Source organism: Benincasa hispida, chromosome 4 (genome assembly GCF_009727055.1).
Source record: "Benincasa hispida cultivar B227 chromosome 4, ASM972705v1, whole genome shotgun sequence".
NCBI lineage: Eukaryota > Viridiplantae > Streptophyta > Magnoliopsida > Cucurbitales > Cucurbitaceae > Benincasa > Benincasa hispida.
Window position 1 is genome coordinate 27045296 of NC_052352.1, and position 144179 is coordinate 27189474.

Below are 144179 nucleotides of genomic sequence, written 5' to 3' on the forward strand. Positions count from 1 at the left end.
ATACCATTTATGTTATTACTTAAGGCATGATCCATTTATATGTCTCCACATACATGCTTAAGTTACATAAAATAATCATGAATCTTAGTTTATTAAATTGAGTAAATGTTTATATAAAATAACATTTATTTTATTAATAACAATATGTTCACAAAGTGTTTACAAACTACGAGACTACCGGAGAATTAGGACACGAATCCCAACAACATTGTCTTCTAATCAAATATGCTAGAAATTGTAAAGGTACTTTGGATATTTTTAAATCTAGAAAACGCCCCAACGATCCTTCCTTAAACAAAGATAGACAACTAGAATCTAAGCCCTTAATGATATGGTCTATCACTCACAACTTGACTTAAACTAACTTTCAAAGTGGAATTCCAACTTTCTTTATGAATTTTTCATTGCTTTTCATAATTGCCTTTCACTTATCAATCTATTAAAATAGTAATAAACACTACAGTCAACAAACTAAACACTTCAAGTTTATAAGTGATAGAACTTATAACTAATAGACTTGAAGTAGTGAAGTTAATCAGTGATAAGCTTATCGTTGATACGTTTTTTTCATTGATAGACTTGAAATGGTGAAGTCTATCACTGATAGACGTCACCACTTCAAGTCTATTAGTGATAGAAACTTATCACCGATAAAACTCTAATCAATAAATCCAACATTCTTCAAGTCTATTGGTGATAGAACATATCATAACAGACTGTAATAAAATAATAATAATAATAAATAATAGTGAAATTATGTATTTACTTACATTGCATGAAAATAAGTTCAACATCCATAAAGTATATCAGTGATAGAAACTTATCAATGATAGACTTTAATAAAAAATAAAAAAATAATAAAAAAAGTGAAATTGTGCATTTACTTACATTTCATGAAAAACAAAAAAAATAAATGGTTCAACATTCTTCAAGCCTATGGAAGTTTAAAGTACCCTAATCAAAAGACAAAAGACAAATATATTTCTATCACAATTTCAAGCCTATTCAAGTTTAAAATACCCCAAGATTATTGATGTTTAAGCTTATTGGAAAACAAAAAACAAAAAACAATTAGACTCTATTACCGATAGATCCCAATAAAAAAACGAAAAATAAAAAACAAATAGATTCCTATCTAACACTCTTCAAGCCTATTGAAGTTTAAAATGCCCCAATAAAAAAAAAAAAAAAAAAAAAAAAAAAAAAGGACAGATAGATTTCTATCATATATTTCAAGCCTACTTGAAGTTTAAGATACTCCAAGCCAATTGCAGTAGATTTCTATCACTTATAGTGCCCAATCAACCTACACATAAACCTCTACAAATAATCAAATTGAAATAATAAGCAAAGAGAAGCAATAAGTTCCATAAACTTATGCTACACTTCCAAAATCTACAAAACAGGGGAAGAAATAATAAGCAGGATTACACACTAGAGCTCACTAAACCAAAAGAGGTTGGCAAACGATCATTGACAAGTGCTCTTGAAGAATATCGTCGTCGATGACGGATGTTAAACGAAGACGTTAGGATTTTTCGATTGGCAGATGTTAAGGTTTTGGCAAATGTTGGAAACGAAGATCGACATTTAAAGAAGATCGATGTGGTTATGGTTTTTTTCGAACAAAAAAAAGGAAAAAATTAAACGATTGTCGATCGATTGGCTAGGGATTTCTATCACTAAACGATGAATCGATGATAGAATGGATGGATGCGAATCGTCGATGGATGTAAAGGTGAATTGTCGATCGATTTTGGAACAGTGAATCTGAATAGTCAATGATGTAGTTCGATTGTGGAATCAAATTTTGGGTTATTAGATTTCGATAGGCTTTAAAATATTTTTTTTTCCATGGAATGAACTCAAATTTGATTGTATTTGTTATATTTTTTGGTTATTCCTATATTACAATTAGTTTGGGCCAAAAGGTTGTATTTGCAAATAGCCCTATTTATTAGGTTATATGTATAAAAAGCCATAACTTAATTTAACTTTTTCATTTTTTTTTTTTCTGTCGGTCAATTTACTTAGTTCGAAGATTTAAGATTATTTTTAAATATAAAAAATTAAAATGTTTGTAACAACTTAGCACCAAATAAAAATTAAAACTCAAAATTAAAACTCAAACTTTATGATTTTTTTTTTCCTCAAATGTAATTTGATAAAAAAAAAAAATTAAATTTAAGACTAAAATACTAGTTAATTTCAATCTAAAGTTAGCATGTTATCATGTTATGATAAAAGAAATCGATAATTATCAAATTAGATAAAGTAAAAAAAAGTATACGAAGATTTACATCATGAAATTTTATAAGAACCTAGTAAAATCAAAATACCAAATTATTAAAAAAATAATAAATTAAATAAAATTATAAATTTAGTCATATCTCTATTCATTTTTTTTTTTTAAAAAAACAAATATTCTTTTAGATTTTTTTAGTTCATTTTAAACTTTAACTATATTAAGATAATTAAGATGACAAGTTTAAACTAATCTAAAATCTAACTCTTAATTACTTAAAATATATATATATATATTACAAACTAAATATTTATAAATCTATACTTCACTTCTAGGTTTCCTAAGCTGCACTCCAAACACATTTTCTTAAATTTAGGTTACTTAAACCTCCTAGCCTAATCCACGCTTAACATTCTCATACCTAAGATTCCAAATCTATGCACCAAACGTCCATAGATATAAATGGATCTCTTCCCAAGAATAAAAAATAATAATAATATCACAAAGGCAGAAAACTGCAGATTTTAACAGGGGACAGATGAAATTAAGGGGTAGAAAGTAGATAATAAAACTTAAGCATCAACATTCATCCATCATCTCAATATATAGACAACAATTACAATTTAAAAAATTGATGGTTCAATTTCTCACCTGTTGGACTCAACCAGAAAAAATCATGATATAGCACAAACTTCCTGTGTCACAATCAATTAAATATGAACAATGTTCAACTATTCTAATCCAGAACAGACAACAAAGAAAAATCATTAGGCATCACAGACAGGGTTTTCATGGATGGGTAGATGCCAATTTTTACTTTATAATTAAATTTCTTCTTCCTCCCTAAATTATGATGAGCAAGAAGTTGGATTACATAGATATGTTTAATAATAAAGAATTACACAAAAATCTAACAAATTACACTATTTCTAATGCCCATCTGGCTTTGCTTAATCAATGAGTGATGAGAAATGGAATACAAATAGCTATATCTTAAAGTATCATCTACAGACCTGATCATCTATCATTTTTTATGCTTGTTCATCATTGAGCCCACAAAGCCTTTGGCAGATTCCTCATGAGCTATAAAGCCAATATTTCATTCCTCCTCGCAGGCTAAAGAAAAAGTTCCCACCCTGTCCTCGATAATTCTTCACAGAAAATCAATAGTTGATGGCCCCATTCAGAAGAACTTTTCTCCTTTTCAACAAATGAAGTGATTGTCCGAACCTGTTCGAGGTGTCGGGCAATTCAGGATCAGGATGAAGTTGAACTTGATCATCCATTGAAAAGGATGCAGCTTCTTCCAAAGTTATACACTGCATAAAAATGGTGGTTTGATCGTTACATAACCATGGAGTTGGAACGACGATGATCCATTGCACCATTGCTGAATTTCCCGCTAGTCTGCCTAACTTTAAGGCTACTGTACCTGAGTGGCTTTGGCTGAAAGAGAGACAGTAACATTTTCTCCAGATTCTGCACAGTGTATTTCGCATACTTACTGGAACTCGCATCTTGCTCGACCAATGGGCCATAATTCTGCATGTAACTACGATAGACGGGCACGATGGTTTGAACTATAAGTTGACATGTCTTCTCCCTCAATTCTTTGTCAATCATAACCCAGTTTGACTGCTTCTTATACATGTCTTCGAAAGCTTCATTGAATGTCTTTAGACGTTTCTTGACGAGATCACGGGCAGTAGCTCGGCCACCTGAGAACATAATCAAACCCTCCCTGCTTAAATGGCTAGGAAGTTTACTCCAGCTATCCCTCAAGAAAACTGCAGCATAGTAATCCTTGTATTGTTCATGTTCCTTTAGTTTATCTCCCATTAGTTCACCGACTTTCGTTCCTTTGAGGTGCTTATATAGATGCCAATGATTGTTCATAGCGAAAAAGTTTGACAAGGTAGAATCATCATAAGCCTTTATCCAAGTGTCAAGATTCTGCTCAATGGCTTTAACTAGGTTCGTTACCTCACTGACAAGAAGACCCTCTTGGAACTTTTCTTTCTTCCAACTCCGGTGAATGACGAGGGCCTGGGTCAGGATCGGCCGATAATCATCACTAAGCAGTTTATTACTGTAATCAATAATGAAGCTAACCAACCTTGGAACTGCCCCATCTAAAGGTGGAGAGTTTTGCCTCTGGAGCTCCACCTGAACTAGAAGTTCCCAGAAAATCTCAGCTGCACCATCGATAACCCTCTTAATGAGATCCCTAGTCAAATTTTGAATTTCCAAACAGGCCGCCCCGCCAAAAAGCCTATTAAAGTCTAGTCTGAGTTTGTTCAAGGATGCAAATATATCTAACAACTTCAATAGCTTAATAGGATCATTCTTGCTTTCTGTTACAGTTTTACCAAATTGAAGAAACGCAAGAATACCTGCTTGAGTTGCTATTTTTGCAAAACAACCCATCCAAACATCCAATCCAATCCTCTCAAAAACGTCATTACAAAGCTTGAACTCGGCCTCAAATAAGTGTTTTACTGCAAACTCCAAATGCTTTCCCCATTTTGCAATGTACCCCTCAATGCTCTGCACATCATTGAACTCAGAAACAGATATCTCCAAGTAATCCAAATCAAGAGCCTGCAAACTAGCCCTAACATTAGAACTACGAACTTCAACATAAATCGATATGCATCTCTCGAGTCGTTTGTTAGCGATCAATCTCCCAAGAATTGCTTGCAATTTCTGAATGACAGTCACAGGCAATGGAGATGGAGCAATGCAAGCTTGTTCACCGAGAGATGCCGAAGAAGACATGGGAAGAGGTACACTGTGCTCTGTCAAAAGCCGCCTAAACTCGTCCTCAAGTTTATCTAAAGCAGCATTCAAGAGCCCCCCATCAAGCCGAGTCCTCCCCTCATCACTCTGCAAATCCCTAAGATTTTTCAACGAATTCTTCAAACTCGCTAGATATTTCTCATCAGCAACAATATTATCTTCCAAATACTCAACAATGTCCTCCAACCACTGGATTGCCAACCCACAGTTATCTCCCAGAAACCTCAATGCCTCTTCCATACGTTTCAACACCGACAAATATCCAGGGAGATCATTCCGCGGGTCCGACAACAGAGACTTTTCAAGGCCATGAACAGCATCAAAAACCTTAAGCACCGCCGCCGCAGGGCCAACAGCCCGATTAATATGGCCACCGACGGCGACAAGGGCTTCCTTATCAGCACGAATAGGCCGAACGGCCGCTTCTAAAGTCGGCAATCTTTGCCTAATCTCCTCCAATCTCGGTCCAGCTTTCTGCAACGCAAACCCTAAAACCCTAGATTTCTCTAAACTAGCCTTCAAGGACCTAGTAGCAGACACCAAATTCTCAATATTCTTCTTCCCTTTCCCATCAACCGACACCGGTGCCGTCATTTTCGACACAAACCCTAACACACAGACCCCCAACAATCAAGATTTATAGAATCAAAACGTAAAATCAAGAGAAAGAAAATACGGTGGGAAACAAGAAACAGCAAATGAAACGAAGATTTTTTGTAATTTTCTGGGAATCGGAAGGGAAATTTCCCTGGGAATCATCGAAATGGGAGAAAATCCAAAATCAAATAGAATAAGTACAAGAAGTAAAGCTCAAACCACTAGCTCGTTGGCCCAAGATGAAGAAACCCCAATCAGTAAAAAAAAAAGGAAAAACAGTGACAAACAAACAGGAAAAGAGATAATGGAGAACAGAAACAACATCTGAAGAAAACACTCACATGGAGAAAAGGAAGAAATCAGGGAAAATGGGGAGATGAGTTGACTCGGTGCGATGAATCGGAAGAAGGGTAATTCAGCAATGGAGGTCTGAGATTCGGAATCGTAGTTTGAGGATTCAATAAGAGAGAGTGAAGATGAAAGGCACACTTTTTGAGACTTTCAACCAAGCAAAAAATGGTAAAGTGCATGACAGTGAAGCAAAAACAAATACCATTTTCCTCTTTATTATTCCTTGTGGTATGATTTTGTTTTTTCTTTCTTTATATTCTTATATTATTGGTACAAGATATTTTTAAATTTAGGCTTTTTTTTTAAATGAATTGTTAAGGAAATTCGAGATGTTAGACTTTATAGATTGTTGATTAAAGAAAGGTGTATAGAAAGTACTCTTCGACTTAAATTACAAATAAAATTTGAGATTTAGAATAACCTTTCCATGACTTAAAATGAAAATTAAACTATTTTCAGGTCAAAATACTATATTTGGTCCTAATTTCTTAAATATTTATGAAAAGTTAAAAAATAATCTTACAATTTTTGAAAGAATATAAATATTTATGAAACAGACGGTAAAGTTTAAAGATGTTTTTAAAATCTAACTAGAAAAAAAAATTAGGTATATATTAAATTTCTTTAACATAAAAAAAAAACATGTTATTCTCAACATTCAATGTTATGTCAAAGTATTAAATAGGTTCTTCGATTCTCCCTTTTATATTCATCATTTAATTCATTTTTATGACTCTTTTTTAAAAAAAAAAAAAAAATTAATCACTCTTCTAAATTTGACTTATTAAACATAACTTTGAATGTTATTACACCAAATTTATATTTTAATTTTTACTTTTCTCTTTGCAAACGTAATCAATTTAATGGCTAAAACATGAAATGTTGAAATTTTCCTAATCGTATTTGTGATACAATGTTCTAAAAAAACATATTATTTATAACCAACTCCATTTTATTCTTCAATTAAATAAATAAATAACTTGACATTCCACCTATTTTGTGGGATGTCTATTTTTTGTTTTGTTTTACACCTTTTGAAATATTACCTAAATATATTTTTAATGAAAAAAAATAATGATTTTAAATGGTAAAATTGTTAAAAATATTTTAAAATATAACAAAATATCATTATATAAATTATGATAGATACTAATAGATATCTACCAATATCAATATCTATTACGGATATATTTTATAAATAAAATCGACTCATTTTTTTATATTTAAAAAAAAACCTTTGGAAAGCTATATTTATTTTAATGATATCGATATATATTTTGAAAATAATTCAATTATATAAGGTTTGATCCCAACCTAATTCTTATAAAAAAGAAGAAAAACCCAATAAAAAAATTAAATTTGGTAATTCTTGTTTTGTTTTTTCAATTCTGAAAATATAAATTTGGTAATTGTTTTTTCCTCTCTCTCTTTTTTTTTTTTTTTGAGTGTGTAGCACTTTGTCGGTGAGATTGGACACTAGTTTAGTTGATGTAATCGGGTGTGAACACTTACTTCTAAAGCTTAATTTCCAGTTATTTATCAGTTAATATTTATGTGATATATTAATTCATTAATGGACAATTTTTAATTTAATTCTCAAATGTATTAATTAAATTCAAAAGTTTAATATTAATTATTAATGAAAATTTTACTTTATGATTATTTTTGGAAAAATTGAAATGGGAAAGAAGGTGAAGGCTCCATCCAGTGGGACCCATAGAAATCAAAAAGAAAAAGAAGGAAAGGAATTTATTCTGAGGCACATGGAAACCGTATTTTCTTTATTCTTCCACTCATTTTCATTAGCATGCCATGGCCCAACTACTTCACCCAGTCCTCACTTATTTAAACATTTTAGTCCCTAAATATTAATAAAAATAACAATTTAGTCCTTGAACTTTGATTTATAACGATTTAATTCTTATACTTTCAACTTTTTAATAATTTAGTCTCTAAACTTTATTATGTAACAATTTAGTTCTTGTACTTTGAAAATTTATAACGATTTAGTCTTCATCGTAAAAATTAGTGTTAATATTTAATAATTTTCTTTTCATAAATAAGTCAATAAAAAAAATTAGAGATTCGATATTTTTGTATAATGCAAAGTCTATATCATAAAATAATAAAGCTTGACATCTAATTTTGAGGACTTTTTTTACGTTAAGGACTGATTGTTAAAAGTTAAAAGTACAAAGGCTAAATTGTTACATACTAAAATTCAGGGATTAAATTGTTACAAACTAAAGTTTATGGAATAAATTGTTACTTTTCTGAAAAGGGACCCTAATTATTTTTTAACACATATATAAATAAAAGGTAATATTCAAAAAAAGGTTTTGTTTTTTTTTTTTTTTTAAAAAAGGCATGATTCTCTAAATAATTCCAAATTTAATATAAAAACATTTCTTATAGTCATTTAAGAAAAACACTTTCTTAAAAAAGGGTTTAACTATAATTGAAAAAAGAATCAGAAAATGATATTATAACAAATGTTATTCAAATTATACCATACTAATTCATGAATATTTTTCACTGCATGATCTGTCCAATTTCAAATTTGATAAAGTATACAAAATGATAATATAAATAACAAAAAGAATCATTGATTATAAACACAAGTTTTTTTTTTCCTTGAGTTTAACCATGGAAATGGTTGAATTATTAACTTTTTGAAATGATAATTAGTATTATCTATTAAATTGTAATTGGTTTAATATAAATTTTAAGTAGTTAAAAAATATTTAATTATAGGGAACATTTTTGTTTTTGACGTAGGGGAATCAAACCTTTGATTTCGAAATTGATATTATAGCTATATCAGTTGAGCTATATTATTTTTAGCAATTATAACAATATAAATGTTGTTCAACGGGAATTGACATCTTTCTTTTTGAAGTAAGAGGTTTAAATCTTCATACCTCATATTCTCACATTTGTTGTACTAAAAGCATACATTTTTTTTATAATCAGAAACGAAATTTAAAAGAAGAATGGTAGCGATAAACAAGTCTAGTAAAAATATGGTCACCATCTGATTTTTAGGAACTTTATAAAAGCATGATGAAAATTTGTTGGGAATATAATGGTTTGAATGTAATCGATAAAAGATCAAAGTAGAGACATGAAATCATGCTACCAATATGTTTAAACTCAAAAAGGTTAACTCTCAAGTGCATCACATGAACAATTAGTGCAACATAATTAAATAATTCAAGATTTTTGGCTTTTGTTAAACAACTATTAACATAAACTAATGAGAGAATCCTTCAAAAATAATATAATATTATTGAAAAGTTAATAGACATCATGCCATTTGGTACAAAAATATAATATAATAACAAATCTCAATTCATAAATTTATAAATGAAGACAATATTACTGTTTTTTTCAAAAACAAAAAAACAATATTACTATTAAAGTCAATTTCCATGGAGTGTATAAATCAAGTTAAGTATCTATAAATTTATAAACAGGTACAATATTATTCACTATTTGCACCACCTTTTAGGTAAAAGCAATTTTGAGGATGTGAATTTACAAACAATGACCATATTAGTCATGCAGCTCTTTTTAATAAAGTACTACAAATAATATGTTCTAAAATTAGAGTAGATATATGAAATCACACAAGTAGATATATAAAGGGTTTAATGTCACTAATTACCTAAATAATTGTCATTCTAAGTGCAATTAGTTCAAGACATTAGGTCTTCGATAAATGACTTTTTGAGTACTAAAAAAATATCAATAACGTGTTTGAACTTCATACGTTAATGTTAAAAAACTCAACTGTTCACTATTGAAGTTTGTACATTTATTGAGAAACTCAATCTTTTTCTTCTTCTCTTTTTTGCACATTTGTCGAGAAATTTTATAATACAACTCTGCATTCTATATACAATCTGATATATTAACTCACAACTTTAGAACTCGAATCAATGTCCAAAATACATGCTTAATTAAGTAAAAAAGGTCATCATTTTAAACAAGCTCTAAAAGACTAAGTTTGGTATTATAAATCGAGTCCAGAAGTCTCGATCCAAACATAATTTTAGATTATATTATATTATAAACTCATTCTATTACCGTTTCCAAACAATTCCTAAAAATTTAAATTTCTATGCCATGCATTCTTGAAGGGAAAAAAAAAGGTGTACTAACAATTTAAGTCTTTACTTTTTTGTGGACCCTCTCATATTGTAGGTTAAACTTATGAAACCCTAGGGTTTAATGATGACACCTATTTGAATCTACCATTCATATCCTTTCTTTTTATGAGGGGAAAAAAAGGTATCATTGAGCTAATAAGGGCAAATTTATTGGTAAAGGGAATACTCTTTAAGTCTTTAAGCCAATGGGATATTGTGGAAAGTAATGAGCCACATTTTACCCCTAATTTTGTCTAACATAAGGGAACAAAAATGGCAACTCAAAAAGAGAAAGGGAAAAAGAAAGGCCACAATTTGCTACAAACTGCATATCATTTGAAGTTTCTTTTTGATTTGTTTCTTTAAGCAGAATTTGATTTAAAATGGTACATCTTTCTGAACTATAATTCTTTTTAACAACAATGAAAGAGATGAGAGATCAAATCTTCAATTTTAAAAAAGAGAACTTGTCAATTATCATTAAACTAAAACCCATCGTTAACTTAGAAATAATGAACTACTTTACAAGATTTAGTTTGTATCACAGTTCTTAACATCAAATAATCTCTGAAACTATGCAACTCTTGGTTTAAAAAAAAAAAAAATTGAGAGGGAGTGGGTTTACACAAAAGGGAAAGAATCAACATTTATTTAAAAAATTATCTTGAGCATAGCTGCATATTCGTCAACTCAAGTATACCTTACTGTCATCGACCAAGAGATAAAATGTTCAAATCTCTCATTTGTTAATAAAATTATTTTAAATAATCTATATTAAATAGATTAACTCTAGGATCATTCATGTCAAATTGTCAATAATAAATAATATACAAGATTCCATTGAAAGATCGATGATGGCTATGAGGTGGTTATTGTCAGATCGATGATGGCTATGAGGTGGTTATTGTCTTCCTCAACCAAAACTCTGAATGATCTTAGTGGGATCTCTCTCTAATGGGATTCAAGAAATACTGAAGGGCTTATTGTTTTGGTATATTGGGGACCATAGCCTTAATATCTCTTTATATTATATATATCATTATTTAAATATGTTCAATTATGGTTCTTATTAAACCTAATTAACTAGAAATGAACTTCTACCCATTAAATCCATACTCAATTAGGAATCTAGGACTTCAATTAATTAGATAACATAATAGAGTCCAATCAAACAAAATAAATATCAATCCACATACGTAACCCATACTTTAATTATATATATCATTATTTAAATATGTCAAACAATTTCCCACTTGGGCTATGTCTGTGTTTCAAATGTAATTAATCACTTAATCCTTAAGCGTGCATAAACAGGTTATTTCAATAATAAAATTCCCCTTTAGTTCAATTTGGTTCATATCCTGTATTAGCATGGAATCAAGACGACTCTTATCACTACCCTTGTAACTAAACCTTCCTTGATCACCAATTCGAATACATTCAATGACATAGATCAAGTATGGATGGATAGAATGAAAACTACATGCAAAGTGATCTAGATTATATCTGTTTCTAACTGGTCCAAATTCCTTAGTGAGATCATTCTTAAAAATTTTATGCAAAACCACATGCATGATAAACAAGCTCAAATAATAAAACATAAACAATCAACTTTATTCTATATAGAAATAAACAAATTAAGGTTCAAGAATATCCTCAATAACAAACTCCTACTAAACCATGAAATCAGAACAGTGACTAACAACTATGTAAGCAACATGCTCATGAAAAACTTTAGGTGGTAAACATTTAGTCAATGGATCTGCCACATAGAGTTTGTTCCTATATGTTCTATCAAAATTCGACCATTCTGAACTCTTTCTTTCACAACCAGAAACTTCATGTCTACATGCTTTGACTTTGTAATGCTTTTGTTGTTGTTGGAATATATTATTGCCTACTTATTGTCACGAAATAACTTTAATGGTCTTTCTAACCACTATCCGCAACCCAGTGACAAAATTTCGCAACCATATTCCATGATTGGACGCCTCATAACATGTTATAAACTCTGCAATCATGGTAAATAAAGTCATAAGTGTTTGTTTAACACTTTTCCAAGATATAGCTCCTCAGCCTGATAATGTTGACATTCAACAAACAGAAACAATCGGGACCTTAAGCACTCTAACTACATTAATTTAAGCTAACAAGCATGCAAGTTAGAAATACACCTTAGGGTTTTAGAAATTACCTTTAAAGAACTCTTCAAATTAGCTCTAAATTCAGTTGAATCTCCCCTCCAATGGCTTGTAAACCACCACTTGATCTTTCCTACTATCCTCTTGGCCCTTAAATTGGATGGTGGAATCCAAAATGAGGTTGAATTTGAAGAGAAAATTGGAAAATTTTCAGTTTTGTGTCAAAGGCCCGGAGAGAACAACTTCTCTCTCAAATTCTCAATTGCATGAAAACATTCCAACTGAGTTGAATTTCATTTTATTCAAAAACAACATGCCTCTGCATATTAGTTTGACCCAAAACCAATTTATTTGAATCGAATTTTTTGTGTCAAAAGTGGGAAAACCCACTATTGAATTTGCATTTTTTAGTTGAATCAAAATTCAAGTTTTTAATATGAAAACTAATTTCAATATTAAAATAAAAATAATTTTATGATATCAATTCAATAATTAATATTTAAATAAAATTAATTAACTTTAAACAAAATTAATTCTAACAATTAATTTTAAATAAAATTAATTCTAAATAATTAATTAAAGAATTTAATTAATTTAATTAATTTAATATCAAATATTAAATTAATATAACACCTACTCCAAATATGAATCCTATTTATGTGATTTATATTTTAAACATACTTAAATATTTTCTAATTCTCCAATCTCGTTTTATTCGATAATTAAACATTTAATCATATTGTATATAATTAATAATCCCTTAATTTGAATTTGGACGTTTCAAATTTTCTCATCACACTATTCTAAGGATAATCCGTCTATGAGCTAGTAGGGGACCTAATAAACCTGCAGATCATGAGCTCCAATGATTAAGATTAATTGGCTAAATCTTTTAACCGAATTAACCAACATTCATTAACTACCGGGTCACTCCACTAAAGCCTAATAGTTACACTCTCCTCACTGTAGATATATTTCTGTCCATCTGATTTAACCATGATCAGTAAGTCGATCATTCACAGGTTGTTCGTATTTATAGTTAGGTCAAAATTATTGTTTTATACATTTTGCTCCTTTAGTCTCCACCGATCCACTAATGAATAATTGGTTGGAACCAATAAACCGAGTCCCTCTTAGTCATAGAGAGGGCGGGGCTTCTTGTTCAAGGCTAAGAGTCAGTACTTAACAGAACAATCTATCTATTATCCTTGAAAACATGTATGAGTGAGTTACATCTTGCAAGACTATGTCACCAGCTATCTACTCGGTCTTACCCCTAGAATGGGAGGCTTATTGAGCGATGATGTTGAGTCACTCTCACCATTGCAGACTAAAGGATAATTCCAAATAAATAGAAGTTAATAGTTAGCTCAGGATTGAGACCAAGTTACCTTAGGAGTTGAAATGGTCAATTTTAACAGTAAATGGTGTTATAAAGAAAAGTGATTATTTCGTGGTCCAATCTTATGTAAACATCTTTTGTATAGGATGCCCCCACTCGCATGTCTCCACATGAACGATTTTGGGATCACATCGTTTGTAACAAATACAAAGCGGGCTGCATCCATAATATCCCCAGGATTAAGGTACATAACCTTAGCCTTATATTTATAGACTACTTTGGTTATATACTCAAACTTGGTCCTTCTTTATGTTTCTACATAAAGTTTAAATATTCATGCTATAGCCAGGGATTCGTTAGTTTATTGAATTTAGGCTTTACAAGTGCAATGCACATATTCAATAACATCTTTATTGAATAAACCTCAATAATACCTTTAATGAAAATAGAATATGTTTAATGTTTATAATTTGCGAGGTTTAGGACATACAATCGAATAAACTCCCACTTGGACTAAAACTCCAGTGGAGTACCATCTATACAAATATATACAATGTTGAGTATGACAGAATAAATATAAATACAATAAACTAGGGCATCCAAATACCCATGAATTCTCCCACTTACCCTAGATTTATGAATCTCGTAGTCTTGGTCTAACTAGGTGATCCTCGAACACTTTAGCCGTGAGTGCCTTTATAAATGGATCAGCCGGATTGTCTTCTGAGGCTATTTGCGTGACGATCACGTCTCCTCAGTATACTATCTCTCTGATGAGATGATACTTGTACTCGATGTGCTTCTTGCTCTTATGGCTTCTAGGTTCTTTTGAATTTGCAACTGCTCTACTGTTATCACAATAGAGGGTGATAGGTAGATGCATATTTGGAATCACTTCCAAATTGTTCAAGAATTTCCTGAGCCATAATGCTTCTTTCGCTACTTCACATGCAGCTACATACTTCTTTTCCATGGTGGAGTCAACAATACAACTTTTCTTTATACTCCTTCATGCTACAGCTCCTTCATTCAGAGTGAATATTGATCTCAAAGTAGATTTCCTAGAAACCACATGGTCTGAAAATCAGAATCAGTGTATCTTGTAAGGATTAGATCCTTAGCACCATACACAAGCCTATAATCCCTCGTTCTCCAAAAATACTTGAGGATGTTTTTAATGACAGTTCAATGATCAAATCCAGGATTGGACTGAAATTTGTAGACGTTTCCAATTGCATAGCATATATCTAGGCGTGTACATAACATGGCATACATCAAACTCCCAATTGTTGATGCATAAGGAATTCTTTTCATAGCCTCAACTTCTTGAGGTGTTTTAGGATATTATTCCTTAAATAGATGAATTCCATGTCTGAAAGGTAACAGACCTCTCTTGGAATTTTTTTATCTTATATCTAGACAGCATCTTGTCAATATAAGATGCTTGAGATAATACTAGCGTTCTGTTCTTGTAATTCTGAACTATTTGGATTCCAAGAACATACTATGTATCTCCCAAATATTTCATTTGAAATTGCGATGTTAGCCATCCCTTAATGTCAGCAAGAAATCCTACCTCATTCCCAGTGAGTAAGATATCATCAACATATAATACCAAAAAACCTACAGTCTTGTTGACAATCTTCTTGTAAACACAAGGTTCGTCAACGTTCTGTTCAAAGCCATAATATTTGATTGCAGTATCAAATCTTATATTCCAAGATCAATATGCTTGTTTCAACCCATAAATTGATCTTTTAAGCTTTCAAACTTTTTGCTCTTGACCCTATTCAATAAACCCCTTGGTTGAGAAATATAGATACTCTCTTCAAGATAGCCATTCAGAAAGGCTGTCTTGACATCCATTTTCCATATCTTATAATCATAAAAGGCAGTAATGGATAAGAGTATTCTGATAGACTTAATCATAGCAACTGAAGAGAAGATTTTTCCATAGTCCACTCCCTCTCTTTGGGTAAACCCTTTTGCCATGAGCCTAACTTTGTTGGTCTGTACCTTACCAGCTTGGTCTTGTTTTCTTTTATAGATCCATTTGCAACTAATAGGTTTTATCCCATTTGGTTGATTTATAAGTTCCCAGACTGAATTGAAGTACATAGACTCCATTTTGAGGTTCATGGTTTTTATCCACTGGTCTCGATCCACATCTTCTATTGCCTATTTAAAGGTCAATGGATCCTCCAAGCCATCATCGGGTATGATGACCTGAGTTTCTGTCAAACCCATGTAACGGTTAGGCTAATGAATAACCCTCCCATTACGTCGAGGCACTCTCAACTCTTGAGAATGATGTGATGGACCAGTTTCATCAACAACTATTGTTGAAGAACCAGCATGATCAACAACTTTTGTTGATTTATCTATAGCTTATTTGGTCATTCCACTCAAAACTATTTTACTGCAAGGTTGATGATTTCTGATGTAGTCCTCCTCTAAGAATGTTGCATTTGTCGATACAAATATTTTATCCTCCTGAGGATCATAAAATAGACCACCTTTTATCTCTTTGGGATATTCTACAAATAGGCATACTTTTGAACAGCGTTCCAGTTTCTTTGGATTTTTTTTATCAGTACATGTGCTGGACATTTCTAAATCCTAAAGTGACATAAACTATCTTAACGCCCTTTCCATAATTCATAAGGTGCTTTTGAAACATTTTTTGAGGGAACCGTGTTCAAAATATATACTACAGTCTGTACTTCGTTTCCTTATAATGAATTAGGCAATTGAGCATAACTCATCATCAAGCGAAACATGTCCAACAAGGTTCTATTTCTCCTTTTTGCTTACACTATTCTATTGAGATGTACCAGGTGCTATGAGTTGAGACTGAATTCCATGTTCTATCAAATAGTCTTGAAATTTCAAGTCCATATACTCGCCACCTTTATCTGATCGAAATGCTCTAATCTTTTTATCTAATTGGTTCTCAACTTCTTTTTACCAATTAATTAGTCATTCATTTTCCATTCCGTCGTGGGTTTCATTTTAGTGTGTTTCTCCTGCTGAAACACAAATTTATTTTCCTTTTTTTTAATTCTTTAAACACTTTAACGAAATCAATGGTTAAACACATGACCAATGGAAAATATAAACCAACAATCTAATATGAAATTCATGCTCTAATACCACTTATTATTAAAATTACTTTAAATAATCTATATTAAATATATTGACCCTATGATCATTCATATCAAATTTTCAAGAATAAATAACATATCGAATTCCATTGAAAGATCATTGATGGCTATGAGGTGACTATTGTCTTCCTCAACCAAAACTCTAAATGGTATTAGTAGGATCTCTCTCTAGATAGGATTCAAGAAAGACTGACTGCTTATTGTTTTGGTATATTGGGGACCATAACCCTAAGGACTCATTATATACTAGTTCAATTAGGGTTACTATTAAACTCTAATTAACTAGGAATGAACTTATACCTATTAAGTCCATATTCAATTAGGAATCTAGGGTCTTAATTAATTAGATAACATAGTAAGGCCCAATCCAATAAAATAATCCAATGTGATAAAATATTAATCCACATACATAGCCCATACTTTAATTATACGTATTATTATTTAGATACGTCTAACATCATTCTTATCTCGCATGTTGTTGAACTTAAAAGAAAAAGTAAAAAAGAATACTCAACTAGTTAAAGTATTATATCTTCAACCAAATGGTCTGATTATAAATCTTTTAAATCTTATAGAAGAATCTTTATAGAAGAAATCTTATAAATGTGAAGTATCCCATTTAGACTCTGCTTGGGATTGCTTTTAGAATCGTAAAATGTGATTAAGGGAAAATCTTAACCGCTTATCTTGTTCGTTAAACAACATATTTATTAATTTGACATAATCACTTTTAAATTTTAACTTACATCTATAAAAGCTTATAAATACTAGCTTATAGATTTAGCATTCCTGAAAACCTGCTACTTTCTTAACCATTTAAATAAATATATTATAATAATATCATTCTATATTAATATATTTTGTTACATTTATTTTCAAATTTAATTGATTCAATTTTTTATAACACTTATTTTTCTTAAATGTTTATCGACTAATCTAGATTAAACAAAATTAATTGAAATTCGAATCATTAAAAAAATTAAATAATAAATTTATAATAAATTTTAAATTAATTATTGTTATGATAATAATTGAATTAGTAAGTTACTTTGGCTCATATAACTAAATGACACTAATTTAGTATTAGTTTACCAAACATTGTAAAGATTTTTTTTTCAATTTAAAATTAAAATTTATCAACATTGATTTACTTCTATTCACAACTGATTTTCTAAAAGTACGATTGTCGATAATTTTTTTTAAAAGCTACTGCAATCCCAAATGGAGTCTTATACTTCTTTCTCTTTTTTAATATCTAAGGCCCATAAGAAGTTTGGTCCAATTTGAAATGAATGAGAGTTAATTTTTTTTTTTTTTAAGATAAACACCAAAACCTAGAACTACACCAACTGACAATCCTCACCAACAATAGAGGGAACCAACCTAGCAACCCAAAAGAATTCCTACCATCTTTATTAGAGGAGGAATAAAAAATATTTACAAGACTAGTACAAAAATTACCAAAAACAACAGCCACACGAGCAAAGCAATGCACCACCCCATTGGCCTCTCTTGGGCACCAAACAAAAGACTCCACCAAAAAAGTCTCGGATAAGGAAACAATTTCCTCCACCAAATTACTCAACTCAGATAGGTCATAGGCCACTCGGTTAATGACATTAATAAGCTCGAGGATGTTAGATTCCACAATCAAAAGGGAGAACAAACTGTCACAATCCTGGATCATAGCAGAAAGATCCTTAATCATCGCTAAAGATTCAAGATTCTTGATGGCCCACTTCATTCGCACCTTCTCACAACTCGCCAAAATCAGAGACCCAGAAGAGTCACATACAATCAAACTAATCCCGCTCGCATTCTCACTGTCAACCACATAGCATCTGAAGGAATTGAATTCCTTGTGGAAACGTGTGAACGTCGTGCCATTGACAGTCAATTTTGAAAAATTAAAAACGTAAAGAAATAAAACAGAAAAACTAGGATAAACATTCATAATTATACAACATGCTTTATTAGAGAGGAAGAGGAAGAGAAGGACTTACCCATATAGATCTCTTCTTCACGTATTTCCTCTTCGCGAATCATGAATAGAAAACTTCTATGCAGGAACAGAAAACTCTTCCCTTGAACCGGAATGAGCACGAACACAAGTCATGTACTTGAGGATATGACCACTTGGATTCCTTGCTATTCTTAGGCAAGTAATGAAATAGTGAAATTTCTTTTGTGTTTTGAATGAGGGGAGGAATATATTGTAGAGAGATTTGTTAGAGCAATCTTTTGAGAGAGTTTTGTATTCTCACATCTGTTCAACATTTTCTTTGTCTTTTGATTACAGATTTGAAGATGGGAAAAAGGAGTTAAATAACTCCCCATCAACGTGAACAAAATAACTCCCTTGTAATGGGGAGTTAAAATTAATTAAGTTAAATTAAATATAATATAACTAATAAATAATTAATTAACTAACCATTAATTAATCGTACATTATGCATTCTAATCATATCAAAATTCAAATATCTCTCATTAACCTATAATTTTAATATGAATCTCATTCACATTAATTTTAACCTATAGTATTTATATAAATCTCGTTCATATAATTAATATTCGAATCTCATTCAAACATACTATTCTCATATATAGTTTAATTTATAAATCATATTTATAATAACTATATACTATAATGTATCAATATACACTATACTTTATATTAATCATACTAATATGATTAATACCTTCATTTCCCTTTTCCAAAACCATTTATTCCTCATTTTATCTTTAATGAGTTAGTGATGGTCCTTATGGACCTGCATATTAGAAACTTCAACGATACGAGATTAATTAATTACACTCTTTAATTAAATTATTCAACATTCATTAACTGCATGTCACCCCACTAAAGACCTACAGTTGCACTCTTCGCACTATAGATATATTTATGCGTCCATGGATATAACCAATCAACAGTCGACCCTTAATGAGTTACTCGTAACTACAGCTGGGTCAAATTACCATTTTATCCCTGTAGTTACATCTAACTCCTTAGGTACCACCGATCCCTCTAATAAACAAACGGTTTATAGTCCAACTATAAACAAACCCTTGTTAGACCAGTGAGAGAGTGAAGCCTAATTGTTCAGGACCCGAAATGAACTATTAAGGGAACAATTCATCTACTTACTCTAAAGACAGGAAGGAGTAAATTCCATATCGTGTAGCTGTGTTCTTAACTCCCTACTTAGACAAATCCCTAAAATGAAGGGAACTCAACATGAGAAGATCCTTGAGCAGAAGGAGATCGTCCGAATTTCATTAATTATTGAATACAAAATTTACAGTAAACATACAAATAGATATGCATTCAAGGTTAAATTACAACATGCTTTTAGATGAAAAATAGGTTTCAAGAAACCTCACCTTTGAAGAACCTTTCTTCAAGTAATCCCTCATACAAGCCACGAACAGAACTCCTCCCTCGCGGATTCCTTCTTCAAGCACGAACACTACCAATATAGAACACTCTGTATTCTCTTGTGGGATTCAAAGACTCAAGCAGGAGTTGTGGGCTTTTCTTGAGACATAGGAAGAGGGAAAGAGATGGAGATGATGAGAGGAAAGATTTCTCAGAGAACTTTTCTCTTAGATTGTGAATTCTGGAAGAAGATGGTTCTCTTAACTTCTTTTATTATACGTTTGTTATTGAGAGAATAAGGGGAGGGAGTTATAACTCCTTCACTTTTATTAATTTCAAATAAATTAATAAAATAGAATATATAATAACTACTTTATTATATATACACACTATATGTTATATCAAATATAACATATAGCCTATAGTTTTATATTGTATCAAATACAACATAAACAATAGTTTTTATTCTCTCTCAACTATACATGGCATTTAATGTAAATCACATTAATGTTAAATCTACTTATATGAATCTCATTCATATAAATGATATTTGGATCATATCCAAATATTTTATTCCTCTCAACATAAATCATATTTATATTTAATTACATGAATCTCAATCATATCATTGGTGTTTGAATCATATTCAAATTCCTCTCATAATGTATCAAATATATTATAATTAATTATATCATATATAATTAATTCCCTCAATTAATTTGAACACTTCAAATTAATCCAAAGATTAAATCCCTATTGAGCTACAGAGGGTATCTTATGGACTTGTAGATTAAAGTTCCAATGGTACTTGGATAATTAATTAAACTCTTTAATTAAATTACCCAACATCCGTTAACTGCCGATTACTTCATTAAAGACCGACAATTGCACTCTTCGCGCTACAGATATATTTCTGTGTCCATTGGATATAACTAATCAACAGTGCGATGACCCTTCACAAATTGCTCATAAGTATAGCTGGACCAAAATACCGTTTTGTCCCTATAGTTACATCTAACTTCTTAAGTACCACTGATTCTTCTAATGAACAATAAGTCATATTCCCTCTATGACCAAGTCCTTTCAGGCCAGGAGAGGGTGTGACACTATGTTCAAGACCCGTAATCAACCTTAAGGGAGCAATTTATCTACTTACCCCTAGATTAGGGAAGGAGTGAATTTCATCTTGTGTAGCTGAGTTTCCAGCTCCCCAGTCAGACGAATCCCCAAAATAGTAGGCTTGTTGAGTTGGTAATCTGGCCACTCTCATCCATGCAAATCAAAGACCGCCTTCATGAGCAGGAGTTCACAACTCACTCAGGATTTAGGTCATGTAACCTATGGTCATCCAAATGAAATGTAAGTCTTAATTATTAATGGCGTTATATAAAAAGACTAATCATTTTGTGGTCTGTTCTTATACAAACTCTTTGTATAGGATACCCCCGCTCGCATGTCTCCACATGAATGATCAGGATCGAATACCTACTTTCTCAATTTACCGTCACAGCTGAAACTAGCATCAAAGAGGTGTGACAACCCCTTCCATACATAACTATGAAACTTAAGATGCTAAAAACCAACAATACTTTAACACGTTCAAGCTAAGAACTATGAAAATTGTCATAAGCTTAAGAAAGTCTTATCCACTAAAAACATATATCTAAGCTTACCATTCTGTCACAGGGAAAACTTCATAGGTGTAGTGGAGAAACTGGTCATACGATATAATGTGTCATCTGAAGATACGTACCAGAACAAATCTGGTCAACTAAAAGCTGCTTCTACTCTAGAAGTGCTGACTGTGATGTCTTTCTTAGGGTCTACATGTCTAAGAATAACTCTATCTAATTAAGCCTCACATTCATCAGAAACTCATCATAAGGCTCTATACTATCATGGGCTATAAAACTGGCTTGAGCCAATCCTCAAATTATTCTTTAGCTTTAAAACAATCACATATCATTACTTAGACCCTGTTGTGGATGAGTCTAAAATTCCCTCTGACAATGAGGTTTTGAAGTCTCTGGATGCTAAAGCACTAGTCAATTTATAATACATTTCCATAACCTCGTAATAACCATAATTGATCCCTGAAGTCGGTTTTTATGATAAAACCTTCTTGATTCATAAGTCATAGCTTGATTTACTCGTACTCCCTAGAGCTAGTTAACTCATTGCCCATGCAAGAGAAAACATACTATCCTGTACCGCTCCAAACCCACTTATAGCAGTTTCTTGTTATCAACTCAACTTTATGTAAAAGCCTTGGGAAGCAAGAGATTGCTACCAGGCTCTTTATTCTCATCTTGCATTGTTATTTTGTATTTCAACTCTATATCTATACAATGGAATTTCTTTATCTACATCTGTTCACTCTCTTGAAAGCATGCATGAATAACTAAATTTATCGAATGGATTGAGAAAAACTAAGCTAACATGACCTAGGATATTCATTGCATGCGATTATCTTGTTTTATGCTATGCCTAACACCCCCTTAGAGCTACTCGAGAGATAGTCTAAAGAAAGAACCTAAGACTTGAGAGAGCTAGGTTAGAATCTAGACTTGAGAGAGCGTGATTAGATTTGCATAAGCAAGAGATAGGGACTTAGAGATAAGCTTTGTTTCCCAACCTGCATCGTATGCACCCTAGAGATAGGTATGATATTATGTGGTCACCTTATTTGAGTGTGTGTCATTTTGTCATCGCATAAATAAGAATAGAGGCTTATGTGTAGGTCCTATAGACTCATCGCATATATCACATGCATTCTAGTATTAGAAGCCATAGCATCTACATCGAGAGATGATTTGCTATTGTATGTGTGTTGCATGATTGCATAACATGAACACATCCTAGGAAATGTTAGCCGAACCCCTTCTCAACCCCTTCACCGCATACTCATTGCATCTTCCGTATTATCAACTATTTTCGTAACTCCACCGCATTCGTTTATTTTATTACCGCAAACAACAACCCAAAACAACTATTTGAATTTTTGGTTACCGCAAAGTCTTCTTAAAAATTATCACTACATTCCATTTTCCCTAGTCCCTGAATTCGACCCTGGACTTACCAGGAAACTCAGTGGAATTTATACTTGGATTCCGCTGAGAAAACTTGTTGCTCAACGCATTTCCATCACCGTATTTCATTCCATAATTTCACCTCATAAAATAACGCATCAAGTTTTTGGCACCATTGCCGGGGACTTCGGCAATTCAGTGTGCTAACGGTAATTTTTCTGATTTCTTTGCAACTCTCAATCTCTGGTGAATTACGACCGAAGATTGAGAGGACGTTTCAACGAAGACTAAGAAACAGCCGCCAACAAAAATAGTCAAATAAAGACGATATGGCGGAGCAGCCTGGAAACGGAGCACCAAATGAAAACATGTCATGGCGAATCCAATCCTGCTAGCAAACGATCGCAATAGGTCCATTCGGGACTATGCATCGCCAAACCTCTACGATTTCTCTCCAGGAATCATGAGGCCTGCCCTTGATGGATCCCGATTCGAAATGAAACCAGTGATGTTGCAGATGATCCAGACTATTGGACAATTTGGAGGAAGGCGTGGCGAGGACCGCACGCTCACCTCTGGAGCTTCATAGAAATCTACAATACTTTTGTGTTCCCGAACATCTCTACTGAAGAAGTTCGACTAACTCTGTTTCTATTTTCTTTGTGTGATCAAGCAAGTTCTCGAACATCTCTACTGAAGAAGTTCGACTAACTCTGTTTCTATTTTCTTTGTGTGATCAAGCAAGAAAATGGGCGTATTCTCTCGAATCGGGAGAGATCACTTTGTGGAAACAAGTGGTGGAAAAGTTTATGAAGAAGTACTTCCCACCTACCAAGAATGCTAGGAGAAGGAAATTAATAACAAATTTTGAACAAGAAACTGACGAATCACTCAGCAATGCCTAGGCGAGGTTTAAGAGGCTGGTAAGGGACTGTCCACATAACGGCTTACCAGACTGTTTGAAAATGAAGATCTTTTATCAAGGACTGAACCCTGCTTCGCAGACTGCTGCCAATGCGACAGCAGCTGGTGGTTTGCTAGACAAAACATATGAGGAGGCCAAAAATATACTTGATCGCATTTTCAAAAATCACGAGGATTGGCGAGAAAGCGATCAAAGATTAAGATTGGAAACAATGACACAAACAACGGGGCCATCACATCCCTTCAGAACCAAATGACTACGATGATAAGTTTGATACAAGGCATCACAATTAATAGCACGAGAGCGAAGAAAGGGCAGGTCAACAAAATTGCCCAAACGACCACAAGTTGTGTCATCTCCGGAGACGCTTATCCAATGGAAGAATGCCCAAGAAATCCGCAGTCAGTATGCTTCATAAAGAATAATCCCTATTCCGATACATACAACCCTAGGTGGAGAAACCACCCAAATTTTGTGTGGAAAAATCAACAACACAGTTTTCAACCAGTGGCGCAAAAAGAAAGGTCACCCGGCTTTTTCCCGCAAACAAACAGTCCAATGTATAACCAAACTAGAAGCTCGTAGAAACCGCAATCTTCGTCCTTAGAGAGCTTGTTGAAGCAATACATTGAGAAAAATGAATCAGTGCTTCAGAATCAAGCAACGTTCATTCGAAATCTTGAAATTCATCTGGGATAAATTGTGAGTGAGCTGAAAAATAGACCGCAAGGAACGTTGCCGAGCTCAATTGAGCTTCCTCGCAACGTTAGGGGTACCAGGAAGGAACAATGCTTACCAGTCTCCTTGATAAGCGACAAAATGACTGCAGAAGTGGGGGAGGAACCCATCGCGATCAACTTAAATGCGGTGACAACCGAGGACCCGTTGACTTATAATTTGGAAAAGCCCAAGAAGATAAACCCTGAAGTTGTGTCTACCCTTGAGCCTCTAGAACACGAGACAGAAGAAGTCCAACCACCACCAGTCCCGCAAAGATTGAAAGAAAAACAAAATGATGAATACAAGATCACAACAATGGCAGTAACGCAAGATGCGACGATCCCACCAAAAATGTGCGACCCAAGAATCTTCACAATGTAAAAGCCTTAGGAAGCAAGAGATTGCTACCAGGCTCTTTATTCTCATCTTGCATTGTTATTTTGTATTTCAACTCTATATCTATACAATGGAATTTCTTTATCTACATCTATTCACTCTCTTGAAAGCGCACATGAGTAGTTAAATTTATCGAATGGGTTGAGAAGAACTAAGCTAACATGACCTAGGATCTTCATTGCATGCGATTATCTTGTTTTATGTTGTGCCCAACACCCCTTTAGAGCTACTCGAGAGAGAGTTTAAAGAAAGAACCTAAGACTTGAGAGAACTAGGTTAGAATCTAGACTCGAGAGAGCATGATTAGATCTGCATAAGAAAGAGATAGGGACTTAGAGATAAGCTCTGTTTGCCAACCTGCATCGCATGCACCCTAGAGATAGGTATGATATTATGTGGTCGCCTTATTTGTGTGTGTGTCATTTTATCATCGGATAAATAAGAATAGAGATTATGTGTAGGTCCTATAGACTCATCGCATATATCGCATGCGTTCTAGTATTAGAAGCCGTAGCATCTACGTCGAGAGATGATTTGCTATTGTATGTGTGTTGCATGATCGCATAACATGAACGCATCCTAGGAAGTGTTAGCTGAACCCCTTCTCAACTTATTCACCACATACTCATCGCATCTTTCGTATTATCAACTCTTTTCATAACTCCGCTGCATTCGTTTATTTTATTACCGCAAACAACAACCCAAAACAACTATTTGAATTTTTGGTTACCACAAAGTCTTCTTGAAAATTATCACCGCAAACCATTTTCCCTAGTCCCTGAGTTTGACCCTGGACTTACCAGAAAACTCAGTGGAATTTATACTTGGATTCCACTGAGAAAACTTGTTGCTCAACGCATTTCCATCACCGCATTTCATTACATAATTTCACCTCATAAAATAACGCATCAGTCTCCTTAGTAGTTTGGATACAAGTTGAGAGTCAGTTTTTGGGTCAGTTTGAAATGTTCAAATTGACAAGAGGGAGTTCGATTATATATGATATAATTGAACTAGTTAATTATATATGATATAATTAACTTTATGTATGAGATACATTGATTTGGAGGAAATTGGATATAAATATGATTTATATCTAGTGGAGGAAAAATACTATGATTAATATATGATATTAAGTTATGAATATGATGTGATCATATTCATGTTTCATTAATTGGATGGTTAAAAGGAAAATGGGACGGTGTCTCTTCTATTTTAATAATGAATGAGTGAGTTGAAAGATCACTTTGAGACGCATAAATAGCTCATGGTGTGTTAAGCATGAGATGTGCGAACATTGTGTTGAATTGTGTCATCGCTTAGAAAATTTGTGCTTATACGATAATACCTGAACGATCGCTTACCTATATGATAGTGTTAAGCGATCGCTTAACGATTACACCCACGCGTGCTATTTGCCAAACGATCATTATCTTTTCCTAAGCGATCGTTTAGCGCTCGATATTTACTAAACGATCGTATAGACGATCACTTAGTTTTTTCTACATGATCGCTTACTTTTTCCTACACGATCGTTTAGATGATCACTTACCTTTTTCCTACATGATCGTATATCTAAACGATCAAGCATTTTGTCTATACAGATAGATGAGCCTATCTCCCACTTGCTTGATCGTTGCATATGATTTCTCTTCCTCCTTCCCTCTACCAAATTCAAACAAAGCCTACCCTTTGGATGCTCACTCTAAGAATACTGAGGGCTCTAAGAGGTGGTGTCATCTCTGTTTCCTTCTATTTGTGTGGAGACTATTCAAGGTAGATGATTGAGTTTTAGATTTGTTCTGAAGAAGAATTCTTCAACTGGTATGATCTCTCGATCTCTTTAGCATTATGAATGCATTGTAGTATGTTAGAATATATATGTGGAAATTCTGTCACAATGAATTGGAAAGATCCACTTCCGCTCGTAGGTACTCTTGAATAAGAGTTCCTTCAATGGGATTAGTACCAGAACCCATATCATAAACTCTAAGTTTCATCTCAGAGGACAATCCTCGTTGATCAACTTCATCAGAGTTGGCAACAATTTCTTTCTCTGTTAGTCCTTTGACATTCAATATGGAATGGAGATTATCTTGGGAACTGACACTATAGGTTTCATTGCCATCAATCTCGTTTTTCTTGAATAGTGAGAACTTTTGTTCATATTATTCTCACATTGATTCCATGATCTCATGTACAATGACCATGTTCTCAAAATGTTTGGCCAATGCATCATGTATGCTTGCCAAAATGTGAACTCGGGCCCTCGTATTGGCCTTCATCCATACCTCATATGCATTACAAACATTTTGTGGTGCATCAGGTATTGGGACTTAAGGACAATCCTCATTCATGATAACTTCGAGGCTGTTTACCATGAAAAATGTTTTAATGGATTCTTTCCACGTCATGTAATTAAAACAGGTCAAATTTGAAAAGGCAACTAATAGAAAATCACTATTTGACATATTGCTGAAAAAACAAACATATTGATCTACATTAGATTTTAGCATAACTCTTATAAAAAAATCCAACCAGTTTTAGCAAAATCTAAATGATCCCCATTTAACATCTAATTTTGCAATGATGCTTCAGTGATTTAGGACAAAAGCCACCGAAGGGTAGTTAATTTCTCCCTTCTCTGAATTGAGACACTCTCAATTAATCATTACACCAGAATAACTCTTATTCCTATAATGATCAGACATCATTTATTTGGTCAAGAAATAATTAACTTCCTTAATAATTTCTCATAAGTGTGACCCTTCATTTTAAATCCTAGAGTTCTGCCCCAATGAGCCAATCGAAGGGAAACCCCGATTGGGGCAAACACTAAAACGACCCTATCCATTTCTAGAGTTCGCCTTGATATCAACCAATTGCACAAGCCATCTAAAGAGGGACGCTCCTAGGGTGCCTCGAGGCCATGCAAGAAGATCTTACGAGCGATTTGTATTATTCATTAGAGGAATCAATGGTACTTAAGGAGTTAAATGTAACTATAGGGATAAAATGGTAAATTGGCCAGGTCATCGTACTATTGATTGGTTATATTGAATGGACACAAAAATATATATGTAGCGCGAAGAGTGCAACTGTCGGTCTTTAGTGAAATGCTCGGTAGTTAACAAATGATGGATATCGTGATTAAAGAGTTTTGTCAGTTATTCACGTATCATTGGAGCTTCAAGCTATAGGCCCATAAGGTACCCTTGGTAACTCAGTGGATCTAGCATTGAGTTTTCCTATATAATAGCTACTCGTGTTAAACGATCGAGTACCCAAGTCTAAACGATAGACCTCTGTCTTCTCCCACTTACTCGATCCTCTACACGATCGTCCAGTTCCTCTTTCCCTCTACCAAATCCATGCAGAGCCCACACCTCCTGGATTATCATACCATGAATACCAAAGTAACATTTTGGTAGTGTCGAGTTTGCATTCGAGGGTCGAGTATCGATTTTAACTCGATTGTGACCGAGGTTTTTCTAGAGGTGTGCTGCGTTCGTACTGTTGGGTGTCTTGCTGGTGTTGATCGAGGGAATACTAGAAGAATAGTTCTTCAAAGGTATGTTTACTCGGTACTTTGTATTTTATTCTTGAAGCATGCTGTAATTTAGACTTGATGCATAATTGTTCTGTGTTAGATTGTAGATGTTGATGTTTTTTCACAACGGGATTTGAAACGATATGCTTCGGCTCATTGGTTCTTTTTGTTAAGAGTTCCTTCAATTGGTATTAGAGCTAGGTTGTTCTGATATTTCAAATTCCATTGATGTATTGAATTACATTTGCAGTCTTGGTGGGTTTTATGTTTCTACAATGTATTTAAGCATTAGATGTAGTTGTGGATGTGAATTGATGGATGTTTCGGGATGATTGCCTCTAGTTTTAAAGCTTTCTTTACTTTTCAAGTTAATTTGTAAGGGCCCCTGTGTTTTTGGGCATAATTAATTTTCTATCAAGACTATAATCAAAGTGTTTGAGTCTGTAAGAGTCGTTCGTGATGAAGCTTCAACGCATGGAGATGTTGTTCACTTCGAGGAAGGAGACCAAACATTGGTTGCAGCATGTAGACCAGGCTAAATGATCGTTTAGATTTGGCTATATGGTCGTATTGAAAAGTTCTACTCGATCACGTAGTATTTACTAAACGATCGCATGGTTGATGCTACGTGATCGAGTTAAAAGTTTACTCGATCGTGTTGCGTTGGCTACTCGATCGCGTAGACGTTGAGGTAAACAATCGCTGAGTATATGATACTCGACACATGGTAGGCACGCACATTAAACAATCAAGTAAGCTAGCATGCTCATCGCATAGTCACTGGCTACTCGATCCACGATATAAGATACTCGACGCTTGCTCCTCTATCGTTTAGACAATCATGCTTCATTACATAGTTGTCGTCTACTCAATCGTTTAGGCATGCGTTAAACGATGTGTGCTGCTCGATCGCGTGGCCTTCATGATTCATCACATAGTCAAAGGCACTCGATCCATGCTACACGATCGTTTATAGTCGATCAACATTACTCGATGGTCACAAGGAGCTACTATACGATCAAGGAACGAGGCTTCGCCCGGGCGATTCAAGAACCGATTCGACTGTTTGAACCGGTTGACTCGATGGCTTATGTAATAGATAGTTTTATTTTCAATTTTTGAGGCTAATTATCTGGGTCCATTAATTTTTTATGAATGTACATGTTTTGTTTGTTTAATTATATGTCATATAGTATGGCATATAGTTTTAAAACCCACCATAGGTTATGCATTTTTTCATGCATCATCTTTATATTATAAGCATTATAATATAGTAGTTTGCATGATTAAATTACTTTAAAGCATGTATATGTATCATATAATATAAGAGTTATATTATATGCATGCATTAAGCATATCCATGCATCATCTTTATATTATAAGTGTTATAGTATAAGGGTGTATCAAAGCATGTATGTTTGGTTCATTACAAGTTATATAAGAGTTATATATAGTAATGAATAAATATTGCATGAAGCATGACGCTTAGGTTAATTTATAAAGTTATAAATACCTAGTCTAGCTTAGCAATGTGAATGGTTTTAGTTGTTTCTTTCTTTATAAGAGTTATAATTAAAGAAATTAGAACTAAAATCAATAAGAAAGACATGCATGCACACTTAGGCTATAATCATGTTTTAAAAGAGTTTAATTTGATTGAGACGGACCTAAGATCACAGTTCTAATAAGATTAGAAACGTAAGTTTAATCTTTTAATTCGGTTTAATAGGATTAAATTTATTAATAAAAGATTAAATATGTACCAAATCTATCTATAAGGGACCTTTTGTCTAAAGCAGGTTCTGTCTAGGCTGGGGTATTTAAGCTGACGAAAACGAAACACCTCTACCTAGGAACCTACCTGGAAAGGTGAATTAGATAGATTTGTCGCATGCATGCAAATTTGATGAAAGTCTGTTAAAGAGTTTAATGAGACTTGAATCAAACTTGTTTCATTATCAAAAGCAAGAGTTTTCTTTAAGCAAATTAAACACATACTTAGTTAAAATCAGTAGTCGGATTAACTAAGTTAATGAATCCCTGGGTAGAACATTCAGTGGGAGGTACTTGGGTATATGATACTTCACTTAAACCTCTACACGTCTCCCTACATGTTCACACCGTGAGATCTATCGTCGGCCTCGTAGCACCCTGGGCGTGTCCCCCTAAAGGACGGTGTTTGGGTAAGTCAATATCAAGGTGAATGGAGAGAATTTTCATAGTAAGTAGGAGCGGGACGTGTGACAACATATCCCACGATCTCTCTCATTAGGTTGGATAACGTTTTTATACATCGCCTCGAGGCACCCTGGGAGTGTCCCCTTAAAGGATGGAAGTATTTGCACAACTCTTTATCTGATCTCCTGAAAAGGATAAGGTTGCTTTAGTATCTTGTCCTAATCTGGTTTTTCCCTACGTTGTTAACAAATTTTGGACCAAACAATGGTGGTTGTTAGAGTCAGTTACAAGAGTTGTTTCTGTCTAATGGTTGAGAATGTCTCATCCCAGTGAAGGGGCATTTGATCACCCCAACGGTGACTTTTGTCCTGCCTCGCTGGGGCATCATTGCAAAATAGATGCCATTTTATTTAGGGTACAATAAAACTATTTTTCTAAAACATAAAATTGGTCTTAAAGTGGCAATGCAGGTAGACTTATTAAGTTTGTTCTTGTTTTCAGCAACTTTTAAAAATGGCAACCACTACTTTAGCTCTTTTAGCCGTCGAAAAATTGACTGCCAATAACTACGCTAGTTGGAAAAACACGATAAATACAATACTTATCATCGATGACCTCCGGTTCGTCCTTACGAAGGAGTGTCCTCTTATTCCAACTCAAAACGCCGCTCGAAATGTTCAAGAGGCTTATGAGAAATAGACAGGACTAAGCTTGTATCTTGGCCAGCCTAAACGACGTCTTGACCAAGAAGCATGAGCCTATAGTCTCTGCTCGTGAGATTATTGAGTCCCTAAAGGGAATGTTCGGATAACCGTCCGGGCAACTCAAGCATGAAGCTCTAAACATCATCTTCAACTCCAAAATGAAGGAGGGTACATCTATTCGAGAACATGTTCTGAACATCGGTCTACTTTAATGTGGCGGAGATGAACAAGGTTCGCATCGATGAGGGCAGCCAGGTTAGCATTATTCTGGAGATGTTGCCAGCAAGCTTCTTGCACTTTGTAAGCAACGTTGTTCTGAACATGGTTTATTTTGAGTTGTTGCAGTTCTAAACATTTTAGTATTTAGAAGCGCTTTAGATGCTAACGACCTTAGCACATATAAATTACTCTCTAAATGTGCAGAACAAATATCAACACCATTTTTATAAATAAACACTTTATTTACATCGAAGTTGATAGAATAATTTAGTTCCAACCAATATTTAACAAAAGAACTTATTTCTAAAAGAGTAATTTGATGCCTCCCACTGCTACTACTAATGTGACCTACCTAGTTATAACCCGCATGGTCATCTCGCCAGTCTCGAGCTGCAGCTAGGAACTAATTCCCTAAAAAGAAGAACAAACATGATTAACTATCTAGGCCAAATCATCATTCTTCACTACATAGGTTTCCAAAACCAGTAAATCATATTTACCTTGAAATATTTATTTTTAAAGCAAAAAAGGGCCTTCTTCTTATTTGCTAAATACTTGGGGCAGTTTTGTTTCCAGTGTCTTTCCTAGTTGCAATCGAAACAGTTTCCTTTTGCAACCTTGGCTTTTTTGCCTTCTAAGCTGCAACTAGGTTAGCTTTATTCCCCTTACCTCCTTTCTTCTTCTTCTTCTTCTTCTTCTTCCATTTGTTGGTTCCAGAGGAAGAAAACACAAACTTTATCCAAGAGGTCAAACCTATGTGGAAGTTTTTATAAGAAGTGGGAACATTTGCTTCCCTCTTTTTTCCCTTGACTATCATCAGGGACTCAAAAGTCTGTAATTCATTAAGGAGGGTGGTAAATTTGTAGTTCATCTTGTTCATAACAACATTACTATAGAATTTTAGGAAACTCTCTAAAAGAGATTCCAGAATAAAGCTAACTTGACTAGCCTCATCAATGAAGATCTCGTTCATTTCTGTCATGTTGAAGTGGACTATCATATGGAGAACATATTCTCGCACTGATGTGCCCTTGTTCATATAGGCATTGAAAATGAACTTCAGAGCATCGTGTTTGATCTGTGTAGACAGTTGTCCAAACATCTCTCGCAAAAAGATCATAATCTCGTGTGTGGTGACCATGTTCTCATGTTTATTTTCCAAGACTCAATTAAGCTAGCAAGAATATATGCTCGGGCCTTCTCATTTGCCTTCATCCACCTCTCATATAAGGCGTAGCAGGAGCAGAGACTTGGAGACATTCCTCCAGTAGGACAAATCTAAGGTCGTCAATGATTAATACAATGTTTATCGTGCTTTTCCATGTTGTATAGTTATCTTTAGTTAATTTATTAGCACTTAGGAGGTTAATTGTAGTGCTAGTCATAATGAAGTTTGTTGAAACCAAACCAATTATTATATTAGATTCAAGCATAACCATTTAAATCCTATCAAGTTTAGCAAAATTTTAATGTACCGTATATGACATCTAATTTTGTAATGATGCTTCAATGATATAGGATAAAAGCCACTGAAGGGTGGTCAGTCTCCCCTTCACTAAACTAAGACACTCTTAACTAATTATTACACCAGAAGAACTCTTATTCCTATAATAACTAGTCACTATTGTTTTGGTCAAGAAACTATTAACTTGCTTAACAATTTCTTGTAAGTGTGACCCTCCATTTTTGACCCTAGAGTTCTGTCCTGATGATCCGATCAAAGGAAAAAATCGATTGGGATAAAAACCAAAGCGATCCTTGAAAGAGTATGTGAATACCCATTGTGGAAGGATCGATGTCCCAATTTTATTTTACAGACATTTAATTCATATAGAGGACGGAAACAGGATTCACATGACTAATTAAGCATGCATATCTCAGAAAATGAGGAGAAAACTAAGGGATGAAGAACGCCCACCCTTGAAGATCGAATTCTTCACGAAATTCTCTCCAGTCACGAATAGTTCGCTTTGATCTCATGGTCACAACAACCAAAAAATCGGACACTATCACATGGAGTCCTTGATGCGTTATTTTATGTGATGAAATTATGGAAGGGAATGCGGTGATGGGAATGCGTTGAGCAACAAATTTTCTCAGCGGAATCTAAGTATAAATCCCACTAAGTTTCCTAGTAAGTCCATGGTCGAACTCAGGGATTAGGGAAAACGGTATGCGGTGATAATTTATAAGAAGACTTTGCGGTAACCGTTAAATCAAATAGGTGTTTTGGTTGTTGTTTGCAGTATAAAATAAATGTATGCGGTAGAAGCACTGAGTATGCAGAGGAACGGGTTGAGAAGGTCTTTAGCTAGCGTTTCCCGGGAATGCGTCAAACTATGCGATCATGCTACACTCATGCGACAGAAAATCATTTTCCAATGCAAATTCGGTGCTCCTAGTTCTAGGACGCATGTGTTGAATGCAATAATGTCCATAGAGCTTATTCCTAAGTCTCTACTTTTTTCCTATGCGATGATGCAAGATGCACACAAGACAAGGTGACTGCACACAATCATATCCTATCTCTAGGATGCATGCGATGCGTGAATAGCAAACAGTGCTTATTTCTAAGCTTCTTTCTCTTGATTATGAGTTCTAATCTGACTCTCCCGAGCCTAGATTCTCACCTGACTTTTCTAAGCCTAGATTCTGCCCTTAGACTACCCTCTCGAGTATCTCTAATGGACGAATGATGCATACATAATACAAGATAATCGCATAGCATTAAGATCCCCAGTTATGCAAGCTAAGTGCTTCTCAACCAATTCGATAGGTTTAGCTACTCATGCATAATAAACAGAGAGTGAACAGATATAAAGAAGTAAATTCCATTTCTATAGATAAGTTTAAATATAAAATGACAATGGAAGATAAGGAATAGAGAGCCTAATAGCAATCCCTTGCTTCCCAAGGCTTTTACACTGTCGACTCTATTCTGTTCAAAAGGTATTCCTGCTTCTGCAGGAGCTTGTCCTCTCTCTGACCTTGATGCTTCCGGCACTCTTCCAAGTTCACCGGAACAATCTATCAACACAATCTCACTTCTCTCGATTCTGCCTTAAATAAAAGAAAAACTAAGAACAAGGTGATTCTATTTAAGGAAAAATTCTCTAACTATCCGAACTCCTTTACTGAATTGCCTTCAGTATTTATAGAGCTTCGGGTGAAAGGCGTCTTCTCTCTTATGATTGCACCGATGGGATGGCATTAATTCTCTGTCTGATGCGTCGAATATTTGTCACCGAAAAGTTGAATATACTTGCTACAGTAGTTCGTTAGCGGCTTGTCAACTTAATTCGAACTCGACCGTCATCAGCTTTATGTCCCATCGTGATTAATTATGCTTTTCACCCAGATGCGCTCACCAAGTTGCGCCGGCTCTATGTGGCAATCCTTCTTGAGCAGATATTTGCGAGCACAAATCACCGCAAAGCCTTGCAGTAACGCTGCGCTCGACCGTTGCTTTCTTGTGATCGCATTCTTCATCTTGCGTCAACGCATATTCTGCACAAAAGTACAAAAGTAACTGTTTTTATGTGATGAACGCATGCGACCGCAATGTCATGAGCTTAATGCTTTTTGGACGCAATCTTATATATTTTATCAACGCAAACCTACATTATTTAATAACTTAGCACTGTAATAACGTGCATTTCTGTCCGTTATCAGTCCTCGGTATTCTCGAAGGGTAGAGAATCATTGAGAGTTATATGGGCTTCAACAATAATTTGAAAGCAAGAGGGAAAGGTTTTGTTTGAGAGTAAAAATGTAGAGAGTTGTATGAGATTAATTGTTCTTTCTGTCATCAAACACCAATTGCATATCAAATAAGAGGATCTTTTTCCTCCTTCTTCCACTCACACACGTTCAACGAGAGAATAATGGTGGGAGTTATCAAATAACTCCCTCCCTAATAACTAATTAATTTAAAACTAATTTTTAAAATTATCTTATCTTTATCTTCGTGCATTCTGGTTTTGGAAGAAAATTATGCAGAAGTTTATACTCTCAAAACTCTCTCTAGTCTTATCTTTAATTCCCTCTCAATTTTGAGTTCCACCACTCAATCAAAGGTTAAGAATAGTAGAGAAGATATTCTTGGTGGTCTACTGAAGAAATTGAAGGCCAATTTCGTGAAGATTGCAAGCATCAAACGGATTTCTACAAAGGCTTTAAAACTGAAACCCTCTTTATCTTGAAACTTTATTTTGAGCATGCTTGTTACTCAAATTAATGTAATTAGAGTGCTTATTGATTCTGTTTGCTTCCGTTTTTTGCGTGTATACTCTACTAGTCTGTAATTTTAAGTTTGGGTCATTCATGATGTTGGTTTTGCTATGAAGAACGCCGGAAAACAGAGGAAAACTATAGAATTTTGAGTTTCTAGGCATTCTAGACAACATTGTCGCAATGTTGTGCCTTAGCGCTACGGCACTCCGACCGAGGTGGAACAAAAAAAATTCGTAGCACTACGATGCTAGGGTACAACACTATGGCACTCCAAACTTTTTCAGAACGTGCAGGTCAGAAGTGTCAAGTCGAGACATTGCAGCGTGTTTTTCCTTTGTATTACTTGTATTTTTGTTTTTATAATTAAATTTAATACGATTTGATAATATTAATTTAATTATTTTAATTAAGGTACCAACTTTCTATCTATTATTATTGTATAGTATAGTTTAATATGCATGAGATGTATGTTTAAATTATATTAATTATATGTTGCATATTGTATGCCATATAGTTTAAAATCCTACCATAGATTAAGTGTGATCATACATCATTTTGAAATATATATGTTATATTTAAAGTTTAGGTTAATTCCTGAAGTATGTAGATGTATGATGTCCTTTTTTTAGTTTTCATATTTATAATATAAGAGTTATATTATTTTTTTAATGTATGATTAAATAACATACTTACTATATAGTTTTCCATTAATTTCTTGATAAAAATGTTGTATTATGTATGTTAATGAAAATGGAGATGCATGTAGTACGATATTACTTAGTTAATATAATTGTTATATTCATTAATGTCATTAGAATGTATATTATAGGTTTTAATAATTCATTAACTTATAATAGTTATATGGTTAATGAATTAGATATTAAAATCTATAATACAGAGTTGCATGCAAATATAAGGTTCCAATTTTTTTAAATTGTTTAAAATTTAGAAAATTAGACTTTATCTTCAATTATTTCTAATATGATTAGAAATAGGTTGACATTTTATTTTCTTCTAATAGGATTAAAATTAACAAGATAAAATATTAATTTATAAAATGTTTGCCTATAAGGGACCTTTGTCTAAGAAAGGTTTTGTCTAGGATTGTGGTACTTAACTTGACCGAAAGGGAACACCCCTACCTGAGAACCGACCTAGAAGGTGAATTAGTCAAAAAAATTATATGCATGCAATACATGATTTAAAATTATTAACGTGTTTAATAAATAGTAATTATATATTGTTAATTATCCAATATAAATGTTATATTCTGCCAACTTAACAATGACTTATATAAGTTATTAGCCGGATTTACCTAAGTAAAATTAACCCTAGTTTTTTAAAATACTTAGTGAGATGAAAAAGATGTATATGATATGTCAATTTTCCTATCACGCTCTCCTTAAAAGTTGACACCGTTAGATCCATGCTCGGCTTCATGATGCCCTTGGGGCATCCTTCCTTAGGAAGGTATTTGTATGGATCAATATCAAGGTGAATGGAGAAAGTGTTTATAATAAGTGGGAGAAGGACGTGTATCAACACATCCTACGATCTCTTTCATTAGTTCATAATGTTTTTCCATGCTCGGCCTTGTGATGCGCTAAGAGCATCCACCTTAGGAAGGTGTTTGCATGAAAAGGGATAAAATGAACTCCATAAATGGATAAGATGTGATGAAAAATACAGAGTAGAGAAAGAAAAATAGCATATACAAGGTTTGCATGGAAAACCCTAATCAGGGAGAAAAAACCACGGGAAGAAGGAATTTTATTATATGACTGATATAAAGAATACACAATGATTGCCAGCTTAAATAGAAAAAAGGGAAACCCTAGGGTACAAGTATAAAGACAAAAAAGTCCCTAGAGTAAAAAACCCTAATTTCAACACTCCCCCTCAAGTTGGGGCGTAGATGTCAATAAGACCCAGCTTTCTCACACACGAGTCAAACAACTGTCTGGGCAGTCCCTTTGTTAGGACATCTGCAATCTATTGGCTGGAAGGAATATAAAGAACACAGATGTTGCCACTATCAAGTCTCTCCTTGATGAAATGTCGATCAATCTTCACATGCTTTGTTCTATCATGTTGAACTAGGTTATTTGCTATGTTTATTACGGCTTTGATATCACAATACAGTTTCATTGGACCAGTATGATCTTGGTCAAGGTCTCTTAAAACTTTTTCAAGCCAAATTTCTTCACAGTTTCCTAGACTCATGGCCCTGTACTCAGCTTCGACACTACTTCTGGCAACAATACCTTGTTTTTTACACCTCCATGTGACAAGGTTACCCCACACAAAGGTACAATACCCTGATGTCAACTTTCTATCTACCACAGACCCTGCCCAATTTGCATTTGTGTATGCCTCGATGCATCGTCTTTTAGTTTTCCTGAACATCAAGCCTCTCCCTGGAGAAGTTTTCAGATATCTCAGAATGTGCTCCACTGCCCTCATATGTTCTTCGTACGGAGACTGCATAAACTGACTTACCATACTCACTATATATGAAATGTCAGGGCCTAGTATGAGAGAGATATATTAATTTTCCAACAAGCCACTTATATCTCTCTTTGTTAACTAGAACACCTTCACTCATATCATTTAACTTTGCATTCGCTTCTATAGGAGTATCAACTGGTTTGCAGCCTGTCATACCTGTTTCCTTAAGCAAATCCAGAGTATATTTCCATTGAAAAACTGAAATCTCTTCTCTCGATCGAGCTACCTCCATTCCAAGGAAGTACCTTAGTTTTCCAATGTCCTTGATTTTGACTTCCCCAGCCATCTTTGCCTTTAATTGTTCAATCTCTGAGGTATCATCATCTGAAATGACAATATCATCAACATAAACAATCAAAACTGCAATCTTCCTAGATACTGACCTCTTAGTGAAGAGAGTATGATTTGAATGTCCCTGACTATACCCTTGTGACTTTATAAATGTAGTAAACCTGCCAAACCAGGCCCTTGAGGACTGTTTTAACCCATACAAGGACTTTCTTAATCTGCAAACTCGGTGGTTAAACTGTTTCTCGAATCCTAGGGGAGGACTCGTGTAGACTTCTTCCTCCAACTCTCCGTTGAGAAAGGAATTCTTTACATCAAGCTGGTGAAGGGGCCAATCTTTATTAACTGCAGCTGAAAGCTGAACCCATACTGTATTCAACTTTGCTACTGGTGAAAAAGTCTCGGAATAATCAACCTCGAATGCCTGAGTAAAGCCCTTGGCAACCATTCTGGCCTTGTATCTATCAATTGTCTCATTGAGCCTATACTTTACTGTGAACACCCATTTACATCCGACTGTTTTATGACCATTTGGAAGAGTGACTTGGTCCCACGTATGATTTTTCTCAAGAGCCCCCATTTCTTCCATGACTTTGGCTTTCCATTCAGGAATTTCCAATGTTGTGTGTATACTGTTTAGTATCACCACTGTGTCTAGGTTCATAGTGAGGGCCTTGAACTCAGGAGACATGTTGCTATAGGACAAGTAACTCTACAGTGAATATTTTGTACATGGTCTTGTACCTTTCCTTAGGGCAATCGGAAGGTCAAGGGATGCATCTCTGTCTTTACTTTCCTCGGACTTCATACTGCACTCACCCTCCTGCTCATACGTCTCATGTTCTGTCATTTTTCCACTTTCAACAGTGTTTTCAGCTGGAATAGGTGACATTTCTTTTCCAGGTTCAACAATATTCTCTATTAGAATAAGTGTCTCACAATCATCATTTTCTGCCTCGATTACATCTTTGTTGTCCTTGTCTTCCCTGTTTTTGCTCTCACCATTTTCAACACAAGCATCATTTTATCACATTTATTACCATCATCAGGGATAGGACTATTAATACCTGGAACTAATCTCTGCTTTGACTCATGAACTAAAGCCAGACAAATAACAGGTGGCGCCATTTCCTTCCTGGGATTCCTCCTATAGTATGTGATCCATGGGACTTGTTTGGTCGGTAGAATGGATTCATTGGTATTGATGTCAAGGATGGGTTTAAGCAAGATAGATAGACTCGGACCTCAATTGGTTTCTTCACTAGTATTCTCCCCCTGAAGAGAACCATTGGGAAAGAATGGATGATCTTCGAAGAATGTCACATCCATAGAGACAAAGTATTTTCTGGAAGAGGGATGATAATACTTGTACCCACGCCGATGAAGTGGATACCCCACAAAGACACATTTTTTAGTCTGAGGGGTATACTTGGTTCGGTTAGGGCCATGAGTATGGACAAACACAACACAGCAAAAGACTCAGAGAGGTACATCAGAAAGAAGTCGGGTATTTGGATAGGACTCTTTGAAGGAATCTAAGGGGGTTTAGAACTTTAAAGCCCGGGACAGCATTCAATTTATCGGACGGGTTACTGTCAATATAGCATCACCCCATAAATAGGAAGGAAGGAAGTTAACAACATAAGAAACCGAGCAACTTCGACAAGATGACGGTTTTCTGTTCGGCCACTCCATTTTATTGAGGGGTGTACGCACAGGACCTCTGATGGACTATTCCTTTTGAGATTAGGAACTCTCTTAAGGAATTATTATGGTATTCCCGACCATTATCACTCTAGAGAATAGCGATTTTGGCATTGAACTCAGTTTCTATAGAATTGTAGAATTGTTGAAAAACCGATGTAACTTCGGATTTGTCTATCAGAAGGAAAACCCAGGTTAGCCTAATATGATCGTCAATGAAGGTTACGAACTATCGCTATTCAATGATGGTAGTAACAAGTGACGGACCCTAGACATCGCTATGGAATAGGGTGAATGGTTTAGAAGGCTTATAAGGTTGAGACTTGAAAGAAACACGGGGTTGTTTGGCTTGGACACACACATCGCATTTAAATTTAGAAATATTAACATTATGAAAAAGATGAGGAAACAAGTAATTCATATACTGAAAATTAGAGTGCCCAAGGTGATAGTGCCACAACATATAGTCAGTTTCATAAACAGAAAAATGAGATGAAAGAAAACTAGTCCTGTCACATATCCTAAATGAGGCTTCATCAGTGAGGAAATAGAGCCCCCTATCATGTCAAGTAGTGCCAATCGTCATCCCTGAGTTCATATCCTGAAAAGTAACAACATCAGGTGAGAAGATAACACAACATTTTAAATCCCTTGTAATTTTACTAATAGATAAAATGTTGTAAGAAACTTTTGGCACATGCAATACATCTTGGAGAACTAAGCCCTCAAAGGATGGCACCCGTCCTTTTCCAGCAACCAGGGCAAAAGATCCATCAGCAATCCCGACCTCTCATTCTCAGCACTTAGTTGATAAGAGAGAAAAGTACCTGATTGGGCGATTGCACTGACTCCTACTGTACCAGTAGTGCTCTGACTGTTTTCCTTATTTTGAGGTTGTATGTCTCCAGTTACTGATTCACCTACCAATGCCCAGCTTGACTGTCGTTTTAACCATTCGGTGGACAGCCATGCAATTTCCAACACTGATCTTTCGTGTGCTAAGGTTTCTTGCAATGTTCACATACTGACAGCGGCTTACTGTTCTGTTTATCAGGGTCTGAAGTTTTGAAAGTAGCAGAATCTGTTGAAGTCACAATAGTATTATTCATTACCCTAGACCTATCTTCTTCAAGTCGTACTTCAGAACAAACCTCTGTTAGGGACGGTATCGAACGGGTTCCCAATATACGACTGCGTACTGCATCAAACTTAGAATTCAGTCCGACAAGAAAGTCGTATACACGATCGGTTTCCTCAGATTGATAGTGCAAAACTCCTCCACAAGGACAATTCCAAATCATCTCACGGCACAAGTTCATCTCTTGCCAAAGAAATGACAATTTATTGAAGTAAGCTATAACATCTATTGCCCCTTGCTTACACTCGTGGACGTGCTTACGTAAGGTATATAATCACGAAGCGTTTTGTCTCCTTGAGTAAAGTTTTTGGACTGCCTCCCAAATATCTCGAGCTGTGGCTGCATATAATAGGGGTTTTCCAATTTGGGGTTCCATACTTCCTACCACAATAGATCTCAGTAAAGAATCCTCCCCTTTCCAAATTCATTCTTGGGGATCCCCTGGCCTCGATTTCGATATCTCTCCTGTCAGATACCCAAATTTTTTATGACCCACAAGGGCCATTTTAATACATTGGGACCAAGAAAAATAATTTTCACCATTCAACTTTTCTCTTACAATAAAGCTAGAAGAGTTGCCTATAGCTCCAGAGAATAAATTTGAAGTGTATGTAGGGAAAGAAGTTACCAAATTTCCAGGGTAAATCGATCGATTTTGATTTAGATTTGACTGGACATTGGATGTCGATCCCAGTGCTTCTCCAATGGCAGCCATTTATTGTTGAAATCTCATTATGCTTCTTAATCTATAGTTGCAACTGAGTAAACTGGTCTTGGATTATATTCTCCTGATCCCGACGATGGGACGATGAATCTCCTCCTCTAAATCCACCAATGATCAGTGATGACTGTCCCAAACTACTATTTGCATCCGGCTAAGCCATGAGATCCCGATTGATTAAATGATAGCCACTGACTGGAGTTATTCCCAGCTGACTCGGCTGGAAGTCTCTTTCTACAACTGCTCGAGGGATCGGCTGAAACCTACCTGCTGAACTTGATGGGTTAACCCACACGGAAAGAAAAATGCCTGGATCAGTAGAAAACACGGCGTTACCTAGTTGAAAGTTCGGCGGAAGGTCACGGTCGGCTAGAAAGGCAAGTTCGACTTCAACCTTTATTGTTCGGAGGTGGTCAGCTGCGTCACCTAGAAGGATCGACGAGTAGAGGCGACTTCAACCTATGTGGCGCGGAAGCCATCAAATGGGTCTGCTGTGGGTAAGCTCCGATCGGCTGCTCTATATGGGATCGAACGAAATCAGGTGGAAAGCTGCTGGCTGGTCGGATCTGATCGGGTGATTGGGTCTGGTCGGCTGGTCATCAAGTTAAAAGTGGGGAAAGAGAGATTGGAAATATTGGTCAATGGCATTTTGGATAACAATGTCTATATCTGTGCCATTGGTTTGGGATTCTTCTGTTGGGTTTTCCTCAGTTGTGGCCAGGGTTTCGTCTCCATGCTCTGATACCATGATGAAAAATACAGAGTAGAGAAAGAAAAATATCACATACAAGTTTTACGTGAAAAACCCTATTCAGAGAGAAAAAAAATCACAGGAAGAAGGAATTTTATTATATGACTGATACAAAGAATACACAGTGACTGCCAGCTTAAATATAAAAAAGGGAAACCCTAGGGTACAAGTATAAAGAAAAAAAAGCCCCTAGAGTAAAAAACCTAATTTCAACAAGATCGCTATAGTCAATTGCACCAATTTTTTACTTCATTGAGGTAGGCTTATTGGGACGGGACTATAAGGTTGAAAATGAAGTGTTACACTTCAGGAAAACATTAAGGAAGTTAATGATTTCTTGACCAAAGCAATGATAACTATGTATTATAGGAATAAGAGTTATTCTTGTGCAATATTTAGTTGAGAGTGTCTCGATTCAATAAAGGAATAACTATACACCTTGTGATGACATTTATTCTAAATCACTGAAGTATCATTACAAAATTAAATGATATTAGAGTTCATTAAATCATTTTCTAAATTTGATTGGATTAAATGAGTTTTGCGAAAATATCTATAATTTGTTTTGTTTTAGCACATTTATAATTATGACTAGTGTTGCTATTTCATTGCTTGGTGTCGACAAACTAACTGACGAAAATTATACTAGCTGGAAAAATACAATAAATACTGTCTTGGTCATCAACAACATAAAACTTGTCCTAATGAAGGATTGTCCTCCAGTCCTTGGACACACTGCATCACGAAATGTTCATGATGCCTATGAAAAATGGATCAAGGCCAATGATAAAGCTCTAGTCTACATTTTGGCAAGCTTAACTGAAGTCTTGGCCAAAAAGCATAAGACCACGATCACTACACCTGAGATCATGGAGTCATTACATGGGATGCTTGGACAACAATCCTCACAACTCAAGCATGATGCCTCAAGTTCATCTTCAACGCTAGGAAGAATGAGGGATCATCTGTTAAGGAACATGTTCTTAATATGATGGTTCACTTCAACGTAGCAGAATGAATGGGGCTGTTATAGATGAGTCCAACCAGGTAAACTTTATTCTTGAGACTCTTCCGAAGAGTTTTCTATAGTTTCGTAGCAATGTTGTAATGAACAAGATAGAATACAACCTCACCACCCTTCTCAATGAGCTGTAAGCTTACAAGTCCTTGATGAAAGTCAAAGAACAGCATAGGGAGACAAATATTGCCAGTTCCTCAAAAAGTTTCCACAAGGGTTCTACCTCTAGGACTAAGTTTTCACCTTCTTCCTTTGGCGCAAAGAAATGGAGAAAGAAGAAAGGTGGAAAGGGGAATAAATGACACACTCCACCCTAAATTACCCTCATAATTCGTGACAACCCTCCTACAAAAACTACTACCAACATACTCCTGTGAACCTGATTAACAGTTTATAATCTCCTAGAACTTTAAACATAATCTCAGCAATAGCTCCAAGCACATAAGTTACTACTAATAAGAATATCAACTTTAATATACTTAGCAGTTTCAGAAAAACCAAACTTATTTACAACATCTGTTCAACACAAACTCTACCCTATTCCCATGACATGAACATAAAAGCTAGATTAACAAAACATGATGGACCACCTAAGCTTCAAACTTTCTGAGGGTCTGAGAAGTGACTGACTGGCAGAACTGCTAGGCCTCGAAATATCGATTGCTACTTGGGGAGGAAAACATTAAAAAGAGTGAGTCGGAAGCCTAGTGAGTGACTTTTTTTAAGAAAATATGCTTCATAACTCATAGTATAACCAGCTTAATAATAAAACATTCTCATTAACATACCAGGATCCAGAAATAATAATTAGAAAATAAAGAAAATATAACATGAAAATCCTGGTTTAAACTCATCAACATATCCTATAGAATTCCTCTACTCCTTTGCCTGAACATGCGGGAGATCCCTTTTTCTCAATCCCTACTAACCTTAGTTGAGAGAGAGCGCTCTTGCTCGATCTCATCAACATTGATAATATAAGTCTTATGTGCACGTAGAACTGAATAGGATCCTGCTTACCTTACCATACCTTCGGTACCAAAGCTTAGGAGTAGGTTTTCATATCATCACACATGTTAACATCATTAAATAGCATGATTTCAGACTTACAGAAGTCACTAGATAACTCATTTAAATGCTAAGTCATGACATGAAAACTCAAATAAAATGCATGGAGATTTCATATAAAAATTGTAGAAACATCGATCATATGTTAAACTCAATTTCCCTTACTAAAAGCATACATTGAACAATAATGTAAAAGTAATTATGCGTTGAACATTCATAAGTAAAACACTTAGCAAATATATTAAAAATTAGTCACTCATTGTCTTAAGCTACTTATCCAAGGGGTCTGTTGAAGGAACTCGTATGAGGAGAACCTTGAGCGGAAGCGGATCGTTCAAATTTCATTAATTATCAATACTAAGTTTACAGTAAATATACAAGAGATATGCATTTAAAGTTAAATTACAGCATGCTTTTTCAAGAAAAGGAGTTCAAGATACATTACCTTTAAAGATCTTTTCTTCACGAATCCTCCCTCGAATAGAAACAACAACTTCTTGAAAACGTTCTTTAAGATATTCTAGAACCAAAACCCGGACACAACCACAAAGAGTTCTTGATATTCTCGGGGTGAGAACCCAGGAGTGGTGGGCTCTGACTATTTTGGTTAAGAGGGATAAGATTTGGTGGAGGAAGTAGAAGATTGAGAAAGCCTTCACGAATACAAGAACACAAAACGATTATGTAAAAAAAATTCTCTCAATCGTTCAACAGCAATAGCCAATCGTAGAGGAAGAAGAGAAAACCACTTTTCTTTTATTCCTCTTACCATAAAATTAATAACCATCCACTAAAGTAGGTCGAGAGAAAATATGGGGAAGTTATTCAAAAAATAATAATAAATCATAGAGGAAGAAGAGAAAACCACTTTTCTTTTATTCCTCTTGCCATAAAATTAATAACCATCCACTAAAGTAGGTTGAGAGAAAAGATGGGGAAGTTATTCAAAAAATAATAATAAAATAATAAAATAAATATGATAACTAACTTACATAATGTATTTATATTAAATTATATGTTATATCAAATATAACATATAACCTATAGTTTTAATATTGTATCACATACAATATAAACTATAATTTCTTTTCTCTATTTTATGGCATTTAATATAAATCATATTTATATTAAATTTAACAACTATGAATCTAATTCATATAAAATATATTTGAATCTCATTCAAATATTATTTCCTCCCATTAAACTATAATGTATCAAATACATTATGAAAATTATATCATATATAATTGAAAAAATTTAATTATATCATATATAGTTAAATCCCCCTATTAATTTGAACAATTCAAATTAACCCAAAAGTTGATTCTCAACTAAATCTTTTTGAGCTACCAAGGGGACCTTATGGACTTGTAGCTTGAAGCTCCAACGGTACATGAATAATTAATTAAATTCTTTAATTACATTATTCACCATCCGTTAACTGTTGGCCACTCCACTAAAGACCGACAGCTGTACTCTTCGCACTACAGATATATTTTTGTGTCCATTGGATATAACCAATTAACAGTACGATGACCTTTCACAAATTGCTCGTAAGTACAGCTAGGCCAAATTATCATTTTACCCATGTAGTTACATCTAAATTCTTAAGTACCACTGCTCCCTCTAATGAACAATAAATCATAGTCCTACTATGACTAAACCCCTATCAAGCCAGGAGAGGGTGTGGCGCCACATTGTTCAAGACCCGGAATCAACCTTTAAGGGAGTAATTTTTCTACTTATCCTTGCTTCGGGGAAAGAGTGAATTCCATTTTGTATAGCTATGTTCCTAGCTCCCCAATCAGATGAATCCCCAAAATGGTAGGCTTGTTGAGTCGGCAATCTGGCCACTCTCAGCCATACAAATCAAAGAACCGCCCTCATAGACAGGAGTTCACAACTCACTCAGGATTCAGATCATGTTACCTATGGTCATCCTGGTGAAATATAAGTCTCTATTATGAATATTGTTATATAATGAGACTAAACATTTTGTGGTCCAGTCTTATACAAACTTCTTTGTATAGAATATCCCCGCTCGCATGTCTAATACATGAATGATTAGGATCATATCATTTGTAGTACTTTACAATAATTGTAACACCTACAAAGCAAGTCATACTCGTAGTGTCACCAGGATAAGGTACCCAACCTTATCCATCTACTACAGACAATTTAGATTATCACTTAAACATGATCCACCTGTATGTCTCCATATACATGTTTAAGTTATAATGATAACCTTGGATGTTAGTTTATTGGTTTGTGGTTAATGCAACTAAAATATCACATATTTTATAGACAAAATGAATAAAATATCATATATTTTATTAATCACATAAAGAGTTTATTCAGCAATGTATACAAACAAGACCTTACGAGATTTAGAGCATCAACCCCAACAATCTCCCACTTGACCTAAAGCTAGTGTGGTGTACAATATAATGAAAATACAAGTACACAAATAATAAACTAGGGCATAACACGCCCAGTACAATATCTCCCACTTGCCCTAGTCCAACTGTGGTCTGTACCATAGATCCATACTCTGCAAGTGACCCTCAAACACTATAGCTGTGAGGGCCTTCGTAAACGAATCAGTAATGTTGTGCTCCNAGATCCATACTCTGCAAGTGACCCTCAAACACTATAGCTGTGAGGGCCTTCGTAAACGAATCAGTAATGTTGTGCTCCGAATCTATCTTTGTGACAATGACGTCCTCTTGATGTACAATCTCTTGGATGAGATGATACTTTCGCTTTATGTGCTTGTCACGTTTATGACTCCTAGGCTCTCGGGAATTAGCCACAGCATCATTATTATCACAATAAAGTGTGATGGGCTTTGACACGTCTGGAATAAATTCCGGATCAGCCAAGATTTTTCTGAGCCAAACGGCTTCCTTAGAAGTTTCACAAGCCGTTACATACTCAGCCTCTATGGTGGAGTCAGCGATACACCTCTGCTTAGTGCTTCGCCATACTACTACTCTTCTGTTAAGAGTGAACACTGATCCTGATGTAGATTTCCTAGAATCCCTATCAGTCTGAAAATCAGAGTTCGTGTATCCCGTAAGGATCAAACCCTTAGAACCATACACAAGTATTAGTCCCTCATTCTCCGTAGATACTTGAGGGTTTTCTTAACGGTTTTCCAGTGATCTAATCTTGGATTAGATTGATATCTACTGACTATCCCCACTGTGTAGCAGATGTCAGATCTAGTACATAACATCGCATACATCAAACTGCCCACTGCAGATGCATAGGGGATCTGTCTCATCTCCTCAACCTCTTGAGGTGTCTTAGGACATTATTCCTTAGACAAAGTAACTCCGTGCCTGAAAGGCAATAAGCCCCTCTTAGAGTCTTGCATCGAATATTTGACAAGCATTTTGTCAATATACGACCCCTGAGACAGTGCTAGCATTTTATTCTTTCGATCTCGAAATATCTGAATATCCAGAACAAACTGAGCCTCTCTCAAATCTTTCATTTGGAATTGGGTCTCTAGTCAGTAATCTACATCATTCTCAACAAACAGGATATCATCTACATACAATACTAGAAAAACTACTGAACTGTTGATGATCTTCTTGTAGACACAAGGCTCATCGACGTTTTGATCAAACCCATAATATTTAATCGCAATATCAAACCTTATGTTCCAAGATCGAGATGCTTGTTTCAGTCTATAAATGGACCGAGTGAGCTTGCAAATCTTTTGCTCTTGACCTTGGATTATGAATCCCTCGGGTTGCACTATATAAATGATCTCCTTAAGATTGCCCTTCAGGAATGCAGTCTTGACATCCATTTTCCATATCTCAGTCATAATATGAGGCAGTGGATAGGAGGATCCGGATAGACTTCAGCATGGCAACAGGCGACAAAGTCTCCTCATAGTCGACTCCCTCTACCTGAGTATAACCCTTTACCACCAATCTAGCCTTGAAGGTTTGCACCTTCCCATCAGCACCCTGTTTTCTCCTGTAAATCCATTTACAACTTATAGGTTTAATCCCATCAGGTTGATCTACAAGATCCCATACGCAATTGAAATACATAGACTTCATCTCGAGAACCATGGCTTTGATCCATTCATCTCTGTCAACATCCTCCATTGCCTTCTTGTAAGATAATGGATCCTCAACTTCGCCATCAGCTACCATAGCTAGGATTTCAGTTAAACCCATATAGCGAATAGGTGGGTTCGCAACCCTCCCACTACATCGAGGTTCCCTCAACACTTGAGGTGGATTTAACCTACTAGATGAACCTACTTCAATAACTCTTATTGAGGTACTAGGTTCTTCAACAACTCTTATTGAAGATTCAGTGGTTTCTTTGGAAATCTCATTCAACACAATTTTACTTCTGGGTCTGTGCTCCCTTATATGGTCTTCCTCAAGAAAAGTAGCATTTCTCGATACAAATATTTTGTTTTTAGGATCAAAGAAATAACCACCTCTCGCTCCCTTAAGGTAGCCTACAAATAGGCATAACCTTGAACGTGGTTCCAATTTCTTAGGATTAACCTTAAGCACATGTGTTGGACAACCCCAGATTCTGAAATGACGTAAACTAGCTTTACGACCATTCCATAACTCCAAAGGTATTCTGGAAACACTATTGGAGGGAATGCAGTTCAAGATGTACGTTGCAGTCTCCACTGCATAACCCCAAAACGAGTCAGGTAAGGAAGCATAACTCATCATAGACCGAACCATGTCCAACAGGGTTCGATTTCTCCTTTCTGATACACCATTTTCCTGAGGTGCACCAGGTGCTGAGAGTTGGGATACTATTCCATGTTCTATCATATATTCCGGAATGTCAAATTCATAAACTCTCAACCTCGATATCAGACTGAAATGTTTTAATCGTTCTATTCTTATGTTGCATTAAATAAACGTACCCATATTTTGAATAATCATCAGTAAAAGTGAACAAATGTCTTAATGCACTAACTCTAGAGGTTCTTTGACTAGGATTCATATAGTTAGACCAAAACATGGGTACCCCTTGGGGTGGATTTGACCTATGAGATGAACCTACTTCAACAACTCTTGTTGAGGTTAGGCTCTTCAACAACTCTTATTGAAGATTTAGTAGTTTCTTCGGAAATCTCATTCAACACAATTTTACTTCTGGGTCTGTGCTCCCTTATATGGTCTTCGGAACACAGTTCAGGATGTATGTTGCAGTCTGCACTGCATAACCCCAAAACGAGTCAGGTAAGGAAGCATAACTCATCATAGACCGAACTATGTCCAATAGGGTTCGATTTCTCCTTTCTGATACACCACTGAGGTGTACCAGGTGGTGAGAGTTGGGATACTACTCCATGTTATCGTTATAAGAGTTGGGATACTATTCCATGTTATCGTTCTATTTATCTTGAATAATCCTCAGTAAAAGTGAACAAATATCTAAATGCACTAGTTCTAAAGGTTCTTTGACTAGGATTCATGTAGTCATACCAAAACATGCATTATCTTCTTCTAACTTCACAATGTTGCTTTTGCTCCCAGGATTGATTACTTTGAATGAATTTGAAGAAGAAATGGTCTCTGTGGACGATGTAGAATTTTGGTCCATTTTCGAAAAAAAATTACCCATAAATTTTTGGTCGTTAGACTTCTGCTCTGATACCATGAAGAGTTTCAGATGGCAAACAAAAATTAATCACAAAAGATGAATTAAATATTGCTGGAGAATGATCAAAGCACAATAGCTTTTATATCGAAGTCATCTTGTGTAAAAATGTTAAACAAAATTTACAACTTATAAAATGAAGAACGGAATTAGAAAGAATCAGTTGTAATAATCTAAATATATAAAACCCAGTTGAATAACATTTATCTAGTGAGCTCTTTTAATAAGGAAGACGAATTGGTTTTTGACGATTGACAAACCATTTATATTTCATATTCATACTTTCACTATTTTCAAAATCATGTTACAATATATTTTGTTTTCAAAACACACTTTCTAGGTCACATGAAAGAATATAAAAACAGGCTGTTAATGATTCAAAGCAGAATTAAAAAAACTTGAAAATAAGTAAATCTAAAAACAAAGAGGAAAAATACATTTTTGGTCCCTAGGTTTTGGATATAGTTTCTATTTAATCCCTAAGTTTCAAAATGTTACGCAATTAGTCATTAAATTTTGAATTTAGTTTCAATTTAATCTCTAGGTTTCAAAATGTTACAATTTTACTATTGACATTTAAGTTTCAATTTGGTCTTTATATTTTAAGATTTACGCTTTTAATCTCAATTATTCATTAAATATTCATTTCTCATCTTCGGTATTAATTTATATTAATAAATTAAAAATCATTAAAAGTATTATAATTAATTAAGTTTCACTATTTTCTATCACTTTTAAAATTAAATTTTAAAATCCACTTTATAATTAGTTTTAGTTAATTAATAAGAATCGACATATTTGATGAAAAATTGAGTTAACAATGTAAAATCTTGAAATCTAGAGACCACATTGAAACAAAACTCAAATCTCAAGGATAAAATTATAACATTACGAAACTTAAAGAACTAATTTGAAACAAAATTCAAAATTAAAACTTAGGAACTAAATGTGTAACAATTTAAAACTTAAGAACCAAATGGAAACCAGATCCAAAACCTAGGGATCAAAAAGGTATTTTTCTCAAACAAAAACTATTAGATTCATTTAAATAAGTAAATCTAAATCAAAACTGTGAAATTGAATAGAATACAATATAAAAGTAGGCCGCTAAAAATTCAGAGTAGAATAAAAAAAAAACCTTTAAAATATTGAAACAATTATGTAACAAACCATTTGTAGTTTTCAAAACCAAATAGATAAGGGTAAACATGTCCTTTAAGAATCTAAAATATATACTAGTACTAAAACCACCTTAACAAAAAAAGAAATTTTATTTGAATAAATAATTTGAAAGATCATATGTATATAAAAGAATCCCCTCCCCTAACAAATACAGAAATATAATGTCAGTAAAGAGTTAGTAATGTAAAGTTTGAACCATTATGCCAAAGCAAAACTATCTCTATTCCTCCATAAACAAAATTTCTTCAATGAAAAAATAAAGAAAAAAATCTCACTCAGTTTTAATTTCCTTTTCTCTTCTTCTGTCTCTTGTTCTAAGTTTTCTTGTTGGCCTCAAAAACAAACTTAAGAATGGACTCTTTGATAGACAACAATTCAGGGAACTCCTTCTTTAGCTTTGAAGCATCCAATTCATTGTTACTCCTCGGCGCCACGATCACCTTTGCTTGTTCTTCCAAGTCAAAATTCTCCCATTTGAATTTCGGGTCTATGTATTCCCTATACATTTCCAAGATCTCATTGTGGCTCACAACCCCTGGATTGGTGAAGTTCCAAATCCCTCTGCAGTCCCTCTTTGCCATTTCAATGGAGATCGGTAGCAGCTCGTCCAGCACCGTCATGCTGTTTGGAATGTTCACCACTTTGTTGTAGCGGCTGATTTTGGTGATGAAGTTTCTGGGGTTGCTTAGATCTGATGATATTGGCATTCTCACTCTCAGTGTGCACACATTTGGATATTCTCTTAGCAGCTCCTCAACCTGCAAAAATTGAGCCATTGCAACAAAATGCTTCAATACCTTGCAAAAGATAGTTAGGATTTTCATCCGTAGGCCTCGCTCGATTCAATGCAAAGTGTTAAAGAAATATAAAACATTCGACTTGTTCTTCAGGTTGAAACGGCTACTTACAAAACAATACAGAAAAACCACGACTGAAACGAGAGAATCGAGTATAAAACAGAAAATGTAATGCTCTGGTACACAACCAACTCCTTGATTCGTTTCTAAGATAAAATTCACATTGAAGTGTGTTTAATTTGCATATTTTCAGAACTTTCACAATATAGAAACTTATACAAAATTTCAAAAGTTGAGAGAACAATTAACTGTTCAGGGCATCAATCATTTCTCAAAGGAAACTGCTTCTTGAGTCTGAAAATGTCTAATATGAAGAATAATTATGGAGTGAACTGAGCAAAATATTATGACAAATTATCAGTAAATTGTATGTTTTCACATGACATGATGATAAATCTCGCAATTCAATCGACAATGCATTTGACAAGGCAAATCATATTAAAAGGGAAAACTTAAAAAGGCAAAAGAAAGAAAAGAACTGTTACCATGGCCTTGGTCTTGGAGTAAAATGAACCTATAAAATTTGGCTTATCTTCCTCCTTGAATCCAACACCTGATCCAAGTGGATGCTCATTGTCATATTCAAAAATGCAACCAGTTGCAAAGTTCATCAACAGGAGATTATGCTCCTTACAAACATCAGCAAGAGTCAGTGTCCCAACTACATTTGCCCTTATAGTTTCAACCTTATGTGATTCACACCAGTCCACATTAGGCCTTCCAGTGACCCCTGCAGAATTGAACACATGAGTTGGTCTCACTTGCTTTATATCCTCAATTAAGGATCTTCTATCTTCCAATCTTCCGCTGCCATATGCGAATTCTATTCCCTTTTCTTTGCACAATTTGCCTAGCAAACCTCCTATCCAGCCAGTTCGTCCATATATCAAGAACTTCAGACCTTGCTGATTTCGCTGATCTCGCTGCAAACCGCCGTCTTTGTTGAGCTCACTGCATGTTCTTGTAAATCTTGAGAATCCATACTGAAAAAACCAGGAATCTTCATTGGAATGAGTGGCTACGGAGATTCGAGGGTGTGGGTCAAGCGCGGCGGATACATCGCCCCACCAGTCAGGGTTTTGAATATACCAGTCCATTGTCTTTTTCAGCCCTTCTTCCCATGGTGTGCTCTCTTGCCATCCCAGCTTCTTCAACTTTTGGTCATCCAAGAAATACCTCTGGTCATTGAAGGGTCTGTCTTGCACAAAATCTATGGCTTCTTTAGGAGTTGATCCAAACAATTTACAAATATCTCCTGCTACATCCAACACTCTTCTCTCTTTTTTGGTCCCAATATTGTAAACATGACCAATCACTCCCTTATGCAGAATCACTTCAAATGCCTCAGCAACATCCTCACTGTATAGATAGCTTCTCACATTTGAGCCATTCCCATGAATTGGCAACTTCTCACCTTTCATGGCCAGGAGAATGAATTTTGGGATAAGCTTTTCAGGGTATTGATTAGGTCCATAGACATTATTTCCTCGAGTCGTTATTGTCGGAAGGCCATAAGACCGATGATAAGCCATGACCAACATTTCAGCCCCTGCCTTAGTTGCAGAGTAAGGATTAGTGGGAAGAAGCTGTGAGGCCTCAGGATTCCCAATATCAGTCTCTAAATCAGTCTCACCATAGACCTCATCAGTACTGACATGGATGAACCTCTTGATCCTTTGAGTGACTTTGCAGGCCTCGAGAAGAACATGAGTACCATAAATATTGTTGTTTGTGAACTCGAACGAGTTCCCAAACGAATTGTCGACGTGTGTTTGTGCAGCGAAATGCATAATTGTATCAATTTCTTCAGCAACCAAGAGGTAATTGATGAGATCGGCGGAGATGATATCCCCCTTTATGAATCGGAAATTGGGAGAGGTCTGAGAAGGGCGTAGGTTCTTGATGCTGGAACAGTAATCTAGCTTGTCAAGAGCGACAATCTTATAATGGGGATAGTTTTTTATCAAACGGTTAGTGACATGAGAGGCTATGAAACCTGCTGCCCCTGTGATGAGAATGTTCCTCGGAGCATATGGCTCAGTTACTGGTGCCATTTTTTCTTTTTTTTATTATTCTTCTCCTCGTTGATTATTCCAACAAATCACCACTAACAAGCCTTGAAACTCTGAATCCTTGAAACCAGATCAAAACAAACAGAGGGAAAACGAATACAACAAGTAACTATAAAGAAAAGGAAATCGAATAATATGAAGCTGATTCATACAAAACGAAGAAACGATTCCAGAAGTAACACAAAAAGTACAACAGAAGTCCAAAAAAATTCCAAAACGATCGATTACAAACTACACACAGGAACAACAGATTCATCCATCACATTTGAAAAATTACACAGTAATCATAAACAAACGCACATTTAATCAAAGTCAGGAAATTAAAGAAGAAAGAACAACAGAAAATAAGATCAATGCAAGAAATAAAAACAGATTAAGAAGAGAACTCACTTTGAGGGTGAATGGAGGTTGAAGGAGGAGAGCTGAAGAAGGAGAAAATTCATGGAAAGTTATGGGAAAACATGGAAAATGGAGCGATAAAAATGGGTCAAGAACAAATAATAATAATAAATAATAATAATAGTAATAATAATAATATATATATATATATATATTAATTAAAAAGAAAAGGAGAAAAAGAAAAAAGCGAGAAAGAGAAGCGTGAGGATCGTAATGGTTTGTTAAGAAATTTAAATAGATCTCTGACTATGTGATTAGAAGGCTAAAACAAGTGTTACGTGGTGAATCTACCGATTAAATCTGCCTAATCTTCTTTTATTTATTTCTTTTATTTCTTTTTAATGAGTGTTTCTTTTTTTAATATATATATATAAATTTTGGAATGTTTGCTTAAAATAGTTTTAAAGTATTTTGGGAAGATTTCAATAGTTGAGAAATTATATCTGTGTAAATTTTGGATATAAATTTATGGTTTTGTTGTAGAAATTTGGTTTGGAGTAATGGTTTTGAAGTTTTGACAATAGATGTGATCTAAAGTAGGTTAAATTATAAAAGAGAGTTATAATTTAGTTATGGACTTAAAAGTTAGCATTTTATTGTAATAGTTTAATGATATTGATACCCCATAAATAATATCTTGATAAGACTCTCATAATCCATCTCTATATAAATTTTATCAAGGAACAGTATAAAAAAACATTATCAAATGATGAATTCTATTCATTATATTCTAAAGATCAATGATTCGATCAAATGTTGAATTAAAATTTAAGAAAATATATAATCAGTTTAATATATTTTTTTAATAAGTAAGTTTAAAATAACATGGTGAAAAGTCAATGATTCGATTTAGACTTTCATAAATTACTGTGGTTGAATTTGATTATTATTTAGTTTAATAACTGTTTTATTTATAAGTTTTAGGGAGGTTAGAAACTTGTTTTATTTATTTATTTTTTTTAAAAAAAAGGGTGTATTTGTTAATATCTTATTTAATTTTCTAACCTAATTTAAAAATGTTTTTAATATTGCGAAAAATGAAAAAAAAATAAAGAAATAATAATGACGCAACATAGGGGGTTGAAGTTTTACGGGATCGGTTATTTGTTAGTTTGTTTTATTATGTGGCGTTCACGCAAATATTCTGATTAGTTTTATTCTCTTTTTCCGTAGGAAAAGAGTTATGATTGGTTGCTTTATAACGCTGAGATTCTACAAAGTATCTTTTATTCTTCTTCAACCAACGCAATCCCTAACCTTACCTAAGGTTTAAAATGTGATTCCACGGAAATGCAGGGGGTATGATGTAAATATCATAAAATGTTGATGTCGTGAATATTTTAATTTTTGAAAAATTTTGAATTTTAAAGTATAGGTTAATTTGGTTGTTGAGTTTTTAGAAATATATAAATTTGATTCTTAAATTTTCAAAATATTTTTTTTAATCTTCAAACTTTTAAAAAATAGGTTTAAAATTTTCCTATAATAAATTTTTATTATTTTAAATTAGAAAAATAATTTAGAAACATTAACTTTTCTCTCTATGGTTATTTTTTAACTTATTTTTCTAATTCAAAATGTCATAAATTTAAAGCGATAAAAAAAATGTACTTTTAGTGACATTTTAAACTTATTCTCAACAACTAAGGACTAAAATAGTATGTTTAAAAACCATATATATTCTTCAAACTTAGAGGCTGTTTGGAGCTCGTTCATATGTATGTGGAGTTCATATATGTGGATTTGAGATGCAGAGTTATATGGTATGAGTTTATATGTATGTATTTTGGGTACAGAGTTGAGTTCATATATCTGGATATCTTATCCAATTTTTTGAACTGCTTTTATGATTACTATTTTTTTTTAACTTTTTTATTTGACAATTCTACCCATCTTTGTTTGAATAAATATGGATTGAAATTTTCTTTTAATTTTGAAAGCTTTTCTTTATTTCTTTTTTGGGCAATGAACAACAATTAACACATTATATTTATTGTAGAAATATGGTTAAATAAAATAAGAAACCAAAGAGAAATCAAAACTTTTGATTCCTAATTTTTCTCCCTGAATTTCATTACCATCTTCTTCTTTTTTGCTCTATATTTGTTATTGCTTTATATTTTTACTTTATCATGAATTTTCTTTTAATTAAATCTCCACAATCATCTTAGCAACCAATGGAATGAAACCACATTTTTTCAACAATTTTCCTTTCAATTCCTCTAGATTTGGAGGATCATCAAAGAACAAATCTCCTTTTTCACTAATTCTTACTAGAAAATGTTCCAAGAATTTTTTTAATGATTTTTTTTGTTATATGTTACATATTTTTCAACTACATACATACTTTTCATCTAGATATTCTTAACGCTCATTTGATATGTGAATTAAATTAAATAAAAATATTTTTTTACAAATTTTTACATATAAATATTATAGTTAATGTAGATAAAATACTATTATTTATATAATCAACAACCCTACAACATACTTCACCGTCATCAGTCTTATAATAATCGAAAGTGATTGTCGAAGTTGATTATCAAAAATGTTTTTTGTTGGAATTTGTAGTCGGAGGTGGTTGTTGGTCGCATGAAGGTGCTATTGGAGTTATCGTCGAAGTTTGTCATCGAATGTGGTTTTCAAAGGTCGGAGTTGGTCAGGCAAAGGTGCTCGTTGAAATTATTCATCAAAGATGATTTTTGCCGAAGTTTATAGTCAGAGGTGGTTTTCAAAGCCCAAAGTTAGTGGATGAAGTTGGTTGTCAGAGTTTGTTGTCGGAGGTGGTTGTCGAAGCTCCGAGTTAGTCCTCCAAGTTACTCGCTCAAAGGTGGTCATCCAAGGTGATTTCCAACATAGTGTGTAGTCGGATATCACACCACTCTCGAGCCTTGTCCTCCAGACCCGAAAGAAGATGTGAAAACAGCTGACACCACCCTTGTGATATCAACTGCTCAACTTTCATCACTATAGATAGCTAATATATATGAGTCTTAATTAATTTTTATGAATAATTACAAAGGTTCATACTATTACACAATATTAACTTTAACAATCCTAATGACTTTCAAAGATAACTCAATCCGAGTCTCGCTCTGTGAGAGAGTAGTAGCAATTCCAAACCTTGGGTGGCTTTTCCCAGAATATCCTACCTGGGGGGAGAGGAATAAAAGAATGGAAAATATGAGCTAACAAACCTAGTGAATGACAAATCTTAAATAAAAATAAGTTTTGTTTTAGGAAAACATTTTTGGGACACCAATTTTACACTCAAGTAATCATCACACATAAGAATGTAACCCTTCCAACCTGGTAACTGGATATCTTTGGCATGATCATGTATTTCACCGAGTATACCCGTGAATTCTCAATATAAATGATGTGGAAACAATCCCAATACCCTTATAGCCTGTTGAATGTGCACATGTCGACAATATCCCGTTAGACATGCTATAGACACATTAACAATTTTCTAGGGTACAATCCCAGTTTCCAATGCAAATCACAACAAACAAAATAACAAGAATCACATCAACCAATAAAATCCAAAAAAACACATTTCCTGATCATGTCAATTTTTTAAACTTTACACACATATATAATAGCATATATATATAATTCAAACATACGAAAATAATCAAAACCACTCACAGTCCTCTTATTATTTCCTCAGGAATTCTCCTAGAACAGCTCCTAATCCGGATTCTTTGAATTTCACATTAGTTCAAAGTTCCTCCAATAATTTCGTTTTAGTCTTAAAAATAACCTTAAATTAAAATAATCAGCTTACCTACTTTAAAATTCCTAAAAATAAGCCTAACTTTCCAAACACAGTTTATTGAGGTTATTTTGTAGACTGATAGGTGTTGTGGCTGCAAGGTTGGGCATTGCAGTGTACATACGGGTGTTGCTGAGCGTCAGGCCTCGCACAGGGTGGACGTGACACAACGCTGGGCGATTGCATGCGTGAGGGCTAGACGGTGTGACGCACACAAGCGTGCGCTGGGACGTTCAGCTGCGCGGTCGTGCATACTAACGGGCATCTACGCGCCTGGCGATGGGCATCCGTATACTGTGTGACAGAAGCAGGGCGCACGCGTATGCGCTGGGCGTCAGGTCGAGGACATTGGCACATGCCCTACGCTCCAGCTGCCCTTTTGTCTTCTAACGCAGATTCCTCCCTCTTCACAACTCCAAACTTAATGGCAGCCTAGGGTCACCAACTACACTCTCTTTTGGACACTCTCACACTAATCTCACTTAATTTGTACGAGTAATTTGTGAAAACTAACTCCCTCAAGGTACCCTATTTATAGGCGTCCAAAGTCGCCCAATTCTTGACACTTCCACCTTCTTGCATGTCCAGGTGCCTTCTCCTTGCATTTCCAATGTCTCTCCTTGACACATCTGCCCTAAAGTGTCCTCATCTCCTCAGGCCAACGCACATCCTCCCCTTTGCATGTCTCTTTGTGCATCCACCTCACCCTTGTTTAAGCTCAAATTACCCTTGATTAGCCACTTGTCCGAATTAGCTGTTAATCTAACCATGCTCTCTAAACCACTCCTTGTCAATGCATATCCCTTCCTATGGTCGCATACCCCTCTTGACCGCATGGCCTTGTCCAATGCATGGCTCTTCCTTGTACCCATGCTAACCTCAAGACCATCACATGTTTCTCCTTGGTCTTACACTTCTTTCCATGCATGGCTCTCCTTGACGCATACCCTCTTCGGCTAACACATCTCCCTATGCACTCATCATCCACACTTAGGTCGTCGCATGGTCTCTTCATCAACACAATCCAACACCAAGTCTCTTCGCCTAGGTCGTCCTTGTCACATGCGTCCATGAGGCTTTCCTAACCTCAAGATGGGCTTAGCCATCACATGGCTTCATCGCAACGAACTTGCCTCGCCCTTCACATGCATTCAACTAACCTCGAATCACTTGGTTGTCACACACCCTACCATTTCTAGCACTTGGCAAGGGCTCGACCACCATCTATTCACACATAACCTCAAAGAATCCCTTGGGGTCGCATCCTTCATGCGTCCATTAACCTCAACGCCTTCCCTCTACCCTTAACCAACAATCTAAACTCCCCCAATGACAAGGTCATCGCCTAAACTCCAAATGACAAAGTCATTGCTTCCCAAGCCCTCACCCAACACATGGCATTAATGCATGGTTCCCCACATTTAGCCAAATTTTTGTCCTCTTTACTTCACTTACTTACAACTTATGTTTTAGCCATTAAAATCTAGTTTTAAACACTTCTGGCATTTTCCTCCTCTTCTATTCCTCTTTAAACATCCTTATTATCCAAGTTCTAACCTAATTTACTTAGGTGAAATTTCGAGGGTTTACATCGAAGGTGGTTGTCAAGCCTACGAAAATGATTGTCGGAGTTGGTCATCAGAGTTTGTTGCCAAAGCTTGAAATTGGTCATCGAAGTTGGGTCACCAAAGGTGGTTGCCAGAGCCTGGAATTGGTTACCAAAGTTGGTCACGTGAAGGTTGTAAAAGCTCAAAGTTAGTTGTTGCAATTGTCATCGGAGGTGGTTTTCGAAGCCGGATTTTATCGCTGGAGTTGTCATCGAGGTGGTTGTCGGAGCCCAGAGTTGGTCGTTGGAGTTTTCATCAGAGGTGGTTGTCGAAGCTTGGAGTTAGTTCCTAGAGTGTGACAGTGGTCGATGGGTGGGCAATTAAAAACATTGGAAGAAGAGACATATACCAACTTAACTTCACCAACATTTAAAGTTGGTGGACCAAATACCAACTCAACTCAACTCATGTTGGTGAGACAAACACTTCTTAAAAACTAAAAAGATAGTTTTTCTTGAATTTATCAAAAACAAAATTTAATAAATATATCTAAATTAATAATTAGTATTTTACAATTTTTAAATGAGTTAAAATACATGTTATAACCAAGGTTCAAAATATCGATGTCGATGGAAATATAAAGGTCTCGATTTTATGGAAATTTCAGAAACTTTTATGGAAAATGTTATAATTAATTAATGAAATTTTGACTGTGGCCGAATTAGACTATAATTTAATTACAAAATAATATCAAACATTGGAAATTAATTACAAAATTAGATGACATAAAATATTTGTATATAAAATAATAGTAAATTGTTTATTATAAAATGTAGTGGATACAAAAATGAAAAATTGTGGCACCAAACTAACAAACATAACATAATAAGAATAGAAAAATCATAAAATTAAACATAACAAAACATAATGAAAAAAATAAGAAAAAGAAAACTCTACAAGGGGATAAAACTTGAGAGAAAATGCAAAGAATATCAGAGAACTCACATTATTCAAGTTTGAGTGAGATGAAAATTCGATAGAAAATATTTGAATAAAAATATGTGGTTTTTTTAAGATAAGGATTTTGTATGGTAAAAGAAAAGGAAAAAATATTAAAAAAAAAAAAAACTTTCATTCCACTTCCCTTGAGATATGCTTAAAAAAATAAATAAATAACCTCAAATTTTCAAAAAATTCGGAAAAAAATAGATCTCCATACTGAAATTTTAAACCATGATTATAACATAAGAGTCACTTTACACATTTAGGCTACATTTTACCATTTTTATATGATATAATAAGAATGTCAATTCACCCCTTTTGTCGATATTGAACACATGAATATGTGAAATGTAGATGAAAATTTAATACCGTAGTTGTAACCAACTATTCATAAAATAATAAATAAATATAAAAATGTTTTAGTCCTTAAGAAATTACAATTAGTTGCTTAAATATTAAAATTTTTCAATCTAATTGCTGATTAATTTTAAATTGGGTTAACAATAATCTTACAACACACAATACTTCGTTATTCAACAAAGTTTTGAGGAGAACAATGTTATCTAAAATAAGAAAACTTGACATTCTTTTCCATTTTTAAAAATTTTTTGAAGAAATTAAAAAAAAAATTAATTAGATGTCACTTTCCTTCGATGTGAGAATTAATTCTAACCATCACCCATTACGAAATTTTGTTTTTAATACGAATAGGGGAATTCGAATCAGATTCGTAGTTGCTAAGAGATTCAGATATCAAACTTCTTATGTAAGTTTCAACGCTCAAGTATAGCAAATTTCAGTAAAATTATTCCGAATTCAAAAACTTTGCTTAAATTATCTATATTCTTAATTGACAAATGAATCACAAACGCTGTAATATGAAGCAGAAATGCAACCTAGATATCTTTTTTGCCACCAACTTTAATTCTTACTATACGACTACTACTTTACTTACGGCGAGCCTCTACGTCGATGTTAACTTTGGTGGTTTGTTCTTCTTTTGTTGATATTTGGCATACGAATACCATACTCCTCCAGCCGTGTTGATAACCAAGCCTGTCACATTCAAAGCGTGCACTTCCACGCCCCCCAATATAACAAACCCGAGGGTCTGAGGAACAAAAGAACGAAAACGTGAGCTTCGTTTACGGTAACAGAACTCATTGGCTACAAAGAAAGATAAACATAGTCTAGAAAGAGGGAATGCTTACCGTCGATCCAACGCCTTTGAGGACTCCGACGATTGTTGTTGTTAGGGCGGAGTTTACTATGGTACATAAGAACATTGTGAAGTTGAGAACAATCCCCATCACCAATGAAAGGAGGAAGAGAACCAAAAAGGAGAATGAATTACTCTGCAAAATATTGAAAAACAATAACATTGTAATTATAAGCTTGCAAGTACAAAAACTAGAACATTGGTTTTGTGCTAATGATAAAGTCAAAGAAGAAAATCTAATAAAAAATTGTAACCAAACAAATTTAACCTAGATATCACTTCAAAATTATCTCAAACTCACTCTTAGTCAGCAGCAATTAATCATTACATTCAAGCAAAACCTCATCTATAATTCTAATTAATTTGCAAGTCATATTTATGTCACGGAATCTAATAAAAACATATTTTATAAGAAACCGAGCTTTCATAAGAAAAAATAATAATAAAAGAATGTACAGAGCATACAAAAGTGACAAGCCCACAAAAGATTCTTCCAAAAACTATTAACGGTTTTTTTAAAAAAATATATATTTATGAGTGCTTAGGCCAACTTGTACGTACCTTGACTAATTTCGAAGAACAATCCACTTGATCCTACAAGACTTGGGTGTCAAAGAAACCCACGGGATATTAAATCCTAAGTGGATGATCACCATGAATGAATTTATTCTCTAAGTCTCCTATCAAACCTACGACCCTTATCGGTCACTGACTCACTAGACCAACTTATGATTGTTTGTTTTGGATATATCGGTTAGTTTACTTCTATATCTTGAAAAACAGTTGGTTATTTGATATTTATTCTTCCAGCCATTGTTGAATCCGATTAACAGAAGCCCACAGAGACACGTTAACATCACCGCCTCACACACCTCCTCTGACGACTTCTCCACCCCTCTAAAAGTTCAACGCACAAAAAAAAGCTTGCCACAAGACACAATTCACCCTGAAGGCACCCATACTAACGGAGAGGTATCAGATATGCAATAACAGCACATGTCCTGTCAATAGTTTCAAGTTTCATCTGAAATCAATCTTCTGCATCACACAAGAAAGCGTTCAAACAATGGATTGATGATATAGACCAAATTTACAAAACATTTCACCTCAAGCAAATGATTAAGCTGCACATAATACATCAAATATTTCTAAAAGCCACTTCAACTCGACTCTCCCAGTTCTGTTAAAACAGTAGGTCATGCCAACAAAAGCACTGGAATCGAGCATTGCAGCTCATTTTCAGTTTCTCTTTCAGGAGGGGGGAAAAAAAGGCTCATTTCAGCCAAAAGATGCTAATTTAGGCAGGCACCAATAAATGTTATACCCAATCAATTGTTTCACACGTTTAAAGAGAAGGAAGCACAGAAAGCATGGTATGAAAATACCAACAAAGATTCCAGCAGTCTAGCATTCCTCCTAAAGAATTGTTGTACTTGAATAAACTAATGAATTCGACAAAAAATTGAACGGGTTAAAGAGAAACTGACCTTTGCAAATAATAATGATAAAGAATTTGGGAATTCGCCCGTAGCTAAAATCAGAAACAACAAAAATGGAAGGGACAAAAAGCTGTTGTAAAACATGATCTCAATAGACGAAAGCCCATCCTCTGCACCTGACTTCTCCACTAATACAAGGTACATAGTCTGCAAGGAAGGACGAGAAGATGGAAAGCAAAACGTGTGAATTCAACTGTTCAGTCATTTAATCATTCGACGTTCATAAGCATTTCTAAGGATAAAACCTAAGAAGCACAGATACGACGACGCATCGTTTTCTAAAATCCAGAACACAAGTCACGTATAAGCCAAGGACACGCTTATTAAAATATATATTTTTTTAAAACAATTATTTTCAAGCCAGAAAGAAATCCAAAGTCGATGAGTTTATACATTCGTACGCTTACAAATTTGGTTTGATGTATTTCCCTCTCAAAATTTATTAATTTTGCTATATATGTATCTATTTATTATACTTTAACAAATGTTCAATGCATGTCAAATAAATGACCTACTTTGACTTTGCACAACTAGTATTTAAAGTATCCATTACATTAACAAGTGTCAAAGATGTGTCCAGTATTCAAGTTTCGCGCTTCTGAGGATAAAACTGATAGGAACTCTTCACATATGTTGTGGAAAAGAAAAACACAAAGGTGGATACTCCATAGTCACCTTTCAACGCTCACCACCCCTTTATTTATAATTCTCCCTTTTCATAAAGACCTGAGTAAAAACTGCTAACCAATTCATTTTCCTATGAACCCATAAACTGACATCGCCCATATAAATTATAACACAAGTGGAAACCTCGATCTAAGTCTTATCAAAAGCATAGTGACAGCAACTACGTACAACTCAAAACATACCTGGAAGAAAACAGAAGTGAAGGCCATGCTATAACCAATGAGGTCAAATGAAAAATCTCCCAATGCAGCAACAAGGACCCCAGCAGCAGTCAAGATTACTGAAAAAATAACCTGAATTTGACATGAAGGACTGTCTTGGTTAAACAATTAAGACACAAGCAAAAATTAAAATATTGACGTTGATATTAATGTCATTATTAAAATTTTACATATATATCAATAAAATATTGATGTCCATGGATATTTCTATAAATATAATTATTTAAATCAATAGTTAAATTGTTGTTATTCTCAAATTAAGTTACTTATATTGGGATTAATAGATGATACTTTAATCATTAATATCGATGTCGAACCTTCCAATTTATAGATATATCGACATGTCGTTAAATATTTCAATTTGGACATAAATCATCGTGCCTAGAGTATACTATACTGAGTCATGATTACGAAAATCTTCACAGCCAAAGAGACATCAATTTTCAAAGTTATGCAAGGTATGCACTTGCGAAAACTAAGGCCTGCATGATGACCATTTTGTTTTTTATTTTCTGTTAATAAAAATGAAGTCTATAAACAACACTTCCACGTGTAGTTTTCTTGCTTCATTACCTAAGTTTGAAAACATTGTTCAAAAACCAATCGAAATTTTGAAAACTAAAAAAGTAATTTTTAAAATTTTGGTTTTATTTTTGAAATTTGGCTAAAGGTGTAAAGCTTACCCAAAAAAAAATTGTGAGGAAACCAGTGTAATCGTAAACATGAAAACAAAAACAAAATGGTTGTCAAACGGGGGTATGAATACCTGTGTCGTAGGCCTTCTCTTTCCTGAAAAGAATCCCGCAATCAGAACAGCAAGAGGAGTGAGTCTTTTAATGGCGATATACATTGGTATGTTAACCCCTTTCAAGCTAGCAAGAGCAAACGCCACATTTGCATTGTAGAACACGGAGACAGGAAGAATTCTCTTAGCTGTTTGCATATCAAGCCCCTTGGCTTTCGCGTAACCCATTTTCCAACCAAAGTGAATGAGCAATGTGGTTGCCATTTGCTAAGACAAACAAAGATGAAAAACGATCAAGAGAAGGAGAGACAAATAATAAATCAACACAACAATCCCATTGCAGAAATTTACCTGCAGAGTAAGAAGGGTCATTGCGTGTGAGTACTGCATAATTACAGCCTTGTTCAGAAAAACCATAGCCATCGAAGCAATTCCATAAGATACAGCCGCTACAAGACTAAAACAAAGAACAAGCACGCTCAATTACTTTATTAGTAAAGGTAGAACAAAAACAAAGTATTCAAAGATTCAGCAGCAACTCTATGAAATACCTTCGGTAAGAATTCTTATCTGGGTCACCGAGAATATCCATTTTCGATGGCTAGATCAGAAAACAAAACAGCAAAAACTTCCCCAAATCAACCACCGTGGGTCAAAAGAAAACTTCAGCATTCAATCACCAAGAGGAAAACAGATTCAGACCCATTACCAAAATCAACACCCTGCAAGTTTTTCTCAAGAGAGAGAGATGAAAGATCTAATCAGAAACGAAATGAGTGGGAAGGAATCATGTACCTGAGAAATTGCAGTCAATTACATACTGAAGGGAACAAACAAATCATCAATTGTGAGGGATGAAGAAGAAAGAAGAGGGAAAAATTTGGGAAATGGGGAGTGAAAGCAAGAAAGTGAAACGAGAAAGAGAGGGGGATTTGAGGAGTATAGAAAAATGGGGAGAAACCCAATAGGAAAAAGGGAAGGAAGAAACAGCTGGATGAGAAAAGGAAGCGTAGAGTGGAAAAAATGAAAAAGCCATAGCCATGGGATTTGGATTCAGACCCAATTTGTCGCTAGATGCCGCAACATCAAGAATCAACATTTACGAGGAACTCGTGGGATTGCTCTCTCTCATTACTCTCTTTTTTCTCAACTTCAGATTTCAGGGTAGTTTCAATTCAACTTTCAACCTCTCAAGTCTCGATTGAATTTACTCGTTTTTTTCTGTCATTTTTTTCCTTTTTATTCTTAGATTGACTCTCTTTTTTCCTTACCGAACTTTAAAGTGTGGATGGGACGGAAAATGATGAGGTTGTAGTAATTTACCAAATATTATATATATATATATTTATAAAATGTTGTGTTATTTGGTGGATGATTACAGGAAAAAAAATCAAAAAATATTTTTATGTTTTTTAAATACTATTTATATTATATCTATGGCAAATGACATCAAAGATTAAAGTTTCAAATATCCAACTACGTATATCGTTGAAAGTAATATTTTGTTGATTTTTTATGTTCCATAATTTTTTTATAGTATAATGGTAATTTTTTTCATGTCGATGTTGAATTCATGAAAATGTGTAAATTTTTAATATCATACTTGTGACAAAGAAAAACTTAAAATAAAGACCATTTTTTTAATATCAATGTTAAATTAGATTAGAAATTTTGTGCCTAATTGATCCATTATAAACACTTTAAAATTCTATTAGATAATTTTTATAAATAAATATTAAGAACCAACTAGGTACAAAATTAAAATTTTAAGTACCTATGCAACTAAGAATATAGGAGAGAACATAACTCTCAACAACTATTAACACTCTCCTCACTTGCGGAAATAATATTGTCTACTTTGATACCATCTTAAATCGCTAATTGATGCAAAAACTTAAATCGATGGATGAAAATAATTTAATATTATATCATCTAACAAATACCTTGATGTTAACTCATCATATCAAAAAAATAATGAACTATCCACAATATTAAGATTTTATATATTTCTTCGTAATGAAATGTTGTATAAGTGAGACAAATGTCTAGAGATGTACACGGGACGGGGCGGGGCCGAGGATGCCATTCTCCATCCCCGTCCCCGCTCCCCATTTCATTCCCCATCCCGTGAAATCCACACGGGGATTCCTAGCGAGGAATTCGCAGGGATCGGGTTCCCCGCGGGAAATTTTTTCCCGTTACTTTTTTTTTTTTGTAAAAAACCAATCAATTTTAATCATTAATGTTAATAAATTTTAATTAAATAATTAACTTCATCACTAAATTGTTTATTATTAAATTGTTTATTATGATTAGTTTTATATGACAATTTGAATTTAAAGATAAATTACTCAAATTTTGGCCTAAAAAAAGCTAATTAGTTTTTTTAGTAGAAAGAAATAAACGTAAATCAAATTATTCACCTATGTAATCTAAATTTAAATATTCAATTTAAACATATTCATTATCTTTCCCTATAAATAATCAAATTTGAAAGTTAAAAGACATTAGATAACTATACTAAATAAATATGTAGAAGTTAATCGGGACGGGGACGAGAAACGGAGCGGGGGTAGGGGCGGGGATGGGGACGGAGAAAATTGAACATCTCTACAAATGTCTGATGAAATTAATTAAGATGTCTACTTCGGTTTCAATTTTTCTAAAACTATGCTCGCTTTTTATGATCATTTTATTATTGGTTTCATCATTCTTAACTATCACGGAAAAGTTTTTATGAACTAACTTTTTTTAGTTTTCAAAGCTTGGTTTGATTTTTAAAAACACACCCAAAAAATATATAACAAAACAAAGAAATCAAATAGGTACAAATAGTATATAAAAACTCAAATTTCAAAATCGAATCGTTTTCAAACATGATCTTAATTATGAACTTTAACAAAGCTAACTAGAGATGTATCAAACTAACAAATTTCTTTGAAAAGGTTTTGCTATCATAGAATTGGAATTAATAGGAGTGGGAGCATCCACAAGTAGCATCTTTGATAAATCTGGGTTTCACAAGAGCTTGAAAGTAATTAATATCTTGCAGCTGCATTTGATGTAACTTTTTACATATCTGATACCTATTATATACAAATGAAAGTATCCAAATACAACATACATAACATGTTAAGGAAAGTGAAAGGGAAAAGAAGTAAAATGAATAGGCTGATCTAAATTTATAACAGGCATGGAAGAGACATTTCTTACAGCTTTGGGCATTAGAGATGCTACTTATGGACACTAAATTATCTACAAAAATTTATGGCTTTCCTGGCCATATGGAGATCCTCAGACATCTGCTTTTGGAAAAGAAGATTTTACTACGACACCGAGCGCGATAATACTCCAAGGCTATCGCCAGATTGTGAGGAAAAACATTCGCCGTCCTGTACCATATGATCAACAAGAAGTTAGGAGCAATTGAATTCTTTTTAAGTAGTTGTGATTTTACTATGACACCGAGCGCGATAAGACTCCAAGGCTATCGCCAGATTGTGAGGAAAAACATTCGCCGTCTCGTACCATACGATCAACAAGAAGGGAGGAGCAGTTGAATTCTTCTAAAGTAGTTGTGATATGAAAATATTCATGAGATTGTTAAAGATTTTTCAGTGGAAAAACATGCATTGTGTCATAAACCATGTTGCCATAGTAGAGAATTAGTTAAAGAGCATGTATTTTTAACTAGTATATTCAATAACTGTCAAAGCAAACATAGCTCAACTAGTTTATAGTATGAGTTAGCAATCAAGAGGTCTATGGTTCGAATATCCCACCCCCTCTACTGTAATCTAATATTATCACCAAGATCTTGAGGCCCCACTCTTAACATAATGCTCACGACCCACCCCACTAATCCTTTAGATAGGCTTCGCTCAGATTAAGGACAACTTCAAGAGAACCTGAGATTTTAATTTTTTAGTTTTCAACTTGGGAGGGTTGAATCCAAAACGATATCTCCAAATATTCAAAGCGCTTGCTACCAGATTCATCGCTCGAGATCAAAAAACATGTATACATGAGAATGAGGGAAAAGAAAACAATCCAAATTGCAAAGGGAAAGTAGCATCATAATAAGAAATGAAATCTAAGATCTGCAATTTTAAGTTTTGAGATGCTAGATCATGAATTTCTTTAGCTTACTCTTCTCATAGAAACCTGATTGTGGCTGAACACAGGGCTGCTAACACCATCCGTCACCGGTGCGTACATGCTCGCTTCGGCTAGCGATTGAAATCTGATCAGTTCTGGGAGAACAACCTTACCAAGATCAGGTCGGTCTTTCCTTCTCAACTCTGCACATTTTAACGCCAACTCTGCAAAGCATAATGTTTCTTCAGCTGGCCAATCGGTAACGGATGGATCAAGAATTTCAGACAAAGTCCCTTTCTCAATAGCTCTTCCCACATGGTGAGTCAATCCCATGGGTGCCCTTGCTGTAATCAACTGCAAAAACATAATTCCCAATGAATATACGTCGGACTTTACACCAAGCATGCCAGTTTGTTGATACTCAGGATCGATATAACAGAATGTGCCAGCAGTTGAGGTCATTCTATATTGTGTCACACTGTCTGCTACAGATGGGGGAACAAGCCTGGCCAAACCAACGTCGCTAATCTTGCTAACATAATTACGATCAAGCAAGATGTTGGCTGGTTTCAAATCACGGTGCACAAGAGGCTCAGGCTTAGTCTGGTGGAGGAACAATAAGGCAGTGCCAATTTCAGCTGCAATTTTGAATCTACGTTGCCAAGAAAGAGGTTTTGAGTTTTCTCTCCGGCGAAAGAGGCAGTCATCCAAGCTACCATGTGCCATGAACTCATAGACCAAGCAGCCATACTCAGGGCATGCTCCAAGGAGAAGAACCATGTTAGGATGTCGTATGCAGCTTAGGACTTCGACCTAAATGCGATGCCAGAAGCAAGTTTAATAGAATATGTGCTAACAAAAATCATATGAAGAATCTGTATAGAATAATGTTAGGTTCCTCACCTCTTGCTGGAACTGTGATCTTCCTTGAGCCGCATCCGGACGTAAGACCTTAATTGCAACTGGTGTGTGGTCCAAATAACCTTTATAAACAGGCCCATAACCTCCCTCTCCAATCTTTAAAGATTCTGAAAAGAACTCGGTAGCAGTTTCAATTTCGTCGATTGAGTACTTCCGATACCGGACATCATTGTTTGCCAAAGCATCTAATGCCTTCTTCTTCTCTTCTGCTTCCTTGAATGCTTTTTTTTCTGCATTAATTCTCTTCTGTGCTTCCAACTCAGCGATCCTTTTAGCTGCTTCAGCAGCCTCAATAGCAGCTCGAGACTTCGCCTTTTCCTGTTCAACCATTGCTAATGCCGCTTCCTCTGCAAGTCTTGCCTCCTCTATTCTCCGTTCTTCCTCGGACTTCCATCGCTGAAGCTCTATTGCCTGCAGCACATGTGAAGAGTTTTTTTTAAACTTCTAAACTATTTCCATACAAAAATACAATTTCTTCTACCTTTTGTTTAGCTGTTAGTGCTTCCTTGCATGCTGTGCTATACATTTCCATGGTTTGCTTTAGTTCCAGCTTCAGCCTCCTCATTTCAGCCTCTACTTCTTCCTGTAGTGATCAACATATAAAACTCAGCCTCATAGCTTCTGTAGTCTACAACAATTTCATTTTCTTTACCAGCTGGTGAAGTGGATGAGAATCAAATCAGACCTTTTCATTGATAGAAAGAATGTTTAACCTATAAACTCAGAGTAAGGACCTATTTACACTAAAAAAGTAAAAGTAAACAATAATCTGCTCTGAAATGAACTTTAGTTAAAACACAAGATATTCCTAACTCAATCAATCAAATAAACATAATTTAATAATATAATCCAACACTTACCATACTCTGTGATGAAGTGGACAATCTGTCACCTTCTGAGAATACTGATAAAAATTCAGGTGGATAGTTTACATCCAATGATTTGCGTCCAAATGGCTGTGATTCGAAGCTATTATATATATCGGCATCGGTGCCACTGGACAATCGTGGGGGAACCCTTCCTGTATCCAGGTTGTTGTCAAACAATGTAGGGAATAATCGGTCAACACTCGGCCTTCCCGAGCTAACGAAAGAAATATCAGAATCTGGCACACTGACTTCCCCCGGCATTTTTCCATTGTAGCCTTTCCTAGTGAACGGCGACCTGCTCCAAAAGGCAATTCGCTTAATAACCCTCAAAACAGACTACTAATTAGAAAGAAGCCAATGTGAGTTCAATAACGTTATTCATATCCAAGTTTCTCCTTTACATTCCTTTGATCACTGTCAATGTTCTACCCTCACCAAGAAAAATATATTGAACTCATTAAGATGTCACAAGAACAATTAGTATAACATGTTGCTGACCTGAACTCGATGTTGTCCTGAGATCTACGTGCTGCTTCAAGGGGAGGCTTTTCAGGTCCTAGTTAAGTATAGACTGGTTATTAAGGCAAATCATGGTAGAGGTGAAGTGTACTAAAAAGAGGAGGGGAAAAAAGAAAAGAAAAGAAGAAAATGTGTTACGACATGACAGGAAAAAATTGAACTCATACTTTGAATCTGAGGAACTGGTGACTCTGCTGAATTTGATTTGATACCAGCTTGGCTCAGCAACAAATTTCGTAGAGGAGACGAAGCGGGAGCAGGACGTGAGGCTGATCGCATGGTTTGGATTTTCCCTCTTGATATGACATAAACATTGCAGAAATCTGGTGCTCCTTTGACAACACTGCCTGGAATATCTGTTGTCTTGAATCTTCTGAGGCAAAATTGTATAAGAAAACCGCCAAGAAAGGCAATTGAATTCCATTCAAATTCGAACAAATAAAACAAAGTGTTTTGAGGGGTCGTTTGGTAACTTTTTCTATTTCTCATTTCCTATTTCTTATTTCCAGCTTTGAGAAATATAAATATTTAGTCTCTATGTTCTAGGTTCACACTTTAAAGAAATGATTCCAAAATTGCTTACATAAGTTTGGAAATAAAAGATAAGAAATGAGAACAACATTAACACACGAGCTTTAGATCTTTTGTGAGGGCGAAGTATTTACAAAACTAACTACAAACCTCAAGAAGCCACTTTTAGACGTGGAACCGACAACCAAATTCTCAATTCCAGCCTGAGTGACGTATTCGATCAACGCTTTTGCAACATCTAAATCTTCAACTATGATGTCTTTGCAGAATATCTAATGCAAGAAAACAAGATAAATTAATGATGAGAATACTCCAAAACACAGCTTGATTTTTATTTTTCTTCTTTTAATTTGCATGGTTCTCTAATATCCATGTCAAGATCCATTGTACTTTTAAGGTATTGCTTCATTTAACATAAAAAAGGAAGTGAAGAACCTACATCTTTACGCGTACAGAAGCAGCGAAAAGGAAGGAACAAATCCCTTGTGCTTGGATCAACATCCTTGCTTACCATAACATTGCCATTGCCATTGCCAGTGTCAGATGCTGACATCACCTCTGCACCCAAAAGGTATGGTAATTTGACATTCATGGAAGCTAACTAGATTCTAAATTTGAAGAACATAGCATACTGATTTTTATAACCTCAAGTAATTTCCACAATTCCACTCAGTCAAATAATGATGCTTATAACCTCAAGGTCAACCCAATACCTTTTTCCACATTCATCCATGAATGTTCTAACATGACTCGAATTTCCCCATCCCCTCAAATCATACATTTTCCCCCTTCTACCCATATATATTCCAACATTACATAACCACAATTTCCCCCCTTTATACCTTTTGTTAGAGTTTTATCTGATATTGAAAATGCAAGTTCTGATAAATAAAAGGGTTAACAATTTTATATATATTTGTGAGAGACCAGCTTACGCACACCTTGATTAATCTCAAGGTCTAATCTTACAACATTTGAATGTTAAGAAAACTCGTAAAATAATAAATTTTAAGTAGGTGACCACCATGTAAATAAAAGGGTTTGAACAATTGCAAGGTGGGAATTAAACAATAACATGTCAATATATTGTTTCTCAAACATTTAACTTACTAGGGGAAGCCATAGAAGAGCCAGGATAGGAAGAAGATTTGAGTTTAACATGGATGAGAATGGCAGTTTGGCCCTTTCCCAGGAGATTCTCAGTGGCCCATTTGAGAGCAACTTGACTTCCTTTATCCTTATCAATGGCGATTCCCACCAATTGATTGGCTGTGGACAGCTCTTTCCTTTCCTTACCAATGGATTGCTTCTGATTCCACATTTCCCTGAAAAAATCTAGAGAAAAAGAAAAAGAGGTACCCAAAAAAGCAGAGAGAGAGAGAGAAAGGAGGAGGAGAAGAACAAGCCCTTTTGATCTTAATCCCTTGTTTTTCCCACAAAAGCAAGAAGCAACCAAGCTCTCTCTCTGGGTTGCTTCTTCTTCTTTCTTCTCTCTCTGTGGGTGTGGGGGCTTGGACGATTAAGGAGGAAAATTTTGATTCGTTGAGGAAGAAGAAGGTTGGTTGTTCCAAAAATAAAAGCTGAGAGGCATCTGGAATTCGAGCGAGAAGCATGATTTCCGGGTTCTGTTTGTATTGGTGGTTCTGTTTCATTGGGAATTTTTGACAACTTTTAAGCCAACTCGTGGGACGTTCATCCAGGTGGGATTTTTTTCTTTTTTCTTTTTTCTTTTTTTCTTTTTTATTATTATTGAATGGGTAAATGGTATTATCTTAGTTTAAATTCTATTTTGGTCTATAAATTTTTTATCTTATTTTATTTTGACCCCTAAATTTTAAAAAACGTCCGTTTTAATCCCCAAACTTTTAACAAATGATTATTTTGGTCTTTGTTGTTAAGATTATATTAACTTTTTAAAGATCAAATATGTTTATGAATGAAATTGCAGTTCAGCAAAATAAAAGTAAAGTAAAGTATCTACAACCCACGTATCAAAATAGTGAATGACCAAAATATTGGATGCATAGTGACTTAAGATCTCTTATAGAAAATCACTTTACTACCTAATTTAAAATTGAAACCCTAGATTTTTAGTAATACTAACTTATTTGACAGCCTAGTAATCCAAAATATAATTCATTTCACCATTATGTTTAAGAGCTAATAAAATCTTAATAGCGGGGACCAAAATAAACATTTTTTAGAAGTTTAGAGACTAAAGTTGACGTTTTTGAAATTTTAGAAATCAAATTAGAATAAGATTCAAAGTTCAATAACCAAAATAGAATTTTAGACTGTTATCTCTTTTTGCTTTTCGACTATGTGGATTGACATCTTCTATCACTTTTTTTTTAATTATAATAATAATAATATTAGTAGTATCTTCCTTTGCTCTTTGAATATGTGGATTACCATCTTCTATCACTTTTTTTTTAATTATAATAATAATAATATTAGTAGTATCTTCCTTTGCTCTTTGAATATGTGGATTACCATCTTCTATCACTTTTTTTAATAATAATAATTATTATTATTGTTGTTGTTATTATAATTAGTCGTTGTGTTTTAATTCTTAAAGGTTTTTGGAGTACCAATTGGTTATTACAGCTATGGTTAAAATAGTTTGTGTAATTTAGTCAATTGTTTTTAAATATAGAAAAATAAATAAAAATATTTATAAAATATAGCAAAATTTTAGAACTATCAATGATAGTCTATGAGTGATATTGATAAATACTAATAGAAGTCTATTAATGTCTATCAGCATCTATCATTGATAATTTTAAAATTTTGTTATATCTTATAAATATTTTCAATAGTTTTACCATTTGAAATAATTTCCCTTATAATATTATGAAATGAGTATTACAAAATAGTAAACACTCTAACCAATGGAGGTTTTTAAATAGTTTTGCTATAGTTAAGTGTGGGTTATAATAATTGAGAATTTCAAATATTGTAATAGAAAGCCCGAACATTGGATGGAATATAATAGCTCTTCTACCCTCTAACTTGGGCCAAAACGTCCCCTAAGATTTTAAAATATACATTTTTTAGTCATGGAATTTTGAAGAATACGTATATTTGGTTTATGAGTTTTCAAAATGTAGCTTTGTAATTCTATTAGGTTCTAAGAATGAGTGCATCCAGTCCTTGTCTTTTCAAAGTATACTTTTTTAGTCTCAAATTTTTAGAATAGATTTGAAAGATATGTAAAATAATTTTTTATTGTTATCTTAAATAATTATATGATATTTTAAATTAGAAAAATAACTTAGCAAAATTGTCTCTTCTCTCTAAATTTTTCTTTCTAATTTAAAAGGTCAAATAATTATTTAAATTAAAAAAAATTGAAAAAAACCTTCAAGAATTGAAACTTTGAGGACTAAAGAAATATTTTTTCCCAAATTTAGTCCATACACTTTTAAAGTTTACAAATCTAATAACACCCAAAATTGGAAAGGTTGATTTAAATTAAACATAAAATTTAAATTCATGTCGAATAAATCAAAAGCAAAAAAGTAATGCTTTGATTGATAATCATATGGATTTTTATTTTTGAATATTAAGTATATTTTCTTTCATTTTCTTACTAAATTTCATATTCTTGAAAAAAAATTAGTTGAATTCTAAGTCAAATTCTAAAACCAAAAATAGGTTTTAAAAATCTATGGCCTCTTTTATTAACCATTTGGTTTTTAGTTTGTATTTTTTAAAATTAAAGTTTATAAACGTTCATTCCATCTCTAAATATCTGCTTTGTTGTCTACTTTTTGGCTAGAAGGAAACAACAAAGCAAAACATGTAGAGATGCTTATAAACTTAACGTTCAAAAAGTAAAAATAGAAAAAATCAAATAGCTACCAAACGAGTTTTAAATGACTAGGAAACTAAATTTAAAGTTGATTCAACCATTAGTCCATGAATGTTAAAAAAAAAACATGAAACATTCTATTATGTATAGTTTAGCTTGATTTCTGTCCCCAACTTGATGACTACTTTTATACATTTGTCAGGTGAACACAAGTTGGATGAAGATCATAATCACAAACATGACAAGAAAATGCCCAAAACCTTCCATGCCTTTTGCAAAAATCACAAACATAAGCTTTTGCCAACTCCAATTTAAGCACATGTTCATGCTTTATATCCTCCACATTTGAAGGCAATTCCTCTGCTTCCTTTTTCACTGCTGCTTCCAACTCATCTATTCTTTCTTCTGTAAATGGGAATGCTTCTGCTCCATACAATGAAACCAAGCCTCTTCCGTTCTCACTTGACGTCTTTCCATCCGCCCCGATCAGGACTAGAGTTGGGATTGCCTTGACGTCGAAGATCCTGTAGAGATCTTGCCGGGTCTCGTCCTCGTAGGGGATTGCCAGCCATGGCATGTCCGTTATGTTCAGTTTGAATTCGTCCAGGTTTCGGTCAGTGGAGACGAAGATTACTTCTAAGGAGTGACTTTGTGTTTTGTCCATAATTTCTTTGTATACTTTAGAAAGTTTTGATGTGAAGGAACGACTTGGAGGGCTCCAATATGCACCAAAATAAAGGCCTATTGTCTTCCCAATCAGCTCAGATATTTGTGTCTGCAATGACATCAACCTAGAACATCAAAACTTTACCTTCAAACACGAAACCTACGTTTCCGTTTCTTGTTTCTTTGATATATATATATATATATATATATATATATGTGTGTGTATGTATAAACCACATCGAGTAACTATCCGTAAATCATTCACATTTATAAAGCATTACAAAAGTAGACAAAGATAAAAATAATACTTTTATTTATTTCTACACAATTTTAGAAACGTTTTTAAAACATGAGAAACAAGAAGAACAAATCGTTACCCATCGCTTATGTTTCTGAAAAATTGAAAACAAATACATTACCAAACAACCATTGGTAACTTATTCCTTGAATAATCTCATTTTTCAATTATTCAACCATTTCATTTTACCAAGTTCCATATGATAAAAAATAGTAATAGAACTTATGTCTAAGTTTCTATTTCTTGCTTATGCGATTCTAATCTGACTCTCTCAAACCTAGATTCTATCTTTAGACTATTCTCTCAAGTATCTCTAAAGGGTGAATGACGCATACATAAAACAAGATGATCGTATAAAATGTAAATCTTAAGTCATGCTAGCTAAGTACTTCTTAACACATTCAGAAATTTAGCTACTCATGTGGATTATGGAGAGATAGAACATAGATTGAAATGAGATTTCCATTTTCTATAAATAAAGTACTGAATATAAAATAACAAATAGAATTGAGAGATAAGAAAGAATTAGTTTTAAATTTCATTTTGGTAACTGAACTTCCTCATTTATTCTATTTCAGATCTTGAAATTGATGATGTGACCTAATGACAAGGGAATGTATCATATAAGTTTGTTGAAGTGGGCATTTAAAGGGCGTTTGGGGTAAGGAGTTGATTATTATAGTCCTAGGTTATAATAGTTTGTGTTTGGGGTATAGATCGTTTTGGTTTTGATTATAATAGTATGTGTTTCAGGTGTAAATTATTTTAGTTAGAGAAGGAAATAGTAAACACTGTAGCAAAAAATAAAAAAATGATGAATGTAAAATAGTAAAAACTATAGCAAATGCTAAATACTATGGAGGTTTTGAAATAGTGTTGACTGTAGCTAATTGGAGAATACAAAAATAATATTTACTATAGCAAGAGGTGGTTATTATAGTCTTAGGATAGTATTTGTCCCAAATACACCCTTAGTGGGTTGGAAAATAATAGCAAAACAATAGCAATGACCAAAACTATTGCTTCTTGTTTTTATGTTCAAAGACTATAGGAGATCTTTCGAAAGTTTAAGTGTTATAGAATGTAAACAATCTAAAAGTACAAGGACCAAAATGAAATTTAAACTAAGCTAGAGTTTATTTGGTACCTTGCCTCCATGTCTAGAAATAACATAGTTATATCCTCTGTTCCCCAAGAGTTCTTCAAGTTTTCCTTCAACACGTTTGGCACAATCCATTGCCTTAAGTTCCTGCATCCTCTTCCTACTATATGGAAATACTTCAGCACCATAGTCTTCAATGAAGCCAATCAAGTCATCTTCTTTCGACATCCGATCTCTGCAAAGCGGAACGAGCGACGGAATGCAATCGACATGGTACTCGCCGCATAATTGTTTCTGCAGCTCGTCATCAAATGGCACAGCGAGCCATGGCATAATCTTGAAGTGTTGTTCAAATTCATTCTCATCATGATCCAAGGAGATGAAGATAATCTCTAGCTTTTCACCTCTTTTTTGCAAAGTGTTGTAGAGTTGAACCAATTGTGGAGTGAAAGTCCTGCAAGGTCTACACCAGTTTGCTGAAAATAATAGGCAAATCATCTTCCCTGCACATAATTTTGGGGATACCTATCATATAGGAAAATTAATGGATCATTTTCGGTCTCGATTTGCGATAAACATAATAGTATCGACTTAAACTTTTGAGTTTAGTGGTAATTTAACATGTTACTGTAGCATAGTTTTGTGTTGTTTTTTAACTCTTATAATGCCATTTTTCTTCCAATTAGTACGGATAACAACAAGTTGGGTCTTTTGCAAATTCTCAAAGAGAAATTAACTTTTTTAGATGCAGAAAGTTTTAACTTACTCTCACAACACTAGAATTCTTAGAAGCACTTTTGGCGGTTATAGATTTTTTAAACTTCCCTTCAAATTTACACAAATAAATAACAATGAAGGTAGGCTAAGGGTGTGTTTGGCTTAACTTTGCAAGTGTTTAATTTTGAAAATAGTTCATTATGGAAAAAATTGAAGTGTTCTAGGCAATCACTCAAAATAGATTTTGAAACACTTTCGAGGTGTATTTTTACTGTTTTTATCAAAGAATTTAAACAAAAATGACTTTAATGAAAAATATTTTATTCTCTAGTCAATCAAAACAAACCCTAGATAAAATAAGAGATAATTTAGTCGACTTTATGTTAAAAAAAAAAGTATTGGCAGAATATTAGATTAATAGTATCCACAGACTTAAGCTTTTGGATTCAGTGGTAATATTATAATATAGTATCAGAGCATAGGTTTTGTGTCATGTTCGAACTCCTATAATGTCATTTTCACCCTACAAATAATGAGAGAGTTAACGTATCAACGAAATATCAAATTTACTAAAACCCACCAACACATTTTTTAGAAGCAGAAGATACATCAACTTACTCTTAAAATCACTTTTAACTTTTACACAAACAACAATGAAGGTAGGAAAAAAGAGCTATAAAATGAAACCTTTTCTTCACCAGAGAGAAGGAACTCAACTCCTTGAGCTGCCAAAATCTGCAGAAAATCATTCTTGTCTTGATTGGCTTGGTAATCAGTCCCTGCCATTAGAACTTCAAGAAGAAGAAGAAGAAGAAGAAAAATAATAATTTTTACAGACCCATCAAAAGAGAGACTCCTTTATATGTATACACTGAGGATTATTCTGTCCAAAAAAAAATGATAATTTTGGAATGTAAGAATATTGTGGCATGATGTTTTGTTTTGTGAAGAGTGGCAGTTCAAGTTTAAAAGGGAAAAATATTCTCCAATGCTCTTTTGGTGGTTAAGGAAGATAAGGAATATGAATGATCTAGAGGTTTAAAATAAAAGTGCAACAGAGAAAGGACTTGGATTTGGGAATATCCTGTTTTAGATAAGTAAAATACAACCTTTAATGTCCCACAAGAACAAAAAAGTTTGTTTGGTCCCTAAGCCCAAGACTGTGACATGCTATATCAAGAGATTGAATGGATAAGGTGAAAAAGAATAGAATAGAAAGCAAATGATACAAATACCAAAGCATGTTGGAATGCTTTTCTTTTCTTTCTTATGCTTTCTTCTTTGTCTTTTTTCTCTTTGAAAAGGATTGTATATCATGTGTTAAATTACAAAAGGTATTTGTTTTCAAAATACTTGGATTCTTTCCAAAGTTGTAAAATTATCTTTTTTTTTCATAAATGTTTCAAATCTATCTTTGAAGTAGAAATAGTTATAATTAAAATGCTAGACTAAAATTGAGATCTAAAACAAGTATTGGGACTCAAACATTACCACATTCATTTTAAGTTCCTATTATCATCTAAGATTTTGACAGATTTCGACCATTAATGTAGTTTTGAAACTTTTTATAAAATGTATAGATAATATTGTCACTTTTAAAAGAATAAAGTTATTTTCTAAATAAGCGACAGAAGTTTAGGTCGAGAATAAATTTAGAGAAAGAAAGAGAGAAGGAAAAAAAACCCAAATGAAGTGATGGAAGGAAGATTATTCATCATAAAAAATACCAAAGCATGTTGAAACCAAGTGGTTTCTCTCTTAAAAAGGGTTATATAATATAAACTTAAAATTGTCAATCAACCCAAAAACTTAAGCTGATGTGTTATAGTAAATTTATTTATTTACTATTATTAATTTTTTTTTTTTTACAGATGATTCATTCTCAACCTCTAAATGATTAATGACTCACCTTCACAAACAAATGAAATCTAACCTTTAGAGATAATCATACCTATCATAACCCTAACGCAATGCTCATATCTATAGCGATCTTCATTTTTCTCCACTCCATCGTAATATTCATGGAAAAAGCACAACAAGGTGAAAAATGAAGCCATCATAGTTGCAAAACGTAAGCAAAAGGTTAAATTTCATTTATTTATGGGGAAGGTTCATTGATCATTTAGGAGACTGAAAATGGGTTATCCATACAAAAATTTCTTAATATCACACCAACACTCTACCACTCCTCATTGCGTGTAAGTTTGAAAATTAATTGAATATCCAATAAGTAAAATTTAATATTAATTAGGAAGAAATGATTTTGAAGGAGATTAAACTCAAATAGCATGTTAAATCACTTATAAGTCCACGAGTTCAAACAGATATGTTATGGTCAATTTAGTATCATATCAACACTCTAACTGAAGAATTTTAAGGTGAGAGAAAGTGATTCTTTTAACAGAAAATTTCCACAGAGAGAGGGAGAGAACTGGATGATGAATCATAATTGTTGTTAATGAAAAGCTCAAAACTGTTCATCATAAAGTCACAAGGTAGTTGATGATCTCTATTTCAGAGAATAAATCAAAAAGGAAACAGAGTTCAAATTGAAAGTGAAGGAGAGAGAGCCACTTACTTGGAGTTGGAGAAAGAAATTTCCAGAGAGATTATGTGAAGAGTAATTCAAAGTAATTGATGCCCAGAAAAAAGGGATATGCTATTAACCAAAGTTTCAGATCCTTCAAATTTTGAAGCCAGCCTCTCACTGCTTTACTTTAAAAAGTATTTCATAGATTTTCGAAATTTTCCTTTTCTTTTTCTTCTTCTTCTTTCTTTCTTTTTTTTTTTTTTTTTTGGCTAAATAATTTTTTTTGACTTATTCAACCACTTTTTCCGGATCGACTAGATGGTTCATTTAAATTTTAGTTAAAATACCTTTTGTCCATATATTTTTGGGATTTAATTTGGGATTTGTGTACTTTTAATCTTTATATATTTAATAAATCTTAAACTCCTAGCAATAAACTAGGTTCAAGAACTAAATTTAAAATTTATTGAGTATAGAGACTAAAATTGGAAACCTAAATGAAAATTTTTCTAATAAATTTGAATAATTTTTTTAACAAAAAAATTGAGACTTACAAACTCAAAAATCAATCATTAATTGCGTAAGTCCTTGATGAAAATTATGGATTCATATTTAATCATCAACCTAGGATATTAATGTTTTATCAAAGTGAGCTTAGTTGAATAGTAACATACACTATCATCTTTAAAAGTCAAAGATTCGATTTCCATTACCACAATTGTATATATATTTTGATGTCCTATCATTTGCTAAATATAGGCTGTAGCTTTGTACCATTCTTTTAATATTAGTCTTGTCTTAATATTTAAAATTTTAAAATAATCGTCTCAATGCTTAATCAAATATCATGAATTTATTCCACTATGTAGCTAAATTTGTAATTAAAAAAAATACCATTTTAAAAACTGAAGTAAAATCAAACCAAAAAAATTATCATTTTTTAAAGAAAATAATGACAATAAATGATAGTCATGTCATGTTATGGCTTTAAATAAAAGGACTGAGGATTAAATTTATTTTGTTAACTTTGAACTTTGTATCTATTTGGTCCTAAACTTCTAAAAGTAGTATATAATAAATCTTTAAACTTTCGATTTTGTTTCTAATAATTCTTTGGTCTATTCAATACTTTGTAAATTTCACATATCTACTAACTACAAATTAGAAGTTACTTCATCATACATAAGTTTCAAATTTTGTATCAATTATATCAATTAATTTTTAAAACTTAGAATATGTCTAAGACCTAAAAGACACAAGATTGAAAGTTCAAAACCTATTCGAAAATTTTAAAGTTTAAAACTTATTTGACACAATTGAAAATTTAAAGATGTATTAAACACTTTTGAAAGTTCGTGAACCAAATAAATAAATAAATAAATTCAAAATCCAAAAGACTGAATTAATGCATGAAAATGGAACCATACAAGACCAACACTAAACTTTGAAATAATCTTAAAATCTGATTGCATGTTTAATAGTGATTTTAAAATTATTAAAATTATTTTGTCACGTTTAAAATCAGCTTGAAATATTGTTAATCATATAAAATTAATTTAATATTTAATTTTACACTTTTAAATATAATTTTCGTATCATTCAATAGAAAACATGTGTCAAAGCTATTTTAAAAACCACAAAAGTGATTTTCACGATTTAGAATAACTCAAACATGCCCTTAAGTCACATGGTAAGTGTCCATTTAAGCACGTCAGATTAGATGGAAGTAGGAAGATCAAAGTCCTGCCTCAATGATGCTTGAGAAATCGGTTTGGAATCCAATTCTGCCTGCACCAATATAAGCATTTGGAAGGTTCAATCTTCAAGTAGATGATGGTATCAAATACCTATTTTCAAATGGCTCAAAGAAACAAGTAGTTCTAAAAGTTTAGCCTTTAGTAAGTTAGATAAATATACCATTCCATCTATGGATTGCCTCATTTACCTACACGTAAAGTGAGAATCACTTGGCTTCTATTGGATGGAAAAGTAAAGGGGAGAGGCATTACATGGTGAGCGTGAGTTAATGCTGACCCAATTCACTTGCAGTTGAACAAATGAGACTGTGATGACCTAATTTGTAGGCTTTTAAATCATGACCTAATTTGTAGGCTTTTAAATCATCAGATATCTGAAATGCTTCATCTTTTGCTTTTTATAGCCTTTGAAAACATGTCCTTGATGTTCCGTGATTCTGTCTCCACCTTAGGCTTCTTGCCTTGCTTTCCATTTCTTGTATTCTTTGCGCCACTCCTACACTTATCCTGTCATATCATAATTTGCACAATCAATTTGAAAAGGAAATGTACTTATTTTATCATCAATTTCGATATGAATTTGAGCTAATTCTTTAAAGTAATGATTTGAGGTGAAATACTCAAATGAGGTGTTTGGGAAGCAAAGTTGAGTTATGAAGTCTGGAGTTTATATGTTGAAGTTAGTAAGTCTGTGTTTAGGATGCAGAGTTGTACGATGGAATCTTCGATAAATGTGCAAAATAGAGAGATGAAAATAGAATTTCTCGATAAATGTGCAAATTTCAATAGTAAACACTAATGAAGTTGAGTTATTTAAAAGCTGACAAACCAAGCATAGCTCAATTGGCATACAACTATACTAGAAACCACAAGGTCTATGGTTCGAATCTCCCTACCCCCAATTGTATAAAAACAGAGAGAAAAAAACTGTTCAAACACCCATGAAGTGTTTCGTTTTTGTTTAAAATCCTTTGAAGCTTTTTTACCATTTGAAATGTGGTTTTGATCAATCAGAAAATATTTTCCAATATTTTAAAATTTATGCCTGCCAACTTCCACCAACCACCCAAAAGTAGTTGAGGAAAAGGATAGAAGCTAAACCGTTTTCAATGTACTAAGACTAGGCTCATCAAATCATCTATGGACCAAAGTCATAAAACATGATTTGGAATATTTCAACATGATCACACACATCAGATACGAACAATAATAGGGGCAACATAAGTACGTCTATAGCATGTATGGAAAAGGAAAATAGAAAATCGATGCAACTACAAGAGATAAGGAATTGTACCTGTGAGATAGAATCGAAATTGTTCTCTATACTTGAAGGAGGCTTTTCTGAATCCGATGCTTTTCTGGTTGCTTCAGCAAAATTTAACCTGCAAACAAAATCAGCAGTGTACGGCCTCAGGACAATCAAATACAGCCACTTCCATGCACCTTAAAATGTGTATTTATTGTACTGTCAAATGTACAACATCTAATTGCTATGATTAAAAGGAGTTGAGGACTAAATACTTGAGATGGTCACATAAAGGCTCCAACCAAGGTTTATCCTTCAAGTATTCGCCTAGTATTGAAACTGGATCGCTTACTGTACCAAAAAAGATTGTTGTAAGAGAAACTATCAATTCATTCAAATAAAAATACTTACAACCAAGGAAATATACTAACTAAAACAACCTTTCCTTAAGTTTTCATGTAGAATGAATACAATGACAACTATTCCACCTGATGTTGGTTTTGGCATGCAAAGGACCCCAACCTCACAAAACACGTTCAGTCCATTAATTTTGTTTCTTTTCCTTATCAGCTAGTTTGTTCTTTCCTTCATGTTCTTTTTAACTACATTAACTTCTCCCATTATTGAATTAGATAAAATACATAACAAATTCTCAAATTCCAATACACTTGACTAAGAAAATTAGCACCACAGTATGCACGTCCAAATGATTATCAAGTTCAACATAGAGGTCTCAGAATATGGAAGTTCTCGTTCATGTTTGAATATAGCAGCTCCTAACTAATCGGATCCCAGAGGTGTAATGCAAAACTACAAATGATACCCCTTATATAGTTTTTTTTTTTCAGAAGTGCCAGATGATATGAACGCATGTTCTACAATGTGACACTAGACTGATGAAGTAGCGAAAGAAACCCAGCTGCATATTAAAAAGAATGACATAAAGGGGGTATAAGTTTCCTCTCTCCAGAATTATACATGTATCTTTTTCTTCCCTTGCAGCATAGTTTTTATCCAGTGTGCATAGAGTTTTTTTCAGCTGGCATACCTGCAACAATAAAAGCATAGAATAAAATAAAATAAAATAATAAATTAGAGAATCCAGCATGAAGACTCGGCTGCTAGATAATCTCATGATCCCGTGTTTTTTTTTTCCCCTTTTTTTTGGAGACAATATAATCCCGTGTTAGTAACATACTGAATGATAACTAATATGAAAGATGGGCCAGCCTTTTAGTTCCTACTACCAAATGTAAAAATAGGATTTGTCGATCCCCGATGCTAAATCTATATGAACATGCTGATCATGACATATATTGTTAATTTTTCTCATCATAACAAGACATTTTTGAAAAGTCTTAGCGGAAAGGACGAACACAAACCTTGTGATATAACCATGCCAATACCTTTGAATCATCAAGCCTAAAAAACCTAGATGATCCAACTTCTGCAGGAGACAAGGTTAGCAGAAATGAGAATAGATTGTAGCCATGATTGACTTGTTTTTCTAATTTTACGAACTACATGCCCACCTTTGACCTCACAAACTACTTGCATAGACTTCTCTGCAAGAGACAGTAAATGCAGATATCCAGGATACCCATTGACAAACATTATGTCATCTAACTGCCTGAATTTCCCAGGATCATCTCCCTTCTTCAAGAAATTTAGAAGCAAATTCTCAAAATTTAGCATTAAATTAATAGAGAAGATTACTAGTTTCAGCAACCATAAATATATTATAATGAATTTGAATGGACACAGTGAGATCAACCATTTCACGTTAAACAAGTAGACATCTAAATTAAAAGGCAACAGAGGAAAACTTGAAATTATATTTCTAATTTCCAAGCAGATTGCAAACATATATCAAAACTATTATTGTTGAAGACTGCAAAACAATGGTATACGGCATATATAGTCATGTCCCATCTCACAATAATGATATCATATGAATTTTACAGTAAACAGTACCTTCATTCTAGCTTCCGCAAAAATGGGCAAGAAAATGAATACAGGATCTACTGGTGTGGCAGAATACAGACGACCATCTGTAGGCACAAAATAATATATATTAAATTCCTATTTGGCAATCCTCAAAAACAGCAGAAAGAGTTTGCTGGTCTTCAATAGCAAATGAGCTAAAAGCTAAAACTATGTTTTTGAGGATGATAGCAAGTTGATGGTAACAGCGTCGAACAGTTGGAGATGCTGAGACATGGACTGTTATAGTATACTAAAGCTTCTTGTCAGCATCACTTTTGCATTTAGACCACAACTGGCTCTAAAAATAACCATGTCTCTCCTCAGACCGAAGCCAAGAAAAAATAAAATGCTATCATTCTAAATAATTTTACAGCATATATAAGACCCAACTACGATCATGTGCCTAATATTTGGTTCCCAATTTTCAATAGGTTATTCTTGAATTTGTGAAATCCAGAAGAAGTAAATCAATTGAGGGTGTGCAGTTTAAGAAATAAGCCATCCACAAAAAGATTTTCAGGGCGACAGTAGATGGTTTACCTTCAGTAACATAGTCTCCCAAAAACCACGATGAATATGACTGCTTAAACCAGTGAATTTCCTCTAGCATCTCATTTACATATAAGAAACATGTTGTATTTCCTGTTAAAGTACATCAAATATACTCAATTAATAGAATGGTTTTCAAGAATTGATGAGCATTTACTGAAGCTTGCACTTTCTTAAAGTTTTCCATAATAAAGTTATGCTGAAAGTATGTAGATAACTGTCATTTTCCCTCCAGTTGCAAACAAGCTCCATCAAACAGAAAAAAAATGAAGACCATTGTGCAGATTGGAGGTTCATACAACACAATTATTTTTCCTCCTTTTCTTCATTTTTTATATTCAAAGTCCAAAACGATGTAGGCAAGGAAGATCTAACAAATCATTATGACCAGGTGAGGGGATGGGGGAAATTTTGTCCCTTAAATTACCTGATTTTGGATGGCGAAGTGAAAGGAGGAATCCAGTACCATTTTCTTTTACCCCGTGATCTGTAATAGATCAAGAGAAATCTATCGAGTCAAAATTTTCAAAATTTTTTAAAGTAGGGAAAAAAAAAACTAGAAGCGATAACGATCTTTTAGTCGCAAGTAACAGATGATGGCATCAATCAAGCTTCTACAGTCAGTCCGGAAACTTATAGGGAAAAAAAGATACTAAGGGAACACACACAATCGAAACTATGGCTTTCTTGCATATCTCTTCTCTTAGTGACCAGACATTTGTATAAGGAAGTACATATTAAAAGAAAACGGTGAAACGTCTTACGAATGCAGAGAGAAAACCCGATCAAATAAGGGAGTGCCATTAAGATAACAAATGAATTAAAATAGAAAAGATAACAGAACGCTTTTAATCCAAGGGTTAGGCGAGACGAGACCTACCAGGAGCAATGAGAATACGAGTTTCCTCTACGCCTTCCCACCAAGCCATGGAACAACCCTGACATTAATCGACGCAGTAACTTAAAAACAGAGATTTGAAATAATCTGAACTAAATTGCAACATTGGGCTTCATTCTTAAGACCTACACTTAGATTATGCATACTCCAGCTTCGGTTTTGAGTGTGAGATTCAAAACAAACGAAGCGACAATTTCAGTGTCAGGAAAAGAAAAGAGAAGAGCCATTTCTTTACCTAGGAAGAAGGTCGGAGGAGCACTGGCGGAAGTGAGCAACTCGCCGGAAAACGGAAATGTGAATGTGGACGGCGGGAACAAAGGAAATGGAGAACTGGAAAAACCGCGCGCGCGAGAAGAGTGAATACTGAACTGATCAAAGTTCAAAGCATAAGCGTTATGAAATGGGCTGAATGAGGCCCAGTAAATCCCACAGCCCAATAATTTTAAAGATTTTAAATAGATTTGAAATATTAAGTAGGTAAAATCGAGTTTTAAAAAAGGGAAATTATAATGGGTATTCTTTTTATAGAAAGTTACTAATAATATAGAATTTTTTAAAACAAATTGCAAATTTAGCCAATTTTCATCCGGATCATCTTTTCTTTATTCATAAAATAGCCTTGATTTTAAATGGAAAATATCTGCCCTATTTTCTCGTCTTCTTCATCCTCACAAAATCAGAGCTCTTCTCCTTTCTTGTTGGGCTTTTTCAACAATCCACTGAAGCCCAATGTTGAAAGAAACAAATAAAGGATGACCCAAGCTGAGGTCTTGGATAAAACAAGTGGCTGATGAAGTGGCCACGTAGCTGGTGTTTCTCCTTCACTGCGAAGGATGATTCTTCTTCACAATTACTCACCATTTTTCAGATCTCATTTTTGACAAAACAATTTTATCACTCAACGTTCTCTCTCTCTCTGCCTTGCAGTCGTGAGGAGAATAATAAAGAAGTGAAGGCAAGGAGAATAAGATGTTTCTCAATTGTAAATCACAACATGCAAATATGGGAGAAAAAAAGAAGAATACGAGAAATTTAACGTGGTTCGACAACAAAGGCCTACATCCATGAAGGAGCTATATCTAGAGTCTTTGAGGATTTTCAAAGAGCTACAAAAAGGATAAGATCATGATAACTTAGCTTCTAGCTTAGATCCCCTTTATATAGGGTTTTACAAGTTTAGTTTGAAGGTGTATTTGAAAGATTAAATGTTTGATTTCACTAAAGTAATTTCTATTTTTTTACAATTCTCCACCTGGAAATCAACATTTAGTTTATTAATGTTATTTTCTCCTCACTGATCACTTCTTTGACTATCCTTTTTTAGGTAGCTCAAATCTAATGATGTCGAGGCATTTTTGGAGTTTGAACTGAATAGTTCCTTCGTCGGCATGTCTGAAGCATTATTAGATATATGAATTTTAAGAACTTCGATCTTTTTTTCTTCTATCTGTTATCTGATAAAATGATACTTCACATCTATATGTTTAGTGCGTTTATGATACTGAGGATGTTTAAATAGATGTATAGTACTCTGATAATCACAACAAATTTTTACTGTTGCCCGTGAAATTCCAAAATCTTGATGTAAGCCCCTTAGCTATAGGCATTATTCTACAGCTTCAAACAGGGCAATAAACTCTGCTTCAGTAGCAGAGAGAGCTACCATTAATTGCAGTGAGGCTTTTCATCTTAATACACAGCTTCTAAATAGGAAAATATACCCTAATAATGACCTTTTCTTATCGAGATCCCCTGCCTAGTTTGAGTCAACAAAGTCAAATAGCTTAGGTTATGTGTCAATGCTTTGTTGATATAGGAGTTTAGCTTCCATGGTGTCCTTTAGGTACCTCAAAATCCAGTTGGTGGCCTCTCAATGTCTCTTACTTGGGTTGGCCATGTACCTACTAAACAAACTAGTTGCATAAGCTATATCTGATCTGGTAGATATCATTAAATACATGAGACTTCCCACTATCTGGGAGTAGGGCACTGTAGACATTAATTTTTTATGTCCAATCTCTGTGTCTTTTAGTGAATATTGGGCTGATAGTTTGAAATGTTGTGCAATGTGTGTAGAAATTAACTTGATTCTTTCATATGAAACTTCTGGATCAATTTCTCACAGTAGTTAGCTTGACTAATGTGTAATTTTTGCTATGTTCTATTTCTTTCAATATCAATATCAAAATATGATTTTATAAGGTTTTTAACTTGTTTCAACTCATCGTTAGAATTATTTTATAGTAGTATATCATCCACATATAGAAGTAAATGCATTGGATTGGCACATGATTTAGTATTGATGTAAACATAGCTATCATAGGGGCTTTTTAGGAAACCATTCTTTCGCATAAACTCATCAAATCTTCTATTCTAGCGCCTAGAAGATTGTTTTAGTCCATAAATGGACCTTTTAAGTAGGCAGTAGTAGTCTTATTTCCCATTAATTTGATAACCTTTAGGTTTACTCAAATATATATAGTTTCTTCTAAGTAGTCATGAATGAATGTTGTCTTGACACTCATATATATAGTGTTATTGCAAAACTCAAAGAAATTGGAACATCGTTCAAAAGTATGCCTATTTGTAGGCTATCCTAAGGAGACAAAATGTGGTTATTTTGATGATCCTCAAGAAGATAAGGTATTTGTATCGACAAATGTGACATTTCTAGAGGAGGACCACATAAAAAATCATCAACCTCATAGTAATCCAGTATTGAGTGAGATGTCTAGAGAAACTATAGATAGGTCAACAAGAGTTGTTGATCGAGTTGGTCCTTTAACAAAAGTTCTTAATGAAAATCGCACTTCACATCCTTCTCAAGAATTGAGAATGTCTCGATGTAATGGGAGGATTATTCAACAACCTGACCATTACATGGGTTTAACAAAAACTCAAGTCATCACACCTGATGATAGCTTAGAGGATCCATTGACTTTAGGCAATGGAAGATGTGGATAGAGACCAATGGATAAAAGTCGAACCTCAAAATAGAGTCTATGTACTTCAATTCAGTCTGGAAACTTGTAGATAAATCCGAAGGGGTAAAACCTATTGGTTGCAAATGATTCTACAAAAGAAAACAAGACCAAGCTAGCAAGGTACTGACTTACAAAGCTAGACTTGTTACAAAAGGGTTTATCCAAAGAAAGGGGGTAGACTATGAAGAAACCTTATCTCCAGTTGCCATGATCAAGTCTATTAGAATACTCTTGTCCATTCCTGCTTTTTATGATTATGAAATGTGCCAATGTGGCAAATAGATGTCAAGACATCTTTTCTAAATGACTATCTTGAAGAAAGTATCTATGTGTCTAACCAGAGGGGTTTATTGAACAAGATCAAAAGCAAAAGATTTGCAAGCTTAATAAAGTCATTTATGGGTTGAAACAAGCGTCTCCATCCTAGAATATGAGATTTAACACTACAATCAAATCTTACGGCTTTGAACAAAATGTTGACGAACCTTGTGTTTACAAGAAGATTGTCAATAAAACTATAGTTTTTCTTGTTCTATATGTTGATGATATTCTACTTATTGGAAATGAGCTAGAATTTCTAGCTGGCGTTAAAAGATGGCTAACCACAAAATTCCAAATGAGAGATTTGGGAGAAGCGCAATATGTTATTAGGATCCAAATAGTTTAGAATCGCAAGAACATAACATTAGCATTATCTTAGGTATCTTATACAAACAAGATGTTGTCTAGATATAAAATGAAAAATTTCAAGAGAAGTATGTTACCTTTCAGGCACGGAATTCATTTATCTAAGGAACAATATCTTAAGACATCTAAAGAGGTTGAGGTTATGAAACGAATTCTGTATGCCTCAACAGTCGGGAGCTTGATGTATGTCATATTATGTACACACCCCAACATATGCTATGCAATTGGAATTGTCAGTAGATATCAGTCCAATCCTAGATATGATCATTGGACTGCGGTTAAAAATATCCACAACTATCTTCGGTGACGAGGGGCTATATGCTCGTGTATGGTGCTAAGGATCTGATCTTTATAGCATACACCGATTCTGATTTTCGGACCAATATAGATTCTAGGAAATCAACTTAGGGATCAATGTTCACTCTAAACGGAGGAGCTATAATGTGGAGGAGTATNGACGCTAAGGATTTGATCCTTACAGGATACATTGACTTTGATTTTCAAACCAATATAGATTCTAGGAAATCAACTTAGGGATCAATGTTCACTCTAAACGGAGGAGCTATAATGTGGAGGAGTATTAAGCAAAGTTGTATTCCTGACTCCACCGTGGAAGCTGAGTATGTAGCTGCATGTGAAGCAATATGGCTTAAAAAGTTCTTGATCGATTTGGAAGTCGTTCCAAATTGCATATGCGAATCGCCCTCTATTGTGCAAACAGTAGAACAGTTCCAAATTCCAAAGAACCAATAAGCCATAAGCGCAGAAAGCACATCAAGAGCAAGTACCATCTCATCAGGGAGATTGTACACCAAGGAGACGTGATTGTCATGTAGATAGTCTCAGAAAATAACTTAGCTGGTACATTTGCAAAGGTCTTCCCGGCTAAAGTTTCTAGGGGTCATCTAGTGAGATTAAGACTACGAGATAGATAGAACTAGGACAAGTGGGAGAAATACTAGGTATCTGATGCCCTAATTTATTATATCTATTCTCTCGTTACTTAACATTGTATATATTTGTATATACGTAAATGCACTGGAATTTAGTCCAAATGGGAGTTTGTTGGGTTGTATATCCTAAAACTCATAGTTTGTAAATATTGAACATATTCTATTTGCAATAAAGATATTATTGAGGTTTATTAAAAAAAAACTATTATTGAATATGTAAATTGCACTTGTGAAGACTAAATCCAATAAACTAAAACCCATGAATATTATATCTATACTTGGACTTTATGTGGAGACATAAAGATAGATCAAGTTCAAGTAAATAGCTAAAACAATCTATAGTATATGAATAAGGTTGGGTACCTTATTCTGATAACACTATTAGATGCAACCCAATTTTTATTTTGTACAAACGATGTGATGCAGAATCGTTCATGTGGAGACTGCGAGTAGGGGCATCCTATGCAATGAGTTTGTATAAGATCAGATCAAGAAATAAGTCACTCTTACTTTTCAACGTTGTTTACTGTTTAAGACTGACTATTTCAAAACAATGACCTAGGTAACTTGACCTTAATCCTGAGTTAACTATGAAATTCTGTTTATTTCAGATTATCCTTAGATTTGCATGGGTGTGTTGGGGTTGATGCCCTAAATCTTGTAGGGTCCTGTAGTTTGTAAACACATGTATGAACAAATATTTTGTGATTTATAATATATGATATTTTATTCACTTCAGTCTATGAAATATTTGATATTTTAGTTGCATTAACCACAAACTAATAAACTAAGATCCATGGTTATCGTTGTAATTTAAACATGTATGTGGAAACATACAAGTGGATCGTGTTTTAAGTGATAACTTAAATGGTCTGTAATATATGGATAAAGCTGGATACCTTATCCTGGTGACACTACAAGTATGACCCTCTTTTTAGGTGTTACAAATGTTGTAAAGTACTACAAATGATCGAATCCTGATCATTTATGTATTAGACATGCGAGTGGGGATATTCTATACAAAGGAGTTTGTATAAGATCGAACCACGAAATGTTAGTTTTGTTATATAACGTCGTTCATAATTGAGACTTTCATTTCACTAATGACCATAGGTAACATGACCTTAATCTAGAGTGAGTTGTGAACTCCTGCCTATGAGGGCGTTCCTTTGATTTGTATGGATGAAAGTGGCCAGATCGCTGACTCAATAAACCTATCATTTTGGAGATTCGTCTGATAGGGGAGCTTGGAACTCAGCTACACAAGATGGAATTCACTCCTTCTCTGAAGTAGGGGTAAGTAGATAAATTGCTTCCTTAAAGATTGATTCCAGGTCTTAAACAATGTGGCGCCACATCATCTCTTAGCTCGAGAGGGGTTTAGTCATAGTAGAACTATGATCTATTGTTCATTAGAGGAATCAGTGATATTTAAGGAGTTAGATGTGGCTATAGGGATAAAACGATAATTTGGCCCAACTGTACTTACGAAGAGTGCAGCTGATTGGTTATATCCAATGGATACATAAATATATCTGTAGTGAAAAGAGTGCAGCTGTCAGTCTTTAGTGGAGTGATCGACAGTTAACGGATGGTAGATAATGTGATTAAAGAGTTTAGTCAGTTATTCACGTCCGTTTGAGCTTTAGGCTACAGGTTCATAAGGTCCCCTTGGTAGCTCAATGGATTCAAGTTGAGAATCAGTTTTTGGGTTAATTTGAAATGTTCAAATTAATAAGAGGGAATTTGATTATATGTGATATAATTAAGTTAATTCGATTATATATGATATAATTGATATAATGTATTTGATACATTATAGTTTGATTGGAGGAACTAATATTTGAATATGATTCAAATATAATTTTCTATGAATTAGATTCATAGTTATTAAATTTAATATAAATATGATTTATATTAAATGCCATAAAATAAAGAAAAAGAATTATGGTTTATATATTGTATATGAAGCAATATTAAAAGTATAGTTATAAATATAATATGATAAGTTAGTTATCATATTTATTAATTATTTGATAATTATTTTTTTTCACAATAACCACCCTTAGTGGGTAATTGCACGGTTTTATGGCAATTTTGGGATAAAATGAAATTTGATTTCAAAATCTCACACGTCTGAGATTATTAATTAGTGAGTGACTACACGATAGCATCGAGAGACAATATGATAGTGTTCTTAACTAAGTGATCGAGTATCGAGTCTACGCGATAGACTTCGTCTTCTACACGACAGTGTTATCGTTTACTCGATTGTCTCCTTCTCCACTCTAAATCTTCCCCCAAACCAAAATAAGCCAGAGCCTACCACTCATGGATTCTCACACCGAGAATACCAAAGTAATCTTGTGGTAGTGTCCGATTGTTTGAGGATCGAGTTTCTACTCGTTACTGTTTGAGGGAGACCGTCTTGCTCATTGTGTTATGTTGTTCGACGAGTTGGTGAACGATCGAGGACTATCTTGAAGAAATATTCTTTAAAGGTATTGTCTCTTTATCCTTTGTATTTAATTCAAAGCATATTGTAATTTAGTTTATAATGCATAATCTGTTATGTGTGACTGTAAACGCATGAGTTCTTTCACAATTGAGTTTGGACGATCCGCTTTCGCTCAAAGGTCCTCTGTATTTAGAGTTCCTTTAGGGTGAGGGTTGGGTCTATTCGGTTTTATGTCCTAAAACTCATGGTTTGTAAGCAATAAAACTTATTCTGAAAATTCAATAAGTTGTTATTGAATATATGTATTGCTTATTTCGTTTTAGAAATAAATCCATTAAACTAAAAGATCCATGACGATTACATGAGTACTTGAATTTTATGTGGAGACATAAAAGTGGATCAAGTTCGAGTAAATAGTCAAAATGATCTATAGTATATGAATGAGGTTGGGTGTCTTATTCTGGTAATCTCGGGAGGTAAAAACATTTGACCCAACCATTATTACGAACAATTTGTGAAGGGTTAACTTACTAATCATGGTTCGAGTGGACATAATATATCTATAGTGAGGGGAGTGCAATTATGGGTTTTAGTGGAGTGACCCATTGGTTAACGAATGGGGGTTAATTTGGTATAAAGAGTTTAGCCAATTAATCTCGGATCGTTGGTGCCCATGATCTATAGGTTCACAAGGTCCCCCTACTAGCTCATAAATGGATTAGCTTTAGAGTAGCGTGATAAGTTAATTTGAAACGTTCAGATTAGAATTAAGAAAATTAGTAATTATATGAGATATAATTACACGTTTAATTTTGGGATTAAACGAAATTGGAGAATTAATTAATATTTAAATATGATTTAAATATTAAATTCATGAAGGTGGAATTTGTGTAAAATTAATTTAATATTTGATATTAAATTAATTAGAGTTAATTAAATTATTTAATTAATTAGTTATTATTAATTTTATTAGAAAATTAGTTTATAAAATTAATTTTGTAAAATTAATAAAGTTTTTAATTTTGAAAACTAAATTAATTTTAGAAATCAATTTATAAAACAAAATTAAAATTAGAAAAAACACAAAAATTGAAACGTTGGATTTCTCCACTCACAAACAACTAGCTCACTCAAAGTCCACTTGATTTTGCTTCAATCTTCTAAGCATGAGTTGTAGCTCATGTAGCCTTCTTCTATGCATGATTGTCCTCCAATAAATAGAGAAGATGGAAATGGAAATCGGGCATGCAATAGCTGATGAACTTGCTGAAGTTTTGTTGAAAACTTGTAAGGTTGAAGAAGTGTTCTTCAAGTTGCATCAGCGAGCTTCTTCTCCAAATTCTCTTCAATCAAGCTTATTTTGAGTCCCACAACCCAATCTAAAACTCCAAGAGAATAGTAAGGAAGATCTTGAGGTGGTTCACAAGAAGAATTGGAGAAGATTTGCAGCTGAATTCGAAATTCAAGAGGTTCTACAAAGGTATGACTTGAAACCCACTTATTATTGTATGAGCATGCTTTATATACAGCCAAAATTAATGAATTAGAATATTTATTGATCCTTGTTGCTTCAGCTACATGCTGATATACTCCTGCAATTGGTATCAGAACATCATTTAAGCATTCAATTTGGTTTAATTTTGGTGTGGTGGGTGTTTTTCATGAGATATATAAAAATGGTGCACTGATATGATTTTTTTGAGTTTTGGAATTTAAATTCTCTTTGATTCCTTGATTAAATTTGTAATTTGCTATTGTTTAATGAGCTTATATGTGTGCTCAAGAGTTTGTAATTTATTTGGAGTCATTATAGTTTAAATTAAGTTGTAATTGAAGAAAGAAGTGAAGAGGTCGAGCTGCAATTTCCAGATCGTGAGCTTCTGCCCATAATTCAAGTGAGAGCGAGATTTTGTTTCAAGCAAGATTCTGATGGAATTTTGGAGCGAGATTTCAAGTTCAAATAAGATTTTGAATCAAGTTTGAGCGAGATTTCTACTTTAAGCGAGAATCTTAAACTGGCTTTTAGCAAGAGATCGAGTTAGAGCGAGATTTGAATGGAGTAGCGAGAGCTGAACCAAGCGACACTTGCCTTAGCGAGAGTAGCGAGATTGAACCGAGTGACACCAGTACTAGTGAGAGTAGTCGGTTCGACTGGTTTTCTTCAGGTCTTGTTTGGTTCGGCCTCAAATAGTTTTTGGTTGGTCCGTTTTAGGCAATTCTGGTCTGGTTCAAGTTGTTGGGTTCGTTTGGAGCGGTTCAAGAGGTCTGAAAGTAGTTTGGAGTTGTTTCTTGTTGTTTTGTAATAATTAGGCTTTTGTTTGCTTGTTTATGCCAAAACTAAAACTATATCAATATGTGTTTAATTATTTATGCATTTGATGTATGTTGTAGTTAAATAAATCTTGTACGTGCATATAGTATGCCATGTAGATTTAAAAATCTCATCATAGGAAGCATGTTACATGCATTGGAAGTATGTTATAAAATATTATAATATATAGTATGCATGTTTATGGTTTCTTTTATTTAATATAAATATTATATTAAATATTGAATACCTTTGATGTATGTTGTGGATGTTTAACATGTCTAAAATTTTGTAAACAGTTAAAAATTGGGTTAGACATTTAAAATCCATAACAAAGAACAGTTGCATGCTCATGTAGGTTAACCACTCATTTTAATAGTCAAAATAGGTCATTAAACTTGTAAAACTCGGGTCACAAACTCAACCGGTATATAATCCTGTCAAAGGCTGGAGGTATTTAAGTTGACGATCTACGGAACACCTCCTACCTGGGGATTATATCTGAATAATTGAGTGTTGTTAACCGGTTTTATAAGCAATACTGAGTGATGTGAGGTTTTTGAAGGAAATCGAACATGAGGATTTCCATGAGCAGCGGAATAGAACATTCCAAATTACAATCATGTATGATCATTACAAATTACAGTCGAAACGTAAACAAATGGTTATGTGTTCAATACAGAAATTACAACATGAAACTACAAATGAACAAGGAAAATGATAAGAACATTTGTAGACTCGTCTCCACGCTCCTTGCTCACGAACGCTCGAACAACAAGACCACTCTGCAGCACGAACACCGCGTACTCGTCCTCAGCGATCGCCTCGGTCACGAATACCCCAGCAACACGAACAGCCTCCACAGAAACTCGACGGTGTCGATTTGAGTATAATGCCACCAAGAAGGCTACTTTGGTATTCTTGGTGTGAGAATCCAGAAGGTGGGCTCTGTGTGGACTTGGTTTGAGGTAGAAGAAGGGGGATTCAACAATCGTGTACACGATTGGGCAAGTGGGAGAAGACTGAACCTATCGTATAGGTCGATGCTTAATCATTTAGAAAAAGCTAAGCGATCGTCTAGAAAAAGCTAAGCGATCGTCTAGCAAAAGCTTAGCTCATCGCTTAGTACCGTGTCTATCGCCTACAAACACTACACAATCGTTTACCTTTTGTCAAGCTGTTGTTTAGTAAATCCGTATTTATTGACAAGCTCCGTGAGATGTTTTTCTGAGAGAGAAAATCTCCAAAACCAATTTTTCAACATTACTAAAATTAAGAAATAATTTTCATTTTTATCTCACGGTTACCATGAACCACCAATAACCTCCCACTCAATTGGTTATTAGAGAAAAAGATTTAATTATCCAATAATTAATATTATTATATATATATAAATGATAACCAACTTATCATACTATATTTATAACCTATAGTTTTAATATTTCATCTCATGAAACATATAATCATAGTTCTTTTTCTATTCCATGGTACTTAATGTAAATCTCATTTACATCAATCCTCCACTAGATGTATCTTATGCATTATATCAATTATATCTTATATAATCAAAATACCCCTTGTCAATTTGAACATTTCAAATTAACACCAAGAACTGATCCTCAACTGAATCCATTGAGCTACCAAGGGACCTTATGGACTGTAGCTCGAAGCTCCAACAGTACGTGAATAACTGATAAACTCTTTAGTCATGGAATCCACCATCTGTTAACTATCAGGCACTCTACTAAAGACCTGTTGAACTATCCTTACCACAGATATATTATGTGTTCATCTTAACCAATCAGAAGTGCAACAACCCTTCACAAATCGCTTGTAAGTACAGCTAAGCCAATAACCGTTATGCCCTGTAGTTACATCTAACTCATGAAGTACCACTGTTCCCTCTAATGAAATAAGTCATAGTCCTACTATGACTGAGTACTTTCTTCCAAAGAGAGATTGTGGCCACTATGTTCAAACCCCAGAATCAGCCCTTAAAGGAGCAATCTCTCTACTTATCCCTGCTTCGGGAAAGAAGTGAATTCCATCTTGTGGATTGAGTTTCCAGCTCCCAAATTAGACAAGTCCCTAAAAAGGTGGCATGTTGAGTTGGCAATCTGGTCACTCTCACCCATACTAATCAAAGGACCACTTTCAAAGGCACGAGTTTCCAAAACACTCAGGATTGAGGTCGTGTCACTATGGCCGTTTAGGTAAGATGCAAGTCTCCAGTATCAACGGTTTTATATACAGAGTCTAGTCATCTCGTGGTCTGGGGTCTTATACAAACTCTTTGTATAGGACACCCTGCTCGCACGTCTCCACATGAATGGTCAGGATCTACCATCTGTAGTAGTTTACAATACTTGCAAACCTCTACAAAGCGGGTCGTATCCGTAGTGTCACCAGGATCAGGTATCCCACCTTAATCCTTATACTACAAACTTATTTAGGTTATCATTTAAGGCATGATCCACTTGTATATCATATATACATGCTTAAGTTCACGTAAGATAACCAATGAGTTTTTTTTATTGGATATGAGTAAATGCCAGAATTAAATAACAATTATTTTATTCATCAAACAATGTGTATATTTACAAAACAATGAGACTCCGGGAGAATTAGGACACCAATCCCAACAGTTTTAAAATCAGTTTATCACCTAGACATCATAAGTTAAATCCATTATAAATTCTATACTTGGAAACACCTAGACTTAGGCTGTTTAATTAGCCGAAACAAGCAGAAAGAAACGAATACCCCATTTAATTGTTAGAACACTTTAGTGGGAGTTTAATATCATACATGATATGCTATTAAAACACTTCAGTGAAAATCAAGTAACGTATAGATATGTTAGAACGCTTTAGTGGGAGATTAATAAACATATATGATATGATTATTTTTAGCTCTCACGTCCCTAAGAGTTCACGATCAAAATTCATGTGGCACTACCTCGATTGTTCCATTCGGAAAGTGTTTACATGAATTGAAATTTTGGTGAACGGGGGAAGTTGTTCACTTTAAAATCAATTGTGATGTTTTGATTTTAAAATTTTCACATTCTCAAGATGTTCACATCGAAAGGTTCATGCGACACTTTATGTCGATTTTACCTCAACTGCTCCATTCGGAAAGTGTTTGTGTGAATTGATCATGGTGAATGAGGGGAAGTTGTTCACTGGAAAATCAGATATATGATATATTGATTTCAATTCTCACGTCCCTATATAATTTCGTGAGATCCGTGCAGTACTTCGTGTCAATTATACCTCAACTGCTCCATTCGTAAAGTGTTTGTCACGTGGTTAAGACCAAAGTGAATGAGGGAAGTAGTTCATAGTAAGTGGGTGAAGGATATGTGTCAATATATCCTACGATCCCTTCTGTTGGTTTGAACCGTGAGATTCATATATTGTGTCTGCTTGTCGTCTTTAAGTCAGCCTTGCTAGTTGTTTAACGATAGCTATCCCCTTGGAGGGTTTTAACATAGGATTCAGAACAACTCAAACTCTAGAAATGGACAGGATTTCTAAAGTCGGTTTCAACTTTGACTTTCCAACTTCAAGAGCATCGTTGGGATCAGACTTTTAAGGTCTAAAAACAGAGGGTTACACTTACAAAATTACTAAAGAGTTAGTAATTTCTGACAAAAAACGATAGCTAAATGACTATCGAAATATGAGTTATTCTGAAAACAGTGTTTAGTCAAGAATGTCTTGCTCTAGTATCGTTGAAAAAATAAGCTTGGGTATATTATTACTTTTCTAAAACTTGATTGGGTTTAAAAGCGATTTACTTATAAAATTTGTTTATATTTTTTAGAATGACAAGTTCACTAGTACAATTGTTGGCATCTGATAAACTGATTGAGGATAATTATGCAACTTGAAAATCAGATCTGAATACTATACTGGTGATAGATGATTTGCGGTTTTTCTTAACAGAGGATTGTCCTCCCATTCCAAGCTCTAACGCAAACCGAACTATAGGATGCGTACGATAGATGGATCAGGGCGAATGATAAAGCCTGTGCCTATATCCTTACCAGCATATCTGATGTTTTGGCAAAGAAACATGAGGTTATAGGTACTGCCAAAGAGATTATGAAATCGTCCTTCTCCCTAAGGCATGATGCTATTAAGTACGTTTACAAGGGATGTTTGGACAACCTTCCTTCTCCCTAAGGCATGATGCTATTAAGTACGTTTACAACTACCGCATGAAAGAGGGGGCCTCTGTTTGTGAACATGTCCTGGACATGATGGTCCACTTCAATGTGGCGAAAGTAAATAGCGTTGTTGTTGATGAGAGAAGTCAAGTCAGTTTTATTCTATAATTCTTCCAAAGAGTTTTCTGCAGTTCTGTACGAACGCATTAATGAATAAAATTGAATAGCGTTGTCTTTCGATCTAAGTGTCCTAAGTATAAAAGTTTATGCGAAATTGTGTGGATATTAATAGCATGCTTTGGCCTATGGAATGATTGATGTATACTGCTATGAAAAGATTGATTGTTATGAACATGCAACTATATTATTATAAGATTATGCTTATTGAATGATTGTTGTATGCTAGCTAGGTAGGTGACCGTTGACACTCCCAATGGTATAGATGCACATCCTATGATTGTGTCCTGTAGGAGCACTACTTATGCTTATGATTGTGTTCCTTTGGGTTCACTACTTATGCTATGATTATGTTCCTTCGGGTTCACTACCAATGCTTATGACTATGTTCCTTCGGGATCACCATCTATGTTTGTGTACCTTCAAGGACACTACCTATGCTTATGCATATGCCTATGTTATGTGCATCTAGACCTAAGTTGGAAAAATCAACAAGTTCACCTAGTTAGCCGATAATGTTATGATATTTGCTAAAGGACTCGTCAATTGAATGACATCCAATGTATGTGACTAAAAAGTCTAACTCTCAATAGTAAGTCACTTATTGAGTATTTTATACTCATCATTTCTTATGCTATGTTTTCAGGTAAGGGCAAGGACAAACCGATGCATGACAGGAAGGATCCATGACTGTGCTAAGGGACTAGATCGTCACTTCCACACATGACATTAGCTTTCCATGGTTTTCATTTTTTCTTAGTCCATATGTCTTTTGAATGAGATTTGTAATTACTATTAGTATTATTATTATTTCTTATTTTAACTTATATTTTGAAGGGGGACCCCGAAAAAGGTGTTTTTGCTATTGGACTTGTGGTTTTGGTTTAGTTCATTCATTTTTAATAAAAAGTCTTTGTTCTGAGCTTTAAGAGTTAAACTATTAAAATTCATGTACTGTTAGTGATTTTTAGGAGAGTTGGGTCTTTACATCAATAAACAAACAATCAATCAATCTCCTCCTAATTCGACTCATTCAAGCATATGCCCTCGACTAAGAGAATGTCACATGTTCAAATCTTCCAACCTATTTATTCTTATTCATCGAAAACCCATTAAATTAAAATACATACCCAAATTAAAAAAAAAAATCATATATAAAAAAAAAAAAAATTAAAAAGAAGAAAGCACATGATCATATAACATTCTAGTAACAATTTGACGACTTAAGTTCAAAATCCACCTATACCTATTACCCGTTATTAATACAAGACCGTTTTCAAAAGTCTCACCTACGTAAAGAAATGTCAGTCACATTATAACAATCTTCCGAACAATTTATCTAACTCAAAAAGGAAGATTCATCCTCATTAGTAGTTCCTGTTGTTCTTCTTCCCTTGAAATGAGAAGAATAAGATTTGAAACTCCCATTATAATCACTCCCATAAGAAGAATAATACTCTTCAATATCATCATCATCATCATTGAAATTCAATTCCTCAATTTTTTCAACAGCTTGTTTCAATCCCCACCTTTTCCCAATCTCCCACTCACAGCAACACATCCCAATCTTCAAAAGCTTCAACATATCTTCATTATAATCCCAATCACCGCAATCCTCTTCATCCGCCGTTCGGCCGCCGCCACCACCACCGACCAGATCGCCGTCAAAAACCTCCGCCGTCCACTCTTCTCTGACAACGGCATCGACCCAGGCGGCGAGATCGTCGTCGGCGCCCTTGCCCTGGCGGAGATAGTTGGTGGGGAATTTTCCGGTGAGGGTTTCGAGGATTAAGATTCCGAGGCTCCAGACGTCGGTGGATTTGGAGGTACGGTCGTGGTGGGCGGCGGGGGAGAATTCCGGCGACTTGAAGGCGGCCATATGGTGGTGGGCGTGGGATTTTTGGAGGAGGGGGAAAAGGGCATAATCGGATAAAATTGGAGTGAAATTTTGGTCGAGAAGAACATTGGAGGATTTTAAATGGCCATGTGGAAGGCTTAAATTTGGGAGCTCTTTGTGGAGATATAAAAGGCCTCTTGCTACTCCTTTTATTATTTTTAGCCTCTTTCCCCAATTTAGCCTTGCATTTCCTTCTCCTCTTTTCCCTGTTTTACACAACAACAAAAACAATTCAAATTACCCTTTACGTAATTATACAAAGCTTTTCTCCAATCCAAACTAAGATCAATCCATTGACACTAATTAATAGAGATGGCATTTAGTCTAGATCCGCATAACTTTCATTTATTGAATTTTAGTGTAGGTAATCATTTGGTTTTTTTAGATTGGTTTTTTAAGTGTTGAAATAAATATTTTTTAAAGTTCAAATGAAGAGTATTTTAAACCGTTAGAAACTCAATCAAAATAAATCTTAAAATTGCAATTAAATTCATAATACAACCCAAAAAATGTAAATAATAAATAAACTTACCATGAAGGTGACTAGCCAAGCTGCCGTTGGAAACAAAGTCAGACACCAAAAGCTTATCATCTTTCCCATAATAAAACGCAACAAGCGGCAGTAAATTAGGATGCGACAGCCGTCCAAGCCGCCGCATGTGGCTATAAAATTCGTCTTTTCCGGCGGCGTTCATTTGCCGGAATCTCTTCACCACCACCGCCGACGACCCATTCGAAAGCATCGCTTTATAAGACTTCCCAAAGCTCCCACTGCCAAGAACTTCAGCTGACGCGCTAAGAAGTTCCTGGAAGTCGAACCGGGGACGGTCGGTTCTGACAAAGCAGAGAGCCGACCCGGTCGGACCGCTCAAATTCGAGTTATCGTCCGAGTCGGTCGAGGAATATTGGTGGGTCATTTCCGGCCTTTTGAAAAGGATTTTCGGAGAGAGGAACATTTTGGCTTTGGTTTTGGTTTTGGCGTCGTCGTGTACGGCGGCGGAGGATTTGGATGGTCGGAGAAAACAGCGGAGGAGAGAGAGACAGAGGATTAAGGCGGCGGCGCCGGAGAGAACTCCGATGAGAATGGACCATTTCTTTGTGGATGATTTGCATGGTGCTAGTGGCTCTCCACATAAGTTGTTGCCTAAACAAAAATATCAAAATTTAATTAGGAGTAAATCAAATTACAAAATGGAAAATACTTATAAATAGAAAAATTCTAAAAATATTTACATAGCACTGTCTACTTTAACTTTGTAGTATAAATATTTTTTTATATTTAAAATGGTAAAAAAAAATTAAATATTTATTTAAGAAATGAGAAAGTACTATTAAAAAATTGTGAGACAATAATTACAATTTAAAAATGACAATATTTGGCTGCAACTATCTCTCTTTTGTAAATAGTAAAAATTAGTAATAATTTGATTTTTTTCTAAAGAAAAAATTGACACATGACAAGTAATAATAATTTGATTGGTTACTTAACAATTTTTTTATTGATAGTTGGTTAGGCTCCACGTACCTAAGTTTTATCCATTAAAAAAAAAAAAACATAAAATTATGAACAAACTCATTATCAAATTCGCTTACGAGTTTAGTTATCAAACTTAGATCAATTGATCAATAGTGCATGCTTTTATGTCAGGTAATTTATGTTCATGTCAATGTATCTAATAAATTTCTAAACTTTCAATTTTGTCTCAAATCACCAATGGATCAAAAAGCTTAAGCTAATGGGTGGATTTATTTTTTAATATAATATGATAAGAAGAGCTAAGCAAGTAAAATGAATATTAATTGGGAGGAAACAATGTTGTAGGGGTTTGAACATAGTGGAGATCGATATTAATGGGGAGGAATCACTTGTGGGCTTGATGTATGATGAAAACTCAACAAGTGATTCCTCCCCATTAATATTGATTTCTACTATGTTCAAATTAGATTTAGAAATGAATCAATAAACTATTTTTCTTTCATTTTTTATTTCAATTTCAATTCCAGTTTTAAGTCTAAATATTTTTTGTGCATGCAAAAATATACCAACCTTTTGTATACCTATCAGAATACAATTAACTCAACAAATGGAAATGAATATTAATTGGGAAGGAAATAATAATGAATGAGCTTGAACATGGAACCTCCCTAGGCCACATGCTTTAATACCATCTTATATCATCAATTGACCTAAAGTTTAAGCTAGGTGAAGACAAATTTAATATAATATCTAATATTTTTGTGTTTCAAAATTTTCAACAACTTTTAAAGTTCACAAATTAGCTACATCTCAAATTGGTTGTATTTGTCTAAGATGCAATATATGACTTTCAATTTTATATTTAATAGGCCTTCATATGCTTAGAACGTATATATTCCTATTCGACAAGTTTAAAGTACGACATTTTATTATAAATAAATTAAAAAATTTAGAGATCCATCAGACCGAACATTGAAATTTTAGATGTTTAATAAATGCTTATAAATTTCAATAACCTAGAAATTAGATACAAAATCAGTAGTTTATGATTTATTTTCATTTTTTAATAACTTTATAAATCCATTAAAACTTTAAAGTCCAGATACATATTAAACATCACAACATACATTAATATTAGACATTAAAGGGTAAGCTTATAATTTAATCCATAAATATTAAATTGAAATTTTAGTTGATATATATAATTTGGACTATGAGAATGCAAATGCCACCTAAGAATCTTCTTTCATTTTAGCCAGTGTTTATAGAGATATTTGAACCAACGTGCGTAACACTCATGAAATATTATGTGTTAAATGGCATTTATTATTAGGTAAGAAAACAATTATTATCCTAATATTTCTGATTTTTTCTTAAAAAAAATATTATTTGCTTCTAAGATATCTGAATCATTACTTGAGCTATGAACGTGAGCAATTATATTTCTTAAAATAATTGTTATTTTAAATTACTAAAATTAAAGAAATATTTTTATAATGCATATGAGATAAAGTGGTTATAGTTTATGATCCTTGGAAGAATGTTTATGAATAATTTTAAAATAATTAAAATTTGGCTGTTTTTAAACTCATTTTAGAAGATGTTATTAATGATTCAAAATTGATTTTGATGTTTGAAAATACGTTTAATTAAAAATCTAAATTCCAACCTTGAATTGATTTTAAGTGATTAAAAATATATTTTAAGATAATATTGCATATAAAAAATAATATTTTTTTAAAAAAATACACTCAAATAATATTAAAGTAAGGTTGGGAAAATACATCAAAATCTAGCTCCAATGTGATATATTGGAAAGTATAAAGCAAAAATTATTACATGCAGTTTCTTCTTCTTCTTTTTCGTTTTTACCATTGTTTGAATCATAATATAAATACTCAGAAGAAATCATAATATTAAAAATAACAATAATAAACTTTAATGTTAAATTTTAAATCATTTTTCTACGAATCTATCAGTTTTGTACCAGAGGTATTATATATATATATATATATTTATAATGAGAGTTTATAATTTATTAAATGCACAAAAAAATTATTTGATTAAGATATATATCATTTAACTTTATATATATTAAATTTCATTTTATTTTAATCTTATACTCTCAAGTGTCCAAATTTAAATTTTACATCTTTGACAAACCATAAAAATAAACTCAACTATTAGTTTGTTGTTAAATTTTTTAATATACACATGTATATAAATTAAACATTCACATCATATCTTTTACGACACAAATTTATTATCATGAAACTATTTTCAACAAAAATGAACTTCATAGAAAAAAGTGATGTCAATGTATATGTAACAAAAATATTTGAGTGGATTTATTTGTATTGGAGAATTGTCCGAAATAACACTATCAACTTTTCATATTTTAAAACTAGTACGCTTTTTGAAAGTCGTTAAACTAGTTTTTTTTCTGATAAATCTCGGACGAGATCGACTACCGATTTAGTTAAAAGATTTACTTTTTTCTTACTTATCCATTGTTTTTGGACTTTTGGGCTACATCTTGAAGAGATTAAACGGAGATTTTAATAATTTTTCAAAATATTAGATAATCTATTCAAATCTTATACCAAATCTTATATATTTTTAAATTTTCTTTCGACTGTTATTTTACCGAATATTATGTTTGATTCTTAGTAATTTTAGGTCAATTTCTATTTACATGATTATATTAATTTCTAAATTTACAATTGAATTTACCAATTAGATTTTTTCATATGGATGATTACATATTGATTGTTAAAATTTGGAAAAGATTCAATTTTACAAAAAAAGGTAAGATGTGGAAAATATATAAGATCTTGGTATTAATCTGTTTGAGAATTCATCAATCTCAGTGTTAATCTGCTCGAGATTCAACCGAGATTTTATATATTTTCCATATTTTACTTTTTTTTAAACAAAATTGATATAATATTTAGTAAATATAATCGAATTTGGAGATAATTTAAAAATATATTAAATTTGGTATATGATTTAGGAAGATCAGGCCCAAAAGGCCAAGACAATAAGAAAACGCTATTTTTTTTAAATAAAATCTCGATAGTCGATTTCGTCTGAGATGAACTGGGAAAAGCTACTCGAACGAGTTTTAAAAATAAATGCTAGTTTTTTAAGGTGAAAACTTGGTGAGATGCAAAAAGATGAATGGGTTGATAGATGATCAAATTTTTTATCCCATTTGAAGATTAAGGTCAAAGAATTTCAAAAGTTATCCAAGTTTTGGTTACAACTTAATGAAAGTACATGGTAAAATTGTTAAATTTTTTAAACAAAGCTGAGGGGGCAAAGTAAAACTTGGTTTAAAATATAATTAAGGATTTAGAAATAAGAACTTACCAAGATACGAAGTGAAATTAGTATCCTTTTTCAATCCAGAAGGAATCTGCCCTTCCAAACGATTCCCCGAAAAATTCAAATACTTCCAAACCCGTTCCCCGAAATCCGGTATTCTTCCTTCAAACAAATTCTCCTCCAATCCCAATTCCATTATCCCTTTCAATTCCACCAACGACGCCGGAATCTCGCCGGAAAATCCATTCCGACTCAAATACAATTTCTTCAAATTCCCCATTCCTTCAAACGCATCTCCAGAAATCGAACCGGAAAATTTATTATTCGACAGATACAAAGCCCTAAGCGCTCCAATTTGCTTCACATCGGGCACTGGGCCTTGAAACCCATTGTTCATTAGGCTCAGAGTCCTTAGCGTCGGGAGGGCGGCTAAGGCGGCGGCGTCGATGGCGCCGCCGAGGCTCATGTTCTCGAGGCGGAGGCCGTACAGTTGGCCGTGTCTGCAGATGAGGCCGGTCCAGTAGCGCTGGTCGCCGGAGCAGAGAGGGATGGAGGAGTTCCAGTTGGATAACACGATGGCGTTGGTGAGAGAGGATTTGAATCGGAGGAGGGTTTCGGCGGCGGCGGAGGCGGCGGAAGTGGGCGGCGGGAGGTTGAAGAGGAGGAGGAGGAGGAGGAGGAAGAAGAAGAGCCGAAGTTTGGTCATGGCGTTAATTTGTTAATTAATAAATTAATTAATTTATGGAAAATGGAGATTTATAAAAAAAAAAAGAAAAGGGAGATGGATGAAGGTTGAAGGGATCATTGACGATGTCTTATTGACGTTCTTGGCGCTAACGATGAGCTGGTGCAGGCCGGCCAGTGGAAGTGTTATTATTATTATTTTTAAAAAAGGTTATTATTTAATTATTATATTACGTGTTATTTGTTTTTTCAGTAATATGCTATTAATTTGGTTAGATTATATATATATATATATATAACTTAGCCTATTTATTACACAAGCTAAACTTTGAGATACAATATTGTATTTGATTGTTGATAGACATTTCAAAATTAATCTCAAGGAAATAAATTTGTCATAATAATAGACAAAGGTAAGACTATAATTATGTGGCGAAGATTTGTAAAAAAAAATATGGACACCATCATTTCATTCTAAGTATCTGCTCCTATTTTCATTCAAAATTCTAATGAATTTCTACTTAAATGATAGTCGTTAAAAAAATCATGGAAGGTCGAGATTAATATTGCAATTTTTTAAAATAAAATAGGTGTATTTTTTAAAATAAATGGTCAAATTCAATATTAACTTTTTTTTTATTTGGCCTAATTAAACACTTACACTTACATGCACTCTTAAACCACATTGTTTAATGTTTATTATTTAAGAAACCAATAAGAACCCTTGTTTAATCGTTTTTTTTTTTTTTTTAAATATATTTGAGAAATAGTTTAATTTTATGGAATTTGTCGACGTATAAATTGACGTGGTCTGGGTCTCTTCTCCAATATTCCATTCACGGTAGGAGAAATAGAAAGTCACTAGTTGATGAGAAATTAGAAAATTTGTTTGTTTCGAAAAAATAAAATAAATGTGGTAGTTGTAATGTAATTATGAAATTGCTCATCATATTAGATAATAGTTGTGGTTTGGTGTGTAATCTTTATTAATCTTTAAATTACAATTGCTTCAAAATGAATCATAATTACAAATAAAATATATATATATATATATATATAGTCACAAAGAATATAGCTCAATTGACAATGATATATAGATGTATTAACCATTAAGAGATGTTGGATATATATATAGCTAGTGAAAGAAAATGAAACAGTTGTATATTGAAACATAAAATCGGATTTAATTGTGTAGATTAAATTCATTATTTAGAAACTTTCGAATTGAATTGAAACTTCGAATTAAAATGATGTTTCATGTACAAATTTTACTTTCATACACGTTAAATTTGAAACTTATTCAATTTGAATGAGTTATATTTGATTTTTGTCAAATAGCAACTCAATTGAGTTAAAATTGACAAATGTTTCAGTTTTGTATTTATTTGAATTTATTTTATATTTTGGAGAGTTACTAAGTTGCTAGTAGGGTTGGCAAAATTTTCCGCGGGCCCCGCTCTGATCGGGGTGGGGAATCCCCGGTTTGATCGAGGATGGAGTCAAACCGAAAATTTTTTTCGGGGCCCCATCTGGGGACGGGGATGGTATCCCCGCCCCGACCCCGATCTCGATTAACCCCCGACCCGATCTTATATATTTATATTTTTAATATTTTATAAATATATATTTATAATATATAAAATAACTTATTTATATGTACGTTTATAATGTATATAGACTTATAGTTGTGAGCCCAATATTGAATATATAAATTCTAAATTTAAGCCAAAAAAGTCAAACCTAAACTTAAAAAATTAAAAGAAAAAAATGGAGAATCCCTGCGGGGATCTAATAAGGGATTCCCCACGGGGAATTAGTAGGGGAATCCCCGCGGGAAACGGGGAATGGGGCCCCACGAGGATCCCGTTTCCCCAACGAGGAATCCTCGCCCCGTCCTCGCCTTTAAATGATGGGGATGAGGGTGGGGATGGGGGGAATTTCCCCTACGGGGGGGGGGTCCCCCGTCCCCGCCCTGGCCCCGTTGCCAACCCTAGTTGCTAGCCTATAAATAGCAACTTGATTCTTCATTTATAGCATCCCATTCTAAAGTGGAGAATTCTCTGCTTTCTTTTTTGATTTCTTTTGTTCTTGAGCTAAGTTGAGAGTAAGTATCCAAGAGTTCTGCTAGATCCGAGTAATCGAGGTTGCAGTTTTACCATAGTTAGTCATTGTACCCTGCTAAAACGACCAATGTAGTCTGCTTGCAGCCCGTGCAGAGTGAATAATAGTTTTCAAGACAATGCTTACCAAAAGAGGTAAGCGTGCCTCGACTACGTTGTGAAGTCTCCAAAGGTTTTGAGGTTCTTTCAAGTATTTTATTATTTTCATATCTAAGCCTTATATCATTTGGCTTTATTTTGAGTTTGAATATTATATATTGAGTGTATTGTTTTTAGTAATTGAGATATAATCAGTTAACTAGTGTATTCAATTATATATATATCATTTTCCCCCAACAATCTGAAGACAATTAATTGTGTCTTTATAGGCTACGCAATGCATACGGGTGCTTATACATTTATGGTGATTAAATTAGAAATATCTGATATAAATAATAATACCATAATGGAATCTATTAAAGCTTGATTATTTGAGGATATATTTCTTTTAAAGGAAGAATGACACAAAATTATTGGTACCAAAATAATTAATGAGGCTAGCTCTTTGAAAGGTCAAGACGATCAGAATATTGAGTCTGAACTAGAAGAAGCAAATGGATGTAAAAACTGCACTTTAAAATGGAGATTGAGATGAAAAAATCTATATGAAACAACCTGAAGGGTTTGTTGTTAAAGGACTTGAAGAAAAAGTTTGTAAACTTGTCAAGTCTTTTTATGGGTTGAAACAAGCACCCAAACAATGGCATGAAAAGTTTGATCACGCTATGTTATCAAATGGATTTAAGATAAATGAGCGTGATAAATATGTCTGTGCTAAAACCATAGATCAAGAGTATGTCATTGTTTGCTTGTATGTGGATGATATATTAATAATGGGCACAAATATAAGTACCACTGATTCCACTAAAATGATGTTGAAATCCAACTTTGATATGAAAGACCTTGGTTTTACTGATGTTATCATTGGAATTCGAATAATAAGAAATCCAAGTGGATACGTACTTTCTCAATATCACTATATAAAGAAAGTGCTGAGAAAAGTTGATCATTTTGAGAGTAAGCAGACTGTTACTCCATTTGATCCAAATTGTAAGTTGAAGAAAAATACTGATGAAGGTGTGTCTTCTCTAGAATATTCTAGAGTTAAATTTTCACAAAATGACCCAAAACCAAAAACTTTTCTATCAATGATCTCTTCCTAAAAAATTTTCTACCACTGATCTTTTGCCTATGCGAAATTCCAAAATTACCCCCAGTTTTTAAAAAACCTTCAGACCGTTTGGTGAACGCGCGTCTCTACGAATACTTTACAATGATAGGGTCTCCCTCCATTTCGTTCATTTCCTGATCATTGATAGAATACTAACCGATCGGATAGAGAATACTAAGCGAGCGTTTAGAGAATATTAAGCAAGCATTTAGATATTACTAAGCGATCGGATAGAGATCACTAAGTGATCGTATAAAGAATACTAAGCGATAGTTTAGCTAACTATTAAGCAATCGTTTAGACATCTGTTATGTGACCGTTTAGCTAACTGTTACTTGATTGTTTAGATATCCGTTATGCGATCGTTTGGCTAACTGTTACGCGATCGTTTAATATTTGTTATGTGATCGTTTAGATATCTATTATGCGATTGTTTAGATATCTGTTATGCGATCATTTAGTTTTTGTTATACGATCGTTTAGGTTTTGTTATGCGATCGTTTGGCTAACTGTTACACAATCGTTTAGATATATGTTTATGTGATCGTTTAGTTTTTGTTACGCGATCATTTAGATATCTATTATGCGATCGTTTAGTTTTTTTTTATACAATCGTTTAGATGCGATCGTTTATATTTTGTTATGCAATCGTTTATATAAATTTGTACTAAATTTATAGAATATAATTGGTGTTGTACATTTAACTAAGCAAATAAATAACTAAGCGATCGTTTAGATAAATTTGTGCTAAAATTACATATTGTATAATATAATTGGTGCTAAAATTACATATTGTACAGTATAAATTTGTATAGTATAATTGGTGTTGTATAGAAAATGACGCGAAAATTACATATTATTTAGTCTAGATGGACCAGTACCAGGTGTTATCAATGTTTGTCTACATGTTTTCTTGTTATGTTCTCTCTGACCACATCGTGTATACTTGTATATTTGTCGTGGCTCCTCTCTAATTGAAGGTATCCTGGCGGTTTGACATCGACCTACACTTACTACATTTTGTAGTGGTAGAATTGGTTCAAAATCTCCAACATATGGTCTTTGAACCCATTCTTGTCTGTGTCCGACTGGGAAGATTGGTTCGACATAAGCAGCAAGCACACATTCAACTGTAAACCATTTTGCACATAATGTTTGGACTTTAATGTTTCTCAGGGTCACTGCAGATATTGCATAGGAGCACAGGATATCGAGGCAATTAAACTCCAAACACGTACATGTCTGTGAACGAAGATCAACCAACCCCCCAAATATCCATCATCCACATTAATTATATGCATATCCACCGAGGAAATACGATATGTTAGACATCAATTCTGATTCCTTAAGAATACTCATTACGTAATCAGTTACAATATTTGTACATGCCATTGCATGTGTACGTTGGATATAAAACCAACCTTGTAGCCACTCGCGGATATGCTCTAATAGCTTTGTGATTGGTAGTTCTCGTGCATCTTTCAATACTCCATTGAGACATTCTACTATATTTGTCGTCATCTTGTCATACTGCAATATACTTGATAAACCCTTGCCAACCGTTGTAATCCAACCTCCTCAAGATAGGCTGTCACACCAGGATATTGATGGAGCTTAGCCCAATACATCTGAAAGTCAAACATTTTATAAGCTTTCGTCGCTAGGTAGAAGTGTAGGATTATGTCCTTATTCTTGAATTTTTCAACCAAATTATTTTGAATATGGTATATACATAGTGCATGAAATGCATCAGGGAATATACTTGCAACAGCCTTTGTAATTGATATGTAACGATCTGATATAATCATTAAATTGGGAACGTCTTCTATCGAATCCTTCAAATCAGTCATGAACCAAGTCAATGATGCATTGTTCTCACCATATACAATATGAAGGCGATAGGATATATGTTGTTATTACCATCGATACACGTTGCTTAACAACATACCTTTGTATTTCTCATGCAAATGGGTCCCATCAACAACGATTACTGGGCGAATGCAGTTTATAAAATCCCTGATACATGGATCAAGTGCCATGAAGATGCACTTAAAGTATTGTCCATCCTCTACTTCAACCTCAAATATCGTACATGGATTTGCAAGCTTAAATGCCTCGCCATATGCCCTAACAATAGCATATGATCCTTCTGGAAACCCTTGTGCATACACCAATCTGTACTCTCTAGTGCGATAAACCCGCCCGTAACTTATGTTCACTCCATAATCTCATCGGATGTTCTCAATTATATTCCTTGGGTGGTAGGTTTGATCAACTTGTTCATATTTGGACTTGATTAAGTGTCCAATAACCCAACTTTTTGCTTGTCGATGATTACTAGTTCTCATTTCAAGAGAACATGTACGTTCATTGGGATATTTCATCACTTTGAAAGAATCACTTTCTTTCATTTGTTTGCACGGACAATCCACTTGCATTCCTCCACCAAACACCGGATAGTTAGCAAGCTCTTTATTGACTTTTTTACACGGTAGTCAAAGTTCTTTCTTATTGCAAGCATCAATAATTTAACTGACAAATCATATTTCGAAAAAAAAATTTGACCGACCTTTATATCCTCTTCATTCAGACAGTCATGAGGTATTGTGATGAGGACATCATATGATGGGCCCTTTGATGGCCTGGGTATATCAAAAAATGGTTCGGTTGGAACGGTGGAATGCATTAGAACCGAAGGCATCACAATTGGTGGAACGGAAGTAGGTGGGGTTGGAACATGGACGTTATGTTGGGACTGGTGTCCTAATTCTCCCGGAGTCTCGTAGTTTGTAAACTTTATACACATTGTTATGAATAAAATAAGAGTTATTTTATTTGCATTTACTCATATCCAATAAACAAATATCCATTGTTATTGTATCTAAACTTAAGCATGCATATGAGATATACAAGTGGATCATGCCTTAAATAATAACCTAAAAGGTCTGAAGTATAAGGATAAATAAGGGATACCTTATCCTGATGACACTACGGATATGACCCGTTTTGTAGAGGTTTATAAGTGTAGTGAACTACTACAGATGGTCTGATCCTGACCATTCATGTGGAGACATGCGAGCAGAGGTGTCATATACAAAGAGTTTGTATAAGACCGGACCACGAGATGATTAGTCTCTTTATATAACGTTGTTGATAGTTGAGACTTACATCTCACCAACCATAGGTGAGATGACCTTAATCCTAAGTGTTTTGGGAACTTCTGTCTTTGAGGGCGGTCCTTTGATTAGTATGGGTGAAAGTGGCCAGATTGCCAACTCAACAAGCCTATCTTTTTTATGATTTGTCAGATTAGGGAGCTAGGAACTCAGTTACACAAGATGGAATTCACTCCTTCCCTGAAGTAGGGGCAAGTAGATAGATTGCTCCCTTAAGGGCTAATTTCGGGTCTTGAACATAGTGGTCACATCCTTTCTTTGGAAGAGAGGACCCAGTCATAGTAGGACTATGACTTATTGTTCATTAAAGGAATCAATGGTATTTCATGAGTTAGATGTAACTACAGGGGAAAACGGTAAATTGGCCCAGTTGTACTTACGAGCGATCTATGAAGGGTTATGCACTGTTGGTTGGTTGATATGGACACAGAAATATATCTGTAGTGAGAATAGTGCAACTGACAGTCTTTAGTGAAGTGCCCGACAGTTAACGGATGGAGGATCGTATGACTAAAGAGTTTAGTAAGTTATTACGTACCATTGGAGCTCCAAGCTGTAGGGAATGATGCCCTAAACTCTCGTTGGGTCCTGTAGTTTGTAAACACTGTATTGAACAAATGCTTTTGATGTAATAATATATGATATTTTTCTTCACTATTATCTATGAAATATTAGATGTTTTCATTTCTTTACCACAAACCAATAAACTAAGATCCCTAGTTGTCATTGTAACTTAAGCATGTATGTGGAGACATATAGGTGGATCATGTCTTAGGTGATAACCAAAATGGTCTGTAGTATATGGATATAGAAGGAAAACCTTATCCTGGTAATGCTACAGATGCGGCCCGCTTTGTAGAATAGTTACAAGTGTTGTGACTTGCTACAGATGGTCGATCCTGATCATTCATGTGGAGACATGCGAGCGGCGACATCCTATACAAAGAAGTTTGAATAAGACCGGACCACGAAGTGTTATAGTCTCGTTATATAACGTCGCTCAATCATAAGTGAGTTGAGAACTCCTACATTTGAGGATGGTCCTTTGATTTGTTTAGGTGTCATGCCTTGTCATAAATTCGTACGTTAACTAACTATTTCTGGGCCTTTCTCAGGCATCATGCATTTAAAACACTACATCACTGTTCTCATATATGCATTGAAACTTTCATTAGTAGAACGTACCTGGCGATGACGAGGAATCCGTTACTGGCCACAGGGACTATCTAGACTTACGTAGTAAGTCAGTCTACAGAACCCAAAACATGGGCTCTGATAGCCAACTGTAACGACCCGACCCCTAGGACTTAGGTTAGGCCGTTACTAAAATAAATGCATGCATAGAATTTACAACGACGCTCAATTATGTGGAAATAAATGTTAATTAAACAAGAAAAGTTCAAAAGACATTTATTAAATGCAATTGTTTAAAACAATAATAGGGTACCCATAATTCGTAAAGACTATTAAAAGTATATAAAAAAAATAATCCTTAATAATAAGTTTAAAACAGTTAAACTAAACATTAAGGGAAAAATAAGGACTCTAAATGTCATGATGCGGAAGCGTAAAAAACTACTCCCAGTGGCACGTTCACGAATTCCGCTGCGCCATCGCCGATGCATCTTTACCTTTACCTGAAACATCAACATAAGAAAGAATGAGCATAAATACTCAGTAAGTAACCCCACCACTAGGGTCAGGCTAGGCATCTATGTCCTCTAGATACCCACCTATGGCACATATACACACATGAAATAGGTAAGAGACTGAGTCCTATCCTACTGTAGTTAAGTATGCCCACTACCTCTGGTGAATCCCGTAGGAAACACAAACTGGTGAATCCCGAAGGAGACACAAACTGGTGAATCCGAAGGAAACACAAACTGGTGAATTTCGAAGGAAACACAAACTGGTGAATTCCGAAGGAAACATAAAACTAGTGAATCTTAAAGGAAACACAAACTAGTGCATCCCAAAGGGAAACACAAACTGGTGAATCCCGAAGGAAACACAAACTGGTGAGCATCTAACTAATCAGTGAGGACAATTCCCACATCTCAAACATTCAAAAATCAACACCGTACGAATCTATGACATACATGTAATCCTCGATACCATGGCTCTACCACATACACATAATCCTCAACAACATATTCTACACATTCCTGTAAACTTTAACATCATAGTTCCACAACATACAATATTCCTCAACATCAGCAGATCAGATATCAACATATGGAAACACATACCACCTCATACTAACGATCAAGTGCCTAGGTGTATATTTAAACAAAACAGAACTCGTGCTAGAACATACTTGATTCAGGTCATACTATCAGTCAACATGCTAACATTTACCATAACATACACTCAACATGCTAGCATACAAATAAAGTCTGGCCCGTGGGCAGTTCCAGTGATAAGATTACTTAGCTTAATCGAAAATCCACAGATAAACTCAGACAACCAAACGATGACCGTGGTTTGAAGAAACGACCCTAACATACGAATACAACCATTAAGGTTCAGTCCAAAAATAATTGCGACATCTTAAAGTCAAAACCACAATACCCAAAAGCTTACCCAAGGAACTTGATTAACAACCACTCAAAAATCTCCTTCCAACAGATTTTAACTCCCAATGGATGACAACATGGAATCTTAAAGATACAAGGGTTAAGTCAACTTAATTCAGTAATCAAAGCATGCCCACAAGCCAAAAATAAGGACTATGACTCTTACCAAAACTCTTGTCGAACGATCTTGAATTTGCTGGACAGTTGCGGCTGTAGTTTCCCAGGCTCAAATCTAAAATCAAAATAATGTGACTAATTTAACTTTAATCCAACATAGTGGGCATCCAAAATCTTTTAAGAAATCCAACCACAAAATAGATCTTACCAAAAACTAAGCGTCCGGCGAAGACCTACGCAGCAGAGAATAAGCAGCACGACGATGGACAGTGGAGAACCCGGCTGGAGGCGGCAGCGGCTCAAGCTACTGGCAGATAGCGGTGGAGTGCAACAATTAGGCGCTGAAGTGGCAGCGGCGATTTAGACCGACTGGGCGAGATCGACACGATGGACGGTGAAGGGAGGCAGTGAGGGAGGGGTGGATGTCGGTGACAGGTCTGGCTCGAGTGGTGGGCGACGGTGCGTCTGCCAAATTTGGTGAGGAGGGTTCGCCTACCGGTTCTGGTGAGGAGGGTGCGCCTATCGGATCCGGTGAGGGAGGCGAGTCTGGGTTGTGGGGAGGGCTCGACGGTGGTTGGACGGCTGTGAGGGGCGGTGAAGGTGTAGCGGTCGGATAAGACAGTGAGGGTGGGGGGCTGGAGCGAGAGAGATTGCATGAAGGAGATGGGGGGTGGGTGCTCCTTTTTATTTTTTTAAAAAAACTAGTAATAATAATAATAAAAAAGGAAAATAGTATAACTCTAATTAAATCCTTTCCTTAAACCACTCTATAATCTAAATTCTTGCCATAAATTTTCAAATTGATTTGAAAAATTGAATAATCTAAATAATTTCCATACCAACACTTAAATCCTCGCGCTTAAACTTTAAATTCAAAAATTCCAAACATGCCCTTCAACTAATGACAATTACTGAAAAAGAAAAATTACATCATTAATAAATAATAAAAAAAGGTGCGGGATGTTACATAAACCATAGCTCTTTTTCTATTTCATGGTACTTAATGTAAATCTCATTTACATTAACCCTCCATTTGATGTATCTCATACATCATACCGATCATATCATATATAATTGAATTATCTTTTGTCAATTTGAATATTTTAAATCAACACCAAGAACTGATCCTCAACTTGAATCCATTGAGCTACCAAGGGGATCTTATGGACTTGTAGCTTGAATTTCCAACGGTACGTGAATAACTGACTAAACTCTTTATTTATGTGATCCACCATCCGTTAACTGCCAAGCACTCCACTAAAGACCGATAGCTGAAATCTCTTTACTACAGATATATTATGTGTCCATATCAACCAATCAACAGTGCGATAACCCTTAACAGATCGCTCGTAAGTACAATTGAGCCAATAACCGTGATGCCCCTGTAGTTACATCTAACTCTTTAAGTACCACTGGTCCTTCTAATGAACATAAGTCATAGTCCTACTATGATTGAATCCTCTCTTCCAAAGAGAAGCTGTGGACACTATATTCAAGTCTTGGAATCAGTCCTTAAGGGAGCAATCTATCTACTTACCCCTGCTTCAGAGAAGGAGTGAATTTCATCTTATGTAACTGAGTTCCCTACTCCAAAATCAGACAAGTCCCCCAAAAAGGTAAGCATGTTAAGTTGGCAATGTGGCCACTCTCATCCATACTAATCAAAGGACCGCCCTCAAAGGCAAGAGTTCCCAAAACACTCAGGATTGAGGTCATGTCACCTGTGGTCATTTAGGTGAGATGTAAGTCTCCAGTATCAATAGCATTATATACAGAGACGAATCATCTCGTAGTCGTGATCCACTTGTATATCTCATATACATGCTTAATCCTTAATCATTATACTAGAGACCTATTTAGGTTATGACTTAAGTCATGATCCACTTGTATATCTCATATATATGCTTAAGTTTACATACGATAATCATGGAGCTTTGTTTATTGGATATGAGTAAATGTCAGATAAAATAACTCTTTATTTTATTCATAACAATGTGTATAAATTACAAACGACAAGACTTCGGGAGAATTAGGATACAATCCCAACAAGTAGGACTATGTTGTATTGTTCATTAGAGGGATCAGTGGTACTTAAGGAGTTAGATGTAACTACAGGGGTAAAACGATAAATTGGCCCAACTGTACTTACAAGCAACTGTGAAGGGTTATCGTATTGTTGATTAATTATATTCGATAGACATAGGAATATATCTATGGTGAGACGAGTGCAACTATCGGTCTTTAGTGGAATGTCTGACAGTTAACGTATGGTGGATCTCATGGTTAAAAATTTTAGTCAACTATTCATCTACCGTTAGAGCTTCGAGCCATAGCTCCATAAGATCTCCTTGGTAGCTCAATGGATTCAAGTTGAGAATAAGTTTTTGGGTCAGTTTGAAATGTTCAAATTGACAAGGAGTTCTATTATATATGATATGAATGAACTGGTCAATTATATATGATATGGTTGACATGATGTATGAGATACATTAATTGGAGGAAAAGGATATAAATATGATTTATATCTAGTGGAGGAGAAAATGACTATGGTTTATATGTTGTATATGATGTGATATTAAACTATAGGTTATAAATATAATATGATTATATTTATTTTTTAATTTAACAATTATAAGATAATTGTTGGTAGTTTTTCTCCATAACCGAATGAGATAGTGGGAGGTTGCAATCAGTTTTCGTAACTGAAGGACCAAATGAAAATAGTTTTCATTTTACAAAGAGATCAGACAATCGTTCCACAGTTTAGTATACTGCCCATCGTCTAGTAAACGAGAGCCTACACGATAGCTCAAGTTGTCCTAAACGATCGTGTACATGCGCGGATTACCTAAACGATTGTATGATCTTTTCTTAACGATTGCGCACCCGAGCGATTTTACTAAACGATCAGACCCTTTTTACTACACGACCGTGCACTTTTTACTAAACGATCAAGCACTCGTCTATATGATAGACTTCAGATATCTCCCACTTGTTTGGTCGTGGTAAATGATCGTCATTTCCTCCCCCCTCTACCAAATCCAACAGAGCCCACACCTCCTGGATTCTCACTCCGAGAATACCGAGATTCCGAGTGGTTTTGTCATTCTTTCTGCCTGTGTGTGAGAAGTTCATTCGGTGGTAGACGACAATGAGATTTGGTGGGCGATAGACTTGGCGATCTCAGTGACAACGAGAGTTGCTGGCTTGACGAGAGCAAGATTTGAAGAAGAGTTCTTCAACGGGTATGTCTTTCGTTCCTTTGTTGTTTGATTTAGTAAAGCATGTCCTAATTTGTTGTTAAATGCACAACTTGTATGTTTGTTTGTGAATGCGGTATTTCAATCACAATAAATTTGGAACGATATTGCTTTAACTCAGAGGTACTCTTTGATAAGAGTTCCTTCACAAGCTATAGGTCCATAAGGTCCCCTTGATAGCTCAATGGATTCAAGTTGAGAATCAGTTCCTGAGGCTAGTTTGAAGTGTTCATATTAACAAGAGGAAATTCAATTATATATGATATAATTGGTGTGATGTATGAGACACATCAAGTGGAGGATTAATGTAAATATGATTTACATTAAGTACCATAAAAATAGAAAAAGAACTATGGTTTATATGTTTCATGAGATGAAATATTAAAACTATAAGTTATAAATATAATATGGTAAGTTGGTTATCATATTTATTTATAATAAATTAATTATATGATAATTAAATTATTTTTCTCTAATAACCGATTGAGTGGGAGGTTATTAATGGTTTTATGGTAAATGTGAGATAAAAGGAAAAATGTTTACCTAAATTTAAAGAGTTACTACTTTCGGAAAGAACACACGGAGAAAGCTATCAAGTGAAAATGTTTCACTAAGCGATAGTGATGCGTTATTTTATGAAGTAAAATTGTGGATGAAATGCGATGGTGAAAAATACGTTGAGCACTCAAGTTTCCTTAGTGGAATCCAAGTGTAAACTCCACTGAGTTTCCTGGTAAGTCCAGGGTCAAACTCAGGGACTTGTGAAAATAGGTTGCGATGGTAATTTTTAGGAAAACTTTGCGATAACCAAATAAATCAATAATTGTTGAGGTTGTTGTTTATGGTGATGAAAAATAAATAAATGCGACAGATTTGAGAAAAGTCGGATTGCGTGATAGATGCAATGAGTATGCGGATGAATGGGTTGAGAAAGTTTCAGCTAGCGTTACTTGGGAATGCGTTAGATTATGCGATCATGCTACAACCATGCACAACAAGTCATTTTCCAATGCAAATGCGATGCTTCTAAGTCTAGGACACATGTGTTAAATGAAAAGTATCTATAGAGCTTATTCCTAAGTCTCTACTTTTGTCCTATGTGATGATGCAAGATGCATAAAGGCAAGGTGACCACACATAATCATATCCTATCTCTAGGATGCATGCGATGCGTTAATAGCAAACAATGTTTATTCCTAAGCTCCTATCTCTTGATTATGCATTCTAATCTGACTCTCTCGAGCCTAGATTCTGACCTGAACTTCCCAAGCCTAGATCCTGTCCTTAGACTACCCTCCTAAGTATCTCTAATGGACAAATGAAGCATACATAATACAAGATAATCACATAGAATGAAGGTTTCCAGTTGTGCTAGCTAAATGCTTCTCAACCCATTCAACAGATTTAGCTACTCATGCGCAAATAACAGAGAGTAAACAGATATAAAGAAGTAAATTCCATTTGTATAAATGAGTTGATTACAAAATAACAATGGAAGATAAAGGTAGAGAGCCTAGTAGCAATTCCTTGCTGACCGAGGCTTTTACGCTGTAAATCTCTATTCGGTTCAAAAGATATTCCTGCTTCCACAGGCGTCGGCCCTCTCTATGTCCGTGAAGCTTTCGACACTCTCTCAAGCTTATCGAAACGATCTATCGGCACAACCTTCTTCTCTCGCGTCCGCCTTAAAATGAAAGAAAATCTAAGAACAAGCCTAAACTATCAATAGAACTGTGAACTCATAAAATAATTGAACCCCTTTTCTGAAGGATGCCTTTGGTATTTATAGAGCTACGGGGTGAAGGCGACTTCTTTCTTATGATTGCTTAGATAGGATGACTTTAATTTCCTGACTGATGCGCCGAATATTTGTCACCAAAAAGCTGAATGTACTTGTTATCGTTAGCGGCTGTCATTTTAATTCGTATTCAACCGTCATCAGCTTTCTCTCCCATCACAATTAATTATGCCTTTCACCCAGATATGCCCATCAAGATGCGTCGACCAAGTTACGGCAATCCTTCTTGAGCAAATGTTTGCGAACAAAATCATCGCAAAGCCTTGCGGTAATGCTGCGTTCGACCAATGATTTCCTCTGATCGCAATTTTTGCCTTGCGTCAATGCATATTCTGCATAAAAACACCAAAATTAATTGTTTCTATGCGATGAACGAATGTGACCGCAATATTATGAATTTAATGCTTTTTGGACGCAATTTAACATGTTTTATCAACGCAAGCCAACATTGTTTAAGAACTTAGCACTATGATAACGTGCATTTTTTCTCGTTATCAGATAGCTATAGAGAGACTAAACGATCGTGGAGTTTTGACTATACGATAATTCATCAGCTGATTGTAGCTAAATGATCGAGGGGCAAGTCTATATGATAGGCTGTCATTTACTACATGATCGAGCACATCGTCTATATAATAGATGGCTTCCTATCTCCCACTTGTTTGATCGTCTACACGATCGTTGTCCTCCAGTCTCTTCCTTAAGCAGAGATCATACAGAGTCCACAACTCCTGGATTCTCACACCAAGAATACTAAGGTAACCATTAGTTACATGAGATGGGGAGAAAAATGGAGAAAAATACAAGTGGAGAGGTGAGAAAGGGAGAAAATCAACTTAGAAGTTGAATGAAGGTCGATCCTTCTGCACTAAATCGAGGACAAAAAGATATAGTAGTCGTCGCAGCTGCCTATAGCGTTACGACGCTACTCTGCGCTCCAACAATGATAAGCTACTTCCTTGTAGCGTTGCGCAACACTCGTTTAGGCATTGCACCACTCCGTCCAGAGGCATTTTTATCCATTCATGTTATTTTGAAGTTCGATTCCTCAAATTACATCATAATTGCTCCAAACTAACCCTAAATAGCTCGTAATGATGGATTCTACCTCCAAGATGCTCAATACCTGTAAAATCACTAAATAAACACATTAAACATAGTAACAACCTATAATTAAGAAGAAGAAAATAACAAATTTTCGTTGCTATCAGAAGAAAATAACAAATTTTCGTTGCTATCACTTTCTGGTCAGTAGCAAAATTGGAGATAGAGGACATTCCTCTGTTAAAACATAGTCTAACTCATCAACTGCTAGTATATTCTATTTCCATGTTGATGTCGGGGTTGATGCCCTAAATCTCGTAGGGTTCTATAGTTTGTAAACATTTGTATGAACAAAATTTTTGTGATTTATTCTATATGATATTTTATTCACTTCAGTCTATGAAATATTTGATATTTTAGTTGCATTAACCACAAACCAATTAACTACTAGTGTGACCCGCATTGTAGGTGTTTCAAATATTGTAAAGTGCTACAAATGATTTGATCTTGATCATTCATGTATTAGACATGCGAGTGAGGTTATTCTATACAAAGGAGATTGTATAAGACTGGACCACGAAATGTTTCTTCTCGTTATATAATGTTGTTCATAATTGAGACTTTCATTTCATTAGAATGACCATAGGTAACATGACCTTAATCCTGAGTGAGTTGTGAAATCCTGCCTATAAAAGCAGTTCTTTGATTTGCATGGGTGAGAGTGGGCAGATCGCCTACTCAACAAGCCTACCATTTTGGAGATTCGTCTGATTGGAGAGCTGAGAACTTAGCTACAAAAAATGGAATTCACTTCTTCCCTAAAGCAGGGGTAAATAGATAAATTGTTCCCTTAAGGGCTAATTTCAGGGCTTGAACAATGTGGCGTCACACCTTCTCTTGGCTCATGAAGGGTTTAGTCATAGTGGGACTATGATCTATTATTCACTAGAGGAATCAATGGTACTTAAAGAGTTAGATGTAACTACAAGGGTAAAACGGTAATTTTTCCCAACTGTACTTACGAGCGATTTGTGAAGGGTCATCGTACTAATGATTGGTTGTATCCAATGGACACAAAAATATATCTGTAGTGCGAAGAGTGCAACTGTTGGTCTTTAATGGAATGCCTGACAGTTAACGAATGATGGATAATATAATTAAAGAGTTTAGTCAGTTATTCACGTACCGTTGGAGCTTCAAGCTATAGGTCCATAAGGTTCCCTTGGTAGCACAATGAATTCAAGTTGAAAATCAGTTTTTGGGTTAGTTTGAAATGTTCAAATTAACAAGAGGAAATTTGATTATATATGATATAATTAAATTAATTAAATTATATATGATATAATTGATATGATGTATTTGATGCATTATTATTTGATTGGAGGAATTAACATAAAGATGATTTATATTAAATGTCATAAAAAGAGAAAAAGAACTATGGTTTATATATTGTATATGATGCAATATTAAAACTATAAGTTATAAATATAATATGATAAGTTAGTTATTGTATTTATTTATAATTTAATAAGTATATGATAATTAAATTACTTTTTCTCGATAACTAACCTTAGTGGGTTATGCGGTTTAATGGTTATTGAGGGATAAAAAGAAAATAGTTTTCTATTGTTCCCACGAGTTATCAAATTTACTTTTGAGTGACTAAAAGATAGAATCGAGTTTAATATACGATAGTACTCTTTTCTAAACGACTGAGCATCAAGTCTATGTGATAGGCTTCATTTGCTACACGACTGTCATCTTATACATGATCGTCTCCTCCTCCACTTCAACTATTCCCTCTATCCAAAATAAGCCAGAGCCCACATCTCCTGGATTCTCACATCGAGAATACCAAGGTAATCTTGTGGTTGTGTCTGATTGTTCGATGATCGAGTTTATACTCATTGTTGGTGTTCGAGGGTGTTCGAGTTGTTACTCGTTGCGTTCGAGTTTGATCGAGGGAAATACTTGAAGAAAAGTTCTTCAAAGGTGTTATTTTCTTGATCCTTTGTATTTAATTCAAAAGGCATGCTGTAATTTAACTTTAATGCATAATCTGTTTAGTATGATTGTAAATGTTTGAGTTCTTTTACAATGGAGTTTGGAACGATCCGCTTCCACTCAAAGGTCTTATATAATTAGAGTTCCTTCAGTTGATTTACCGTTAAAAGTGTCAGAAGCAAGTAAATTTGAAGAATTCAACAGGCTGAAACTATAAACAAATTATATTTAGTGAATTTCTTCTAAACCTAATCAAATTTTAGCAAAGTAATAATGTACCAAAATTTCATTATTTTATTTGTAACGATACTATAGTGAGTCAAAATAAATGCTACCGAGGGCAGTCAAATACTCCTTCACTAAAGCAAAACATTCTTAACTAAATACTATCTCCAGAATAATTCATATTCTGATAGTTATTTAGCTACCATTTTTGGTCAAGAACTTACTAACACTTAATAATTCTGTAAGTATAAACCTCCATTTTCAGATCTCACATATTAGCGGCACCAACGATATTACCGAATTGGAGAGTCGAAGTTGGTAAATGACCTAAGAAATCCTATCCATTTCTGGAGTTTGAGTTGTTTCGAATCCTATGTTACAATCCTTCGAGGGGATAATCGTGGTTAGAGACTAGCTAATACCGACTTAAAGACGACAAGCAGACGCCACATAGGAATTTCACGGTCCAAAATAACGGAAGAGACTACAGGACATGTTGACACACATCCTTCACCTACTTACAATGAACTACTTCTCCTATTCACCTTGCTATTGACCCATGCAAACGCTTTCTGAATGGAGGTCACTTCCAGGGTGACACGAAGCGTTGCACGGATCTCATGGTGTAAACTCTTAGGGACGTGAGAGCTAAGAGCAACATATTTTATATGTTATTAATCTTCCACTGAAGTGTTCTAGTTGTTTTTGGGTAAATATCTACTTAGGAATATTTAGGCTAATTAAACAACCTAAGTCTATGTGATTTATCCAAGTATAACATTTATAATTGAATTTAATCAACGATGTCTAGGTGAAAAACCAATTTTAACACCCTCAATTATTCGTCCATAATCCCTAGGTAGGAGGTGTTTTGTAGACCATCAACTTAAGTATCCCTAGCCTTAGATAAGATTATATACTGATTGAGTTTGTAACCGTATTTTACAAGATGTTAACCTATTTTAACTATTAAAATAGGTGGTTAACCTACGTGAGTGCAACTTATCTTTGTTATGGATTTTAATGTCTAATCCAATTTTATAACAACTTATAAAATAATAGACATGCTTTGCATCTATAACATGCTTTTATTTAACAATTATATAAACATTCATTCCATGAATTTAATATAACAACTTATATATATAAAAAAAAAAAAAAAAAACTATGGAATCCTACACATGTATACTATATATTATAACACTTATAATATACTTGCAATGCATACTACATGCTTATCCTATGATGGGGTTTTAAATCTACATGGCATACAATATGCACACGATAAATTATTTAATTCATACATTCACAATGCATAATTAAATAAACACACTAAAATGGACCGGTTTTGGCATCCTAAGCTAGCTAAAAGCTACACTTATTACAATAATAAGCAAAAACCAGCCTCGAACCGCCTCCGAACACTTTGAACTAGCCTAAACTGCTTGAAAAATGCTTGAACCAAACTTTAAAACTACAAAATTGCCCAAAAACCGCTTAGAACCAGTCAAAACTGGTCAAACCAGTTGAACCTGGTCGGTCTAGACCAGCTGGATCGGCTAAGCCACCAAACTGAACGCGCGGGTCAACAGCTGGAGCAGATCGAGTCGACGGGTCGATTGGAGCGCTGACGCGAGCGAGCTATGTTGGATTTAGGAAGCAAGTAGCATAAGCAAAAACAGGATCATAAGCATTCTAATTCATTAATTTTGGCTTCAAACTTAGCTTTCTCATAAACTAAAAATAGAGTTTCAACATTAACCTTTGAAATATTTTTGAATCATGAACTCCAGCTGTAATCCTCCCTTCCTTTAGATGTGAACCACCACAAGATCTTCCTTACTATTCTCTCGGTGCCTTAGATTTAGTTATGGGACTCAAAACAAGCTTGAATTAGGGAACAAAGGAGAAGAGGTCATTGGTTTGCTTTGGTTGAAGACCTTCTTCAACCTCTGAAAATTCTCAACAATTTTCAGTGATTTTTATCCTCTTTCCACTCAGACCTTCTGAGCTTTATTGCATGAAGATCATGAAAACTGAATCCCTGCTTGAATTACAGCTCAAGCTTGAATAATTGAGCAGAAGAAAAGTGGAATTATGCGTGAGCTACTAAAGTTTGAAAGTGAAAAAAATCCCACTTTTGGGATTTTTTCCATTTTCAAATTTTCTTTGGATTTTCTTTTTAATTTTGATTTCCAAAATCAAAATTCAATTCTATTTTTAATTCCTTAATTTAAAATTAAAATTTTATTAATTTTACAAAATTAATTCAATAATTATTTTTCTAATAAAATAATTAATTTAACACCAATTCCACCTTCATGAATCCCTATTCATGAAATTAATATTTAAATCATATTTAAATATTAATCGGTTCTCCCTTTTCGTTTAATTCCAAAATTATACGTGTAATTATATGACATATAATTACTAATTCCCTTGATTCTAATTTGAACGTTTCAAATCAACTTATCACGCTACTCTAAGGTTAATCCATTTGTGAGCTAGTAAGGAGACCTAGTGGACCTACATATCATGGGCTCCAACGATCCAAGATTAATTGGTTAAACTCTTTATACCGAATTAACCCCCATTCATGAACTACTGGGTCACTCCACTAAAGCTCATAGTTACACTTCCCTCACTGTAGATATATCATGTCCACTCGATATAACCATGATTAGTAAGTTAACCCTTCACAGGTTGTTCGTAATAACGGCTAGGTCAAAAGGTTGTTTTACTGCCGAGATTACCTCTTATTCCTTAAGTCCCACTAATCCTCTAACGAACAATTGGTTTGATCCGATCATCAAACCGAGTTCTTCTCGAGCTAATGAGAGAGTGGAGCCCCTTATTTAAGACCGAGAGTCAGCACTTAAGGGAGGCTACTATCCCTGAAAGCGGGTAGGAGTGAATTCTATCTTGCATCCTATATCCCCACTATCTATCTGGCCTTACCCCTCAAATGGGAGACTTATTGAGCCAACGTTATTGAGCCAGCGTTGTTGAGCCAACCCTCACTTATGCAAATCTAAGGATAATCTCGAATAAACCAGAGCTCATAGTTAGCTCAGGATTAAGGTCAAGTTACCTAGTCATCGTTGTGAAATAGTCAGTCTTAAATAGCAAACAGCGTTATAAAGTAAGAGTGACTTATTTCGTGGTCCGATCTTGTGCAAACTCATTGCACAAGACGTTCCCACTCCTCATGTCACTACATATATGAATTAGGATCACTTCGTTTGTAGCACTTTATAACTCCTTGTAACAATTACAGATTGGGTCACATCCGATAGTGTTACCAGAATAAGGCACCCAACTTTATTCATATACTATAGATCATTTTGACTATTTACTCAAATCTGATCCACTTTTATGTCTCCACATAAAGTTCAAGTACTCATATAATAGTCATGGATCTTTTAGTTTGTTTGATTTATTTCTAAAATGAAATAAACAATTCATATATTCAATAACAACTTATTGACTTTTCAGAATAAGTTTGTTTTTTACAAACCACGAGTTTTATGACATAAAATCCAACAAACTGGGCTGGCGCAAATCGGTTAGCGAGGCTGAACGCGGACGGGGCTGGACGGACTGGGCTAGAGCATTGAGCCGTCAACAGGAGCTGGGCCTGGAGTGTTGAACAGGTTGTTGGGTTGTATGTCCTAAAACTTGCAGTTTGTAAAGTTAAACATATTCTATTATCAATAAAGATGTTATTCAACATTTCTTCAATAAAGTTGTTATTGAATCTATTTGTAAAGTCTAGATCCAATAAACTAAGATCATGGATATTTCATGAATACTTGAAATTTATGTGCAGACATAAAGATGGATCAAGTTCGAGTAATTAGTCAAAACGGTCTATAGTATATTAATACGGTTGAGTTCCTTATTCTGGTAACACTGTCGAATGCGGCCCATTCTGTAGTTGTTACAATTTGTTATAAAGGTGCTACAAACGAAGTGATCCTAATTCGTTCATGTATTGACATTAGAAATTGGGGCGTCCTATGCAATGAGTTTGCATAAGATCGAACTAAGAAATAAGTCACTCTTACTTTATAACGTTGTTTATTGTTTAAGACTGACTATTTCACTTAAATGACCTAGGTAACTCAATCTTAATCCTGAGCTAACTATGAGCTCTTGTTTATTCAGAATTATCCTTAGATTTGCATAGGTGAGGGTTGGCTCAACAGCGCCGACTCAATAAGCCTCTCATTTCAGGGGTAAGATCGGGTAGAAAGTTGAGGACATAGGGAGCAAGACGGAATTCATGCCTATTCGATTTAGGGATAGGAGAAAGGTTGTTCTCTTAAGTACTAAATCCAGGTCTTAAACTAGGGGCCCCACCCTCTCATTGGTCCAAGAGGGATTTGATTTAGTGATCGGATCACAAAAAAATTGTTCATTAGAGAATCAATGGAACTTAAGGAGCAAGACATAATATCGGGTGTAAAACAGCATATCAACCCAACTGTTATTATGAACAACCTGTTAAGGGTCAACTTACTAATTATGATTAAATCAAGTGGACACTGATATATCTATAGTGAGAAAAGTGCAACTATCGGACTATAGTGGTGTGACTTGATAGTTAACAAATACTGATTAATTTGGTCTAAAGAGTTTTAGCCAATTAATCTTAAATTGTTGGAACTCATGATCTGTAGGTCCAAAAGGTCCCTCTACTAGCTCGAAAAACACGAACACCTTGAATTAATAAATCGAGTGAATTTGGAATGATTTCAATTTGAATTGTTCAAATTGAATTTCAATTTGAAAATGTTCAAATTGAAATTACGGTTTGAACTTGAATAGCTCAAATTCAAATTATAGTTTGTACAATTATATTCGATATAATTAATCAATGTTTCATTTATCAAAATTAAACGAAATTGGAGAATTTATAATATTTTAAAATTGATTTAAATATTAATTACATGAATAGAATTCATTTTAAAATTAGATGTGTGATTAATTTAATATTTAATATTAAAATTGTTATTTAATTGATTAAATATGTTTAATTAATTAAAAACTAAATTAATTTTCAATTTAAATTCAATTTGAGAAATTAAATTTTGATATTTTAGATTTAATTAATTATAAATTAATTAAATTAAATTTTAGTTAATTTTTGAATTAATTAAAATTTGGATTTAAAAATAACAAAAATTGGGAATTCAATTTTAGTGGAAACATCCACATTCTATTGAACTAGGAGGTGTCCCTCCTTTACACACACATTTCCCACTTAAATCATGCAATTGAAGCTCATATGAGGTTGATTCATCAGTGCTTGCATGAAGGGAGATGATAAGTGATTTTGGACAGAAAAATAGTTTTGTTGTTGAACTTCATCTTCTTCCTAGAAATCCTCTGAATTCCCTTCACAAATTCACTCCAATTTGGAGTTCACCACTCAAATTCAAGGCTGAGAATAGTAGAGAAGATCTCTCGGTGGTTTACTGAAGAATTGAAATTGGAATCAAGTGAAAAGCAGCTTCTGAAGAATGTGTTTTAGCATGCTTTTAAAACTCAAATTAAATGTAATTAGAGTACTTATTGATTCTATTTTCTTCCTTTGCATGTTGCTTATCCTATCAATTGGTATCAGTGCGTGATTTAAACACTCAATTAACGTTAATTTAAGTTTTGGTGGGTAAATTTCTTATTTAGCATGTTTGTGGACTCATATGGTGTTTTTCAGTTTTGGCATTAGATTTCTCTTTGATTCCTGAATGAAATTTGTAATTGGCTTTTGTTTGATGAGCTTTTATGTTTGCTCTAGAGTCTGTAATTTATTTGGAGTCATTAGAGTCGAAATTAAGTTGTAATTTGGAGATTGAAGTAAGCAAGGTTGAGGAGCAAAAAAAATTGGAAATGAGCTTCTGTCCAGTAGCGTTGCAACACTGTTCTTCATAGCAGTCAAGAAACGAGGATTCGCCCCACCGCGTCGCAACGTTTGGGTGAAAGCATTGCAACGCTGCTCACCCCAACCCATCTTCCAAGCGCGTGCTCGAGCCGGTTCATGCGGGAAACTTCCTATTTGACCGATTTACTTCCCATCCGGTCCGGTTCAGCCCTTCTTGGATCGGTTCAACACTTTTAGAAGTTTTGAAGGTCCAGTTCGAGCAATTCAGGTCCGGTTCGGGTTGGTTCATGCGCTTCTACATCAAATTGGAGCTATTTTTGTACCTAATTTGTAATAAATTAGTTATTTTTGCTTGCTTAGGATACCAAAGTTGAATCATATCAGTATTATTTAAATAATTATGCATGTGATGTATTTTGTATTTAAATTTAAACATGCTTGTGCATATAATATGTCATTTAGATTTAAAATCCCACCATAGGAAGTATGTTGCATGTATTATATATATGTTATAAATTGTTGTAATGTATAGTATGCATATTTAGGGTTTCTTTTATTTAATATAAATTTTATATTAAATGTTGAATGCCTTTGATATGGATGCAAAGTATGTCTACTTTATAAGTCGTCATAAAATTGAATTAGACATTAAAATCCATAAAGATAAGTTGCATGCTCACATAGATTAAACAATTGTTTTAATAGTTAAAATAGGTCGCTATCTTATAGATCACGGTTACAAACTCAACTGGTATATAATTCTGTCTATGGTTGGAGGCTTTTAAGTTGACGGTCTACGAAACACCTTCTACCTAGGGATTATGGCCGAATAATTGAGCATTGTTAACTGATTTTATAAGCATATGTGAGCAGTGTGAGGTAATAAAACGGTTTATCACCTAGACATCGTAGGTTAAAATCCATTTATAAGTGTTATACTTGGATAAACCACATAGACTTAGGGTTGTTTAATGCCAGAAAGAATTGTTCCAAAAATTTCTTTTTCAACCCTTTCCATGTAGTAATAGAACTAGCTGGTAGGTAGTATAGTCAATCCTTAGCCACATCCTTCAAGGAGAAGGGGAAGGCTTTAAGGTTGAGCTGCTCTTGTGTCACTCCACGAAGACGCATCCTAACACAAATAAGGTGAAACTTCTTCATGTGCTTGTGAGGATATTCACCGGGTTGCCTATGAAAGTCGGAAGTAAATGTACTAGCCTCGGTTTTAGTTCAAATGGGACAGTTGTCTTCGGGTATACAATGGAAAGAGGTTGTTATTATAGTTCGGTTCCGCTAGCTCACGCAAATTTTGTTCTCTTGCTTCGCCCATGATGTTCGGTTGTGGTTGTTCTTCTTCTTGATCAAACTCTTCAAATTCTTCTTTCTCTCTTCTAGCTCTTTCCCTTCGTAATCTTCTTTCATCACAGTCAATATCTAAAATCAAATCACAAAGCAAACTCCGGAAGGAGGGCGTCATATACAAAAGGAAAGCTTAAAATGAACTAACTACTTTTTGTTGTTATTATTTTTTAAAAAAAGAATTCAAAATTCTAAAAGGGCAATTGCATGGTTCCCCGACAATGGCGCCAATTTGTTCGGTGTAAAGTAGGTGTCGTAAATTCTATCTACCCAAAACAAATTAAATTTATTTGTACTCTAACTACAACTAGAACTAACACATAGTAATAGTGGAAGTAAGAGGTCGATCCCAAGAGAACCGCAAATAATTGACTACTTGAATTCCAAAATGCAGAAGCAATAAAACCAGGGGGGGAGGGGGGGAGAAGAAGAAGATAAAAGCAATTGTAGCAAGAATTGCATAACAATCTTTTTTTGTTTTTTAGTAAAGAATTGATAGAGAGAGATTCTTGGGAAATCTTGTTACTAAGTTTAACTCTATCATTGTTCTTGAACACATGCTTGAAAAATCAACGTCTCATAATTCAATAGGGAAAGTCCCTAAAGACCCATATAGCCAATTAACATGAATCATACCAATTAGACGTAATCTAAGTAAAAAAAATACTTCCATATAGCATCTATCATGTCTTTTTCTTAGAATGCTTAAAGAACTAGGGTTATTGTGATTATGACATTCAAAAAACACATTAGAGTAAATTTCAAAAATGATTGTATGAATGCTCTAAATTAAGGAATTCAAGAGTTAAATTCAGAAAAAGTCCTAATTAACACAAGAAAACTTAATTTTTGTAACCTATCTCTCTATTATGAAATAATACCAAGAGAGATTTACATACAAGAAATCAATAGAATCAATGTGTCAATTATCATCCATCAATTTCTATTCACATTCAGTCCAAGAACATTCAAAGAATCAGAAAATTCAAGAAATTATACAAAAGAACTCGAGAATTAAAACTTAGACTAAGGATTTTCCAAGAAAATTACTTACCTAACCATAAGTTGGAGAGCCCTTGAAGAAATCCATTGAAGTTGGCATTAAACTGAATAAAGATTGAACAAAAATTGACAGAATATCTCAGAAAATTACAAGGAAAATTTCTTTGGTTCGTGGAATCTCTCTAAAAAACGAGTTCTCTCCCTATTGAAATCTGGAAAATTTTAGCTATTGTAGAGGGTCGCAGCGTCACAACCCTGTGTGACAGTCAGCCTGACGCTCACTTGCACAGAGGCGCAGCGCGCAATTTTTTTTAATTTTTCGTCATTCTTCGATGTGTCGCAACACTCAGCTTTTAATGATAGACAAACAATGACAGACAAGAAAAAAATCTGCTTTTAATGACGCACAAAAGATGTCAGCTGGCAAAAAATCTGCACATCTGCGTATCTTCATATTTTCTTCCTTCTTTTCTCCACTTCCTTTGATCTCTTTTGATTAATTTGACTCCATTATGCTCTAAACTCCTCAAAATAGCTTCAAGAGTTTCGGGATTGTATTTTACCTATAAAATAGACATTTGAAGTAAACAAATATGATAGAATTGAAGGTTTTAACATAGAAAAGGTAGACTTTTACAAGACCTATCAAATAGCAACATGGATCTTCATTTGTAGCATCCCATTCTAAAGTTAAGAGTTCTCTTCTTTTTCTTTTTTTTTTTTTTCTTTCTTTTGTTCTTGATTTGAGTTGAGAGTAAGTATCCAAGAGTTCTGTTAGATCCGAGTAGTTTGAGGTTACAGCTCTAACAGAGTTAGTCATTGTATCCTACTGAGATGATCAATGTAGTCTGCTTGCAGCCCGTGGAAAGCGTATAATCGTCTTCAGGACAAAGTTTACCAGAAGCATACATCGACCACGTTATGATGTCTCCAAAGGTTTTGAGGTTCTTTTAAGTATTTGGTTATTTTCATCTAAGCCTTGTTACACCATCTAGCTTTCGTTTAAGTTTGAATATTATACATTGAGTGTATTGTTTCTAGTAATTGAGGTATAATAAGTGTGCTAGTGTATTCAATTCTATATATATCATTTTCCCCCATCAAGAGATATGTAATTAGAACCCTACACCCCTATTGAACATAAAAAAATATAGAGATTATCTAATTATTAAATTAATTACATATAGTTTAGTTCGTTGTGTAGGCATATTATTTTCAGATTAATATGATCTTTTTTTAATGCCAAATGCTAAGTTACGCTCGCCTTGATAACTAAGATTGAAAACATCAATTAATCGACAATATAAAACTTTATTATTTACACAAAAATTGTGTCATATGTTAGCATAAATTCTTTATATCTATATTGAATAGATAAACCCTAGGATCATTCATGTCAAATTATCAAGAATAACATACCGAATTCTATTGCAAAATTGATGATAGCTTATGATGGATGACTATGATCTTCCTCAACCAAAACTCTGAATGCCTTAGTGGGATCTCTCTCTAGATGGGATTCAAGAAAGACTGAGTGCTTATTTTTTTGGTATATTGAGGACCATAGCATTAAGGTCTCTTTATATACCAGTTCAATTAGGGTTCCCATTAAACCCTATTAACTAGGAATGGGCTTCTACTCATTAAGTTCATACTCAATTAGGAATCTAGGGCCTTAATTAATTAGATCACATAATAGGGTGCAATCTAATAAAATAACCCAATGTGATAAATTATTAATCCACATACATAGCTCATACTTTAATTAAACGTATTATTATTTAAATATGTCTAACAATCTCCCACTTGGGCTATGTCTCTGTACCTAATATAATTAAATCACATAAACCTTAAACACGCATAAACAGGTTATTTCAATAATAAAATTCTCCTTTAGTTCAATCTGGTCTATCTCCTGTATTAGCACGGAATCAAGCGGCTTTCGTCACTATCCTTGTAACTAAACCCTTCTTGATCACCAATTCCAATACATTCAATGACATAGATCAAGTATAGATGGATAGCATGGAAACTACAGGCAAAGTGATCTAGATCATATCTGTTTTCAACTAGTCCAAATTCCTTAATGAGATCATTCTAAAAAACTTTTTGCTAAACTGCATGTATGATAAACAAGTTCAGATAATAAAACATAAACCATCAACTTTATTCTATATAGAAAATAAACAAAATAAGGTCAAAGAACATCCTCAATAACAAACTCCCACTAAACCATGGAATCAGAAAAGTAACTCCATGTGAGCAACATGCTCATGAAAAATTTTAGGTGGTAAACCTTTAGTCAATGGATCTGCCACCATAGAATTTATTCCTATGTGTTCAATCGAAATTTGACCATTTTGAACTCTTTCTTTAACAACCAAAAACTTCACGTTACATGCTTTGACTTCGTATTTCTTCTGTTGTTGTTAGAATACATCACAACCGACTTATTGTCACAAAATAATTTTAGTGGTCTTTCTATGCCAACCACTATCCGCAGCCCAGTGACAAAATTTCGCAACCATATTCCATGATTGGATGCCTCATAACATGCTATAAACTCTGCAACCATGGTAGAAGAAGCCATAAGTATTTGTTTAACACTTTTCCAGGATACAGCTCCTCCAGCCAACATGAAGATATAGCCTGAAGTGGATCGCAAAGTATCTTGACATCCAGCATAATCAGAATCAGAATACCCAATGATCTCCAAAACTTATGATCTCCGATAAGTGAGCATATAATCTTTTGTTCTCTATAAATACCTCATAACCCGTTTGGCTGCTTTCCAATGATCCATCCCCGGGTTACTCAAATATCTGCCTAACATTCCAACTATGAACGCAATATCTGGATGCGTACATAGTTGAGCATACATTAGACTTCCAATAGCCGATGCATAGGGAACCTTCTGCATCTCCTTAGTCTCGAGTGTGGTCTTGGGGCATTGACCTAAATGAAATTTATCACCTTTAGCGATCAGGGTATCTCCCGGCGTACAATCTTTCATGCCAAATCTACTCAAGATCTTTTTAATGTAGTTCTTTTGTGATAATCTCAAAATACCTTGAGAACGATCTCATAGTATTTCAATTCCTAATACAAAAGAAGCATCACCAAGATCCTTCATCTCAAAATTTCTTTTGAGAAATCTCTTAGTGTCATGCAATAAACCTACATCATTACTAGCTATGAGTATGTCATCAACATATAACACCAGAAAGATTGATTTACTCCCACTGAACTTGTGATATACATAATCTTCCACAATGTTCATCTCAAAACCAAATGAGGTTATCACTTCATGGAATTTGTGATACCATTGACGAGAGGCTTGCTTGAAACCATAAATGGATTTCTTTAATTTGCACACCATGGACTTTGAATTATAAAACACAAAGTTTTCTGGTTGCACCATATAAATCGTCTCATCAATGTTCCCATTGAGAAACGCAGTTTTTACATTCATCTGGTGTACTCTAAATCAAAGTGAGCTACTAGTGCCATGATTACCCTAAAAGAGTCTTTCGATGAAACCGGAGAGAAAGTCTCTTTGTAATCAATGCCTTCCTTTTGAGTAAAACTCTTTGCAACAAGACGAGCCTTATATCTTTCGATATTGTCATGTGAATCCCTTTTGGTTTTAAATATCTATTTACAACCTATGGGTTTCACTCCTGATGGAAGTTCAACAAGTTCCCAAATGTCATTATCTTTCATGGATTTTATTTCCTCTTCCATAGCATTTATCCATTTTTTAGAGTTAGAACTTTGTAAAGCTTGTTGGAAGTTGATTGGATCATCTTCCATTATGCCCACATCATCCTGATATTCTTGAAGAAACACAATATAATCATTTGGAATTGCACTTCTTCTCTCTCTAATAGATCTTCTTAGTGGCACTTCTTGAGGTTGTTGAGTTTGAATTTTAGGTTCAACAACGGGGACTTCAATGTTGTCTTGTTCTATAATTGGTTTAATAATGAAGTTAGGAATTGGAGCCTAAACATCATTTATAATCACATGAGGAAAAGAAACCAATTCCTCTTCAAAGACAACTTTCCTTATGTTATCTTTCCCTCAAACTCAACATCCTCAAGAAATCTAGCATTTCCTGTCTCAAACAATGATCTAGAAATGGGATCATAAAACTTGAAGCCCCGAGAGTGCTTAGAATACCCAATAAAATAGCAGCTAATAGTTCTTGAGTCCATTTTTCTTTCATTAGGCCTATAAGGCCTAGCCTCAGTTGGACAACCCCATATGTGAAGATGCCTAATACTAGGCTTCTTTTCTGTCCGCAACTCATAAGGGGTTTTGGCTATTGCTTTACTTGGTACCCTATTAAGAATATATGTTGCAGTCTTTAGTGCCTTACCCCAAAGGGATTTTGGTAAAGAAGAATGACTAATCATACTTCTTACCATATCCTTAAGTGTTCTATTTCTCCTTTCCACTACACCATTCATGCTGGGTTTGCCCAACATAGTGTATTGCGGGATGATTCCACATTTCTCTAGGTATTTGGCAAAGGGCCTTGGACGTTATTTACCTAATCCATCATATCTACCGTAATATTCACTACCACGATCAGATTTGACAGCCTTAATTTTCTTTCCAAGTTGAAATTCAACTTCAGCTTTGAAAGATTTGAAAACGTCTAAGGATTGAGACTTCTCATGAATTAAATATAGGTACCCATATCTTGAATAGTCGTCTATGAACGTAATAAAATATTGTTGTCCATTCCAAGAGGTCGTAGGGAATGGACCACAAATGTCTGTATGTATTAGTTCTAAGACGTCTGAGCATCTGTTGGCACCTAATTTTCTTATGTTTATCTGTTTTCCCTTAATACATTCCACACAAACATTGAAGTTACTTAAATCAAGGGAATCAAGAATTCCATTTGACACAAGTCTCTGAATTCTCTATTTAGAGATGTGACCTGAACGCTTGTGCCATAACATAACGAAATTCTCATTTAATTTACGTTTTGTACCACATGAATTAGATAACAGGATCTTGTTAAATGAAGCAAAAGAATCAAGCATATATAGATTATCAATTAAAGAACCGGTACCAATAAGCTTAGAATCTTGAAAACGACTAACTTTATTATTTCTAAAAGAACAAGAAAAATCAAATTTGTCCAAACTGGAAATAGAAACTAAATTCCGTCTAAATGACAGTACAACAAAAGTCTCATTTAGATCCAAATAACAACCAGTTTTTAAAAGTAATCTAAAATTTCCAATAGCTTCAACTGGAACTACTTTGTGATCGCCCACATAGATGAATCTTTCAGCATCACTTGGCGGCCGGCTCCACAGGATACCCTGCATTGATATACTTATGTGAGTAGTAGCACCAGAATATACCCACCAAGTATCTGTAGGTACAGAAGCTAAATTAACTTCAGAACAAACCAAAATAAGAAGTTTACGTGGCGTACTTGGGACAATCTTTCTTGAAGTGATCTTTCTTTTTGCAGAAAAACAAGGATTTTTAGTAGCTTATTTCTTGTTTTTATTCTGCTGAGATGTCCCTTCTGTAGCATCCACAATTCTTGCCAAATGAGCACTTTCTGTCATTTATCTCTTAATCCTATATTCTTCTTGCACACATTGTGAGATAAGCTCATTAATACTCCATTTATCGAGAGATAAGTACCAGATGCACGAGTAAATTTTTATTTATCTCGATATCAAGTGCCTTTAATTTACCTGCGAGATTGGACATTTTCATAATGTACTCTCTTATGTTTCCATTGCCCTTATACCTCATAGAAGTTAAAAAAGTCAAAAGACTACTTGCTTCCCTTTTTTCATTTTTAGTAAAATATTTTTCAATTTGAGCAAGGAACTTATTGGCATTTTCACTTTCCGTGATAGAACCCCGAAAAGACTCCGGAATGGAGTGTCTAATGATCATCAGATACATGCGATTTGACCGTTCCCACTTCTCTATATTAGCCGTATTTGGCTGCTCCTCAGTAGAAGTAGGTTTATGGGTCCTTAATGCAAGGTCTAAATCCATACACCCAAGAAGTATCTCTAGTTTCCAAATCTTGAAGTTCGATCCATTCAACTTAAGAATTGAACTTAGATTTCCAGATATTTGAGTAAGACCACTGAAACAATAAACAACAAAACATATGCTCACAAATAAAACATAACAAAATAATTTCACATATGTGATAGACCCCTTTAACAAGATACCTAGCACAACATTGATGTCCAGCCTTTGGGCAAAAAACACCAACTGTAAATGGTACTCTCAATGTAGTAATCAAAGTACTGACAATTAACTCTGTCAAAAAATAGCCTTTCTTTAGATCGACTATTTTTCACATGAGCAATCCTTATAATTGCCACATACTCATTACCACATGCATATCCACAATTTAGCCAAATAATTATCTTCCTTTGGCCGATAATTATCCGCATAAATTCATGAATATGCACATCATTTTAGAATTTAATTAATCTAGATAACAGAGGCTACTTTGGTAACATATTATTTTGATCAACTCAATCTAAAATATAAGACACAATAATATAATAATATTATTGTACAAAAAAAAAAAAAAAAAAGGAAGAACATCAAATAGTTTTTACCAATATTCACTTAATAATTGCATAAACACAATACAATTAAAGCAACAAAACATGTGAATATCGCTAAATATCATCAATCAAATTTAAATTTAAATTCACCAAAATATCAATCAAATCTAATTTTAAATTTACCACATTATCAATTATATTTAAATTTAAACCATAGCATGATCAATTAATCTTGAATCCACAATATGATTATTCAAATCTTGACTTAAACCACTAGTAAAACTTTAGATTCAAATTCACAAACCTTATTAATTTAAAAACTAGATTTAAATTCACTCAATTATCAATAATCAAGATCAAGAATCACCGGCAAGATCAAACAAGATCATATAAGAATCACTGGAAAAATCAAACAGATTGATTAATAAACGAAGAACATCAATGAAAATTCCTCCCATAGTAGCTTTTTCTATTATAAACATGACTTTTTTTAAAAAATTCTTTAAACTTCTTTACCCAAAATTGAATCAAGATCCATGACAAACAAATATGAATTGACAATTCAACATGAAATCCATGCTCTGATGCCACTTGTTAGCATAAATTCTTTATATCTATATTGAATGGATAAATCCTAGGATCATTCATGTCAAATTGTCAAGAATAACATACCGGATTCTATTGCAAAATTGATGATAGCTTATGATGGATGACTATGGTCTTCCTCAACCCAAGCTCCGAATGCCTTAGTGGGATCTCTCTCTAGATAGGATTCAAGAAAGACTGAGTGCTTATTGTTTTTGTATATTGGGGACCAGAGCTCTAAGGTCTCTTTATATACTAGTTAGGGTTCCCATTAAACCCTAATTAACTAGGAATGAGTTTCTACCTATTAAATCCACACTCAATTAGGAATCTAGGCCTTAATTAATTGGATCACATAATAGGGTCCAATCTAATAAAATATGATAAATTATTAATCCACATACATATCTCATACTTTAATTAAACATATTATTATTTAAATATGTCTAACATCATAGTCTTAAGTACATTGTCCATTTAAATATAACTCAATAATGAAAGTCTATCTATGATGTTTTTGATACATCGTGAGTTCAAATTGTTACCATATTTTCAATACATGTGTTTAGGTAATCCGTCTCCTAAAATGGTGAGGATCTCAATCTAACAACATCAAATAGGTGGTGCAAGTGGTGCTTTGCCTAGCCCGATCACATGAAGTCTTCAACTTTTGTCTCATTGGACAAACCCAAATATACGTAACCAATGACATTATCAACATGACAGTTCTTGAGAAGTTCTTGTAGAACTATGAAACCACCTTTCTAAATTGGCTTCAGGCTTTAATCGTTAGGAATGATTTGGTAGTGTATTAAGTCATAGTTTATTTCATTACATATTTTATTTATTTACTAGGAAAATTATTTTAAATGTCAAAATTGTTGAAAATATTTACAAATAATAGTAAAATATCACAGTCTATCTTCGATAAATCGTGATAGACTACTATCTATATCTACCTATGTCATGATAGATACCGATGGTAGTATATCTCGATCTATCGTGATTTATCGCAAATAGGTAGTAAAATTTTGCTAAATTTATAAATATTTTGATTTAGTTTTCTGTATTTGAAAGAAGCCATTTATTATTAGTTTTAATTTCTTGTTTTAATTGATATCTTCTCGTCAATGTCCACATTTTAAACCATGAATACAACATTCTTAAAAAATTGTGGTCAAATTGAGTGCAAGCTAAGATTTTCATTCCACCACGTCACGATCCCTCTATTTAAGCCCAATTTGAAGGGACATTGGCCCTTAAAATCGGGTCTATTGCGGTGGGCCTCAGCCCATTGAACTTGCTTGCATTCCTTCTTTTATGTCTCATACTTTGTAGGTATAACCTATAACAATTGAAAAACATTTGGATATATCTAGAGGTGTATCTAGAAATTGAGGGTATTTTTTTGGATGAATGCGAAATTTCA

At 34.2% G+C, this 144179-nt stretch overlaps 8 protein-coding genes across 24 annotated transcripts; 1 reads left to right on the forward strand and 7 right to left on the reverse strand.

Moving 5' to 3' along the window:
• Window positions 1-3031: 3031 nt before the first annotated feature.
• Window positions 3032-6199, reverse strand: LOC120075561 (exocyst complex component EXO70A1). Its single transcript, XM_039029054.1, has 2 exons — window positions 5983-6199; window positions 3032-5652 (listed from the first exon to the last, which is right to left on the reverse strand). Exon 2 carries the CDS (start codon window positions 5636-5638, stop codon window positions 3590-3592), a length of 2049 nt encoding a protein of 682 aa, XP_038884982.1. The 5' UTR covers window positions 5639-5652; window positions 5983-6199; the 3' UTR covers window positions 3032-3589.
• A 37618-nt stretch (window positions 6200-43817) lies between these two features.
• LOC120076149 lies at window positions 43818-44222 on the forward strand. Its single transcript, XM_039029919.1, has one exon. It carries the CDS (start codon window positions 43818-43820, stop codon window positions 44220-44222), a length of 405 nt encoding a protein of 134 aa, XP_038885847.1.
• An 8112-nt stretch (window positions 44223-52334) lies between these two features.
• On the reverse strand, window positions 52335-55618 carry LOC120076825 (trifunctional UDP-glucose 4,6-dehydratase/UDP-4-keto-6-deoxy-D-glucose 3,5-epimerase/UDP-4-keto-L-rhamnose-reductase RHM2-like). Of its 2 annotated transcripts, none has more exons than XM_039030757.1 (3): window positions 55479-55618; window positions 53502-55141; window positions 52335-52917 (listed from the first exon to the last, which is right to left on the reverse strand). In XM_039030757.1, exons 2-3 carry the CDS (start codon window positions 55068-55070, stop codon window positions 52474-52476), a joined length of 2013 nt encoding a protein of 670 aa, XP_038886685.1. In that variant the 5' UTR covers window positions 55071-55141; window positions 55479-55618; the 3' UTR covers window positions 52335-52473. The 2 variants fall into 2 exon arrangements, with proteins under 2 accessions (XP_038886685.1, XP_038886684.1); XM_039030756.1 differs by having other exon boundaries at window positions 53502-55148; window positions 55479-55605.
• A 6955-nt stretch (window positions 55619-62573) lies between these two features.
• Window positions 62574-67391, reverse strand: LOC120076801 (UDP-galactose/UDP-glucose transporter 7). 4 transcript variants are annotated; one of them, XM_039030719.1, is made up of 8 exons: window positions 67245-67391; window positions 66737-66907; window positions 66537-66642; window positions 66207-66452; window positions 65402-65512; window positions 64521-64679; window positions 63026-63169; window positions 62574-62925 (listed from the first exon to the last, which is right to left on the reverse strand). In XM_039030719.1, exons 2-8 carry the CDS (start codon window positions 66775-66777, stop codon window positions 62779-62781), a joined length of 954 nt encoding a protein of 317 aa, XP_038886647.1. In that variant the 5' UTR covers window positions 66778-66907; window positions 67245-67391; the 3' UTR covers window positions 62574-62778. The 4 variants fall into 4 exon arrangements, with proteins under 4 accessions (XP_038886647.1, XP_038886649.1, XP_038886648.1 ...); XM_039030721.1 differs by lacking the exon at window positions 67245-67391 and adding an exon at window positions 66981-67234 and having other exon boundaries at window positions 66737-66786; XM_039030720.1 differs by lacking the exon at window positions 67245-67391 and adding an exon at window positions 66981-67233 and having other exon boundaries at window positions 66737-66848.
• Window positions 67392-69186: 1795 nt separating this feature from the next.
• LOC120076315 (U-box domain-containing protein 35-like) lies at window positions 69187-74768 on the reverse strand. Of its 4 annotated transcripts, none has more exons than XM_039030082.1 (10): window positions 74234-74768; window positions 73563-73681; window positions 73274-73395; window positions 72760-72965; window positions 72572-72629; window positions 72065-72368; window positions 71686-71787; window positions 71187-71615; window positions 70350-71096; window positions 69187-69577 (listed from the first exon to the last, which is right to left on the reverse strand). In XM_039030082.1, the coding sequence occupies exons 1-10, from the start codon at window positions 74442-74444 to the stop codon at window positions 69512-69514; spliced, it is 2364 nt and encodes a 787-aa protein (XP_038886010.1). In that variant the 5' UTR covers window positions 74445-74768; the 3' UTR covers window positions 69187-69511. The 4 variants fall into 4 exon arrangements, with proteins under 4 accessions (XP_038886010.1, XP_038886008.1, XP_038886007.1 ...); XM_039030080.1 differs by having other exon boundaries at window positions 69187-69709; window positions 70337-71096; XM_039030079.1 differs by having other exon boundaries at window positions 70335-71096.
• Window positions 74769-77025: 2257 nt separating this feature from the next.
• Window positions 77026-82512, reverse strand: LOC120076316 (probable nucleoredoxin 3). Of its 6 annotated transcripts, none has more exons than XM_039030085.1 (4): window positions 82299-82512; window positions 80408-80511; window positions 79049-79528; window positions 77026-77712 (listed from the first exon to the last, which is right to left on the reverse strand). In XM_039030085.1, exons 2-4 carry the CDS (start codon window positions 80504-80506, stop codon window positions 77125-77127), a joined length of 1167 nt encoding a protein of 388 aa, XP_038886013.1. In that variant the 5' UTR covers window positions 80507-80511; window positions 82299-82512; the 3' UTR covers window positions 77026-77124. The 6 variants fall into 6 exon arrangements, with proteins under 6 accessions (XP_038886013.1, XP_038886016.1, XP_038886014.1 ...); XM_039030088.1 differs by having other exon boundaries at window positions 79049-79506; window positions 80408-80499; window positions 82299-82510; XM_039030086.1 differs by having other exon boundaries at window positions 80408-80499; window positions 82299-82509.
• A 1255-nt stretch (window positions 82513-83767) lies between these two features.
• Window positions 83768-90270, reverse strand: LOC120076318 (ribonuclease H2 subunit B). 5 transcript variants are annotated; one of them, XR_005481496.1, is made up of 12 exons: window positions 88922-90269; window positions 88669-88726; window positions 88216-88275; window positions 87780-87881; window positions 87228-87304; window positions 86786-86909; window positions 86636-86700; window positions 86232-86301; window positions 85529-85604; window positions 85302-85389; window positions 84260-84514; window positions 83768-84038 (listed from the first exon to the last, which is right to left on the reverse strand). XR_005481496.1 is itself a non-coding variant. In XM_039030092.1 (11 exons), the coding sequence occupies exons 2-11, from the start codon at window positions 88715-88717 to the stop codon at window positions 84392-84394; spliced, it is 831 nt and encodes a 276-aa protein (XP_038886020.1). In that variant the 5' UTR covers window positions 88718-88726; window positions 88922-90270; the 3' UTR covers window positions 84046-84391. The 5 variants fall into 5 exon arrangements, 2 of the variants coding, with proteins under 2 accessions (XP_038886020.1, XP_038886017.1); XR_005481494.1 differs by having other exon boundaries at window positions 84168-84514; XR_005481495.1 differs by having other exon boundaries at window positions 83769-84038; window positions 84196-84514.
• Window positions 90271-103535: 13265 nt separating this feature from the next.
• Window positions 103536-109979, reverse strand: LOC120076564 (probable LRR receptor-like serine/threonine-protein kinase At4g31250). Its single transcript, XM_039030431.1, has 3 exons — window positions 109174-109979; window positions 104857-105468; window positions 103536-104530 (listed from the first exon to the last, which is right to left on the reverse strand). Exons 1-3 carry the CDS (start codon window positions 109832-109834, stop codon window positions 103767-103769), a joined length of 2037 nt encoding a protein of 678 aa, XP_038886359.1. The 5' UTR covers window positions 109835-109979; the 3' UTR covers window positions 103536-103766.
• Window positions 109980-144179: the final 34200 nt, after the last annotated feature.

Bases quoted from the DNA above. Each gene is read 5' to 3' on its own strand.
- LOC120075561 (XM_039029054.1), bottom strand. From the start codon at position 5,638: ATGACGGCACCGGTGTCGGTTGATGGGAAAGGGAAGAAGAATATTGAG.
- LOC120076149 (XM_039029919.1), top strand. From the start codon at position 43,818: ATGACTAGTGTTGCTATTTCATTGCTTGGTGTCGACAAACTAACTGAC.
- LOC120076825 (XM_039030757.1), bottom strand. From the start codon at position 55,070: ATGGCACCAGTAACTGAGCCATATGCTCCGAGGAACATTCTCATCACA. The intron at 52,918-53,501 runs GTAACAGTTCTT...CAATTTTTGCAG, and splicing joins ACTCCAAGACCAAGGCCATG to GTTGAGGAGCTGCTAAGAGA.
- LOC120076801 (XM_039030719.1), bottom strand. From the start codon at position 66,777: ATGGATATTCTCGGTGACCCAGATAAGAATTCTTACCGAAG. The intron at 65,513-66,206 runs GTATTCATACCC...TGTCAAATTCAG, and splicing joins AGAGAAGGCCTACGACACAG to GTTATTTTTTCAGTAATCTT. The intron at 62,926-63,025 runs GTAAGCATTCCC...TTTGTTCCTCAG, and splicing joins TCAAAGGCGTTGGATCGACG to ACCCTCGGGTTTGTTATATT.
- LOC120076315 (XM_039030080.1), bottom strand. From the start codon at position 74,444: ATGTGGAATCAGAAGCAATCCATTGGTAAGGAAAGGAAAGAGCTGTCC. The intron at 71,788-72,064 runs GTAAGTGTTGGA...TGATCACTACAG, and splicing joins CCACTTCATCACAGAGTATG to GAAGAAGTAGAGGCTGAAAT. The intron at 71,097-71,186 runs GTGAGGAACCTA...CATCGCATTTAG, and splicing joins GATCACAGTTCCAGCAAGAG to GTCGAAGTCCTAAGCTGCAT.
- LOC120076316 (XM_039030083.1), bottom strand. From the start codon at position 81,780: ATGATGGCTTCATTTTTCACCTTGTTGTGCTTTTTCCATGAATATTAC. The intron at 79,529-80,407 runs GTTTCATTTTAT...CCTATATGATAG, and splicing joins TTCTCTCTGGTGAAGAAAAG to GTATCCCCAAAATTATGTGC. The intron at 77,713-79,048 runs GTACCAAATAAA...ATGTCATTGCAG, and splicing joins TTTCTAGACATGGAGGCAAG to ACACAAATATCTGAGCTGAT.
- LOC120076318 (XM_039030089.1), bottom strand. From the start codon at position 88,717: ATGGCTTGGTGGGAAGGCGTAGAGGAAACTCGTATTCTCATTGCTCCT. The intron at 86,701-86,785 runs GTGGGCATGTAG...TGTCTCCTGCAG, and splicing joins AGTAGTTTGTGAGGTCAAAG to AAGTTGGATCATCTAGGTTT. The intron at 85,390-85,528 runs GTATTTAGTCCT...TTTTGTTTGCAG, and splicing joins CCTTTATGTGACCATCTCAA to GTTAAATTTTGCTGAAGCAA.
- LOC120076564 (XM_039030431.1), bottom strand. From the start codon at position 109,834: ATGACCAAACTTCGGCTCTTCTTCTTCCTCCTCCTCCTCCTCCTCCTC. The intron at 105,469-109,173 runs GTAAGTTCTTAT...ATTTTTGTTTAG, and splicing joins TAATTTCACTTCGTATCTTG to GCAACAACTTATGTGGAGAG. The intron at 104,531-104,856 runs GTAAGTTTATTT...TGTGTAAAACAG, and splicing joins CTTGGCTAGTCACCTTCATG to GGAAAAGAGGAGAAGGAAAT.